Source organism: Aotus nancymaae, unplaced genomic scaffold (assembly GCF_030222135.1).
Source record: "Aotus nancymaae isolate 86718 unplaced genomic scaffold, 86718_ANA_hifiasm-v0.15.2.pri h1tg000089l, whole genome shotgun sequence".
Lineage (NCBI taxonomy): Eukaryota > Metazoa > Chordata > Mammalia > Primates > Aotidae > Aotus > Aotus nancymaae.
Window position 1 is genome coordinate 14689554 of NW_026988504.1, and position 143656 is coordinate 14833209.

Here is a 143656-nt window from a genome sequence, read left to right on the forward strand (position 1 = left end):
AATAAAACCCGGTTCTCAAGCAAATACATGCATCTCATTATAATTAAAAAAAAAATCACTATCTAACCTCATTAAGAATAGAGAGAGAGAAAGCCCAAATTAGCAAAATAAGAGAATAGGAGAAGCAATCACAGATACATACAAAGTTGAAATGATTTTGAAATTGCTTTGCCGAGCCCATTCAACTAAATTTGAAAACCTGGTTTCCACGCTGTCATTCACCATGGCCATGTCCGTGGCCAAGCCAGGGCTGGAAGCTACATCTCATGGCTTTTTGCCGAGTCATTTCCCTGTGAGTCAACCAGACTTCAGAGTCTCATTCCTGAAACTGTTATTCCAGTACTCTAACCTGGAGCTAAGATGTCTGGGTAGCTTGGTGGGAATGCGGCTCTTCCATGGGAATGGGACCCAGATGATCTGAAGATATATCTCCTGAGCACACCTCTTATGACAAATGCCCACATGTCCCCATCTGACACCAGCGTAGTCTGCCATGCTCAGGCCACCCAGCTCTAGAAAGAAAAGATGGGAATGTCCCTGATCCTGAATGTTAGACCTGGGAGATCTCCTCCTGTCGGAGATGTAGCTAGCATTCCATATCTACACTATCTTTAATGATTTTAATATTGATAATAGTAACAACGACTAGTATTTATTGTTTCTTTACTCCTTTGTCCCCTGTCATCGCATCATCCCCATTTTACAGAAATCAAAGCACAAAGGGGTTAATTAACTTGCCCAAAGCCACACAGAGAGTAACAGAGTTGAGATTTGACCCCAAGCAATCTGATTCCAGAGATTACACTTTACTTCCAGTTATGATTCCAACAGTATTTTCTCATATCATTTTGAGGCTTCTGAGAATTATTCTCAAAATTATATATATATATCAGTATACCAGACTATGTATATAATGGAACCACTATGCCTCGTCATTGTTTTTTTTTAAAGAGTCCCAAGAGACATAAGAGAGAAACTATTGGTTACTGGACATTCACCAAGTGTAAGTGCTTGTACATGAATCCGCTCAGTAATCTTAAAACCAAAACCAGAACCAAACAAACCGCACCCGCCCCCCAGGGAGGGTGCTGTGATTCTCATTCATCAGATGAGACAAAGGAAGCCCAGAGAGGTTCCATAACTCGCTTGAGCTCCTACAGCTTAGGTGGCAAGTCCAGGGCTCAGAGCCAGCTCATCTGGCTGGTGAGCACATTCTTTGCCACCAGCCACACCCCACTGCCAGTCCTTAACCCAGTTATTCATTCAGTCCTTACAGCACCTGATAGGAGCCATTTCCCACCCACTTGCCTTTCTCGTGTTAGATGGGGAAACTGATGCTGAGGAAAGTGTATTCGGTTGGTGCAAAAGTAATTGCGGTTTTTGCCTTTAACATGACAAAGCCACAATTACTTTTGCACCAACCGAATAATTTGCTAAGTGCCATTCGATGATTTGGGGGCTGGCTAGCCAGGGAGCCAAAGCCTGTTGCATCTGTTTTCACTTCCTCAGGCCTTAGTGGTGCGGTCCAAGGTTCGCCCTCTGCCACAGATCCTTTCCCTCCTCCCCACAACAGCTCCTCCTCCTCCTCTCCCTCCTTCTCGCCCTCTCCCTCCTCTTCCTCCTCTCCCTCCTCCTCTCCCTCTCCGTCCTCTTCCTCTTCTCCCTCCTCCTCCTCTCCCTACCACCACCCCTGGGAGGCCCTGCCCTGTGGGTTTCACCGGCGGCTCCGCGGGGTCCCAGCGTAGGTCGGACAGCGCTCCCTGGCGGCAGGTGGGGGCCCGTGCAGCGCATGCTAATGAGCCCCCGGCGCCGCTCGCGGATTGGCTGGCGCGGATTCCAGCTGCTTTCCAAGTCGGCGGCGCCGAGTGAGAGTCAGGGGGGCCCGGCCCGCGCCCTCCCCGCCCAGCCGCCTCCCCGTCGACGCCCAGGGCTGGGGCGAACCCGGCTGCCTTTCACACTTGCGGGGCTTCTCCTCTTGTCTCCCACTGGTGCTCTGGCTGTGAATCCATCCAGGGGCCAGGATGACAATCCGACACCAAGGCCAGCAGTACAGGCCGAGGATGGCCTTTCTCCAAAAGGTAACCCCGGCCCCTCACCTGGGCCGCGGCAGGCGGCGGGGGACCGCGTCTGGGAAGCGTCCGAGGACACGCGGGGCAGGAGTGCGGGGCGCCCCTTTGGGTGGATTTGAGCTGCTCGATTTTATTAAGAGATTTGTGTGAGTTGTGATAAAGACAATTCCTTTTAGGTTTCCAAGCTGTGTCCTGGGCCTGGAGACTGGGACAGAGATCGGGCCGCCCCAGCTCCGAGTCACACAAGGTAACCCAGACAGCCACCTACGAATTTAAAGCTCCTATACGTTGCCCTTTCTGGATCCAAAGTGTGATATTTGAAAGTTAAAAACGTATCTTACACACATAGATCTTAAAATGTATCTCACATCACAACCTACTCACAGCTGCAAAGGCAGTGGTCAGGGTCTTCCATTGCTTGGGGTCCCTGGCTGGATTTGAGGCTGAATGTCAGGGTTTCCCGTCCCACAGTCTCATTCTGCACCACGTGCTCTCTGTCAGCCAGGTAGCCAAAGTGGATTCGGAGCCTGGCATCCGCTGGGCACTGCTCGAGGTACCAGACACAGTGGTGAGCAAAACAAGCATGGCCCCTGTCCTCAAAGTCCCTGGAGGCTACGTGACTCACACAAGGGCAGCTTAACGTGCCCAGACTTGGGGGATGTGGGCCGATGGAGGACTGGGCCCACCACAAGGTACCTTAGGGTGACCCCAGTCAAATATATCTACTTTCTTTTTGTTTGAGATGGAGTCTTACTCTGTTGCCTAGGCTGGAGTGCAGTAGTGTGATCTCAGCTCACTGCAACCTCTGCCTCCCAGGTTCAAGTGATTCTCCTGCCTCAACCTCCCAAGTAGCTGGGACTACAGGTGCATGCCACCACACCTGGCTAATTTTTGTATTATAGTAGAGGTGGGATTTCATCATGTTGGCCAGGCTGGTCTTGAACTCCTGACCTCAAGTGATCCACCTGCCTCGGCCTCCCAAAGTGTTGGGATTACAGGCATGAGCCACTGTGCCTGGCCAGGAGAAACATAAAATTAAGACTGTAGAGAGAAGGAGCTTCCGATTCTATGTGAAGAGTGGGGGTAGTTACCACAGAAGAGAGAGCCTTGAAGCGTCGAGGATGCTGAGGCTTCTGCTGGGCAGAGGAAGGAAGACCCCGGCCTCAGAAGCAGCCCCTGCTGAAGCACAGAGATATATGAGAGTCTGGTGTGTCTGAGGGCACACTGATTGCAGTTTGCTGAGCTTATGGTATAAGCGGGGTGTGAGGTGGGACAGGCAGGCAGGGATGAATAGGAAAGTCTCCTATGCCTTACAAAGGTGGTGCTAGTTTCCCCCAAAGAGCAGGTGTGGTCAAATTTAGGTTTTAACGAACACTCTAACGTAAGCCAGAGGAATGGATGGAATGTATTCTCTTCCCTGAACTAAGAGAATTCACTCAGGGTCTTTCTGTGGTGCCTGAAACTCCAGTCACCTAGAAGATGACACCTTTTCATGGGGTCAGAGTGAGTGGTGCTGGTCAGAAGGGCCCTTCCTCTGTGATTATTGAGGCTTTCACACCTGTGTCTCTATCCCAGGCTCGATGCAGCCCTATATGGGCATGTCTACCAGCCAAGTTGATGCCGACCAGCCAAGCTGATGCCCACCTCTGATGCCTGGACTTGTTTAAAATGTGGTGGAGGCTGGGCATGGTGGCTCATGCCTATAATCCCAGCACTTTGGAAGGCTGAGGTGGGAGGATGGTTTAAGCCCAGGAGTTTGAGGCCAGACTGGGCAACAGAGTAAGACACTGTCTCTACAAAAAAATTTTAAAAATTAGCCAGATGTGGTGGTGCATACCTGTAGTCCCAGGTACTTAAGCTGAGGTTGGAGGATCACTTGAGTCTAGGAGGTCCTGGCTGCAGTGAGCTGTGATTGCACCATGCACCATTGCACTCCAGTCTGGGTGACAGAGTGAAATACTGTCTCAAAACTACATACATAGAATTTTTTTTTAATGTGGTAGAAGTAGATTAAGAATTCCCCTGTCCAGTGGCTCTGCCTGGGGGTGTTAGCTGGTGACATACCACACAGTGAACTAAACAGCAGGGCAGGGAAACTGCTGTGGTCTCCAGCACCCGCTGGGCTTTTTTTTTTTTTTCATTTTTTTTTTGACAGAGTCTCAGTCTGTCACCAGGCTGGTGTGCAGTGACGCATTCTCAGCTTACTGCAAGCTCCACTTCCCAGGTTCAAGCGATTCTCCTGCCTCTGCCTCCCGAGTAGCTGAGACTACAGGCGCACAGCACCATGCCCAGCTAATTTTTGTATATTTAGTGGAGACAGGGTTTCACTATGTTAGCCAGAATGGTCTCGATCTCTTGACCTCATGATCTGCCCACCTCAGTCTCCCAAAGTGATGGAATTACGGGCATGAGCTGTTGTGCCTGGCCACCAGCAGGGCTCTTGTTTCAGTCTAGCTCCTCATTTCCTGTGTTTTGGCAGCCCTGACCACCTAGGAGTGAACTGGAAAAAAATCCTATCTGGAGTTCTAAAATGCTTTCCTATTTGATTTAAGGAAAAGTTGAGGATGTGAGGGTGTTCTTGGGGCAGATGGGGTGCCAGGAAGAGAGTTGAGCTTAGACGAGGGCTACAGGAAGGCAGGATCTTAATAAGGCTTGGGCAAAATTTAGAATTGCTTATATCATTTGTTCACTCCTCCATGTAACACTTATTGAGCACCTACTATGTGTTAGATATTGTTAGACACTGATAACACAGACTTCGGGACACAGTCCCCGTTCTCAAGTGACTTGTAGGAGATGGCCACATATATCAATGCAGACAGCTGGAAGGTAAAGGCAGTGCTTAAGTGTGGGCCTTTTCTTTATCCTGGGTGGAATGTCAAGAAAGCATTCTGAAAGATATGGTGGTGGTTTAGCTGGATCTTGGGGATGTGAGAGTGTTCTTGGCGCAGATGGGGTGCCAGGGAGGGAGTTGGGACAAAGGTGAAGGAGGAACATGAACTTGGCTGTGGATCTACTGTGTGTCAGTTGTTGGTCAGAGCCAGATGGTGATGTCCAGCAGGCAATTCTGTATCTGGAAGGCAGGGCCTGAGAAACTCGGGAGACACATCAAACTGGCCATTGAGAATGTAACAGAAACAAGGGACGTTTCTGAGGCAGGGCACAGTTAACAGGGCATATTAGACTTGGGCATTTGGACTGTGGCTGGCAGTGCTGTAGTTGGGATGTGAGTTGCCTACCAAAAAAAAAGAGTGCAATGGCTTGTGTTGGAAATAGGTGTATAACGTCGGGAAGAGTCCACACGAAGACAATGGATCACTCAGCAAGGCTAGTTTACTTCCTGCAGGAAGGGTGCAACTCGCTGGCGGTCTCACCACGAGAGCACACCTGGACAAAGGAGACAGGGACATTTATAACTTTCATAACCTGACGCAATCACCCTACTGCTGTGTCCAGTTTCCATTGGCCGGAATGGGACCTCACATTCTATGCTTGACCTGATTGGCTAAAAAATCTGAAAATTTCCTGAATAGATAAGGGGAACGAAGACAAGGAAAAAGAGGAAGGTAATCAGGAGAAGGTCAGGAGGGTTTCCAAATAAGGAATGGCATGCACTGGGGTGTGGAGCTTGCCCAGTCCTGTTCAGACATGCCGGATCGAGTCCAGGTAGCTGATTTAAGAAGTAGCCGATTTAGAGAATATATATACATGAGTATATGTTTATGCTAATAGCGGATAATGGCCATAGAGCAAGAGATTGTAACTCCTTATAATGTAGTCTAAGATATAAACTTTGAAGAAGAATTTTCCCATCTCTCACAGTTTGGGGTCACTATTTACATCTCTGCACAGCAAACACAATTATGTTTGTCTTCCAGGAAGCCTTCTCTGGATTATAGGAAAATTTCAGTCCCTGAGATCTTGTAGAGAGTGACAGCCACTTACTATGAGAAGAAATTGTGACCATGGGCTGGATGGGGTATTGAGGCTATCACTTTCTGATACTTTTAGTGACTGTCTGGGTTCTTTAAAATGTTCAATGTCATACCTCACTTAGCTGGAATCCGAGAGGGGAAATGCCAGGCCTGTGGTGGGGTCAGAGAGGGTCCAGTGATGACCCCCCGCCTTTTTTTTTCTGATAAAGTGAAGTGGCATGATCTTGGCTCACTGCAACCTCCACCCCTGGGTTCAAGCTATTCTCCTGCCTCAGGCCTCTGAGTACCTGGGATTATAGGCACCCACCACCATATCTGGCTAATTTTTGTGTTTTCAGTAGAGATGGGGTTTTGCCATGTTGGCCAGGCTGGTCTTGAACGCCTGACCTCAGGTGATCCACCCACCTTGGCCTCCCAAAGTGCTGGGATAACAGACATGAGTCACTGTGCCCCGCCCAGTGATGATCCTTTGGTGCAGCATTGGTTTCAGGCCTCAGGAAATAGTTGTGGAGAAGTCAGGATTCTGGGAGAATAGGGCAGTGTTGGTCTGGTCAACAGTGGTGGGGTGGGGTGCGGAGGTGATGGGAGATGCCTCAGAAGGGATGCACGCTGGACAGAAATAGAAGGGGGGCCTAGAGAAAGGCCACAGCTACACCCTTCCTGGAGAGCTTGAAAATCAAGGTGGATTTTCTTGTCGTGAGTGGACACCAAGACCACCTCTCCAAGACCATCCCAGACCCAAGGAGTCAGTCATATTTTTTTGTATTTTAGATTTACTACAATTTACAAAGGAATCCCTCAAGTGAATTTACATGGAAAGAGGTCAGAGGAAAATTATTCTGTCCCCTAATGGGAAGACCTCTAAAAATGTTCACAACACAGATTTCCCTCTTCCCAGCAAATCCCTCCTTTGTGTGAAGTGAGACTTCATCGCTGGAAAGCCATCTGCCCCTCTTGATTGTGCTTTTAGGAATAACTCCTGTTAATCTCCTTTGAAAGTTAGTTGCAAATTCTTCAGAGATTGATTTTTTTTTTTAAACACAAAGGGAAAGAAATGGAGTGGCTGTCATTTTTATCAGAGAAATTTAAATTTCTAACTGGCAAAGCAGGTACCACTCCTCCATCTGCTGTTTTGCGTCCTCTGCCTCGCTACTAAGGAGATGGTTGTTTCACCTGATGAAGTACAGTATTTATAACCTGAAAGATTATGACTGAAAGGATGAGGATGCTTTAAGCCCTGTCATCAGAAACTAGCGTAACAGCGTGCGTGTGTGTGTGTGTGTGTGTGTGTGTGTGTGTGTGTGTGTGTTTTGGGGAGGAGGGGGCCACTGGCTGCTGCTAAAAAGCATCACTCCAGAGGCTGTGGCTCCTCATGCCCTGGCCATCCCCAGGAGGAGCAGGACCACCTCCCAGCAGCCCCCAATACAGTCTGGGGTTGTGTCTTTGCTTCCCTCTTTGCTGTTAGCTTTATGGCTGACCCAGTGGCCAGAAACACTGCCAGGCCCTGCATTGCAGAAAGCCAAGGACTGTGGCTCCAAATCAAGCTGAAATGAATAGCTTTTGTTCCAAAACAATTCTGTGAGCCAAGAAAGTGTCCATGCAGATAAAGCTTGCAGTCAGTCTTACACAAGGAGCCCCAGCCATGTTTTGCACGCTGTCTGAGTAGCTGGCGCTGTGCCCGGAGTGCTGAGTGGTGGGGCTATCCTCAGAGCCTTCCCTGTGCACCTGATCTTGGCCCACGTCTTGAGATTGTGGTTCAGCTGCGAATGCTTGTTTAGCAACAGAGATTGAAATAGGAAATCCCTTTCCTTAGTGTTGGCATAAGACATTGTTCCAGACTCTTTCCCTCCTTGGGAAGATTGGAGCCTTCTAGCTTCAGGAGCAGGCTGGCTGAGAGGGAGGGGGCAAGTAGGATTTTTTCTGATTCAGCTCTCTTCTGATATATCCAGGTTAGTCTATACCTCTTCCTGTCTACCTGGCCATATCATGGGTTCCTTCCCAAGTTCACTTCCTCTAGGAAGCATTCATTGACCGTCTGTTTTAGTTGATTTTCTATTGATACAACAGAATGCTTGAGATGGGCTAATTTAAAAAGAAAAGAAGCTTATTTGGCTCCTGGTTATGGAGGCTGGGAAGACCAAGGGCAAGGTGACAGCTTCTGGCAAGGTATTTTATACTGCACTGTAACACGGCAGAAATGCGGAAGGGCAAGTGAGTGCATGCAAAAGAGACCTCAGGGCACTCAGTCCCTTGGAAATGATCTCACTCACAATCAGCATTAATCCATTTATGAGGCTCTACTCTTATTACCTAATTCCCTTTTAAAAGGCCCCACCTCTCAATACTGTTACATTAGCAACTAAGTTCCCAACACATGGACTTTTGGGGGACACACTCAAACCCATAGAAGCATCCTATGATCATGGTCCCTTTTCAGCTCCTGTGCAATTAGGATCTGTATGATTCACATGAGACACACTTTTTTTTTTTTTTTTTTTTTGAGACGTAATTTCACTCTTGTTCCCCGGGCTGGAGTGCAATGGCATAATCTCTGCTCGAGACAACCTCCACCTCCCAGGTTTAAGTGATTCTCCTGATTATGTCCCTCTGATACAGAAAGGTTTACTCCTCCTTTTATTCTACTTGGTCATACCATGGGTTCCCTTCCAAGTTCACTTCCTCTAGGAAGTGTTCTTTGATCATTTGTCTTAGTCCATTTTCTGTTGCTCTAACAGAATACCCAAGACTGGGTAATTTACAAAGAAAAGAAGCTTATTTGGCTCACAATTATGGAGGCTGGGAAGTCCAAGGGCATGGCTATAACCAGCTCATTGGTCTTTCATCTATGCAGGCCCTCCTTTTTGCCACCATCTATAATTTTGCGAAACAACTCAAACACTGCTGCTCCTCCATGAGAGCTTCCATTTGTCTATGAATGACATTGAAGACCTATTGTGTCCTGAATCTATTTGCTCTCCTCATGCATACTATTCAGTTTTACCCATTCATGCCTTTGCACATGCTTATTCCTCAGTCTGGAATGCTCCCTTCCTCCGTAGCAGAAGCAATAACTTCTTGCCAAATAGCCCATGTTCTCTGAGTTAGGATTAATGGGCCATGAGCAGAAGTGTTGTGTGGGCTTTCAGGCTGAAGCTTTGATGGGCAGGTACCAAATCTCTATGATTTTCTCTCTTCCCCTGCACAGAGATAGATGGAATGAGAAACCACAAATGGTAGCAGCCAAGACAGCTGAGTCAAGACATCAAGGAAGGTCCCTGGACGTGGCCCAACTTGACTTAGTATTTTCTTAAGAGCGATAAACCTTTGTTGGGTTAAACCTGCATTACCACAGCATAATTGAAACTCTCCTGACTACATTCTCATTTTCTGCCAGTTAAACATCTTCGTCTTTTAAGTATCAGCTTAAATACTCTTTCTTTAAAAGCCTTCCAGAACCAGCCCACCCCCAGTCAGAATTGATGTCTTTTCTTTGTGCCTTCACAGCCTGTGTAACTTATGTCTATTTGACACTGAACGCCTGGAATTATGGTCAGTCATGTAGGGTTAGTAACAGAATGAATAGGAGTATGCATTCCAAAGCCAGACTGACTGGTCCACATATTAGCTCTGTCATTTACCAGCAGTGGGACTTTTGATGAGTTACTTAAACTTCCAGAACTTGGGTTCACATTTTTCCCTCAAGAACCTACCAGAGCATCCGTCACAATAATTATGTTAAAATATGTCAATAATTATGTTAAATAGTACCTGTTACCAGTCTCCTTCTTTTTTTGTCTTGCAAGTTGAAACCAGTAAAAAAACATGCAGAACAAAAGATGGGGACTGAAATCCAAAGCCAGAGGGTCCTGAAAATCAGAGGGTGTTACAACATAACAGGCCTTTACAGGCCATGGCTCAGGCTAGGCCTGGAATAGACTGTGGTTCTCTTCTACAAATCAGTCTCGACTGGACGGAAGAACTCCGAGGGAGGAAAGGAAAATGAATCTGATGTTACTTCTGGAAACCACATTTTCTGAAGTCACCATTTTTATATATCTATCAACTCATCATTTTTATGTATCTATCAATATGATTTTCTGATCTTATTTTTTCCTACTAATGTGATGAATTACCTTGATTGATTTTAGAATATTAAATCACCTTTGTATTCCTGGAATAAACCCTAAATGGATGTTTGATTTTTGCTAATTCCTTAGCAAAAATGCTAATATTTTATTTAGGATTTTGCGTCTATATTCCCAAGTGAGGATTTTTTTCCTCTCCTGACATCAACCAATTCTCCAGTTCTCTAACACAAACTGAGTGTGTCCTACAATTCAATTCAATTTTGACACTAACTACCCAGAGTTGGAATTAGCCTCCACAGATTTAGGGCTCAGTCCCACAAGACTGTCCCAATCAGACTCCAGTTGCAAGCCCTTGGCCAACCCATACTTCTGGGCAACTGGTTATAAATTGGGGATTCTTATGACCACCTCCTGCAGGCTTGACAATTTGCTAGAATGATTAGAGAAACTCAGGAAAGTGCTTAACTTAATATTACTGGGTTATTACAAAGGATACAATTCGGGAAGAGCCAAATGGAAGCAATGCATAGAGCGAGGCAAGGGAGAATGAGCACAGAGCTTTCTTCCCCTCTCCGGCACACCACTCTCCCAGCACCTTGATGTGTTCACCAACCTGGAAGCTCTCTGAACCCCATCATTTAGAGGTTTTAATGGAAGTTTCATTACACAGGCATGGAGATGGAGTCTTACTCTGTCGCCCAGGCTGGAGTGCAGTGGTGCCATCTTGGCTCACTGCAACCTCCATCTCCCGAGTTCAAGCGATTCTCTTGCCTCAGCCTCCCAAGTAGATGGGACTAGAGGCGGCTACCACCATGCCCAGCTAATTGTATTTTTCGTAGAGACAGTATTTCACCATGTTGGCCAGGCTGGCCTCGTACTCCTGACCTCAGGCAATCCACCTGCCATTGGCCAGGCTGGTCTCAAACTCCTGACCTGAAGTGATCCTCTAGCCTCAGCCTCCCAAAGTGCTGGGATTACAGGCATGAGCCCTACATAGCCATGGTTGATTAAATCATTGAACATTGGTGATTACTTCAATCTCTAGCCCCTCGTCCCTCTTTCCTCCCCAGAAGTCAGTGGGTAGGGCTAAAAGTTCCAACCCTATAATCATGCCTAGTTCTTCTTTCTTTTATACATGCAATCTTGACTTATTTCTGTGTAATATAAATTATTACTCTTACCAATTCCTGAAACATTTAAAACTTTAGGGCTATTGGGTTGGCAATAAATATTCATTAATAATCATCTATATATTCATCCATTCTGTTTTTTTTTTTTTCTGAGAGACAGGGTTTTGCTCTTTGCTCTATCCCCAAGGCTGGACTGGTGTGGTAGCACAATCATGGCTCATTGCAGCCTTGGCCTCCTGGGCTCAAGCGATCTTCCCACTTCAGCCACCTGAGTGGCTGGGAATATAGGCATGTGCCATTATGCCTGGTTACATTTTTTAATTTTTGTAGAGATGAGGTCTCACTATGTTGCCCAGGCTGGTCTTAAACTCCTGGGTGCAAGCAATCCTCCAACTTTGGCATCCCAAAGTGCTGGGATTAGAGGCACTCCTGGCCTATACACACACACACACACACACACACACACACACACACACATATATTTAATTGAAATACAATATTCACTCTGAAAAGAAAACATGTGCAGATCAATACATTTTCACAAACAGAATGTTTTACATATATTTTAAAACATTAAATTCTGTTTAAAGAACCAAAATTTTGTATTTTAAGAACACATTACTTAGTGTTCAGCAGATGGTCTCCTGAGGAAATGTGTGACTTCACACTATGGGCTGTCTTTGTCAGCCCTCCCAGATTGCCCCATCTGTGACTTGATTTTTTTTTTCTCCTTGTCAAGGTGTCCTCCTCAACTCAATTCACCTCTGCTTCAGGCCAACCGAGCCAGGGTCCTTTTGTCAACCTTCTGGCTTCCTTTGCCCTGAGGGAGGGAAGCCTTTCTCCACAACCCCAATCAGTTTCTCTTTCTGCACGTAGCTGATCTGGAGCCTTGCTGTCATTTGTGGATGAGACATGGCCTGGTCATGGGGGCAGAGCCTCCCTTTGACTGCACCATTTCTTGGCTGTGCTTTAGCATACTGTGGAGATTACAACTGAAAAGGCTGGAGACACTGATGACCGGTCCAGCAACAAGAGCTTGAGCTGTATGGGAGGAAAGACTGAAAATTACAATAACAGTCATTCCTGGGGAAGCTGAGGCAGGAGGATTGTTTGAGCCCAGGAGTCATGACAGCCTGGGTAATAGCAAGACCCTGTCTCATTACATAATAATAATAAACTGAATTATGGGGAAAAAAAAGAAGTTAAAAAAATTTTTTAGCAGTCACCATTCCTTAGGCATCTACTGTCAGGTGCTCTGCCAGAAACTTCTATGGAACATCTCATGAATACTCAAAACAATCCTGTGAAGAAAATATAATTACTATCTGATATGGTTTGGCTGTGTCCCCACCCAAATCTCATCTTGAATTGTAGTTCCCATAATCCCCACGTGTCACAGGAGGGACCCAGTGGGAGGTAATTTAGTCATGGGGGTGGTTACCCTCACGCTGTTCTCGTGAAAACGAGCGAGTTCTCATGAGATCTAATGGTTTTATAAGGGACTTTTCTCCTTTTGCTTGTCGCTCCTCTTTCCTGCGGCCATGTGAAGGTGTTTGCTTCCCCTTCCACATGATTGTAAATTTCCTGAGGCCTTATGAGCCATGTTGAACTGTGAGACAAACCTCTTTCCTTTATAAATTATCCAGTCTTGGGTATGTCTTTATTAGCAGTGTGAGGATGGATTAATACACTATCTAACTTCAAATAAGGAAGTGGAAGCTCAGGGAAGCAATTAGCCTAGGGTCACACATCTAGTAAGTACAGAGAGTGTTTGGATGAGATTTAATTCATGCTCTTTGCTCTAGGTCCAGTCACGTCTTCTACGCATATCTCAGCTGCTGATATGTGACCCAGCTGTCCCCATTTTCCCTGGAAAAGCAGGAGCTGGAAAGGACCTTAGAGATCATCCAGGTCAATCATCTCATTTTACTGAGGAGGAAATTGAGACTTGGATCAGGTCAGTGGTCGTCATTCTCACCCACCCATGGCCATCCATACCCATGCCATCCATACCCGTGCCATCCATACCCATGTGCCAGTGACTCTAAACTACACACATTTCTCCAAAGGCATCTGGGTGTTCCCACCTCTCTGATTTTGCTAACAAGTTTCCCTCTACTGGACGTCCCCTTTCTCCTCATTTCACACTGTTAATGATCTTTTCAGCTTTCAATGTTCACTCCAAGCATAATTTCTCTCATAATTTCCTGAGTATCTGCAGGCTACACTCAGCAATTTCTACTGTGCAGAGGAGAGTTACCACAGCAGGCCTGAGGCTGCTATTCTTAGAAAGTCCTTCTTTCAAGGTTGGCCCTTCCAAGGCTGGCATGTAGAAGCTTGGATTTCAGGAGAGTTCTCATGATTCTCTGATAAGAGCGGCTCATTGTGCCTGGGCTGTTTGTGCAAACAGTATGGCTTATGTGAAACCTGCTTTCCTTCTGGGAATCTGGAATCTTGGTGCATGTAGGCAGAGGTTGTCTACATGACCAGCCCCCAGAAAAACTTTGGGTTCTGAGTCTCTAATGAGCTTCTCTGAGCATAGACAGCATCTCACACTTGTCACAGTGCGTTGCTGGAGGAATTAAAACATGTCCTGTGTGATTCCACCGAGAGGTTCTTGGAAGCTTGCCCCTGGTGGCGTCGACTTTGCCCCATGTGTCTTTTCTCTTTGCCAATTTTGCTTTGTATCCTTTCACAGTAATAAATTACAGCCATGCTGATGGCTACACTTTGGGTCCTGTGAGTCCTCCAAACAAATCACTGAACCTGGGAGTCTTGAGTGGTCTCAGGGATCCCCAGCACACCTCCCATATGTTCTGCCATATGCTCAAATAAAGATTTCCTGCATTAACACCCAAATGTTGCAATGTTTTGGTTTATGAATCACTCACTCACACTGTCGAAAGCAAGTATGTTTTATTCTTCTTTTTATTTCAATAGGTTTTTGGAGAACAGGTGGTGTTTGGTTACATGGATAAGTTCTTTAGTGGTGATTTCTGAATTTTGGTGCACCCATCACCCGAGCAGGGTACACTGTACCCCATGTGTAGTCTTTTATCCCTCACTCACTCTCACCCTTCCCCTAGAGTCCCCAAAGTCCTTTGTATCATTCTTATACCTTTGCATCTTCATAGCTTAGCCACTTTTATTTTTTTGAAACGGAGTCTCACTCTGTCACCAAGGCTGGAGTGCAGCGGTGCAATCTCAGCTGACTGTAACCTCTGCCTCCCGGGTTCAAGCAATTCTCTTGCCTCAGCCCCGAGTAGCTGGGATTACAGGTGCACACCACCACGCCTAGCTAATTTTTATATTTTTAGTAGAGACGGGGTTTCACCATGTTAGCCAGCCTGGTCTCAAACTCTTGACTTCAAGTGATCCACTGCCTCGGCCTCCCAAAGTGCTGGGATTACAGGTGTGAATGAACCACTGCACCTGGCCTATTTTTTAACCACAAAAATGAATTAGCCAACTTGACAGATACATCCTTAGACTGAAGACACCTGGTGCCATTGAACTTGGTTATCCATCTCCTTGTCCTGATTCCAAGCTCACTATATGTTTCAATATAAGAATCTAGTCTCCCACATAGATCTTCCTACATGAAAGGAACACACTGTTGGCAAACAATGATCCAGTCTGACTGATGATTATATTTTTCACTAGAAAGGAATTAACTCACACTCTAGGTTTATACATCGACCTCTTTTAGTTTGGTTAGCATGAGTGTGTCTTTGCTTTCCTCTGTGTGAACTAATGAAACCAGCTTTTTGGCCCTACAGAGTGAAGGACGGGATACTGGAACAGGACAGTCCAAGACATTCATCCCCAGCCAGGTCTTGTTGGAGACTGCAACAGTTTAGTAATATACTAGTGAGTCAATTTGTAGCTCTACTTGAAGAATGTTGGTGCCAAACAAGAGTTTCAATAACTAAGTTGTTGAATGCTGTTTAATTGTTCTAAATTTTATTCTATAATGTCAGAGCAAGGTTCCAATGCATATCAATGCAAATATACAATACATTTAAATGGTTTTTAGTTACATTCTATTTATACAGTTAGAAAATGTTGCTCATATCTTATTAAAATAGGTCTATCTAGGAGACCATGAACAAATTTCTAGTTTTGTCATTAAGAATCCCTGAATGGGCTGGGCGCAGTGGCTAACGCTGTAATCCCAGCACTTTGGGAGGCTGAGGCGGGAGATCATGAGGTCAAGAGATCGAGACCATCCTGGCCAACATAGTGAAACCCCGTCTCTACCAAAAATACAAAAATTAGCTAGGCGTGGTGGCGCGCACCTGTAGTCCCAACTACTTGGGAAGCTGAGTCAGAATTGCTTGAACATGGCGGGGCAGAGGTTGCAGCGAGCCAAGATCACGCCACTGCACTCCAGCCTGGCAACAGAGCGAGACTCCATCTCAAAAAAAAAAAAAAAAAAATTCCTGAATGTACTAAATTTTAGAATTTCCTCGACACAATTCACATTTTTTTCCAAATAATTATTTCCATTGTTTAAAAATAATTACATATTGATAATGGTTTGCTCAATAATACTGAGATGTTACTGTTCATCATGCATGCAGGAGGAAGGGCAAGGCCAGGTTTTGTTTATTTCCTTTTCCTGGTGTTATATGGCTTGTGGCATTTCACTGATTATGAATCATTTTCTTGAACGTTCATAAAACAGAAACTATTCTTACTGAAATCCAGTCAGATGATTTCCAAAAAGTAGATCTGAAATGCCTTTTAAGAGCCAAGAATGCCTTCTGAGCAGTCCTGTGCCCAGGTCAATGATTTATGTCAGCATTTTGCAAAATGTGTTCTGGGAAAAACCACGAGAGGAATATTAATAGAGTGCTACTTTAAAGTTCCTGTGGTCAAAATGCTAGAGAAACACCAGCCTAAACAAAGTTAAGCAAGTTCATTACTGCAGGCCTTCTCTGAACAATCTAATATTCTATGAACTGCGTTAAGAGGCAGATCACAAATTTCCTTCTTTCGTTCTCATTTTCTCCTCAGGAATACATCACAGTAAATGCTTCTTTATAGGGAATATTTCTCAACATAATCTCATAAAAGTATCAGACAAGGTGTATCATTTCAAACATTAATAGTTTCCGTTTTATGAACGGATAGTTTCCTTTTTGTGAACATTCAAGAAAATGATTCATAATCAGTGAAGTGCCACAAGCCATATAACACCTGGAAAAGGAAACAAAATCTGGCCTTGCCCTTCCTCCTGCATGCATGATGAACAGTAAATAACATCTCAAAATTACTGAGCTACTAACACTTGTGGTAGTGGCTGCCCCAGTGGTAGAGAATCCAGGCCAGTATTCTCAAACTAGTAGTCTATCACGAGTCCTATTTCTCCTTGTAAGATTTTTTTTTTTCTGAGACAGGGCCTCATTCTGTCGCCCAGGCTGGAGTGCAGGGGCACGATCTCAGCTCACTGCAACCTCGGCCTCCCAGGCTCAAGCCATCCTCCCACCTCAGCCTCCCAAGTAGCTGGGACCACAGGCGTGCACCACCACACACAGCCTGTAGTAAGAGATCTTGATTTTGTCTTCACCCTCCTCTCTTCATACGGAGGGCGTTAGAACGCTTTCTACCCCTGTAACTCCAATTCTCCTTCCAAGAGGCACTGTCTGCATAGTTCATAGTACTCTACTCTTCCAGGCTCATAGTTCCTCATCTTTTGAACTAATCTTTTCCCCTATATCTGGTCACAATAGTAAAGTGCATTTCTTTGTTTTAGTTACTTGACTGTTTTTAAAATTGACAAGTCAGTGGTTCTCCTACATAGGGGAAAAATAGGCCCTAAAGTACATACATAGAGTCTGTAAATATATAGGGTCTCACTCCATCGCCCAGGCTGGAGTGCAGGGGTGCCACCACGGCTCACTGCAGCCTGGACCTCCCAGGCTCAAGCGATCCTCCCATCTCGGCCTCCCGAGCAGCTGAGACCACAGGCGCACACCACCGCGCCCGGCCAATGTTTGTGTTTTTTAGTAGAGACGGGGTCTTGCTGTCTTGCCCAGGCTGGTCTCTTAAATCCTGAACTCCCGCGATCCTCCCGCCTCGGCTTCCCAAAGTGCTGCGATTACAGGCGTGAGCCAATGCACCCGGTCTAAACGAAATACTTTTAAGTTGCAGTGTCACCATTATTTTTTTTGAGACTGTAGGGGTTATGAAAAGGAAAGTCCAGAGCTTGAGTATTCGAGGGGCCGATCTCGAGGTAGCACTTAGGAGAAAGGGATCCCGGCGCCACCGGCTTCAAGGTGGCCCCTCCGAAAAGCCTTCCACCCCGGCCCCAATCCCGCGGCGTGCCAGTTCCGTGGAGGAGGCCCCGCCCGCGGTTCCAGAGCCGGCATTATGGGCTCGCGTCCACCCTGCAAGGCCTCCCTGAGTCCCGTGCAGGGACTTAAGAAGATACGAGAAATCCTCCAGCAGAAGACAGCAAGCTCAGGGCACTCGCGCTGTCCGGACGAAGCCGGAAATGGGCCGCCCGCGGAACCCGGCTTCCTGAGCCCGCATTTCCTCTCTAGAAATCCGGAGGTTTTTGCATCTCTATGGCCTGGGCCTCGCGGGGCGGAGCCTGTGGGCTCTGGCTCAAAGCGGGGCTCCCAGCAGAGGCGGGAAGGAGTCTCGGTCCATCTCTTCGCGATCCCTTTCCTATATCCCTTCATACCCGTGCGCACCTGGCAGTGCCACCAGTAGAGTCTCGGAAATTGCTTTCATCACGATTTAACAAAATGAAGACACAGGAATACGATAGGGCACCCCCAAACCCAACAGCTCTCTAGCTTTTTTCCAGTAATGTATGCGCACATGCATTTTTAAAATTTAGATGAAGTGTACCTTTCATGCAATAACACAGCTGAAATGACTAGTAATAATAATAAGCCCCAAATGTTTGACATTTGAAGCCCTTTTGGGTTTGAACCCCAGGCTGGGACTAGATATGCTGCTCTCCTCTCTCAGCACAGACTCTGCCCTCTGGGCCCTAAGGCCGCAGGCAGGAGAGACACACCTGTCCTTCTACTTGCCCCAGGGTTCCAGCTGGCCCATCTGTTGATTCAAAGGTTCATGCTAACCAACTTATATATACTTTCTTATTTGTATTTTCCACTCTAAAAAGGGAAAGGGAAAACGATGCAAATATAAATAACTGCAGAATCTAGTAAAATTAGAATTGTCTAGGTTTACAAAACGTATGGCATCCAACACAAATAAGGGTGTGGTAAAATTAGTTCATTCTGAGCAGACAGAATGTAAATATATGCCATCCTGTTGAAAAACTACTTGGCATTTTATATCAAAAGCCACTGTGACTCATGGGATCCCATCTGTGAAAATTTATCTCAAGCAAATAATGCAAGAGAAAGGAAAAGCTGTATTTTTGAAGTGATTCTGCAATGGACAACTATTGTTTTTGTCTACCCAACATTCAGTTTTTCTTTTCTTTTTTTTTTTTTGAGATGGAGTTTCGCTCTTGTTGCCCAGGCTGGAGTATAATGGCATAATCTCGGCTCACCTCAACCTCTGCCACCTGGGTTCAAGCGAATCTCCTGCCTCAGCCTCCTGAGTGGGTGGGATTACATGTGCACGCCACCACACCCAGCTAATTTTGTATTTTTAGTAGAGATGGGGTTTCACCATATTGGCCAGGCTGTTCTTGAACTCCTGACCTCAGGTGATCCATCCAACTCATCTTCCCAAGGTGCTGGGATTACAGGCATGACCCACTGTGCCTGGCCTCAGTTTTTTTTTTTTTAATGATTTTAACACTAGGATTTTTCTGTGGAAACCTACTAGCCCTCAATTGACTTCTGGGGTGAGCCCATGGCCCAGGCCCGACCAATGAGAATATCCCAGCATGGCAAGGCAGTAAGACATGAGGTGAGGAGCCAGGCTGAAGGTCTCCTAATCCTGGCTCTGCTGCTTAACAGATACATGAACGACAGCTTGTTATTCAGCTTCTCTGACTCTCAGTATACTCATTTGTTGAATGGGCACATTAATAGGCCCCTGCCTCACAGGGGTAAAGACTGAATGAATGAAGCAGGTATAATAATGCTTGTTATGTACTACCATGATCAGTTCCTACCTCTGTAATTCTGATCAGTATTTCCTATGTCTAGCAAGCTTTATTACCACCTTTCCTTCTCTTTTTACTTTCCACATGTCACAATATCATCTGCTGCATTATCCTAGACATTTATTTTATATTTTTCTTTTCTTTGTCTTTTTTTTTTTTTTTGAGACAGAGTCTTGCTCTGTCGCCAGGCTGGAGTGCAGTGGCACAATCTCAGCTCACTGCAACCTCCACCTCCCAGATTCAAATGATTCTCCTGCCTCAGCCTCCTGAGTAGATGGGACTACAGGTGCGCAGCACCACACCCAGCTAGTTTTTATATTTTTACTAGACGTGGTTTCACCATGTTGGCCCAGATGGTCTCAATCTATTGACTTTGTGATCTACCTGCCTACACCTCCCAAAGTGCTGGGATTATAGGCGTGAGCCACTGTGCTTGGCCTATTTTATATTTTTCTTTCCTATGGGGAATACCCTGAAGGTGGGACTGTGTCTTATTCACCTTTGTACTCTGGGTGCTTAACGCAGTTCCCATCCCAGATATGGTGCTCAATAAAGTCTTCTTGAAGAAAACTGAATAGCCTTGAGCCCAGAACTGAGAAAAAATTTGAAACAACTATATGAAAAGGCGATAAATCCTAGATGATAAACAAAAGGGAAATAGAACCACATGAATATGAACAATTTTCTTAGAAAAAATGACTTGGTCCCTGGGGACTGGCTCCTATATGGTGGGCAGATGAGTTCTAGGGACATACTTGTACCTAAGATTCACTTTCTGAATTACTGCTTCCTTTGTTTGCCTTAGGAATCATCTCTCCTCTTGGAGATTAACAGGAGAAATTAGCATTTTCTTTAGATACATCCAATCTACCTTCAGGATATCAACGACCACCCCGCAAGGCCAATACTCATGTGCAAAAATTCAGACATACAATGCGAAGTGTAGAGGAGGCTTAATACACAGTCAACAAGGCCGGGAACGGTGGCTCATTACTGTAATCCCAGCACTTTAGGAGGCCAAGGTGCGAGGATCCTGTGAGCCCAGGAGTTCAAGACCAGCCTGTGCAACATAGAGACATCCCATCTCAACAAAGATATAGTAAGACACTAGGGAAGGGGCAGGTTTCATTAGGTGCCTGAAGGAAATGAGTCAAGCCAGTCTGGAAACCCTTGAAAACTCGTTCTGATGGGTGATTGCTCATCTTTTGATGGTGATACTGAATGAGTGATATCAGCATCAATTTCTCTGCCATACAAGACTCTCCTGGAGTCCATCTGTGACTCTGAAATTGTTAGAGTTGAAAGAGATGGATAGGAGCACAGTTTGCCACTGAGTATAGCGTAGATCTCATCTACAACTTTGGACCATGGCCACTGAAGCTGGGAACACTCCAAAGACACCCAGTTCCCTGGTCTGTGAGATCACCTGCTTAGTTTAAAGGACAAAGTTCGTTGTTAGAAAGTTTTTCCATGGAGTCCTAATTGGTATTAATATAATGATGTCCTAATTTAGGTATTGGTAACTCTTAGCAATCTTCAGTGCGGCAGCCAGAACCTAACAGATAGAAGATTTTTTTTTTTTTTTTTTAAGATGGGGTTTCACCACGATGGCCAGGCTGGTCTTGAACTCCTGACCTCAGGTGATCCACCCACCTCAGCCTCCCAAAGTGCTAGGATTACAGGCATGAGCCACCGTGCCCAGCCCAGATAGAAGACTTCTTAACTAACTTCTCCCATCACCGGATTCTGCAATGTAGCAAACATTTTCACTTTTTTTTTTTTTTGAGATGGAGTCTCACTGGAGTGAGATTGGCGCCATCTTGGCTCACTGCAACCTCTGTCTCCTAAGTTCAAGCAATCCTCCTGCTTCAGCCCTCCTGAGTAGCTGGGATTACAGGTGTGTGCCACCATGACTGGCTAATTTTTGTATTTTTAGTAGAGATGGGGTGTCACCATGTTGGCCAGGCTGGTCTTGAACTCTTGACCTCAGGTGATCCACCCACCTCAGCCTCCCAAAGTGCTGGGATTAAAGGCGTGAGCCACCATGCCTGTCCTAAACATTTTCACTTATGATATTAATTATAAATTGTTAAGAATAATTTGATTCTCCCAAATAGCAAACAAATGAATTATTAGAAAGTCGAGGCTTTGCCCAGGGGTACACATGTTAGTAAGCAGCCAAACCAAGACTCAGCCATGGGTTATTTTGTTCCAAATCCTGTGTTCTTTCCATCACTGCACTGTTTGGCCTTCCTGAACTGGTAAGTAACAGTAACATAAACTCAGTGAAATAAATTCTGGCTGTGTCGGCCAGGCATGGTGGCTCATGCCTGTAATCCCAATACCTTGGGAGGCCGAGGCGAGTGGATCACTTGGGGTCAGGAGTTTGAGACCAGCCTGGCCAACACGACGAAAGCCCGACTCTACTAAACAAACAGAAAAAATGAAACAAAAGACCAAAAATCGGCTGGGCATGGTGGCATGAGCCTGCAGTTCCAGCTACTCAAGAGGCTGAGGCAGGCGAATTGCTTGAACCTGGGAGGTGGAGGCTACAGTGAGCCAAGATTGCACCACTGCACTCCAGCCTGGGCAACAGAGCAAGATGCCATCTCTAAATAAATAAATAAATAAATAAATAAATAAATAAATAAATTCATTCTGGCTGTGTCTACCTGGGTATGGGATTGATTGATCCATGACTAGGAAATTTTGGACAAGTCTGTTAGAGAGAAGGTGAGGGGCTCTTCTTGAGAGGCTGTTAAGGAGATATTGGCCCAGGTGCAGTGGCTCTTGCCTGCAATCTCAGCACTTTGGGAGGCAGAGGTGGGTGGATCGCTTGAGTTCAGGAGTTCAGACCAGTCTGGGCAACATGGCAAAACTCCATCATCACCAAAAATACAAAAAAAAATTTAGCTGGGCATGGTGGCATGTGCCTGTAGTCCTAGCTACTCAGGAGGCTGAGGTCAGAGGATCAAGAGCCCGGGAGGCTGAGGCTGCATAAGTGGAGATTGTGCCGCTGCACTCCAGCCTGGCAGGCAGTGAGATCCCTGGACCCAGAGAAAAAGAAAAGAAGGTAGCAAATGTGGCAGACCTAAGCTGAGAGGAGGGAAGGGAGGCCATGAGGGAAGGGACACTTGGAGCAAACAGAGGCTCCTGGGATCTAGAGGTTTCGCAATGATGAGCAACAGGTAAATGAACCCTGGGAAGGACTGAGTGCTGGACTTAGAGGGCAAATATGCAAGTTCAGACTTTCCGAGATGACCCGGAATGAAAACCAGGATATGGCCATGGGAGTGGATGGCTGAAGTTAAGCAGAAGCAAAGATCAGTGGAAGGGAAGAGGTGGAGGGTCAGGAGGTTGGGTCATCCACTGGGACCCTGAAATCACCCAGCATGAGGACAAGAGGAGGATGTGGGTGAGGTGCTCAAGTTCTGTGGGAGAAAATCTGGAGAAAGACAAAAGGGCAAGGAAGATGAAGGTGGTGGAGACGGGTGTGTACGCCTCAGGGGAGGAAGGGTTTAGCACCAAAGTGGAAAAGTGATGGCTCATAAGTGGCAATGGGAAGCTTGGGGAACTCCAAGTACCAGCTTGGAAATAGGGCGATGACAGGGGACAAAAGCAACCTCCCCTGTAGTGGGTGTGACACCCCGGGGGACAAGCCCAGGTGCCCTTAGGACGAAGATCTAGTAGAATATTCTAAGACGACAGAATGCTTCCTCTATTATCATTATTGATAATGGTTTCCTGGGCTCAAGTGATCCTCCTTCCTTAGTCCCCCAGGTACGTGCCACGCTGTACTTGGCTCATGTATTTTTAAAAAATTGAGATATAATTCACATAGCATAAAATTTACCCTGTTAAAGTACACAACTCAGTAGTTTTGGTATGTTCACAAGGTTGAATCTCTACTACAAATTCCAGAACATTTTCAAGAAGAAACACTACACTCATTAGCAGTCACTTCACATTCCCTCCACCCCTAAGGATTTGTTGTTTTTTTTTTTTTTTTTTAGATGGAGTCTTTTTTTGGAGATGAAGTCTTACTCTGTTGCCCAGGCTGGAGTGCAGTGGCACAATTTCGGCTCATTGCAATCTCTGCATCCTGGGTCCAAGTGATTCTCCTGCCTCAGCCTCCAGAGTAGCTCGGGTTACAGGTGCACACCACCACGCCTGGCTAATTTTTGTACTTTTTTAGTAGAGATGCAGTTTCACCATATTGTCCAGGCTGGTTATGAACTCCTGACCTCAAGTGATCCACCTACCTTGGCCTCCCAGAGTGCTGGGATTACAGGCGTGAACCACCGCACCAGGCTGGGATTTGTACTTTTTAATAAAAGACCACATTTGGTGTCAGCAGGGTGGCTTAAATTTTGAACCCAGAAGGGCTGTCTACTAAAGATAAAGAAAGAAGGGGAAAAAAGCACAATTAGCTTTTCCAAAGTTCAGGTGATGTAATAAGACATAGAGATAAGGATGGATGGATGGATGGATAGATGATTAGATAGATAGATAGATAGATTGATTGATTGACTGACAGATAGAGAAAGCAATGTTAGATCCACACATCAAAACAAAAAGAAATGAGCCTAGGGAAAGCGGATATTTAGATGCAGCACCTGAATTGGGTTAAAAACCCATTCTTGCAGGAGTTAATGTTTTTATTTTCTTCATGTCTCCTGTATCAACTGTCTTCCTATGCCCTTCCAGACATTTCCGTTTCTGGGGAAACCAAGGGTAAAAGGGGCAGGAGTTTTGGAAAATCCCTTACTTTGGAAAACCATGACAGATACTTGTTCCCTACTACCCTCTCAGCATCTTACAAAGAGTGGTGGTGGCTGTTGGAAGCTGGAGGAGGAGATGGGATCCCCCCACCCACACAGCTGGGGTGCCTGAGCCATCCCGTCACAGTCAGGGCAAGGGAGGAACCTGTGCAGTTGGCAGAAACACTGAGGGAGCCACAAGCCTCCAGGTGGATCTTGGGGGCCAATGTCAGTAGAGGACCCTCAGTTGGCATGCATTTTTTTTTTTTTTTTGAGACAGAGTCTTGCTTTGTTGCCCAGGCTGTAGTCCAGTGGAGCAATCTTGGCTCACTGCAACCTCCACCTCCTGGGTTCAAGCGATTCTCCTGTCTCAGCCTCCCGAGTAGCTGGGATTACAGGCGCCCACCACCAAGCCTGGCTAATTTTTGTGTTTTTAGGAAAGATGGGGTTTCACCATGTTGACCAGGCTGGTCTCGAACTCCTGACCTCAGGTGATCCACCCACCTCAGCCTCCCAAAGTGCTAGGATTACAGGCATGAGCCACCGCGCCCGGCCAGAGTATGTTTTCATGCTCTATTGGCTAAAAGGACCTAAGAAGAAACGTTCATGCATCTGAGGGTTTTTTTCTCTATATGACTCTTATAGAATTGCAAATGTAATATACACTTATAATATTTTCAAACAAGACAATTACACGAAATGCAAGCAAGGGTAGAGGAAGGGCAGTGACGCCGGGAGTCAGATGAACCCATCAGACACCATTTCTGTCCAAGTCAGGGAGATGTCTCTTTGTATAGGTGTGGGAGGTGCTGCACCTGAGCTGTCCAAAGTGCTTGGGGACAGAGGATGAACTCTGAGACCTCTCTGGGCGTTCACACTACCGTAGACATTTAACCCACGTGCTGCATCTTCACAGTGTGCCTCCCCTGTGCCCCTTCCAGGCCCCAGAGTTTTTGCTCTTCTCTCCCTGACTCTGTGCTCTGGGAGGCCAACCCTAAAGGCTGCATCACCCAGACTCCTTGCACTCCGGATTTGGGTCAATACTGAACACTGGGAGGCAACAGGAAATGGAGAGCAGGAGGAGAGGGAGCCGGGGTATGTATTCCCTGAGGCTTTTCTCCCTCCAAGATGACAGCCCCTGCCCAGCAGGGTTCTGGCTCTCCATCCTTAGATGCCTAGATAATGAATAATAGCTTCCCACAGTTGCTATTATATTACCGGGGTCTTTAACATCCCTTCGCGGCTCCTTTAACCCTGCCCTACTTCTAAGAAGTCTCTTCATGGAAGTCTTGGCCTGGCAGCGATCTGAAACATCCATCATGTTGAAATGAAACGTTTAAGTTTCTGTTTCTTCTCCCAGACTTTGAGAGGGGCACAAAGGCAGGGAACACGTCCTTTTAAGCTTTAGTTGAGCACTTGGACTGAACTAATTTGTTGGGTTGACTAGGAGTGTTGCAACATTTTATTGAGATGATCTCAGACCTGGATTTTAAAGGGCACTGCTGCCTGCATGTGCTGTTTGGATGAACATATGATTGTACCAGGATGAGGTTTTAGCCTGCAGGGAACAAGGTCCAGGACTATGTAGATCACGTTGTACAGTACCCAGGGCAGCATGACTCCAGCTTAGGGTGTGAATCACACTCTTTTGTTGATAATGATGCAGAGGACACTGGTCACAAAACTGATGATGATGTTGATAACAATGGAATGTCCATTTACTGACTGAGTCAGAGTCACAGAAAAATTTAATTTTAGTGCTGGTATATTGCAAGATAATATTTGCTTTTTTGGTCAATTTTTTTTTTTTTTTTTTGAGACAGAGTCTCACTCTGTTGCCCAGGCTGGAGTGCAGTGGCATGATCTTGGCTCACTGCAACCTCTGCCTCCCCAGTTCAAGTGATTTTCCTGCCTCAGCCTCCCAGGTAGCTGGGATTATAGGCACCTGCCACGATGCCTGCCTAATTTTTGTATTTTTTAGTAGAGATGGGGTTTTATCATGTTGTCCAGGCTGGTCTCGAACTCCTGACATAAAGTGATCCACCAGTCTCAGCCTCCCAAAGTGCTGGGATTACAGGTGTGAGACACTGTGCCTGGCCTCAGTTTCTTAAATTTATTTTTTATTATTTAGACAGGGTCTCACTCTGTCACCCAGGCTGGAGTACAGTAGTGATCCTGAGTTCAAGTGATCCTCCTGTCTCAGCCTCCCCAGTAGCTGGGATTACAGGTGCCCGCCACCACACCCGGTTAATTTTTGTATTTCTGGTAGAGATGAGGGTTTCACCATGTTGGCCAGGCTAGTCTCGAACTTCTGACCAAAGGTGATTCTCCCGTCTCGGCCTCCCAAAGTTCTGGGATTACAGGTGTGAGCCACTATGCCCAGTCCCTCCAAACTGCTTGACCTTGTGTCTAACAAACTCCTAGTCACCACCCTCCAATTATGCTAATCCTTGCCTCTGCACCTTTTCTTGTGCTGTTCTCTGTGGGGAAACTTTGCTTGCCCCTATACCTGGTTAACTTCCTATATTTTTTAAGACACCTCTTCCAGGAAGTCTTCCTGATCTTCTCTTCCATTCAGGCTGAGTAAGGTGCCTGCCACAAAATCTTGTATTGCATTGACTACATCTTCATCACGCACAGATTTTATTTTATAACAATTTTGTTTTTGTTTAAATATTTTTTTTCCACTTTAAACCCTGAGCTCCTTGAGACAGGAGCTGGGTCATATTTGTTTTTTCTTTTTTTATATGTATATTTTTCTGGTCTTATTCTCATAAAAAGGACTGAGCCATATTCTGCTTTGAATTCCAGACTCTAGCACAATGGCTGGCAAACAACATGTTTGTTGTTTAAATAAATCGATAAATTAAATCAATTTCTTTCCCTCAGGACACTGGCACGAACCTTCGAATACCGTATTACATGATAGGCTCTTTCAGCTGTGAGAAACGAAGACTCAGATATGTGGGGGGATTCCTGAAGATACTGTTGCCGTTGGAAAGGCACTGATCCAACTCAGTCTGAGGGACCTGTCTGTCTGTGTCATGGCCCCTCTGCTGCTCTGTGTTCAGTTTGTTTGCTTCCCTCTTTTTTTTTCTTTTCTTTTTTTGAGACAGAATCTCGCTCTGTTGCCCAGGCTGGAGTGCAAATCTTGGCTCACTGCAACCTCCGCCTCTCATGTTCAAGCGATTCTCCTGCCTCAGCCTCCCGAGTAGCTGGGACTACAGGCATGCGCCACCACGCCCAGCTAAATTTTTTTGTATTTTTAGTAGAGACGGGGTTTCTTCATGTTGGCCAGGCTGGTCTCGAACTCCTGACCTCAGGTGATCCACCCGCCTCAGCCTCCCAAAATGCTGGGATTACAGGAGTGAACCTCTGCGCCCAGCCTGTTAACTTCCCTTTTCTGATCGGCTTCCTCTGCACCTTTCATTTCTCCTTCCTCATAACTTGAGCTGCATTTGGTCTCAGCTTTCTGTGGCCCTGACTTTATCTGACTCAAGTTGACATTTGTGAAGGCAATAATCTAACAAGGTCCTCTCCATTTTTCAGATCCACATCATGATCCTGTCATGTAGGGAACTGGCCTCTGGGTCACACGCCCAGCATCTCTGCTCCAATGAGCTCAGGTGGGTCTCACAAAATGTAGCTGCTTGGAGAGCAGGGCTGGATAGAAGGAGTGGAGAGGAGAGTGGCAGGCATTGAGCCCTTCCTATCCTATTAGTGAGCAAAACCCCTTGTAATTTTGCCTCTCTTTGCTCCTGAATAATTTTTCTCATCCTTCATTTTAGGAAAGCCACTTATCTTCCTGATGCTTAGGGTTTCTAGAGGGATGCTGAAACTGGAAGGAACATCATAGCTCATCTTCTTGGCATATCCCAGCATGTGTTCCATTTAACACTAGGCTCAAAAGATGCTTCTTGAGAAAAAATCAAGATATTCCAGCATTTTCTTTGGATCTCAGCTCACGCCAGAAGCATACTTCCCCGTGGTTCAGTTTGCTTGGCAGGATCTCTGGTCTTTGGCGTGGATGGATCTCTGCAGGGTCTAGGGTCCTCTAAATTGGAGGCTCTGAATCAGGGTTTCCTGAAAAGGCAGGAGGATCACTTGAGGTCAGGGGTTCGAGACCAGCCTGGCCAACTTGGCGAAACCCTATCCGGTGGAGATCGAACTCCTGACCTTAAGTGATCCTCCCGCCTCAGCTTCCCAAAGTGCTGGAATTATAGGCATGAGCCACTGTGCCCCGCCAAGAACCACTGCTTTAAGGAGGCATTGGTTGACTGTACCTTTCTAAGGCAAAAGCCTTCTTGTTTTCTTCCAACTTAAACATTTTATCTGCTACACTTAATAACTATTAAGTATATTTAAGAGAAAGTGCTTTAAATGACAAAGCAGAAAGGCTCTTGATCATGGGGGAGGCTGTGTGTGTGGGGAGGGGATATATGAGATGTTCCTATACCTTCCACTCAGTTGTGCTGTGAATCTAAAACTGTTCTAAAAAATAAAGTCTATTGAAACAATAAACCAGCCAGTTGCGGTGGCTCACTCCTGTAATCCCAGCACTTTGTGGGGCCAAGGTGGGCAGATCGATTGAGCCCAGGAGTTTGAAACCAGCCTTGGCGACATAGTGAAACCCCATCTCCACAAACAATCTTTGTAAAAACTAGCTGCGTGTGGTGGCGCGTGCCTGTAGCCCCAGTTACTAGGGAGGTTGAGGTGGGAGGATTGAGCCTGGGAGGTTGTGGCTGCAATGAGCCATGATCACACCATGCACTCCAGCCTGGGCGACAGAGCAAGACCCTGTCTCAAAAAAAAGTTAAACAGCAACAAAAAAACCCCCAAAGCAACCAACCAACACAGTAAGAACCAGAGAAGTAAAACGTAATTCGCTCAATGCCAGACAGCTAACTGGGGTGGGACTACAACCTTCCTCTCTTCCTTCTTCACTTCTTGCTCTTTTTAAACCCACATCTTAGTAATCCTCTGCTATTGGGTCAATAAATTGCCACCTCTGATTTTTTTCCTACGTATTTATGGAGGGCCAAACGCTGTTACACATCTCCCTATTAAAATGATACAGCAACTTTTTCTGTTGGATAGTGTAATCCCATTTTCCAATTTGTACTTTTGAGTGAAAGTAAAAACTGAGTGAAAGGACATCGATTCTTAGAGATCGTAAGGAACTTGCCCAAGGCTGCCGGCTGGTTAGTGGCAGAGCTGGGATGGGAAAGTCCGTGTTTTCCACCGCGCTGTGTTAGTGAGGGCTCTCTGTGTCACTTCTGTGCATAACTCCGCCCCAAGTTAAAAGGCTCGCTCCTCCTGCCAGGTCCTCTTCCTCCTCCTCTCCTTCCCCGCCCCTCTCCTTCTACTCCTTCTCCTCCTCGTCCCCGGGGCCCCGCCCTGCGGGTCTCACCTGAGGCTCCGAGGTATCCCGCCTGGCGGGCCGGACAGCGCCCCCTGGCGGCAGGTGGGGGCCCGCGCAGCGCATGCTAATGAGCCCCCGGCGCCGCTCGCGGATTGGCTGGCGCGGATTCCAGCTGCTTTCCAAGTCGGCGGCGCCGAGTGAGAGTCAGGGGGGCCCGGCCCGCGCCCTCCCCGCCCAGCCGCCTCCCCGTCGACGCCCAGGGCTGGGGCGAGCCCGGCTGCCTTTCACACTTGGGGGGCTTCTCCTCTTGTCTCCCACTGGTGCTCTGGCTGTGAATCCATCCAGGGGCCAGGATGACAATCCGACACCAAGGCCAGCAGTACAGGCCGAGGATGGCCTTTCTCCAAAAGGTAACCCCGGCCCCTCACCTGGGCCGCGGCAGGCGGCGGGGGACCGCGTCTGGGAAGCGTCCGAGGACACGCGGGGCAGGAGTGCGGGGCGCCCCTTTGGGTGGATTTGAGCTGCTCGATTTTATTAAGTGACTTCTTTGCTGTGTGTGTCGATATTGAGGACTATAATAATGAGGTTTCCGTGTGCCCTGCCTGTAGTGGAGAATCTGAAGCCAGCGAGGATGTCTGCGGGAGGTGAAAGCAACCTGTTACTCGGGAGAGGCAGGTTCAGTTCAGGCTGTGGCGGATCTGAGACAGCCTGCTGATATTGTTGTAAGACGCCCAGATGTTACATTGCCATTTTTGCCTTTTTTTTTCTGATCCCAAACTGCACTATTTTAAAGTGTGTGTGTGTGTGTGTGTGTGTACACATAGACCGTGAAAACGGGGTGATTAGCATAGGACAAAGGGCCACCCCACTTACAATGCCCCGAGCCCTCATTTGAGCGTGTCTATCTGTGCATCTCCCTCTGTCTGCGCTGGTGGCAGAAGTCCCAACCTTTCGCTTTCCTTGTGAAAGCTTTCCTCTGGGGGTAGGGGGAAAGTGACTGGGCACAGGGCGGGCACCCAGAATGGACATGTGGGAGGTGGAATGCACCTGTGCGGACAGATGTTTGGGGACAAAGTGGTTCATTTCGTTCTGAGCGTCTGAGATAATCACTGTCAGAAGAGATCTATGGAGGATTAGGTCCCGGGTCGCGTCTCTGTCCTTCCCCCCAGCCATGGCCACTTTTCACAGTGTAGTGTCCATCTTCTTAGGCTTATCTTGTTGAGTAGAATTAGCTGAATGTTTTGTGACAAGCTGGACTCTCCCCTGAGCCTCTGGAGCTCAGCAAATTGTTATAGTCGGTGACCGCCTGTCCGGATTTGCCCAGGACTTTCAATGCTAAAACCTGGACAGTCCTGGGCACCCCAGGACACCTGGTCGCATTTGGTCCACCTACTTCAAGATGCTCGTCCTCGTCTTCTGAGTAGCAGAGGTGTGGGTATCATCTATAAAGCAGACGGGCTGACTGTTGTCTCACTCAGAAAGAACCCTGAGAAGCCCATATTGCAGATACCAATTACTAAAAGCAGAAGAAACTGCCTAAGTTGGCTATCTGAAAGCCATACATCATCCAGGATTTATCCTAGGACTGCCTCCTCCCAGGCAGGACAGCTCTGGCTTGGAGGCTCAGAGAGTCATTGTCTGGAGACACTCGGTTTGTTTACTGAATCTCTGGCATTCTTTTCCATCATGACTTTTCTCTGGTAGAATCTCCTCTCTTTACCTTGGTTTTCTGACTAGTGCCTTGGTCTCTAGCTTCCCTCCTTCACCCCAGGCTTCCCTCTTCCACCCCAGCCACCCCAGCCACTCCTCCTCCACCCCAGCCGCCCATCCTTCACCCCAGGCTTCCCTCTTCCATCTGAACTCCCCCTCCTCCCTCCTCCAGCCCAGCCTCCCTGCCTCCACCCCACCCTCCCCTCCTCCATCTGAACTCTCTCCTCCATCCCAGTCTCCCTTCTTCCACTCTAACCTCTCCCTCCTCCATCCCAGCTCCCCCTCCTCCACCCAGCTCTCCCCGCCTACACCAGCTCCTCTTCCTCCACCCCATCCTCCCCTTCCTCTACCCCATTCTCCTCGTCCTCCACCCCAGCCTTCTCTTCCTCCATTCTAATTTCCCCCTCCTCTACCCTAACCTTCCCCTCCTCCATCCCAGTTCCCCTTCTTCCACCCCTGCTTCCCCTCCTTCATGACATCCTTCCTACACACACTCCCCCCACCCACCACCAAATCAATGGTGACCTCCTTGACCTGAAACCCTCCACTGGCTTCCTATGTTCCCAGGATAAAGTCCAACCTTCTCCTGAGCAGCCTGGCCACCCAGGATCCCATTCCCACCATCTTCCTGGCTTTGCCTCCTGCCTGCCTGCCACACATGCCCTCTGGAAAACAATGAAGCAGCCACAGGCACCCCTGGGCTCCTGCCTCAAAGACTTCCTTCCTTTCTAGGAACCTGGTGCCCTTTCCTGCCTCAGGGCCTGTCTGCTGGGAAAGTCTTTTCTCCCCCTCTCACCTGCCAATCTCCACTTCTCTTCCCATGCCCAGCTCAGCCACCCCTCATCAGTGAAGGCTGGTTCTCCTGATGCCCCTGGGCAGGACAGCTCCCTTGTCTGTGCCCTGCAGAGCCTGCTGCACTGCCAGCATTGCCCTTTCCCTAGACCTTGTGCTGGCAAGGGCCCTGTCTGTGCATTCTGTATATCTGTGTATGCATTCGTCATGTCACAGGGCTCCTTGGAGCAGGGGACAGAATAAAGATCTGCAGAACAGGTCTCAAGAGCCCATGCCAGGCGATCCTTAATGAAAAACCAGCTGCATTCGAGTCCAGCTTTCTGGAGAAGGGCCTGGAACAAAAAAACTGGACCTGGGTGCAACTGTCACTCACCACTCGTTCAGTGCATGTGGTGAAGTATGCTGCATCCATGGCTGGGGGGCTTATGTGCATTATCTCATCTAGTTCATATGCTGGAGGTTATGGTCACCATTTTACAAAGAAGAAAGCTGAGGCTCAGAGAGGTTAAGTGACTTGCCAGCCATGCAGCACGAGGTGGTGAAACCAGGAAGAAATACAGGAGTGGTCGTCATCTGTTACGAGTTCTGATACAGTGCCATGAGCTTTCCCATGATGCGGGGCAGAGGGTGGAGGCTGTGGGAAGCCCGGCTAAGTGTGCTTAGGGACACAGAGCTGAGACCTGAAGGATACATACGGGGTTCCAGGCAGAAAGGGAAAGATGTTCCAGGCAGAGGGAACAGTGTAGGCACAGAGGCATGGGAATGCTAGTGGGTTTGAGGACATGTACTGTAATGGATGAATTTTGAAGTACAAGGGGAGTGGGAAGTTGGAAAGGAAGGCAGAGGTATCGGGTGCATATGGGCCTTCGAGACCTTTGAAAGGTTTGTTTTCATCTCATAAGGAGCCACTACAGAAATTGGAATAGGCAAGTGATATGGCAGATTTGCAAATTAAGAAGACCACTGGTGGGCCAGACGCACTGGCTCATGCCTGTAATCCCAGCACTTTGGGAGGATGAGGCAGGTGGATCATCTGAGATCAGGAGTTTGAGACCAGCCTGGCCAACAGGGTGAAATCCCATGTCTACTAAAGATATAACAATTAGCAGGGCATGGTGGTGGGCACCTGTAATCCCAGATACTTGGGAGGCTGAGGCAGGAGAATCACTTGTACCTGAGAGGTGGAGGTTGCAGTGACCAAATTCATGCCACTGCACTCTAGCCTGGGTGACAGAAAAAGACTCTTTCTAAAAAAAAAAAAAGGACCACTTGTATGAGCCAGAAGAATGGATGGGATGTCTTCTCCCTGAACTCAGGGAGTCTGCTCAGGATCCTCCTATACCCCTGCAGCTCCAGTCTCCTGAGAAATGACAGCGTTCATGGGGCCAGGGAGAGCAGTGCTGGTCAGAAAGGCCTTTCCTCGATTCCCGAGGTTCTCACACCCATGCCTCCATCTCAGTTCAATGCAGCCCTGGGCTGGCATGCCCACCAGCCATGCTGCTGCCCACCTCTGATGCCTGGGCTTGTTTAAGATGTAGTAGAAAGAGGCAGAGGGCCCACCTGTTCGTGGCTTTGCTGGGGAATTAGCTGACGGCACATAGTGGACAGATGAGCACAGGTGGGTGGCCTCCTGTGGTTCCAGCACCCGCGGACTCTTGTTCTGGGGATGGGCCCTTTCCCCTCTGCAATCCCCAGATCAGCATCCCAGCCAGTACCAGTTACCACTGCCCTTGAGATTCACCATGGGATGGACTTTCTCGGAGAAGCCTTCTGTTAGACAGCTTTGTTTTCCTGTGTGGCTTCTGGCATCTCTTTTTGCCTGAGAAGGGAAGGCAGACGCAGAAATATTGAGGCTGTCCAGGCAGAGTGTGGTAGCTCTTGCTTGTAACATTCTTTCATTCAATACAGACACATAATTGGGCATTTACTTATGGGCTAGATGCTGTGCCAGGTACTGGGAGCACCAACGAGCTTAGAGTCTAGTGGAGAAAGACAGGTGTATAAACAAGGAGACAAGAAGCGTCCCATAGGTTGTGGCAGTCATTGTTAGAGGATACATGTAACACCAAGCAGGGGGTGGTGGGTTCAACCTGGGGCCAGGGGGGATCAGGACAGATTTCACAAGGGGGCTTCAACGGAGTCGAATTATAAGAAGTCAGTAGTTTTTGGCCAGGAGGTTGGGAAAATGAGTGACATTTCAGGCAACAGAAAACATGGACATGTGAAATAGCATGGCGTTTTGGGAGATTGCTTGGGGGTTGGGAGAGCTGGCCCCAAGTGGGCGGGAGGTGAGTTTGGAGTTGACGGAGGGGAAGGCTGGGAGGCTAGACGGGCCCAGAACTGGAGGGCTTTCTAGGTCATGTTACGGAGTTTGATGACTTCTGTGTTTAATGAGAAGCTGTTTGATGTCTTAAAATCAGGGATGAATAAGATGAGTTGGTTTATATGCTAGAAAGATGATTCTGGTGAGAGGGAATGAGTAATTCTCAACCTAGGCTGCACTTTAAAAAACATTAATATCAACTCACTGTACTCTGAATTTATGATTTACTTGGCCTGGAAGTGAGGCTTAAGTATTGGTCTTTTTATGCCACTAGTTTCCTCCCTCCCTCTCTCCTTACCTACCTACCTACCTACCTACCTACTTCCTTCCTTCCTTCCTTCCTTCCTTCCTTCCTTCCTTCCTTCCCTCCTTCCCTCCTTCCCTCCTTCCCTCCTTCCTTTCAAGACAGAGTCTGTCTCTGTGGCTCAGGCTGGAGTGCAGTGGTGAGATCTTGGTTCACTGTAACCTCTGCCTCCTGGCTTCAAGCTATTCTCCTGCCTCAGCCTCCCAAGTAGCTGGTATTACAGGGACCTGCCACTATGCCCAGCTAATTTTTGTGTTTTTACTAGTGATGGGGTTTCACTGTGTCGGCCAGGCTGGTCTCGAACTCCTCACCTCAGGTGATCCACCCGCCTTGACCTCCTAAAGTGCTGGGATTGCAGGTATAAGCCACCATTCACAGTCTGGTTTTCTTTTTTTAAAAACAATTTCTTTTTTTAGAGATTGGGGTGTCACTATATGGCCCAGGCTGCACTCAAACTCCTGGGCTCAAGGGATCCTCTCACCTTGGCCTCCAGAGTAATTTCAATTACAGGCATCTGTCATCATGCCAGGTTTAACCATGTTCTTTTTAAAAAGTTTTCCAGGTGGTTTGAATGTGCAGTCAGGATGAAAGCCCCTGGGGACATGTGGCAATGTCTAAATACATTTTGGATTGTCATAACTTGGGGTGCTCCTGGCATCTGGTGGGTGGAGGACATGAACGCTGCTAAATATCCTACAACCCACAGGACAGCCATCCCCTCCAACCCCCAAAGAATGGTCTAGCTCCAAGCATCGAAGTCACAAGTTTGAGAGCCCTGGGCTAAAGAGCACCCTGGAGGCTGGAGACAGATGCCAGCTGAAAGGCAGAACCTGACAGTGTGGAAGGGGGTTTAGAAGACGTTCCACGGAGGCAGGATTGAGTGAGCAGATAAGAGATGTGTTGAAAACAAAAGCAGTCAGACTGGGCAACATATCAAGACCCATCTCTACAAAAAACTTAAAAATTAGCTGGGGACCAGAAGCGGTGGCTCCCGCCTTTATCCCAGCGCTTTGGGAGGCCAAGATGGATGGATCACTTGCTCCCAGGAGTTCGAGACCAGCCTGGGCAACATGGTGAAACCCTGTCTCTACCAAAAATACACACACACACACAAAATTAGCTGAGTGTGGTGGTGGGCACCTCTAGTCCCAGCTACTAGGGAGGCTGAGGTGGGAGAATTGCTTGAACCCAGGAGGCAGAGGTTGCAGTGAGCCAGGATCGTGCTATTGCATTCTCCAGCCTGGGCAACAGAGCCAGATCTTGTCTCAAAAAAAAAATTAGCTGGGCAGGGTGACACATGCCTGTAGTCTTAGCTCTGGGAAACTAAAGCAGGAGGATCATTTCTGCCCAGGAGTTTGAGACCGCAGTGAGCTATGATCGTGCCACTGCATTCCAGCCTGAAGAAAGAAGAAAAGGAAACGAAAGCAGATTCAACAGAAGTTGGCCACATCTTGGCTGGGGTCACCTAGAACAATTCCCAGGCTTTTGACCAGGGTGGGAAGAGCAGGTTTTGGAGAAAGACTACCGAGCACTGATTAGGGCACGGTGCTGCTGAGTGTCTGAGTGTCTGGGAGACTTCGGGCAACGCAACGGGAGGGTGGCTGGACTCTGCGTGGCCAGGCTGAACAGCAGGAGCACATCCTCCTCTGTTAGAAAAACAACTCTGCGGTTCTGGGTCACTTTTCCCGTCCCTGTATAGAAAAGTACCGATCATTATTGTTCCCCAGAGTGCCTTCTCCAGCTTAAAGGAAAATTCCAGCCCCAGAGATCTTGTGCAGTGAGTGACAGCTCCTTCTTGTGAGGAGCAGCGTGGGTGTGGTGGGTGGGATGTCAGAGCCATCAAAGCCCTCATTTCTGATCCCTCTGTGATGTCGGGGTCCCCTGGCACTCCCACTGTCATGCCTCAGGACTTTGGCATCTGAGAGAGAAATGGCGCAGCTGACTCCCTGACCTCCTCCCCGACACGGGGTCAGACGGGGTCGCGCGGTGGCCTAGTGCTGCAGCATTGACATGTAGCCTGGGAACGAACCTGGGCTGATCCATTGTCTTGGGAGGAGCTGGGAAGTGGAGTCTGTTTGGGAGAGAGGATGTTGGCCTTTGAGGGTGAGGATGCCCCCACGGACACAAGGAGGAGAGGGCAAGGTCTGCTGAAATTGGGAGCAGAATGACAAGGGTGTCTCACGCCCTGGAGAACTTGGGAAACAGTTCAGATTCTCTTCCTTCTGTGCAGGGGAAGGGATGTTTCTGATTGAGTATAGGACACAGAGTCTGTATGAGTTTGTAGGGCTGTTGTAATAACCACAAACTGAGTGGCTTAAGCAACAGAAACTTCTTTGCTCACAGTTCTGGAGGCTGGAAGTCTGAGATCAACCCGTGGCAGGGTTGGCTTCACCTGAAGCTTCTCTCTTCGGCTCGCAGATGGCCGTCCTCTCTCTATTCTCATGTAATCTCTCCTCTGTGTCTATCTGTGTCCTAATCTGTTCTCATAAAGACACTGGTCATATGGAATTGGGGTCCACTCCATGACCTCATTTCACCTCTTCATTTTTTTTTATTTTTAGTTTTTTGAGACTGAGTCTCATTCTGTCGCCCAGGCTGGAGTGCAGTGGCTCGATCTCAGCTCACTGCAACCTCTGCCTCCATTCTCCTGCCTCAGCCTCCTGAGTAGCTGTGATTGTAGGTGCCCGATACCATGCCTCGCTAATTTTTTTTGTATTTTTGATAGAGGGTTTTGCCATGTTGGCCAGGCTGGTCACGAACTCCTAGCCTTAAGCTATCTGCCCACCTCAGCCTCTCAAATTGCTGGGATTACAGGCAGGAGCTACTACCCCTGGCCTCATTTTACCTCTTTAAAGACCTTAGCTCCAAAAAGCAGCGACATCCTGAGGTACTGGGGTTAGGACTTCGATGTACAAATTTGTAGGGGGACACACTTCAGTCCACAGAGCTAGAGTGCTGTGGTTTCCTTGGGTGACTGAGGAGACACCTCAGAGGAATTTGTACTGGGAAAGGTCTGAGGAAAAAGGATTGGAATCCCAACTGGCCGAACTCCCTCAAGAAGTTCCCAAGATCCACGTGACGTTACCTCCTCCCACCCAGCCCTTCTTTCTGTGAAGGGTGACACACCTGCTAGAAAGAAATCTGATTCCCCTCATTGTGTTTCTAAAATAACTCTCATTATTCCTCCTCTGAAGGTTATTTTCAAACTCTTTATAACTCAATTTTTTTAAATGCAAAGACAAGGAATCAAATCTGCCAACTTTCTGTCAGAGAAACTGGGTTTCCAACTTTTAAAGTGGGATTATATGTCTTCTTCAGTATATGGGCTCCCCATTTTCGTCACATGCTGCTGTTTCATCTACTAAAAACCATTTTGAATGAAGGCAGCCTTTCATCTGGCAGCTAAAGTGGGAAAAGGGAGTCTTGGGGCTTTATGTCAGAAAATCTTGGCCGGGTGCGGTGGCTCACGCCTGCAATCCTAGCACTTTGGGAGGCCAAGGTGGGCAGATCACTTGAGGCCAGGAGTTCGAGACCAGCCTGGGCAACATGGTGAAATCCCATCTCTACTAAAATACAAAAAGTCAGAGTGGTGGTGCATGCCTGTAGTTCCAGCTACTTGGGAGGCTAAGGCATGAGAATCGCTTGAGCCTGGGAGGCAGAGGTTACAGTGAGCCAAGATCACGCCACTGCATTCCAGCTTGGGCTAAAGAGTGAGACTCCATCTCAAAAACAAACAAACAAAAAAAGAAAATCGGGCACTTCCTGGGGTACCATGGAGATCTGAGATCACAGTTCGTGGAGAACTCTGGAGGGAGTCACTCCCAAGCCTGTTAGCTCCTCGGTTCCCTGGCCATCCCCAGGAGCAGCAGCTCTACCTCCCAGCGCCCCCCACCACCCTCCTGGGGTTGTTCCTTTGCTCCCCTCCTGGCTGCTGGAACCACAGCTGACCCAGTGACCTCAGATGCCGCCAAGTCCTGACACTGCAGATGGCCAAGGACTGTGGCTCTGAATCAAGCCGAAATGAGTAGTTTCTGTTCCAAAACAATTCTGTGAGCCGAGAATGTGTCCATGCAGAGGAAGCTGACAGTCAGTTTTGCACCGGGAGTCCCTGGAGCTGCCTGGGTCTGCATGCTGGCTGAGTGGCTGGCGCTGTGCTCAGAGTGGCCTCAGCTGTGCATCTGCCCTTGGTTCATTTCTCGAAATCGTGGTTCAGCTGCAAATGCTGGTTTAGCAACAAAGATTGAAATAGGGAATCTCACCCCTTGGCATCAAATTAGGACATTGTCCCACGCTCCTTGGGAAGGTGGGAGCCTTCCAGCTTCAGGCTGCCTGAGTGACAGGTGGCAGGTAGCATTTTTCTACTTCAAGACTCCCTTGAATGACCTGTCACCTTGAATACACCTAGATCAGTCTCTCTCTCTCTCTCTCTCTCTCTCTAAAAAACTTTTTTTTTCTTTTTTTGAGAAAGAGTCTCTGTTACCCATGCTGGAGTGTGGTGGCGTGATCTCGGCTCACTGCAGCTGCCACCTCTCAGGTTCAAGTGATTCTCCTGCCTCAGCCTCCTGAGTAGCTGGGATTACAGGCATGCACCATCACACCCAGCTAATTTTTGTATTTTTTGTAGAGACAGGGTTTCACCATGTTGGCCAGGCTGGTGTCAAACTCCTGGCCTCAAATGATCTGCTTGCCTCAGCTTCCCAAAGTGCTGGGATTACAGGCATGAGCCATGACGCCTGGCCTCTCTTTAAAAAATTTTTATTTTATTGTGGTAAGAGCATTTAACATGAGATCTACCCTTTTAAAAATTTAAGTGCACAATACATTATTGTTTACTTGAGGTCCAGTGTTGTACATCAGATGTCTAGAACGCATTCATCTCATTTAACTGAAAATTCTTTATGCCTGTTGAGTAGCAACTTCCTGTTTTCCCTTCTCCCTAACCCCTGGCAACTACCATTCTGATGTCTGATCTATGAATTTGTCTATTCTAGGTACTTCATGTAAGTGGAATCGTGTGGTATTTGTCCTTCTGTGACTGGCTTATTTCACTTAGCATAATGAACTCCAGGTTCATTCATTTGCTTGCCTATTGCAGAATTTCTTTCATTTCAAAAGCCAAACAATTTTCTTTTGTATGCATATGACACATTTCTTTATCTGTTCGTCAGACAGTGTACACTTAGGTTATTTCCACATTTTGGCAAACGTGAATGGTGCTGCAGTGAACATGGGTGTGCAGGTATCTTTTCCAGATCCTGATTTCAATTCTTTGGGTACATACTGAGAAGTGGTATTGTTGGATGCTATGGTAGCTCTATTTTTAATTTTTCTGATGAACCTCCATGACTCCATACTGTTTTCCACAGCATCTGCACCATTTTACATTTCTACGAACAGTACACAGGATTCCAATTTCAGTCTCTTTCCATTTCTGAATTAAGCTTGAGTCCTTCTTATGCCACCCCTCCCTTGGAGTGCAGCCTGGTCCTCACATCTGGAGAGATTCTGTTGGCTCTTCCTGTACTCTTTTTGGGATCATCTTGGCCAATCTGCAGTTGCTATTATGGCAGGGTTGGCGGGGAGGGGAACAAGCGCTGCCTGTGTTGCCCAGGCTGGTCTTTTATTTTTGAGACAGAGTCTTGCTCTGTTGCCCAGGCTGGAGTGCAGTGGTGTGGTCTTGGCCCACTACAACCTCTGCCTCCCAGGTTCAAGCAATTCTCCTGCCTCAGCCTCCTGAGTAGCTGGGATTACAAGCATACGCCACCATGCCCAACTAATTTTTGTGTTTTCAGTAGAGAGGATGTTTCTCCATGTTGGCCAGGCTGGTCTTAAACTCCTGACCTCAGGTGATCCACTTGCCTTGGCCTCCCAAAGTGCTGGGATTACAGGCATGAGTCACCTTGCCCAGCCCCAGGCTGGTCTTGAACTCCTGGGCTCAAGTGATCTTCCTGCCTCAGCCTTCAGGGTAGCTTCCCGGGATTACAGGCATGAGCCACAGTGTCTGGCTTGCAATTGCTATTTCATAAACACTTCGTGCACAGCATGATATGGAATACTCTATATGCTTGATCTCATTTAGTCTTCACAATATCCCCATGATGATGTAGATACTATTGGTTTTGGTAGTTTTTTTTGTTTTTTTTGAGACAAGGTTTCACTCTGTTGCAGACTGGAGTGCAGTGATAAGATCTCAGCTCACTGCAACCTCCACCTCCTAGGTTCAAGCGATTCTCCCACCTTAGCCTCCCAAGTGGCTGGGACTACAGGCAGCTGCAACCATGCCCAGCTAATTTTTGTATTTTTGGTGGAAATGGGTTTCATCATGTTGGCCAGGCTGGTCTCGAAATCCTGACCTCAAGTGATCCACCCACCTTGGCCTCCCAAAATTCTGAGATTACAGGCGTGAGCCACTGCACCAGGCCTGATACTATTGCAATCTCTATTTTACAGAGAAATGAGTCCCAGTAGAATTCAGCAACTTACCTAAGGCCTCTATCTTCTACATTGGAGCAGAGATGTGAAATGAGCCTTCTCTGCATTTAGACTCATAGCTTTCATATTAGTTAACTTTTCATTTTCATGTCATTGTCTGCTCACCTCTCTGAAGACTGGGTTTATGTCTTCTATCTAGTACCCTGGCAGTGGGGAGTTCTTAATACATGCTCAATAAATACCCATACTTATTTGGTTTGTTGACCTGGGCTTTCATTCCTGGGCACCTAAACACAACCCTTCATGCAAAGTTTTAAAAATGTATTAGTATGAATTGTACTAATATTAGTAATTCTAACCATAACAATGAATGTATATCTCTCCTGATAAAGCATACATAACATATATCTCTCCTTATAGAGCATTTTAGATAATTAAATTTTAAGGGATTATAAACTACAAGTTAATTAAATTCTACGGGATTATAGAACCATTCAATAGGCCACATACTATCATGGTCTCCATTTTATGACAGAGAAAGGAGATTCAGAGCAGTTAAGTGAGTTGTCCAAGATCCTACAGTTAATAGTAAAAGGAAATCGCACGGAGATTGAGTGCTGTTTCTTTGGACTGCAAGCACCTTCAGATCATAAAAGGTTTTTGCAAATTGTAATGAGCCAATGTTGGGGGATGCTGTTTAATTTAGTGCCAAGAGACTAATGATGGTGTAAGCAAGGTGGCTAAGTGGAGGGGAAGTGGGAGAATGGATGAGATGTTTTACTTTGGATAATGGCGGGAATGTGGACAGACTGGGTGTGAGAGCAGCCCTCCACGTGGATGTCCAGCTACACGCAGCCCAGACTTCAGGAGAGAGCCTTGGGCTGGGTCAAGGCAGGAAAAGGCTTTGTTCCCGCTGCTGCATCACGTTCTCTGCTTCCGTTCCTGTGGCCCTTCCACCTGGAACACCCTCACCATGCTCCTTTTCTTTTTCTGCTCATCTTTGTAAAATTAAATCTAGGAGGCTGGGCCTGGTGGCTTACATCTGTAATCCCAGCACTTTGGGAGGCTGAGGTGGGTGGATCATTTGAGGTCAGGTGTTTGAGAGCAGCCTGGCCAACATGATAAAACCCCGTCTCTACTAATAATACAAAATTAGGCAGGCGTGGTGGCGGGTGCCTGTAATCCTAGCTGCTGGGGAGGCTGAGGCAGAAGAATTGCTTGAACTTGGGAGGTGGAGATTGCAGCGAGCCAAGATGGCGCCACTGTACTCCAGCCTGGTAATAGAGTGAGACTCAACCTATGAGTCCTTCCCACCTGCCCAGCTCTAGGCACTGCCGTGTTCACAGGACACCACAGACTCACCCTTGTCATTGCACGTCCTGCGTTGTCCTAGAATATCCTTGCACTCGTCAGTGAGATCTTTGGGCTCAGGGACCATAGCTGCTTCTCTCTGACTGTGCTTGGCTGTCGAATGACCAACTGATCATTGGCAAGCACATCTGGGGCAGGAGGAGTAGATGGATTTCCCGTCAGTGAGGCCTTTTCTAGAGGAACATGAAGTTTGAAACCTGCACATGGGGCTTTGTCACAGTCAGTGGTGAACACTGAATAACAAGAGAAACACCTGGGTTTTCTCTAGTCCTCTTTGTTGACTAGTGTCAAACATCCAGTGTGTTTAAAAAAAATATCCTTCAGGCTGGGTGTGGTGGCTCACGCCTGCAATCCCAGCATTTTGGGAGGCTGAAGCGGGAGGATCACTTGAGGTCAGGAGTTCGAGATCAGCCTGGCCAACACGGTGAAACCCTGTCTCTACTAAAAATACAAAACTTAACTGGGCGTGGTGGCACATGCCTGAAATTCCAGCTATTTGGAAGGCTAAAGCAGGAGAATTGCTTGAGCCAGGGAGGTGATGGTTGCAAAAAAAAAAAAAAAAAAAATCCGTCAGTTGATATTATTTCCATTTAATTTTTTTCAAGTGGGAAATAATTTTTTAATAATAAAAATGAAAAAAAAAAAAAAGCCAACCCAATAGATAATAGGGCTGTGCTTGTGGCTGCCTTCCTGCAGTTCAGGCTTCCTTAGACAGTTCATTGATTCTTTCGCCTCAAATCTCTCTGACACTCACAGCTGTAATTTATATCTCTGACCCTGTCTCTTCTGAACCTGGGGAGTCATTTCCAATCGCCTCTCAGACATTGTGGGAATCTCAGTAGCACCTTACAGTCCACCTTCCAAGGCAGACACCTTTGCTTCCAGAAGTGGCTTCTTCTTTTGCATTTTCTATTTTGGTAACTGGTAACTCTGGTCATATAAGTTATAAACCTTGGCATTATTCTGTGCCAACCTCAGTGGACCACCCGATCACTTGCAAATTCAGTTTATTTTTGTTCTTCTAGGGCTCTAAAGCTCATCCCTCCTTACCATCTTCCTGGCCACTCCTTCGTTTATTTATTAATTCACACATCACCTGCCTACTGGGTACTACCCATGCATCGGGCATGCTTTTTGGCTCTTGACATCCAGCAGCAAACAACAACAGACAAAAGACTCCCAGGAAGAGCTTACTTTCCGGGAGCAATGAGAGATGTGCCATAAACAACGTCATGAATAGGTCAATTGATTTTTATGTTTGAAGAACACACATGCTCTCGAGAAACTGAGCAGGGGATCAGCAGTGCCAAGGGTGGAGTTCAGGGTTGCAGCTCTAAGAATGGTCTGGGTGGGCCTCTGAGACTGTCAGAAGGGGAAGGAGGTGAGGAGGGAGCCAAGTTGGTCTCTTGGGAAGACTGGTCCAGGTAGAAGGAACAGCCATACCATGGGCCCCACCCAAAGCAAGCTGGGAGTGGCCTTGGCATGGCTGGTGGAAGCAAGATGGCCAGTGTGGCTGGATCAGAGGGAGCTGGTGGGGAGTGGCAGGAAAGAAGTCAGAGAGGAAGGAGGTCCTGAACATATAGACCAGTAGGGGAACTTTATCATTTACTCGGAGTCAAGTGGCCCTTGCAGTGGAACAGCCACTCACAGGAGTGACATATTCTAAAATAATGGAAAGTCCATCTGGCTGCTCTGCTGAGAATATAAAGAGTTGGGGTGTCAAGGGTTCGAGACCAGCCTGGCCAACATGGTGAAATCCTGCCTCTACTGAGCATACGAAAATTAGCTGGGCGTATTGGTGCATGTCTGTAATTCTAGCTACTCAGGAGGCTGAGGCAGGAGAATTGTTTAAACCTGGGAGCAGAGGTTGCAGTGAGCCGAGATCGCACCACTGCAGTCTAGCCTGGGCAACAGAGAGAGACTCCGTCTCAAAAAAAAAAAAAGAAAAAAAAAGCAAACAGTGTCTTGCTAGGTAACCCCTGCTGGAGTGCAGTGGTATGATCATAGCTCACTGTAGCCTGGAACTCCTGGGCTCAAGTGATCCTCCTGCCTCAGCCTCCCAAGTAGCTGGGAACTACAGGCATGTGCCACCATGCCTGGCTAAGTTTTAAGTTTTTTGTAGAGACAGGATCTCACTATGTTGCCCAGGCAAGTCAGAAACTCCTGTGCTCAAGCAATCCTCCCACCGCTGCCTCCCAGACTTTGGGGTTCTAGGCATGAGCCACTGTGCCCGGGCACTGTCGTTTCTCACCTGGGCTGTTGCAATGGCTTTGAATGGATCACTGCACTTTTTTCTGCCTCTGAAAACTTTTTCACACTTCAATATTCTCTCTGTCATGGGCCACATTTCCAAAATGCTCTCTAGGAACAGCCACTGGAACAAAATCCACACTCCAGGGGTGGCTTTGAGATCCATGTGATCTAGCCTCCACTTGCTATTCCAGTCATAACTCCTGCTGTCTTCCGTTCCACTCACCCTGGGAGCTGTCATCCTTCCATGCCTTTGCCTGTGATGTTCTTTCACTTTCTGTCCAGCAAAATCCTTTGTCGTTAAGCTCCAGCTTTCCTTAAAAGCCTTCCCAGAATCTCCTAGTCAGGATGAATCTCTGCGAGTCCACAGTCACAGGGACGGGGTCTGTGTCTGTGAAGCACACCTTAGTCCTGACTGCACTGGAGTCACTCAGTGCCCACCTGGCTCCTGTACCAGATGGGGAACCCCCGTGTCCACCTTTGTGTTTTGAGATCCCTCTCAGTGCAGTGGAAACGGCCCCACACAACTTTCAAAATGGTTCTGGTCAGCCGGCTTTTCCCGTTCTGTCTTGCAGATTGAAGCGCTCGTGAAGGACATGCAGAACCCAGAGACAGGAGTCCGAATGCAGAGCCAGAGGGTCCTGGTCACCAGTGTTCCTCATGCCATGACAGGTGATGTAGCTTGTACTTTAACCTTGGCCTGGAATAGACCCCGCAGGTCCAACACGGCCCACCTCCTGTATTTGTAAAAAACTTTATTTGTAAATTAAGTTTTATTGGAACATATCCCATGTTCACTCATTTATGTATAGTCTACGGCTGCTCTTCCACTACAATGGCAGAGTTAAAATATATAATTGTAGCCAGGCACGGTGGCTCATGCCTGTAATCCCAGCACATTGGGAGGCCGAGGCACGTGGATCACCTGAGGTCAGGAGTTTAACACCAGCCTGGCCAACATGGTGAAACCCTGTCTCTACTAAAAACACAAAAATTACCTGGGCATGGTGGTGTGCGCCTGTAGTCCCAGCTACTCAGAAGGCTGAGGGAGGAGAATCACTTGAACCCAGGAGGCGGAGGTTGCAGTGAGCCAAGATCATGTCACTGCACTCCAGCCTGGACGACAGAACAAGACTTTATATATATATATATATATATATATATGTAGTTGTGCAGAGACTGCCACAAAGCTGAAATGTTCGTTTACTATCTAGCACTCTACAGAGTACATTTGCTGGCTCCTGGACTAAAGTCTTCCTCTGAGGAAGGGGTCAGAAAGGAGGGAGAAAAGGACCCAACCAGTCATTTCTTGAAGCCATTCCTCTCAGGCCATTTTAGAAACCTTCACTGTTATTTTTTGCTTGGCGGTTTTGTTTGCTTTGTTTTAATGAAACCAAGTGGCAGAAAAAAAATACTATTTAGCAGAAAAAAGTTGGCCTTTGATTTGCTCCACCTTCTCCTACCTTCTAATTCATGTCAGGCCCTTCTTAACTGCCCTTTGGGGGCAGTGCCACTGTCTCCTCTCTCTGTGTTGGTGGGTGAGGTGCCTGCAGAGCATCATTTAGAGATACCGGCAAGAGGATACTGGACGCCAAAATAGGAGAGCATTTTGGTTAATGTGTTACCTGTTTTCTGATCTTGATTTTGCTGTAAAGAGAATGCTTCGTACTTAGCCGTATTGCCTGCAGAAGCAGACAGCTTCTCATAGCCCAAGCCCGGGCCTCACCACTGCTGTGCTCAACATGAGGCCTCCTTCTCAATGCCACCCCTGACCTGACTATTTATTTTTCACTCAAGGTGCCCTAGTCTTTGCAGAGATAAGCTGGCTCACAGCCTCCCCTTTCCCTTTCTGACTGCTTGGAAGAAAGGATGCTCCCACCAGCAGTGTGTCACTCAGGTTTCCTTGTGTGTAAGCAACAGAAGACTCACTTTCGTTGGAGCAAAAGGGGAATCAATTGAAATGCTACAGCACCTGGAAGAAAAGGAATCACTAATGAGCCAGACTTTGGAAAAGCTAAGAATCAGAGTAGCTCTGGGCACCCAAAGAGTGGAAACTGTGGGCAGACTTTTCAGGGTGCCTCTGTGTCCCTCATCACCTCAGATGCAGCTGGGGCAATTCTTCCCAAGGGCATCCCTGACCCCGTCCCCCTCCCTGCCTCTGGTTGTCATTAATTCTAGCCTGAATTCTCTACTGGACTGGGGCCTTTCAAGGGAAAGTATCTTGTCTTGCTCATCTGGGTAACCCCAGTGGTTAGCAGAGCTGTGTTTATAATAGGTGGTTGGTAAAAGTTTATTGAATGCATGAGTCACTTCTTGTCTGGCATTGTGTGGAGAGTGCAGGATTAAATCCTTCAGGTGTCTTTTCTATCTATAGCCCTGGTCTCAGTTTACTTTCTCCTTTTTTTTTTTTTTTTTTTTTTGAGACAAGGTCTCATGCTGTCTCCCAGGCTGGAGTGCAGTAATGCAATTATGGCTCACTGCAGCCTTGACCTCCTGGGCTCAAGTGATCCTCCTGCCTCAGCTTCCCAAAGTGCTGGTATTACCAGCTCGAGTCACCACACCTGGCCAGTTTTCTCATTTTTAAATGCAAGAATAGCAATCCTCCCCTAAGGGAACGAGTGCAGGAATGAAGTGAGAGAGCGCTGTGCAGGTGCTGAGTATGCAGCGGGTGCTGGGTGGGTGGCTGTAGCTAGCGCTTTCCCACGCTTTGTCTGTTAACACCCACAATAAAGTTAAGGGTAGATATGACTGTCCACTTTTTGCACATGGGGCTATGGAGACCAAAAAGTTTCAGCAACTTGCCTTCACGTCCTTAAGCTCATTCATGAGTGAGCTTGGATTTCAACCCAGCAATGTGACTCCAGAGTCTATATATATATATATATATGTTTTGTTTTTTGAGACAGGGTCTCGCTCTGTTGCTCAGGCTGAAGTGCAGTGGCACGATCTTGGCTCATTGCAGCTTCTGCCTCCTGGACTGAAGCTATTCTCATGCCTCAGCTCCTGGGTAGCTGGAATTACAGGCTCCCACCACGACACCCAGCTAATTTTTGTATTTTTAATAGAGATGGGGTTTCACCATGTTGGTCAGGCTAATCTCGAACTCCTGACTTCAGGTGATCTGTGCGCATTGGATTCCCAAAGTGCTGGGATTACAGGCCTGAGCCACCATCCCGGCCCAGAGTCCATATTTTTATCCACTGTCAGTGTGCACCAGCTGCTTTCCTTCCTTGCACGTAGGGCACACTGGGTTCCTGGATTTGGGCGAGGTCACCCATCCTGCTGTGTTTTTCCTTATTCCTCCTGGACAGGGAGAAGTCCTGGTCCTGCACCATCAGGCAGCACCAATAAAAACAAATGACTGAACTTCTGGGATGACAGGCATCCCAGGGCTTCCTCGGGACAAAGGTAGCTGATGTGGGAGCCTGAGCAGCCTGCCATGCTGTCAGCACAGACTGCGTGGTACAGATGCTGGTGGCACCATAATCTCATTTGATCTATTTGGGGAAGCAGTCAAGTGGATGAGAAAGCCCTCGGCTCCTCGGCGGAGAGAGCTAATCAGTCTGATGTCTGCCTGGGCCTGTCTCTCTGCCTGCGCACCACCGTGTAGTGTTTAAAGAGACTTGGTGTGGAAAGTCTAAATACCCAGTCCTAGGATTTTAAGTAGGAGTTTAGATGAAGGATTTTGCTTTTGAACAGCCAACCAGGAGTGAATGATGCTAAGAGCAGCAGAAGGAGAACCATGGAAAGCCACGATGGTGTGCATGTGGGCACTGACAGAGATAATGGCTGGACATTTGTGTCCCATGGGTGTGGACATGAAGGGAGGAATTACAGATTGTGTACGCCCAGCCATGGTCATAGACAGGCAATTGTGCCCAGAGAGTGTGTAAGTGGATCAAGAAGAAATGTTCCTGCACCACCTCTGAGGAGGGCAGTGTCATTGGCAATTATCCAGCCATAAGAACACAGGCACTGGGGTCTCAATCCTGAACCTCTTCTTTTGTGTGTTTTGTGGGCCTGTTCCCATGCAGACAGGCTCCCAGCTTGACCTTTGGAAAGCAGGCTAAGATTGATCAAAAATGTGACCACCGGTGTCTGCATGATGGCATCTATGATGGGGTGCTTCATTCCAGGGCACTTTGTCTTTCTTCTGAGATGCTATCGCCCTGTGCCTACAAGGTGTACCTTCTGCTTGTGAGGCCAGAGGGCCCAGGCTGAGGAGGGGGCTCAGAGCTTCCATGGGGTCGCGCAGCTGCTCTGCGCTTGTTGGTAGACCTGGGCTTGCCTTGGCCCTGAGATAAATCTGAATCCTTGAGGGGAGTGGGTGGGTGGGACGAGTGCATGAGTGCACATTCTCTCTTGGCTTCCATGCCAGCTTCTCCTGCTGTTTTTCATGCCAGTTTTTCACGTGTTTTTTTTCTTGCATTGTTCCCAGGCCAGCCCCTAAGATTTGCAGGACCTGGGGCAAGAATACACATGGAGTCTTCATTCTACCATCTAAAGTTATAAATCAAGTAGAATAGGTCCCATCCTCCTACCCTGACAAAAGTACCTTCACAGCGTCATGGAAGGCCAGGTTCAAGTTTAGAATTTTTGGACTCCTCGGAGTTCTGCCTAGGAACTTGGGAAGTGGGATAGCTAGCCCCGGCCCTCAGCCTCTCCTCTTCCCATCCCTGGCTCTGTTTTACTCCCATGAGTCCTCGCTTGGTCTAGTCTATTTACTATCTAGTTAGTGAATAACAGTCCATCAGTCCATGCACAAATTATTGTCAGGTAAAAGATCAATACAACAAGAGACATAAAGATGAAGAATGTGTGTGTGTGTGTGTGTGTGTGTGTCTGTGGTGGTGGGGAGTTAAGTTGCAGATCTGCTGGAGTCAGATCCTGGATGGGTTTGAATTACAGGCTGCAGAGTTTGGACTGCACATGATGAGGTGGGGGTTTCCAAAGGTTTTGAGTGAAGAGGAATGAAATCACAGCTGAACAGGAAGGAGACCAGTCAGGCAACAGTGTGGAGAAGTGGGGATGTCAGGAGGCTATGACAATAACCGCAAATGTCTCTGTTTTGCAGGAAGTGATGTTCTGCAATGGATCGTCCAGCGGCTGTGGATCTCCAATCTGGGTGAGAGCTCATCCGACGCTCAGTTATCCAAGACAGCTGTGTGTACAGCACCACGGGAGAAACTAAATAGAGACTCAGTCTGTGTTTCTGAGAAATTTACATTTTAGTTGGAGAGGCGTGACCTTCGTGTGTAAAACTGCCAGAATCAAAAGCAAAGGCAGGATAATTTGCGGACAAAGGAATTATTTTATACAAAATATTTAGAACATAAATAACAGGGCTAAGTGAGGCGGACTCAGTCAAGAAAGACTTCCTAGAGGGGGTGCTGTGTACAGCTGGTCCTGAAAGAGGTGATGCTTGTGAGTCGGTGAAGAGGAGCTCTGAGGTCTTCCTAAAAGAGGAGACTAGCGAGAACAATGGTGTAAAAATGGAATGGGTGGGAAGTGGAGGAATGACAACGGAGATTGAGAGTCACTGCTTCAGATGGCTGTGGAGGGTGGCAGAGGGGTGGAAGTGCCCCTGGAGATCTGGAAGATAGGCAATAGGAAGCCGCAGGCCATTTTTGAGCATGGCAATGTGTATGATACTCCTATTTCAACGAGGGTGCCTGGCAACAATTTAAAAGATTGATTGGAGCAGAAAGAAACTGGAGAATGGACTTCACACTGGAAAATAGGCTGTTGGTACCATAAGGCAAACAACTTTAGGACTTGGTCTGTGACGGAAGGAGTGAGGCCTGGAGAGAGAGGGCTGGGGAGGCAGTCTTCCCAAACCTTGAAGGCTGAACTATGGGATGGGGATATGGGTTGAGTCCTTGGGCAGGAGGGTCCTGCAGGGATGGAGGGTGGAGTCCCTCTAGAGGTTGGAAAGATACCTGCTTTCGTCGGTTTGGAGAAAGAACCAAGGAAGTTTGTCCTTTAATTGATATAATTGATAAACAAGACTGTGCTTCCAAACAAACGGGAAGGGGGTGGGAATTAAAGTGAAGCGGAAAGGAGAGGAAGGATCTGGACCTGGGATGCAGGCAGAGCTGAGCTTGGGAGAGAAGCCGACAATAAACATGGTGCTCCTCGCTCATTCTTTGAGTGACAAAGTGTCTGTTGGTCCAACAGAGACATTTTCTTCCCAGTCCTGTGACCTTTCCTAGACCCAAAGGGCCTGTAGAGTTCTCTAGGCCTTCCTTAACCATCACCTGCTGCAGCAGACCACCTGTGGTTTCTGCTAACATCCGGGTTTCCTAGTTCCCATCCACACTTACTGAGCTGTCATTTCTGGGGATAGGATCTGAGAGCTCCTTCTTTTAGCATGCAACCTAGCAGATGCTTGTCCACAGCCAAGTTCGGACCAGTGTTCTCACTGCTTATGAGATGCAGTGCTGTTAGGAGGGGGTACCTGTCCTGGAGTTTGGAGTACCAATGAGGGCCAGCAATGAGCTTTGGAAAGCAGGCTGAGATTACTGGAAAATGTGACCATTGGCCTTTGCACGATGGCCTCTGTGATGGGGTGCTTCATTCCAGGGCAACTTGTCTTTCTTCTGAGATGCTATTCCCCTGTGCCTACAAGGTGTACCTTCTGCTTGTGAGGCCAGAGGGCCCAGGCTGAGGAGGGGGCTGAGAGCTTCTGTGGGGTTGTGCAGCAGCTCTGTGCTTGTTGGTGGAAGTTGGCTTGCCTTGGCCCTGAGATAAATCTGAATCCTTGAGGGGAGTGGGTGAGTGGGATGGGTGCACGGATGCACATTCTCTCCTGGCCTCCTTGCCAGCTTTTCCTGCTGTTTTTCATTCCAGTTTTTCACTTTTTTTTTTTTTGCGTTGTTCTTAGGCCAGCCCCTAAGGTTTGCAGGGCCCGGGGTAAGAGTACAAAAGGAGCCTTCATTCCATCATCTAAAGTGGAATAGGTCCCATCAAGTGGAATAGGTCCCATCCTCCTATCCTCACAAAAGTACCTTCACAATGTCATGGAAGGCCAGGCTCAAATTTAGAATTTTCGGACTCCTCGGAATTCTGCCTGGGAACCTGGGGAGTCAGAGAGCCGGCCCCGGCTGTCTTAGCTCTGCTCTTAACATCCATGTCTGAACTGCTTCTCCCCAGAGGCACAGAACCTGGGCAACTTTATTGTCAGATATGGCTACATTTACCCCCTGCAAGACCCCAAGAATCTCGTTCTCAAGCCTGATGGCAGCCTCTACCGATTTCAGGTGAGTCTTGGACTTGACCATGGGTGTTCATATGGGGTTGATCTAATTTGAAAAGATAATTGGTCAGCTTCATAGTTTCACAGATCAGGACTTCAGAAACGGTGGAGAGGGCTAAGGTGGTTCAATCTCTTTAGTCACAGGGTTGGGGTCCATCGAGCCACAGTCCAGTTTTAAAGTGTGGTTTCCCTGGTTTCTTTTGCAGACACCGTATTTCTGGCCCACCCAGCAGTGGCCAGCTGAAGATACTGACTATGGTAAATACTCCAGCCCCAACTATGCCTTTTTAATGCTTAACATGCTGCTTATTTACTTGCTGCATTTTGGTGACATTTGTCTTGCTGTCATCATGACCTTATGTTGGTTCCCATCTGCACTGGGCATGTCCCCAGGGGCAAGGGACTGGGTGTGCTGAGCATTTTATCCCCCTCTCTGAGCACAGCAGCCTCAGGCTTAGCAAGGCTGCAGATGGGGTTTCGAAAGATGATGATGATGGAAAATGTCACTGCTTTCGTTTCCAGCCATCTATCTGGCCAAGCGAAATATCAAGAAGAAAGGGATTTTGGAAGAATATGAAAAGGTATGGAGGTGCTTTTAAGTAGAAGTTATTATAATTGAGTGGAATATAGTTTTGGGCTGTATTTTCCTCTTTCCCACATCACTACATTCATATGCGCCCTCATCTACTGTCCTTCTATCCAGCTAGCCATCCATTTACTAACTAGAAGCAGCTTGCTGAAGTAAATTTTTCCCTATGTCTAACTTCAGTTTCTCCTGCCATAATTTAAGCCTTGGCTCAGTGGCTGCTGGGTGGCTCCCTGCTTCCTTTGCCATCCCAAAACAATGTGACATAATTAATATGCACTCTAATGGACAACTCTTGGTTAACAAATCTGAACTTGATTTTTTTTTTTTTTTTTTTTTTTGAGATAGGATCTTGCTATGTCACCCAGGCTGAAGTGTAGTGGCACAATCTTGGCTCACTACAACCTCCTCCTCTCAGGTTCAAGTGATTCTCCTGCCTCAACCTCCTGAGAAGCTGGGATTACAGGCGTGCACCACCACACCTGGCTAATTTTTGTATTTTTAATAGAGATGAGGTTTCACCATGTTGGCCAGGCTAGTCTTGAACACCTGACCTCAAGTGATCCGCCCGCCTCTGCCTCTCAAAGTGTTGGGATTACAGGCTTGAGCCATAGTGTCTGGCCCAAACTTCAGTTTATGATGGGAAAATAATAGTACTGTATAGACTTTTGTTTTAGGCTGGGTGAGTCCAGTTTCCCAAAGAAACATACTAGCCCTCAAAAGGCTATCATGTCTGGGTACAGGGTGACAATCTTGCTGTGTTTTTATTCTTTTGTTTTGTTTTGTTTTGAGACAACATCTTGCTCCATCACCCAGGCTGGAGTGCAGTCTTTGCTCACCGCAACTTCTGACTTCTGGAGTCAAGCCTCAACCTCCCACGTAGCTGGGACTACAGGCACACACACTACCATACCTAGCTAATTTTTGTATTTTTTTTTGTAGAGACAGGGGGCTCAGGCTAGTCTCAAATTCCTGGGCTCAAGTGATCCACCCACCTCAGCCTCTTGAGATGTTGGGATTACAGGCATGAGCCACCATGCTAGGGCACGTTTTCATACAAACATGTTTTCAGAGATGCCAGCATCACATCAATTTTAGGGCTTATTTTTGTACATTTGCGATGCTCCGTTATTAAATATTGAGTTTCCAGGTTGAGTGCCTGTGATCCCAGCATTTTGGGAAGCCAAGGTGGGAGGATCACTTGAGGCCAGGAGTTCAAGACCAGCCTGGCAACATAATGAGACCCTATCTCTATGAAAGATTAAAAAGTTAGCCAGGTGTGGTGGCATGCACAGGTGGTCCTAGCTACTGAGGCAGGAGAATGGCTTGAACCCAGGAGTTTAAGGCTGCAGTGAGCTATGATTGTACCACTGCACTCCAGCCTGGGCAACAGAGCGAGACCCTGTCTCAGAAAAGAAAAATGACTTTCAAGTTCTTTCCATCTTCCATCCTCACTTCCTAATCAGATTTGGAATACATTTATTTTTACAAAAGTGAAGAAAACCAATAAAAGTGAGGCTCGTTGTAACAGCTTTTTGAGAATTCGGTGCTGTTCCATGAGCGAACACTGTGGTGAAGCCAGCTCAGGCACCACTGGGCTGGGTCTGCGGTTGCCATGAGCCAGGGGCGTGCCCTTGGTGACTTAGAGTTTGTTGCTCTCCAGCACATGACATATATCTTGGGGCTTACTCTTCTCATTTTGTTTTTCTTCTCTAGGAAAATTACAATTTCTTGAACCAAAAAATGAACTACAAGTGGGACTTTGTCATTATGCAGGCCAAAGAGCAGTACAGGTGAGTGAAGGGAGGCCACGCTTGTCCTCGCGGTGGCTTTCCTCCCTCTCTTCCTTCTTTGTTTCCTTTTATTTTATTTTTTAATTTTAATTTTTATTTTTTTGAGGCAGAGTCTTGCTCTGTTGCCCAGGCTGGAATACAGTGGCGTGATCTCAGCTCTTTGCAACCTCTGCCTCCCGGGTTCAAGTGATTCTCCTGCCTTGCCTCCTGAGTAGCTGGGATTACAGACACCTGCCACCACACCTGGCTAATTTTTTTTTTTTTTTTTTTTTTTTTTTGTATTTTTAGTAGGAATGGGATTTCACCATGTTGGCCAGGCTGGTCTCGAACTCCTGACCTGGTGATCGGCCCACCTCAGCCTCCAAAGTGCTGGGATTACAGGCCTGTAATTACATGGGTTACACTGCACCTGGCCTCTTTCCTTTTATTAAAATAAACTTGTTTTTGAGCATTTATGTGCCTAACACTGGACTGGGCAGAGGGAATAAAAAGATACAGCCTCACAGGCCAGGCAGATGAAAGGATAGACCATGGTGCTGCTGTGAGATGAGGCCGTCTGACTGGAGTCTGCAGAAGGAGTCGTAGAAACGGCATTGAACTTGGGGGCTGCCTAGGAGGGGTCCAGATGAAGGATGGCAGTTGCAGAGGAAGAGGAGCAGTGTGGTGGGAGGGAGGGGCTCTCCGCAGACAGAACCAGAGCCTGGAGGCAGGAGTGTGTCTGCTGCAGGCAGTTCCTTGCAGCTGCAGCTGAGAGTGCAGAGTGTGAAACTGGCAGAAGTTAGAAAGATGTGAACTAGAGAAGTTAGCAAGAGCGGATCGTGAGAGGGCTTTGTGCTGAGGGCCACGAGGAGCCAGAGAATGATGTTTAAGCAGGGAGGATGCATAGTGATCAGATTCTCATGTTAGAACCACACACCACTCACTTGCATTTGCCTGCTGCAATATCAGAACTGGAACTGGAAGTCCCCTCCAGGGCTCTGCCTTAATGACAGCTGGATGCAGATGTTGGGGAAAATGAGTGGTGGGGAGAGGGTGTCTGTCAGGACAAGGTTAGGCTATCATAACAAACAGGCCTCAACTCTCAGGGGCTGGAAACCACAAGGTCCATTTCTTGCTGGTGCTCCTCATCCACTGTGGGGCAGCTGGGGCCCTGACGTGCTTTCCCTTCCTCCAGGACCCATGCGGAAAGAGCAGCACCATCTGGGCTTTGTCGTTGCTTAGCAGGGACAGGGATTTCCTGTGTGTATCAATCAGAGCAACCCTGTCATTGTGCTCATGAGTCACAAGGCAAAGCAGGTCAACTTCGAAGGGTGGTGGGTGGGGACATAGAATCCTACGGGGTACCTGAGAAGGAGAGCTGGGAACATCTGGTGACCCGTACCAGTGATTATCAAAACAGATGATCTCCCCAGTCCAGCCTCATTCACTGTGACAGACCCAGATCCAGGAAGGTCTAAACTTGCTGGGCTGGTTGGGGAAGACCTGATTCTCATCCAGCAGCCTAGGTATTGGAGTAGTGATGAACACTGTTCACAGGAGAGCTGGTCTGGGAAAAATAGTTTCTTCTGGCGGAACAGCTTTATTGCCCTCCATGGGGGAAAATATGTTCTTAGGGTTTAGAATCAGGTAGAACATCTGTGAGAGAGCTGCCTCTGCTCATTAGCCACAAACGTGTTTCTACCTGGGCACATTTGAGGCGAAACAACGTGGGTTATCTTTAATCACTTGCATTTGTTCATAAGGCATCATTTGGTGAGTTTTTGGGTGCTGTCTCACTTTGTTTGTGTGGGAAAATACTTATAATAATAATTATTGTCACCATTCATTTCTACAAGTGGTGAAACTGAGGCTTAGGGAGTTGAAAACTACTTAGCTGAGGTTGCTTGGTGAGATAATGGTAGAGCTTGGGCTGATATGACTTAATTCCATTGGTTGCACCAGTTTTGAGTTTCTGATGGGTTCCAGCACGGGGCTGGGCTCCAGGGACACAGAGAAGGGTAAGATGTGCCCATCTCCCTCAGCCCCTCTATCCCCTCCTCCTCCTGTCTGGTCTGAGCAGGACGATCCCAGCAACCCACAGGACCATGAACCCTGACATCTGTTTTCCAGGGCCCTCTATGTGCTCTTGCAGCTCGGAGCTATTTTCAGTGACCTCTGCAGGTCCACCACCCAGGCCTTAGCCTCAGTCGGGATACAGCTCTGTGCTGCCAAGATCCTGGGACATTCCCCTCTTCCATTCACTTCCAGATGCCCTGGAATGGGCGATTACTAAAAAGCTTGCTCCATTTGAGATGGCTTTTTCCCACTAATTTTATGGCTTAAAGGCTGCCTCTGATTTCAGATTTAGAGTCTCAGCACAAAATGAGGTTGTCCATGTAGGTTGGCCCATGAAGTAGTCATTTTGTTTTGCTAAGTCCCCTCTTCCAAGTTCCAGACTCAGCATCCAGCTACCTACTCAAGAGCTCATGTTGCTGTCAAACCTCAAACTTACCTTGTCCATATTTGAATGTTTTTTCCTCACTCTCCAAACCTCTTCCTCCAGTATCACCCATATCAGTACCTCTGCTGCTTCTACACTGGTTGAGCCAACCTCGCCATCACCTGAACCATGGCAACATCCTCCCAACTGGCCTCTCTCCTCCCATTTCACCCCCCATGTTTGAAACACAAGTAAGATTGCCTCACGCCATCTTCTCTAGCTGTTGAGGAGAACTCTCACTTGCAATGTCACTTCCTCAAAGAGGCTTTTTCTGATTAGCTGTTACTGCATTCAGATCATCCTAAACTTAGTGGCTCAAAACAGCAGCAGTTATTTTATTATATGTCCTGACTTCTATAGGTTAGGGATTTCGGAAGGTCTTGGCTGAGCAGTTCTGATTCAGAGTCTCTTGAGTGGTTGCTGTCAGACGACTAGAGATGGTGGCCTGGAGCAACTGGGGGCTGCCATTTCTTGCTCTCTTCTTGTAGCCTCTCTGTGTGGTCTAGCTTGAGCTTCCTCACAGCATGGCGGCCTCAGGGAGGGTTGTGAGATTGCTCACAGGTGTTTGGGGACTTCAAGACCACATATTCCAGTAAGGAAGGTGGCAGCTGTCCCACCATTTGTGGCCATGCCTGACATCCCATGTTGGTAGAAACCATCACAAAATCCCACCTGGCTTCAAGGGGAGGAGACATAGACCCACATCTTTCAATGGAAAGAGTGACAAAGAATTGTAGACATACAAAATCACCACAGAGGCCATTCCTGATTCTACGTGATGGTACCCTGAATGTTTCCTTATGGCACATAACACAATTTGCAATTCTGTTTTGATTCTTTGTGTATATGATATTTAGTCCAAAGGCTACTCAAAGGTGGGAACTATGTCTGTTTGATTCTTTGACTGTGTGTGTGATGTTTAGTCCAAAAGCTACTCCAGATCAGGGAATATGTCGTTTGGTTCACCAGTAGACTCCCAGTGCTTGGAAAATAGTGGAAGATCAATGAATACATGAATGAACGAATGAATGAATGAGCGAATGAATAAGCAAATGCTGTTACTGAAAAACAAATCACAATATGACAAACTAAAGTAATTGCTAGTTCACTAACTCTCTTGCATTCCATTTATCACGACTCTCCTCTAATAACATCTGTCTCAGAAAAGCAGAAGAGCAAAGCCGGAAAGGACCCGTGGGGTAAATCAGAGAGTGACTCTATTTGCAAGACTCTCCAGCATTGTGGAAACTCTGCAATGCCTCAGCCCAGTTGTGGCCCATGCTCCTGGGGTCAGGGGCTAGTAAACCTGGTCGAAAATCCAGTTAGGCTGTCAGGGGGAAGTTGGAACAACAGCATTTATATTTAATTTCCAGAGGAGGCTGACGGAATGCCCAAATGGAATGGCACTGTTCACCATCTGGCTTCCTGGGTGTTATGATGTTTTTCACAGTACATTAACGGGGAGATGAATCCACCGACTCTGTCTCACAGAGGGCGTGTGCGTCATCCCACGTTGCCTGGGAAAACAAGCATTAACAAGTGTGAGAGCTGGTCGCCGTGGCAATGGTACAGAAGGAGCCCATGGGATGATGATTAGTGTTACTTTGCCCCTGGAGGAAGAAGGCCCTGCATCATTTCCCATCTGGAGTCGGAAAGGGAGAGACTGAGAGATAAAAAGGAAAATCAACAGCCTTTTTTTTTTTTTGAGATGGAGTTTCGCTCTTGTTGCACAGGCTGGAGTGCAATGGCGTGATCTCAACTCACTGCAACGTCTGCCTCCTGGGTTCAAGCGATTCTCCTGCCTCAGCCTCCTGAGTAGCTGGAATTACAGGCGTGTGCTACCACGCCTGGCAAATTTTTGTATTTTTAGTAGAGATGGGGTTTTACCATGCTGGTCAGGCTGGTCTTGAACTCCTCACCTCAAGTGATCTGCCCACCTCAGCCTCCTAAAGTGCTGGGATTACAGGCATGAGCCACTGCATTGGGCCATGAATAACCTTTTATAGCAATGAGGTGTGCTCAGGAAAAGCCCTGACTTAGCACAAACGCTTTGCAGACACAGGTAGGAAGGAGAGAGGACTCTCCAGATCAGCATCTTCGTCACCATCCCACAGGTGCCTGTCCAGACATTGACTGTGTTGTTTGCCCAAACAGGGAAAAGTTAAGAAGCCAGGAGGTCAAATGTCAGCCTGGAAGGTCACCCATGCATGCTGAGCTCCAGTGGTGAAGTTGGTGGAGTTGGTTTCATTTAGGGCTAGTGGTGGCAGCATGATCTCAGGCAGCACTGTGCTGTCCAGGGGAGCTGGACCCCAGACCCGACTCCCAAGTGCAAGTCCCACTTCTTCCAGTCGCTGCCAGTGTGACCCTGGTGGGTTGATGGGGCATTTACCCCCTCTTTGTTTCAGTGCCCTGAACTTTGAAGTGAGAAAAGGCCACTGAGGATTAAGTGAGATCAAAAGAGTTAATACGTGTCAAAGTGGTTAGAATAGTACTAGTACGTAAGTGTGATGTCAGTGCTTGCTGTGTTCCTTATTATTATGGTATAAGTGAATTACTTGGGCAGGCTAGGGGAGAGGTGTAGGTCATCAGGAATGGGGGGCATCACTAATCAAAAGCTACAAAGTCTTACTGCCCTTAAACATGGCTTTTGACTTTTCAGGGCTGGAAAGGAGAGGAACAAAGCAGATAGATATGCCCTGGACTGCCAGGAGAAGGCATACTGGCTGGTGCACCGATGCCCTGTGAGTACCCTCCTGCCTGGTTTGCTCTGTCTCTTCCTGTGCCTCCCTCCTCCATCCTGCACTCTCCATGCCTGCTGCCAACTCCCCTTTCTCTAGGGTGAGAATTGGAGCAGCAGAAGGAGCTGCTCAGTGTTGGGTTAGCATCCAAGTGCCTCTTGGCCAGAAAAGGAAGTTCTCTGTCTGGACGGGGTCTGCTCAGGGCCCATCTGTTGGTGTTAGGTAGGAAGGAACCTGAATGACTTTGTCTTTTGTGAGGGCTGGGACTTTTCTTTGCCAGGATACCATACCTTGGGAAAGGAATATACAGAGAAAATTAGAACACAGGCCCCAACGTAGGCTCCAACATAGAAATGTAGAGTGCCGTGAGAAAGGAAACTACATGGCCGGCGTTCTCCTTTGTGTCTCTGGCTCCCTCTCCGAGATCCAGTTCCAGCAGCTGAGATGGGAGGAGGAGAAGGAATGCGTCTGTGTTGAGCTTCTCCTTGCTTGGAATACACTGAATCTCTGGCTCTGAGACTTTCAGTAGCCCAGAGAGACAAGCTGTACAGAGTTGGTTTAACTTGTCCTGGCTCGTCACTGGGAAACGGTAGCCTCGTCCCCCAGCACAGAGAAGTGGGCACCACATCCTGGGATTAACTCTGCTATCTCGGTTTCCTCCTGTCTCAGCCCCCTGTGCTGCCTATGGGTCATGGGAGGTAGAGGATGTAAACCAGATTCTGGAAACTGAAGAGTCAGAAAGAAATGTTCTTCCTCCTTTTCCTTTCGCTTTCTTGCCTGCCAGGTATCAGAAATTCTCAGAACCAGAAAGAGAACCAAGTGAGACTTGGTGTCATAGCTTATGGATTTTTGAACTTCAATCCCATCTGATTTTGGCTGTTTTGCTTAGTTTCTTTATATACTCAAAACAGATTCTCCTAAGGTGTTCCACCCTGTAGGGGCATGGGTTTAGATGCTGTGTTGTGAAGGTTCTGAGGTTGATCCCCAAGTAGCTTGTTTGATTTTTTTTCTTTGCTTCAGGGTTTCTCCTCTAGGGAAACCAGTTTACAGATGCCTGACACAGGTCTCCGGGGGGCTGGGTGACAGAGCACAGGGTCCCAGAGACAAGCACGCCTCCCAGTTGGTAGTGTAGAAGCAAGCTCTTTGTATAAGAAGGAGCCGCACATTGCTTGTGTGTTCCAGAAGAAGCACTCCATGGTGAGGATAAGGAGATGTGGCGGATGTGCCACATTTGGCAAGATGCCTTGGTGCCCAGTGGTCCCATGTGCAAGGGAACCCTGCTTCTTTCAAGGTGAAGAATGGCTTCTATACTGCTATACTATATGCAGAGACTCCTCACTGTGGGAATGCCGAGGTGACTGCATTCCTTGAAAAGTGACATAGACTGGATATGCATGCCATCTGCCCAGGGTCCCTCTCCTCCCCTCTGTCCCTGCAACTTGAAGGTCTATAAAATGAAAATTGATCATCTAGGTTCTCCTTAGTTCTCCTGGAGTAAGCTCTCAGCCCCAACCAGGCAAATGGCTGAGTGGCTCTTCACAGCATGGTGCAGAATCACGTAAATATGACAACGTGTCTCTATGACCATCACCTCCCCCTCCCCCATCTCCACCACCATAACCATCATCCCATCTCCCACTCCCTCATCTTCCTTATCTCCCTGACCTCTACCACCTCTCTCTTTCCCCACTTTCTCCACCACCCTTATTGCCATCGTCATTGTTGTCATTGTCACCATCACCATCACAGCAGACATGAACTGAGAACTCCCAGTGTGCACACTGGGTGCTATGCTAAGCCTTCTGCATTTTTTTTTTTTTTTGAAATGGAGTCTTACTCTGTCACCAGGCTGGAGTGCAGGGGCATGATCTCGGTTCACTGCAACCTTTGCCTCCCTAGTTCAAGCGATTCTCCTGCCTCAGCATCCCAAGTAGCTAATTTTTTGTACATTTAGTAGAGACGGGGTTTTACCATGTTAGCCAGGATGGTCTCAATCTCCTGACATTGTGACCCGCTCACTTTGGCCTCCTAAAGTGCTGGGATTGTGAGCCACCTCGCCCAGCTGGCCGTCTTCTGCATTCTTGTTGAACCTTTGCAGCCCTGTATGGAAGGCATTGTTATTATTCTAATTTTACTGATAAGCAAGTAAAAGCTCAAGGATGTTGCTAATTTCTCCAAAGTTACACAGCTAGTAAGTGCCAGAGGGTCTGAACCCACGTGCCACTGACTGTGGAGCCTCCCACCCCACCCCACCCTGCCCCGGCTTAGCCTTGTGCGCTTCTGCTTCTCATGGCAATGTCTTAGCGCGGTTCAGCCCTTTGCTTTCCTCCTGGGTCATTAGAATGTCGCCTGGGTCACTGCTGCTCTCAGAAGCCGAATACCTGGGTCCACACGTTCCTGGTCCCTCTGACAGCACTGGGAGCCCAAGTTCGGCATGAGGATTTGAGGGACTCGGAGTGGTGCTAGAACTTCCAGGACATGAAACTGCTCCCCACATCTAGCCTCTCTCATGGCTGCTCCCTAAGTGAAAACCAGATCAGTAGTCAAAGATGAGGCAGGAGTGCAGTGGCCCCACTCTCTGCGATTTTCTTAAAATGCTCCCTGTCTCTTGTTGGCCTGGGTGGGTGGAAGGTAACCTGTTTGAAGAGCATCTCAGTCTAGGAACTGAGCAATCTGACAGGCTCAGGAAGCTCCGGAACTCACAGACTGCCAGACTGTCTCCAGCAGACCCAAACAAACCATCAGTTCAATGGGAAAAAAGCCAGCCAAGGCAAACCAAGCACTTGGCACCGTGGAGTGTCATGGCTACTCTGTGTCAGGCTGTAACCAACGATTGTAGAGTGAGACGCAGCCCGCAGCTACTGAACCGACTCATGCACTTGTTCATTTGTGTGTTCATTGATCCATGAAACCTTCACTGAGCCTTGCCTTTGTCCCAGGGAAGGGGTTAGGTGCTGGGTGTGAAATAACTAACAGCCAAGAGTCATTGAGCGTTTCTCTATGCCTGTGTCAAGCTCTAGACACAGAGGAGCTCATTTACGCCTGATGCTATGACGTAGGGAATATCACCATCCCCATTATTCAGATGGAGAAATTGAGGCTCATAGAGGTTCAGTAGCCTGCCCAGTTCTGGGAGAGGAAGCCACATCTGTCTGATGGCAAAACTTGATACACTGCTTCTGTGTAAGGAGCCCCTACCTGTGGTCCCTCTCTCAGCTCAAGGAGCTCAAAATCCAAATTGCTGGAGCACAGGTGAGTGGCACTCTCCCAGAGATAAGACCTAAATGCAGAAGGGGCACAGCGAGAGGGTGATTGATTTAGAAAGGCGGGGAGGAATGTCTGATAGATGCTGTATTAGGGAGATCCTCACTGGCAAAGGCCAGGACCCCACATGGGTGGTGGTAGTTGAGGGCTCTGCCCTGAATTCCCATCCGGAGCCCAAATGCCACCTGTGATTCAGCATCCTGTAATGAAGGAAAACGATGTTCCTCACTCATTTTTTATGCAAATGGAACTAAGTACAGATCTGAGCACCATGCAAACAGCAGTGAGTTTTGTAAATGAACAAAGGGAGAAAGTGCTCCCTTAGACAGTCCTGTGGAGGCCCTCCCTGCATCTTTGCTGGGCCATCTGTGACTTCGTGCCTGCCAAGGATATAGTCTCCCAAGGATATAGTCAAGTGTATAGCATACACTTGATATATGCTAAATCAAGTGATCCCTTATCTGCATATCAAGCTAAATGACCCTTGTTTCAACTGAATATGCAGACACCTGCCAGAGAAGGAGATATCTGCCCTCCATTTCTCATTGGGGTTGGGCTAAATGTCTGACAGTGGAAAATGGCAAAATAAATTGAGGTATATTAACGTGATGGAACATTGTGAAGCTATTCAAATAGTATTTTCAAAGGCCATTCATTGACCTAGGAAAATGGTCTGACATACAATGTGGATTTTTTTTTTTTTTTTTTTTTTTTTTTGAGACAGAGTCTCGCTCTGGAGTGCAGTGGCATGGTCTCAGTTCACTGCAACCTCCGCCTCCCAGGTTCAAGCGATTCTCCTGCCTCTGCCTCCTGAGTAGCTGGAATTACAGGCACCTGCCACCATGCCTGGCTAATTTTTGTATTTTTAGTAGAGTCATGTTGTCCAAGCTGGTCTTGAAATCCTGATCTCAAATGATCCACCCGCCTCAGCCTCCTAAAGTGCTAGGATTACAGGCGTGAGCCACTGTGCCTAGCCTGACATAGAATGTTATATTATAAATCCAGGGTGGAATGCTCCATGTGCTCTGGTCCAAAAAAAAAAAAAATATATATATATATTTTGTGAATATCTGCTCTATGCCAGGCACTTACTGTGCAATGGGGATATTTGGATTATGAGCCAAGGCAGGCATTGTTCATGACCTCAAGGAGTTTACTGCAGTCTGGTGGAGAGATAAAGACTCAAATGATTAAACCAATGAATGAGCAACCACAGAATGCCATGGCAGCGGGTAGGAGGCAGGGCCCTTCATCAGGTTGGGGGGTCAGGGAACACAGGACACAGGATTTGGAGAGTGACATTCAAGCCAAGATCCTCTGGGAGCTAACTTTCCTGATGCTGCATAGTAAATTTGTCTCCCCGTTTCTCCTCATCTCTATTTTTTTTTTTTTTTTGAGATAACGTCTTGCCCTGTCACCAGGCTGGAGTGCAATGGCATCATCTCGGCTCACTGCAACCTCCACCTCCTGGGTTCAAGTGATTCTCCTGCCTCAACCTCCCGAGTAGCTGGGATTACAGGCATCTGCCACCATGCCTGGCTAATTTTTTTGTATCTTTAGTAGAGACAGGGTTTCACCATGGTGGCCAGACTGGTCTCGAACTCCTCTCCTCATGATCTCCCCACCTCAGCCTCCCGAAGTGCTGGGATTCCAGGCGTGAGGCGTGTGCCCAGCTTCATCTCTATTTCTTTTCCTTGTTTTATTTTGTTTAGAAAATGAGTTAGTGTTTTACTTATTACTTGCTTTCTGTTCCATGCATCAGAAGAGTCGGATACTTTTCAGAAGAGAATGAAATGAGAGAAGGAGGGGCGGGGGCACACGGTAGAGTGACACTGAGAAGTGTCCATTAGCTCCCACGCTGGCCCTGCTCTGCATGTGGGTTCCTGGGAATGCTGCCTCCTCACGAGCAATTGTCAGGAGCACAGGAACCCCTTTCCTGACCTGAATGTTGAGACATTCAGCAAATTGCCTCTGTGGCTTACGCCCAAGGGCTGTTGTTGTGGGGGGGGGTCACACCCTGGTGTTCACAGTTCCTCTGGGTGAAGGAGAGGAGCTTGCATGTCTCTGGAGGGTTCAGGAGAAAGCGCCTGCTGCCTCCTTATCTGCGGGCGGCACCCTGCAGGATGCATCGGCTGCCCTTACTTCCTGGGCACTGACAGTCAGTTCTTGTTATCTTCATCCGAACACCCTGTTGTGTGCCAGAAACTGCGTCAGCAGCACTCTGGTGACGATCGCAGTGGATCAAAGTCTTTACACTAGCTGATGAATGAAGAAATGGATGAATGAAAGGAGCCAGGGAGTCACTGAAACCAGCAGAGTCAGAAAGGCGGCCCCCTCGTGAGTTTTGAGGTCAGGGGACTGGAATGGGACCACAGCTTGATTGGGAACAACTGAGACTTAAAGGCTGCTGCCCACAGAGGTGCAAGAGCCCAGGCAGCAGCAGCCAGAGGACTGTGCCTGGCTGTTCTGTAGGGAAGGGGTGAGGAGAACCAGCTTGGGGCTGGAACTGGACAGGCTGGCAGCATCATAAAGCCGAGCGGGTAGCTGCGGGTCTGAGAGTCTAAGGCTGTCTGGTCCTGGCAGCTGAGGGCACAGTGGAGTCTATCTCAGTTGTGCAGTGCACTGTTGAGCACTGGGGCAACCACATTTATATCAGAGCCTGGGGCACATTGGAAGGAAAGAACTAGATGACAAATTCAAGACCGTGGCAGACAAACACACTGAAGTCACTGAGGCTCTGAGTGCCCGTGGAAGAGCAGCCAGACAATGGTTGTAGGGCATCGTGGGCGCAGGCTATGTGTGTGAGTGTGAGTGCATGTCACTGTGTCAGGGTGTGCATGTATGAGAGTGTAAGTGTGCGAATGTATGACTATGTACTTGTGCACCTGTGAGCATGTATGTAAGTGTGCATATGTACGTGTGAGAGTGTGTGTGCATGCATGTAAACGTATGTGTGTCAGTGTGTGTGTGTGTGTATGTGTGAGCATGCATAGGTGTGTGCATGTATGTGAGCATGTTTGTGTGTATTCATTCTCACAGTGCTATAAAGAAATACTCAAGACTGGGTATGTATGTATGTATGTATGTATGTATGTATGTATGTATTTATTTATAGTTAGAGTCTTGCTCTGTTGCCCATGCTGGAGTGCAGTGGCACAATCTCAGCTCACTGCAACCGCCGTCTCCTGGGTTCAAGCAATTCTCCTGCCTCAGCCTCTTGAGTAACTGGGATTACAGGCACATGCCACCATGCCCAGTTAATTTTTGTATTTTTAGTAGGGACGGGGTTTCACTATGCTGGCCAGGCTGGTCTTGAACTCCTGACCTTGTGATCCGCCAGCCTCAACCTCCCAAAGTGCTGGGATTATAGGCGTGAGCCACTGTGCCTGGCCAAGACTGGGTAATTTATAAAGGAAAGAGGTTTAATTGACTCACAATTCTGCATGGCTGGGAAGTCTCAGGAATCACGGTGGAAGGGGAGAGGCAGGTCTGATATAGCAAGAGAGGTCTGACATGGCAGGTCTCAGGTGAGAGATAGTGAGAATATGAAAGAGGAACTGTCAGACATTTATAAAACCGTCAGATCTCATGAGAACTTACTATCATGAGAACAGCGTGGGGGATACCACCCCCCATGATCCAATTACCTCCCACCTGGTCTCTCCCTCAATCCGTGGGATTATGGAGATTACAATTCAAGATGATATTTGGATGGGGACACAGAGCCAAACCATATTGTGTGTGTATGTATGTGTAGTGTGTGTGTGTATATGTGTGTGTGTAGTGTGTGTGTAGTGTGTGTATGTGTGTGTAGTGTGTGTATGCACGTGTGTAGTGTGTGTATGTGTGTGTGTAGTGTGTGTGTATGTGTGTGTAGTGTGTGTGCGTTTGTGCATGTGTGTAGTGTGTATGTGTGTAGTGTGTGTGTAGTGTGTGTGTGTAGTGTGTGTATGTGTGTGTAGTGTGTAGTGTGTGTATGTGTGTGCATGTGTGTGTATGTGTGTGTAGTGTGTGTGTGTAGTGTGTGTGTGTGTGTCAGGACCTGCATGTATGAGTGTGTGTGAATGTGCATATATATGTATGAGTGTGTGCGTGTGATTGTGAGAGTCTGTGAAAGTGCCAAAGTGTGTGCATGAAGTCTGTCTTCAGTTATGCAGGGGGATTTCTCCACACCAGATTCAGGGGGCAATTCCTAGAACCCTTTTTGCCAAAGACACTGACTCTGCTGAGCCCCTGCCATGTGAGGTTAGATTCCCATGCTGTCATCCCTTCAACACACCTCTCTCAACAGTAATTTATCCTCTGTGTGATTAATTGCTGAGTGGCTACCTCCCCCTTGAGACTGGGAGTGCCTCAATATGCCTGCTGGGGATGCCTCCTGAGCAGTGGTCTCAGGGCACACTCACCATGGGCTCTCCAGGGCTCAGCACAACGTCCAGCACATAGGAAGTGCCCCATAGATATTTGCTGATCAAGATCACTGGTAACAACTAGGGTAAGGATGGCCGTTTCCTTTCCCTGTCCTCCTCCCCACCCACTTTCTATTGCCTTCTCCTTTCTCTTCCCTGTGTCATCTTGTCTGCACCTATTTGCTCCCATGGTAGCCCACTGAGCTAGGTTGCTAGCTTTAGCAAATAAAACACAGGAAACTTGGTTACATTTGAATTTCAGACAAACAGCAAATAATTTTTAAGTAAAATATATTTTATATATTTAGTATAAATATATAATAAGCATCAAAATATTGGGACAGAAATCATTTGCCGTTTATCTGAAATTAACTGGACTTCTTACATTTTATGTGTCAGTTTTACATCTGAGCTGAAACCCAGTCTGATCCCATGGATGAGGCTGAATCTGATGGCTAGAAAACCCAGTTGCTTCCCAACTCTCTGCTTCAGTGTAGCTAGCCTCGTTGGTCACGTGTGCTGAGCAGTGGGTGCATCACACCTGCATGAAGGAAGTGAAAGACCCAAATTTTTTTTTTTTTTTTTGAGACGGAGTTTCGCTCTTGTTACCCAGGCTGGAGTGCAATGGCACGATCTTGGCTTACCGCAACCTCCGCCTCCTGGGTTCAGGCAATTCTCCTGCCTCAGCCTCCCGAGTAGCTGGGATTACAGGCATGCGCCACCATGCCCAGCTAATTTTTTGTATTTTTAGTAGAGACGGGGTTTCACCATGTTGACCAGGATGGTCTCGATCTCTTGACCTCGTGATCCACCCACCTCGGTCTCCCAAAGTGCTGGGATTACAGGCGTGAGCCACCGCGCCCGGCCTGACCCAAATTTTTGATCACAAAGAGTCAAAGAGTTGAGAGAGACCAAGTAAGATTTTCTGCAGAGTTGGGTTACCTGCTGGCAAAGGGAACTAACAGAGATCACAGTCCCAGCTTTGGGCCATGCTTTTACATGTGTGATCTTAAAATGAATACAGCCCCTTGCTCAGCAATAGCTACCTTCCGTTGAGAGTTTCACACCCTATCTTGTTAAATCTTCACAAGAACCTGCCACGTAGGAGGCTTCTTCTCTGTTTCTTAGAGAGGTTAGCAAGTGCAGAGACAAGGAGTGTTTTCTAGGATCTTCTGCACAGCTGGGAAAACCCAGGATTGGCACCCAGAGGTGACTGACAAGCCTGTACTCTCCCAAAGCACTGCTCTGTCATTTCTCTTTTCCCACCCAGCCCAAGACAGAAACCACAGAGTGAGGAAAGGAGCACTGTGGGAAGAGTCAGGAGGCCCATGTATTAGTCTCAATGAACTCTTTTGGAGCCTGAATGTTATCCATCCATATGCCCACTTACCCATCCACCCATCTACTCATTCAACCATCCATCCATCCATTCATCCATCCATCCATCCATCCATCCATCCATCTCACTATGGTGCTGAGTTTGTCATTCACCTGTCTATCCATCCATCCGTCTCTTCACCCATCCATTCACCATCCACATATCTCCCATTTACTCATCCATCCATCCATGCATCCATCCTTCCATCTATCTATCCCACTATGGTGCTGAGTTTGCCATTCATCTATCCATCCATCCATCTGTCCATCTGTCCATCTCTTCACCTCCCACTCACCATCCACCTACCACCCATTTACCTATTCATCAATCCATCCATCCATCCATCCATCCATCCATCTGTCCATCCATCTGTCCATCCATCTCTCCTTACCTCCCCCTTTCCATTTATACACCACCCCATCCATCCATCTCACTGTGGTGCTGGGGATGCCATTCATCTGTCTGTCCATCCATCCATCCATCCATCCACTCATTCATCTATCCATTTATTAACTCACCCTCCATCCACCTATCATCCATTTACCCATCCATCCATCCATCCCTTCCTTCCTCCTTCCCTCCCCCCTCTCCTTCCCTTCCTCCTGCCATCCATCCCACTCTGGTGCTGGGAATGCCATTCATCTGACTGGCCGTCCATCTATCCATTTACTCACCCACCCATCTACCATCTACCGGCCACCCATTTACCTATACATCCATCCACTCATCCATGCATTCCACTATGGTGCTGGGAATGCCAACCACCTGTCCATTTTTTCATCCACCCACCCATCATCCATCCTTCTCTCCATCTATCCTCTGATCTCACTATGTTAGGTGCTGGGGATACTGGGAGGCAGAACAGCCCTCATGAAGCTCACCATCTCACCTGGAGGGTTTCCACGCCCTCAAAGCTCCCTGTGGGCTAGACCACAAGCTCTTCTTAGTTCCATCTCACAACTGGCAGCTTAACTGAGACCCAAAGTTAACCAGAAACTGAAAACTCTCCTGTAATGATCCTTCTGTTGTTTTTATTCCATTTAGCCTGGAATGGACAATGTGCTGGACTACGGCCTGGACCGAGTGACCAATCCGAATGAAGTCAAGGTAAACCAGGTATGTCTCTGCTGCATAGTTTGGGTAGGGCCTAGGTTGGATTCTGGGGCTGGGAACATGTCCACACATCTAGTCATGTCTGTTGGGGCAACAACATCTTCTCTTTGAGACTGCCAAAGACAGGAGGACTGTGATCTCTGTGGACTCAGAGTTGGGCAGGCAGTGGGGCCATGGCAGGATGCTGGGTAAGGAGAAATTACGATTGAAGAGAGACAGAGGATGTAGAGTGCAGGGAAGAGCTGACAGGATCTAGATGGGTGGTTTCCAAACTTTTCTGAGTCACTTCCCCTTTTGAAAATCTGATGAAAGTTATGAGATCATTCTACTCGATGTACAGACAGTCGTTCTGTACACAGTTTCAGCCAGTTAGTTGACCCTGAGGAGACTGTATGCCCCAGCCTCAAAACTCTTGAATTGGCTTTGGATTCAACCTTAATCCACATGATGGGACTTGGACTGTAACACTTCCTTTCACATCCCTGTGGAGTGGGATCTTTGTAAAGATTCTCCAAGCAGTTTTCATTTAAAAAAAGACTCTTTCCTCAAACAGGCCACCTTTCATGAGGGATGGCCAATTTCCTGTGAGTATTCATTTATGAACAGAAATGCAGTTCATAAGCTGTTGAGCCCATGGCCCTATTGACATTTTGGCCCAGATAATTATTTTTTTCCTATTTATTACTTTAATTAATTTACTTAATATTTGAGACAGGGTCTCACTCTATTGCCCAGGCTGCAGTGCAGTGACATGCTCACAGCTCACTGCAGCCTTGACCTTCTGGGCTCAGGTGATCCTCCTGCCTCAGCCTCTTAAATAGCTAGGACCATAGGTGCATGCCACCATGCTTGGCTCATTTTAAAACTTATTTGTAGAGGGGCCAGGCGTGGTGGCTCACGCCTGTAATCCCAGCACTTTGGGAGGCTGAGGCGGGTGGATCACAAGGTCAAGAGATCGAGACCATCCTGGTCAACATGGTGAAATCCCGTCTCTACTAAAAATACAAAAAATTAGCTGGGCATGGTGGTGCGTGCCTGTAATCCCAGCTACTCAGGAGGCTGAGGCTGGAGAATTGCCTGAACCCAGAAGGCGGAGGTTGCAGTGAGCTGAGATCACGCCATTGCACTCCAGTCTGGGTAACAAGAGCGAAACTCTGTCTCAAAAGAAAAAAAAAAACCTATTTATAGAGACGGGGGCTTTCAATGTTGCCTAGGCTGGTCTTGAACTCCTGGGCTGAAGCAATCCTCCTGTCTTAGCCTCCCAAAGCACTGAGATTACAGGTGTGAGCCACTGCATCTGGCTCAAATAGATAATTCTTTGGAGATGTTGCCTGTGCATTTTAGCAGCATCCCTGGCCTCTGCCAGTGAGATGTCAGTACCTCCATTCCTCTCCCTGTCCACCTAACCCCGGAGTCCTAACAATCAAAAATGTCTCCAGACATTGCCCAGTGTACTCTGTGGAAGGAGTCAACATTGCTCTGGATGAGAACCGCTAATTCCGATGAACCAGCCTAAACCCATTTAAACAGGTCTTAGGTAATTTCATTGCTTTCTGCCAAACATTGTCTTTGGGTGGCAAGGATCGTCACCTCTTTAGCCTAGGGTGCATCTATAGGGTTCTGCAGTGCCTTAAGGAATCAGTCGGGCCTGGAGGGGTGTGCAGGGGAAGGAGGAAAGCAGAAGTGGGAGGGGAAAGAAAAAGGAGCCGGAAATGTTAGCAAGGCAGCTCTGGGACAGTGTCTGGCCTTTGCTCCCTGGAGAGCGTCACCAGGGGAATCATCAGGTCTCTTGTCCACAAGCCAAAGAGACCCCTCCTTTGATACACCCAGGGCGCAGTCAGCCTTCAGTCAGCTGTTCCCAGGGCAGCCTTTCACGTGTTCCCCTTGTCAGATAACAGATCACTGCTGAGGCCTTGTAGGCTTGGTTGCCATGGAAACAGAATCCTTGAGTAAAAGACTGAACCTGGGTGAAAGGTTTTTTTTTTTTTTTTTATGGCTAACTGGCTGCTCTGGAAACCTCTTCCCTGGAGAGGAGGGAGAGTGTGGAGGCAGAAAGCACATCACTCATTCTGACATGGGGGGTGGAAACCAAGGGCCACCCATTGGTGACCCAAGCCAGTAGGATACTGCTCAGCTGTGTGTGTGTGTGTGTGTGTGTGTGTGTGTGTTGGGGGGGTGGTTAGGCAGGACCTTAACTTCACCGATTTGAGAGAGAAGCTAAGGAGCAGAACTGCTCCATCCTGGGGGTGACTTCCAAGGAGGGTGACCAGATGACTGTCTTTACTGGGGAGGCATCTTTGTGCCCCTTGGTCCTCAAAGCCTGTGGATGTGGATGCTGGCAACTCTCTCAGCCCAGAGCCCGGTGGGCAGGCTGTGTGTGTGACAGAGGGTGCCTTTGCCGTGGTGGGGTGTGATGCGGGCTGTGTCTCCGCTGTTGTTTACCATCATCTTCTCTGTCCCTTTCTCTCTTCCCAGCTATCTTTCTCCTGTCTGTGCACTCTGGCTGCTGTGGAATAAAGTATTAAGAAGAATAAAGAACTGCAACTCTCATGCATGCAGGACCCCTTCCAGTCCTCCCCTCAGCCAGCCCCTGCCTCAGCTAGTCCCCGCATGCTGTGGTCTATCGGTCTGTCTGCGGGTCCCCTATGTTCCCAGGTTAATCTGCCGTGAGAGGAGAGGGTTGTCAAGAGCACGAAGCATCTCCATAAGGACCTAGGAGTGCAGAGGTTTTGGATTTTTGTCTCACTTCAGAGAACTCATGGTGCCTGAGCTGGTTTGAAAAGAGAGGTCATTTTGAGAACGAATCAATCCTTTTTTTTTTTTTTTGAGATGGAGTCCCGCTCTGTCACCCAGGCTGGAGTGCAGTGGTGCAATCTTGGCTCAATGCAAACTCCGCCTCCTGGATTCAAGCGATTCTCTTGCCTCAGCCTCCAGAGTAGCTGGGATTACAGGCGTGTTCTACCATGCCCAGCTAATTTTTATGTAATTTTAGTAGAGACGGGGTTTCGCTATGTTGGCCAGGCTGGTCTGGAACTCCTAACCTCAGGTGGTCCGTCCACCTTGGCCTCCTGAAGTGCTGGGATTATAGGCATGAGCCACTGAGCCCAGTTGTAAGCTTTTATTTTAGGTTTGGGGTGTACATTTCAGGTAAATCGCATGTGATGGGGGTTGATGTAGATTATTTTATCACTCAGGCAATAAGCATGGTACTCATAGGTAGTTTTTCCATCCTCTCCCTCCTCCCACCCTCCACCCTCAAGTAGGCCTAGGTGTTCGTTGTTCCCTTCTTTGTGTCCTTGTATACTCAATGTTTAGCTCCCACTTATAAGTGGGACCATGTAGTATTTGGTTTTCTGTTTCTGCATTAGTTTGCTTAGGAAAATGGTCTCCAGCTCCATCCATGTTGCTACAAAGAACATGATCTCATTTTTTATGGCTGCGTAGTATTCCATGGTGTATATATGTACCACATTTTCTTTATCCAGTCTACCATTGATAGGCATTTAGATTGATTCCATGTCTTTGCTATTGTGAATAGTGCTGTGGTGAACATTTGCATGCATGTGCCTTTATGATGGAATGATTTGTATCCCTTTGGGTGTGTACCTAGTAATGGGACTGCTGGGTCAAATGGTAATTCTGTTTTAAGTTCTTTGACAAATCACCACACTGCTTTCTACAGTGGCTGAACTAATTTACATTCCCACCAGCAGCATATAATCTTCCCTTTTCTCCTTGCCAGCATCTGCTGTTTTTTGACTTTTTAATAATAGCCATTCTGACTGGTGTGGGATGGTATCTCATTGTGGTTTTGATTTGCATTTCAAAAATGAGTAACTTCTTGAGAAGATGTATCTGTTTTCCCCAAATAGAGGCAAGTAACCGTCAAGCATAAGGAGGAAGGTCATTAGGTTGGCAGGTGTCTAGGGCCCTGGGTAGCCCACTCCCACCGGCTGATGGCAGCTGGGAGGGACTGGCCAGGGGCCGGGACCACACTCTAGAAGTGAGTCTTCTTTCAGCTCCAATACCTTGAGGCATACAAAACCCCCAACCCCTCCACCCCAGGAGGTGATGGGGCAGGGGCTGCTTATGACAGGGTCACTGCTATCATTTGGGATGAGGGCAGTGCCATGTGCTGGAGAAACCCTCGACATTGGCCTGAGCCCCAGCTCTGCCACTTCTGGTCCATGTAATCTTAGGTGAGCTCCTGAGCCACAGTCTCAGTTTCCTCATCTATAACAGGGGAAGCACGCTAGTTCCTTCCTCAGAGGATTAAGCGGGATCACTTATGTCTAGAATGCTAATCAACACTTAAACACTCCACACACAGCTGGTATTGTTCTAAGTGTTGTCATGCTGTGAGAGAGAATTTATGGGACTTACAGACCTCGTACCCCATTTTGGGGTTCTGTACCTGGTCGATTTCCTCTTCTGCCTTTTTACCTTCTCATATTTCTGCCTTGTTGGAGGTGAAAGGAAGGGATACATGCCAATTTCAACCTCTCTGCCTAGTCCAATGAGCAGCTGCTCAGAACCTCAGTCTACACTGGCAAGTACAAGATCTTTGGGTGAAAGGCAGAAATATGGCCCCCCAGTATAAAATACTGTGCTTTGCAGAGGTGCTCAGCCTGGGGGCCTCAGTGAGCAACCCCCGCTTCCCACACCATATACTCCCACCAACAGGGGACAAACTGCTTTCTTCTTGTGGCTTCTGTGTGACTATGGCTGGCTGAGGGTAGTGACTGCTCAAAGACTGATGTTTGCTGACAGCTCCTCGAGTGCCAGGCACTGAACTGAGTGCACCACTCCTTGTAACGGCTCCGCTAAGACTCACTACTGCCTTATGAGGTAGATGGTTACCTTCCATCCCTGTTTCACAGTTGAGGAAGCAGGCCAAGAGAGAGCGTGCCTCCCTCAAGGACACACAGCTGAGAAGTGGTGAAGCCAGGATCTGACCCTCAGATGATGGGCGCCAGAGCCCACTCCACATCCTGCCTGATGTTTTCTAATGTCCTTATTGTGGCTTTTAGAAGTTTTGCTGGATTTCATGAAACCCATTTACAGAGGTAATGTCAGTTTCTTTTTTCATGTGAAAAAAACCCAGAGAGATTGGAGCTGTTCGCCCAAGGTGACCCAGCCAGGATTCAGTTATGTGTTTCTAGTTCTGTAGCTCATGCTCCTCCCTGATACCACCGCTCGTCTCCTCTCTACCCCGAAAGGGCTACACCTGCACCCTGGGATGGATTCATGAGCAGGGGCTTGTATAGCGGCAAGGCCCCACAAGGACCTTGTTCCTCAGAAGGACTCTTGTTTGGTTTAATGTTCTGGTACCAGCTCAGAATTACACTTTTTTTTTCTGACCAGTAAATCTGCATTTTTATTTTGCATTGAGTCTTGTACATTGTAAGCAATTCTATCTCTATCTGATGAGATCACACCTGGCTGGACAGCTATTTACTTCACATAATCACAACCTCAAATCCAAGTCTCCTTGGATAGCTGCACCCACTTAAATTTTTTTTAAAAAATCTATCTATCTATCTATCTATCTATCTATCTATCTATCTATCTATCTATCTATTTTGAGACAGAGTCTTGCTCTGTCGCCCAGGCTGGAGTGCAGTGGCACAACCTTGGATCACTGCAACCCCTGCCTCCTGGGTTCAAATGATTCTTGTGCCTTAGCCTTCTGAGTAGCTGGGATTACAGGCGTGCACCACCGTACCTGGCTAATTTTTATATTTTTAGTAGAGACAGGGTTTTGTCTTATTGGCCAGGCTGGTCTCAAACTCCTGGCCTCAGGTGGTCCGCCTGCCTTGGCCTCTCAAAGTGCTGGGATTACAGGTGTGAGCCACCATGCTTGGCCTTTATTTATTTATTTTGAGACCAGGTTATAAAACTGGCTAATTTTTGTATTTTTAGTAGAGATGGGGTTTCACCATGTTTCCCGGGCTGGTCTTGAACTCCTTGGGCTCAAGCTATCCACCTGCCTTAACCTCCCAGGGTGTTGGGATTACAGGCATGAACCACTGCGCCTGGCCCCATCTCTTTTCTTGCCTGCTCTGCCTTAACCACTTGTGTTTTTGGATCTCGCCGTTTCTGACTTTAGACCCCTCCCTGCTCTCAATGCCAGTGCTGCCCGAGTCCTCACAGTTCTCCGCATCTCACCGCCTATGGCTCCGCGGCTTGCTCGGCCCCGCCACCTGTGATTCTCTGCAGATACCTGCCTGGCTGCCCCATCCCAGAGTCCTTGCTTATCCCTCCCCTGCACTCCTGCTGGCGGTGGCCTGACCCCTCCTGCCCTGTGACAATTGTCTGCAGCCTCCACCCGGGGTTCGCCTCTTAGCGGGTCCAGAGCTGTGTAAACAACAGGTCTAGATGTGTCCCTATTTGGGCAACTCTGCAAGGGAAAAATAAGAAATTGTTAGAATGCTAAGAATGCAGAGCATCCAGAGATTGCCGAGGCGGAAACTTCCTCCTGTAGCAAAGTGTGTATCTGAGTAGAGGCATAAAGAAGTGGCTTCACTCCAGGAGGGCCGGCAGCTGAGAAGGGAGGGAAGTTGTGTGTGAATGCCAGACTGAAAAAAAACCCTCATTTCTTATTTTATCATGAGGTAGTTTTCTTTGACTTGCTTAGTATTGTGTGTACTTTTTTTTTTTGTAACAACGTCACTTTAACATAGTATTTTTTATCGCCTTCTGCTAAGATATAATTATATTGAGAGTAGGTTTGCAAGACTTAGCAAATAAAAATACAGGATTCCCAGTTACGTTTGAATTTCAGATAGGCAATGAATATCTTTTTTTGCATAAGTAGGCCCCAAATATTGCCTGTGAATCCTGCATTTTATCTTACGGTGAGGGCTAACATTGTGCCGTGCACGTGCTCTGTGGGGGTGAAGTAGCCCTAAGGAACAGGCACTGGGTGCGGGTTTCTGCTCTGTGCCTTGTGTCTATTACCTCATTTAATCCCTCTTTTTTTCTATTTGCCTTTTACAAATGAGAAATTAGAGGCTCTGAGATGCTGAGCAACTCATCCAAGGCCATAGCCAGGAAGTGGTAGGACTAGGATTTTAACCTTTGTCTGACCCTCAAAGTCCATGTACTTCGATTTTTCTTCCTTCCTGCCTCTCTCCCTCCTTCCTTCTTCTTTCTTCCTTCCTTCTTTCTTTTCTCTTTCTTTCTTTCTCTCTCTCCCCCTCTCTCTCTCCTTTCCTTCCTTCCTTCCCTCCTTCCTTCCTCCCCTCCTTTCCTCCCTCCACTTCTCTCTTTCCTTCCCTCCCTCCCTCCTCTCTCTCTCTATTTCTTCCTCTCTCTCTCTTTCTTTTTTGAGACAGGGTCTTGCTCTGTCACCCAGGCTGCACTGCACTGCAGTGGTGCCATCATAGCTCACTGCAGCCTCGAACTCCTGGACTCAGGCAATCCTTCAGCCTCAGCCTCCAGGAGTTGCTGGGACCACAGGCATGTACCACCATCCATACTCTTTCCTGAATCTCTTCTCCACCACTCCCTCCAAATCAAATTGTCTCTTCACCTTTTAGAAAAGTTCAGGACTCTTTTCCCTCACTGTCCCCTCCCTTCACACACTCTTGGAGGAGCAGAGATCCCTGTATGTCAGTCTAGAGGAAGCAGATCCCATGAACAGCTATTTTTTCCAGTTTGTAATTTATTGTACAAATTGAATTATCACATGACAAGTCGACATGAGCTTCTCCAGGCATGAGAACTTAATGGATGAGGCACAGACAGTTTAGAATCCATTATGTTGCTTTCACAGCTGGAGTGTTTTTAGATCTTGACTTGAAGTGAAAGATCATCAGAGTAATGCCTCCATATGTGGTCAGTACACAACTCACTCTACTTGTAAGCGTCTAAGAGTTGAAATGTATTTTAATGCCTGGAATTGGGCATCTGTTTCTGGACCTGCCATGATTTCAATCTAGCCAAATCCACACATTCTGCAGCCACTGTCCGTCAACGTACACAACCTGGACAGCTATTTTTAAAGCTAGAAATACAAGCTAAAATTCATGTGGACAATCCAAGGTAGAAGTGGGAAAGTCTCACCTTCAACCAAATCCTATTAATAGAGAGCAGGCTGCAGTCCAATTCCCAGAAGGTAACTGCTAATTCCGGAAATCCAAAAACAAAATAGCTAACCACAGCACAGAGGCAGAGCCCTAGGGAGGTAATAAAATCAAATGAAGTGAACAGGAGTATACAAATGGTAAACCCCTGAAGACTGAGATAATGGCCCTAGGAGCAAGTGTATTAGACCAAAGGAAGAGTCCCTAGAGGTGGAATGGAAATGAGCGTGCCACAAAGTCGCCTGTAGATACAGCTCCCTGCGGCCCCAGAGAACACCAGGCAGCCAGGACGCATCTCCGTGCGTCCACTCAGGAGCCCTGTGCCCCCAGGTGCTGGCTGCAGAACAGTGGCCGACAGGCAGAAAGCTTGATGCTGGGGTCCGGACACCTTGGAGGTGCTTATGACACCGGCTGCTGAGGATGCGCCTGGCACGATTCTGCTCTTCACCATCAAGAGTGCTAAGGACAGAGTGTTTCCGGTACTTGCGTTTCGTCTTGTGTTAGGGCTCTAGCTCACTTTTTGTTGACAATTAATTAATTAATTTACTAATTTCGAGATGGAGTCTTGCTCTATTGCCCAGGCTGGAGTGCAGTACCATGACGTCAACTCCTTGCAGCCTCCACCTCCCTGGTTCAAGCAATTCTCTTGTGTCAGCACCCCTCCCCCCGGCCCCCACCAAGCAACTGGGATTACAGGTGTGCACCACCACGCCCAGCTTATTTTTGTATTTTTAGTAGAGATGGGGTCTCACCATGTTGGCCAGGCTGACCTTAGGTGATCTGCCTGCCTCAGCTTCCCAAAGTTCTGGGGTTACAGGAATGAGCCACCTACCATGCCCAGCCCTGTTTACATTTTAAATTAAGTGACTGGGTGGAGGCATTCCATCCTGCAGCAGTCTCAGCCTCAGGGCAAGGAAGGAATGGGAAGAGAGGGGGCTAGGAGGAGAAAGTGAACAGGATCGGAGATTCTGTGTTTCTCAACACAACATCTTCCCTCAGCTTTGCAAAGGGAAGATCTGGATTTGAATCCTGGCCCATCCAACTTCTGACCAGGAGTTGTTGAGAAGGTTACCCACAACCTCACAGAAACTTGGTTTCCTCAGCTAAAAGTTAATATAATAAAATCTCCTTATCTTAAGCTTTGCAAAGGCTCAAAGAAGTGTAAATTGCTTCTCAGTAGTTACTAGGCAGTTATCATTATGTAAAAGTACAGCTCCCACTTTGAGCAGAGGGCATAGACCAGTAGATGCTATTCTGAATAACCCACTCCAGCAGGGCTCCAACAGAAGGAAGTAATTATACAGTATTAGATTTGAATGTAAGTCCTCTCTGGCCCTAGGGTCCTTTTCTACCAGAAATGTGCATCTTCTAAAACAGTGCCGTGCGTTGGAGGAGAATGGGAACAAATAAGTATAGTTGCCAGTGCATTTGGATCATTCAGGGAGTGTTTTCAATTTTTTAGAAAAAATGCTATTAAGCTTAGAAAATGTCCCCATTCATCTAGGCCTCAAAGCATACTGAAGTCATCATTTGTTATATATTTACTGAGCATCTACTCTGCGTCAGACATTGTGCTAGGGAAGATAGACATGGCCCCTTCCCTCAACGATAACTTGATGTTGATTCATACTTTAAACAAAGAGTTACACAAATAAGTATAAAATCCAAATGGTGATCAGTGCTATGAAGGAGGAAGTCAGGATGTGTGAGAGCCTGAAATATAGAAAACTACGTGAGCTTTACCTTTCTGAGATAACTCTCCCTACTCCTCCATGCAGGAAAAGGATTTCTTGTGAAAAGCAATGATAGAAAAGCAATCCAAGGAAGCAAAATGAAAGCCAGCCTGGGTTAGAAAGGAGAGGCAGGTATATGACGTTCTGGATTGGACTCTCCTTCATTCCTCGTCAACTGGCTCAGGGGCCGGTGTTTATTTTGCTGACTGACTGGCTCAAAGGAAGTAGTGTCCTCCTCAGACTTATGACTCTTTTCCAAGTGAAGACTTGGGGGGGTTAAGCATCATGGATATTAGCAGGCAGGAATGAAGAGGCTCCACTTGAAGTATAAGAATCAGCACCAAGGCCCGTGGATCTCTTGGAAGATGGCGGCACAATCTGTGTCTGGCATTATCAGAAGCGTCTTCATGTGCACAGTCTCAGGGGCACCACGTAGAGAATTTTGGTCTCGATTCGGAAAAGAGATAGAGCTGGTGGTTTTTGAGACAGTAGAAGAGGTGAAAGAGGAGCCTATCTCAGTGTGTCCACCCTTACAGAGAAGAGCATACACACTACCTGAAGATCTGCAGAGTCATTTGAAATCTTATGTTGAAGTTTTTGGTTCATCTCTTCCTAGTAGTTGGCAAGACATCTTCCTGGAAGATGGTCATCTAAAATTTAATCTCTTGGTACATTTAGCTGATGGTTGGGTCATATAGTCCCTAACTCCAGACTCTACCAGATGCGCGGGGTTAGAGATGTTCTTGATTTCTATAATGTCCCTATTCAAGATAGATCTAAATTTAATGGACTCAGTGCCAGTAATCTGCCCCCTAGTTTGAAAATCACTTGGAATTACTAAGCAATTTGGAAGAGAAACACATTGTAATCGTTTTTTTCCCTGAGCAAGGGGGCTGCTTATTAGACCTTTTCATACTTTACCATGTGAAATACTACCAGAACTGTTCTTTAAACCCACTTTTTCTATAGAGGAATGTATCATCTCTTTTTTTCTCTCTCTCATATTATAAATGGACAAATGACAGGACCTTCTATTTTCATATTTTCTGAGACCATTTTTTTTAAATGAAATTAGGTCATTAAATATTTATGAAAAATTCTGAGAGGACACTGCCATTAACTTGGGTTTAAGACAGGAGGACATTGCAAGTTTACACCCTTCATAGGCATAAAGTAGTAGTTGCAAGAAAATATATGTTCACCCTGTTGGGACTCATATCTAAGCTAGAGTTATTATGCATTGCACATATACAAATAAACTTATATTAGATAGATACCTAAAAAAGAAACATAAAAGTATGTTGTGTATTACTGACCGTTCTAGATTAATTTCTTTTGGAATTAAAGTAGATCTGATAAAATGAAAAACAACAACAAACAAACAAAACAAGAATCAGCACCAAGCAGCCCCTGGACACAACCAAACCTAGGAAAACTGAGACTGGGTTGGCCACCTTGCCCAACCTCCAAGTTACATGGAGCAGAAAAGTGGTGTAGAGGAAGCACGGCCCACTGCAATTGCAGATCTGTCTCTATTTGGCCAAAGACAGCACTGAATTGTTTCCAGGAGCTTCTAAGACCCTGAACATGGAGCCCCTCTTGGAGCTGTCCTTTCTTCCTCTGCCTTACTCAGAAAGTTGAGAGGGGACACCTTGAAGCTGATCCCCAGTATGACTCTGCTCCAGCAGCTTCAGCGAGGGGATGGGGCCTGATTCCACAGCGCGGCTCAACTTGGGGACTCAGCTTGCAGTGCATGCTGGCCCCAAGCCTTCCCACTATGTGCTTTATTTTTGGTAACATTGGTTTGCTTTTCAACTTATATTATTGGTCAAATTGTTGTGGCTACTTGAGGAATGCATCTTACCATTGCTTCAGAGCTCTCCCCTGTAACAAAAGAGTCCAACACTCAAGCTCCATGCTAGTTTTTATATCTCCTCTCTTTCTTTTTCTCTTTTGAAACAAGGCTTTGCTCTGTTGCCCAGGCTAGAGTGCAGTGACATGATCATGGCTCACTGCAGTGACGTGATCATGGCTCACTGCAGTCTTGACCTCCTGGGATCAGGCAACCCTCTCACCTCAGCCTCCCAAGTAGCTGGGACTACAGATGCACGCTACCATGCCTAGCTAATTTTTTGTACTTTCAGTAAAGACTGGGTTTTGTCATGTTGCTCAGGCTAGTGTCGAACTCCTGGGCTCAAGCCATCTTCCCTCCTTTGCCTCCCAAAGTGCTGGGATTACAGGTGTGAGCCACTGTACTTGACCTTCCCCATTTTCTCTTAATCCATATCTCAGACAGGAATCTTTATTTCTCACTCTCCAGATCATTCTGTAGGCACCATGCTAAATTGGCACCAATCCCAAATTTAGACTTTAATTCATCTTGGCCTTTAGGAGAGCAAAGTTACAGTGGTAAGTTATTCTCCTTCGCTTACCAAATCTCTTAGTTGGTATTTATTCCCCAGTGGTTACACAGAACACAGTGGAGGCAGTAGAAATGGTGAAATCCTACCTTTTAAGAAAGAAAAAATAGGCAGTTTTCTCATGGGGAGGATTTTTGTTTTTCAAATGGGTGTTTGAACTGTAATGATTTCATGACATCTGTTTAATGGTTTTGTTTCTTTGTTTTACAGAAACAAACAGTCGTTGCTGTCAAAAAAGAGGTAATTAGTCTTCCACTTCCAGTGAAGAATGGTTTTAAATCTTCTAACAAACAGATTATACGTACTTTGTTTTAGGCTCTGCACTTGGTAATGAAATGAAAACCATGTGCAATGTTCAAACAATTATTTCCAAACTCACAGACAGCGCAGAATGACAAAGCATCTTTTGTAAGCTCTGGCTGGGGCTGATGCTGACACTCAGGGCATGAAAAACCCCTCGAAGGCACAGAACTGAGGGGTGGCCAGGGAGGACTGTGGACACCAATGCTGCAGGCTGCAGAGACTCTACCTCCCCAGCCTGGCTCCTGTGCCTATCATTACAGGGCCAGAGTCTACCCAGGGTGGCCAACTGCCTATTTTGGCAAATCTTATATCTGGGGCCCAACACAGAGTCCTGGGAAGCACTGGTCATTGAGATGGGATGTGTGGTTAGCTTTCTGAACGTGGAAGAAGGCGGCTGAGGAGGGGATAACTTGATTTGGCCAATGCCGCAGAATCACGACATTTAAGGATGTCACCTGTGGTGGGGACCACTCTCTGCTTCTGTCAGCCAGAGGCATGTGAGGGAAAAGCCAAGTGTCTATCCCCGTGTCTCAGTTTAATGCTCCTCAGAACTTTTTTTTTTTCTTCTGCTAATGCTTTTTCCCAGACCAATACATAATGGATGAAGAAGGCCACTGATTTGAAGACTGGGGTCATCTATCTACTTGGGGCTGGCTTTGGGCACAGAACAGGGTGTGGCTCTGGGTAAAATGGCTTCTGGGTTTGAAGACCGTATGTAGTGATGATGAAGGGTGGAGGAGCCGAACACCTTCTGATAACTGTGTCTCTTCCAGATCATGTATTACCAACAGGCCTTGATGAGGTCCACAGTGAAGTCTTCCGTGTCCCTGGGAGGGTATGTCCCTGACTTGTTGATCTTGCTAAAGTCAGAGTAATAGGTAGACAAGAGGAGAACTTCTGCTTTAAGGCAAACTTGACAAGTCCTGGGCTGTCAGACTGAGGATTCTGCAGAACTGTGAGGGACCAAACCAGTCTCTTGGGGGCTTAGTTCCTAGTTCTTCTCTCAGAACAAGCCTCTGGGTCTCATCTTGGGTTAGGCAAAATCAAGGGTAGGTGAGGCTCTAGCAAAGACTGTCATGTTTCTTGGAATCCACTAATGTGTGGATAGGGACGTTGGAAAGAGTTGGAAGTCCATGGACTGAAGATCCTATGAGGATCCAAGATAGCCTGGGTTCCTGCCGTTACCCATGCCAATTCATCAGGGGTGTGAGGGTCATGTTTGCTGGTTCCATGTACTACCAAATGTCCATTGTTAATCTTTGATTTAAAATCCCATTAGGCTAAATTGGACATTTATGTCTGATTTATTGAACCTTCTGGCTACCTTGACCCAACCCTCCATGGGACATCATCTGGGAGACAAAAAAGAGCTTAGTGCCTCCCACATGCAAGCAGTTATTCCTTTAAAATGTGGAATTTATTTTAGGACCACATTACTAACTCTGGGATTTTCCTGCATGCATGAAAATAAACTCGGCTTATTCCTGGGAGGCATGACGTGACTAATTATGTATTCTGATTGTGTAAGACTCAAGTCATAGTACTGATTGGGGCTGAAGATGCTGTGTTTTGTTATTTTAGTGCCTTCCTTCAATACGGGTAAGGGTTGGGCTCTCGTAAAAAATTTTTACATCTTCCTAAGTCCCCAGTTTACAAAAATGCCACCTGCCTGAGAAAACGTGCCCTGACCCCACCCACATTTCAGTGACTCTGCTGCTGCTGAGCCCTGATCCCAGCTGAGGAGGGCACCTGGGTATCCAGGGGCACTCGCTTTGGGTTGTAATAATCATCATTGTTCTGTGATAAGCTCAAAACCGTTTACTTCAATGTTTTATGAAACACCCAGTTTTATGAAGCCAAACAGAAAGAAAATTGAAGGAGACCCAAGGATACTTCTTAGACCCACTTTCCAATTTTTATTTGTCTTAGGACCTTATTACCATAATTTTGACATCATTAGTGTTTTGACCTGTGAACCAGTTTTGTTTGTTTGTTTGTTTATTTTTGTTTTTTTCCCCTCCAGCGTCTCTACTGGTAAAGGTCTGGGCCAGGAGTGGTGGCTCATGTCTGTAATCCCAGCACTTTGGGAGGCCCAGGCGGGTGGATCACCTGAGGTCAGGAGTTTGAGACCAGCCTGGCCAAAATGGTGAAACCCATCTCTGCTAAAAATACAAAAATTCGCCGGGCATGGTGTTGTGTGCCTGTAGTCCCAGCTACTCTGGAGGCCGAGGCACAAGAATTGCTTGAACCTGGGAGGAGGAGCCTGCAGTGAGCTGAGATTGTGCAACTGCACTTCAGCCTGGGGGACAGAGCAAGACTCTGTCTCAAAAAAAAAAAAAAAAAAGGTCTGATTGTCAACTAGAGAGTCCTGGGAGAGAAGACACCAGGGGGCTTGAGTTCTGCATATAATTGCAAATCCAGTGCTTGTCTCTAGGACACCACTGGTTTATCTCTAAGGGATGGATCCTATTCTGCGCAAATCTCATGACTGAGGGCCGACTTCAGAGCAGGTGCATTTCACATTCACTGTGGACACAATTCCCCACCTATGGGGAGGAGGCACAGCAGGTTTTCAATACCCAGACAGCCGGAAATGCATTGACTCAGACAGTCTGACTCAACTCAAGGGAATTAGCTCTTTTTTAGAAAAGTTTTAAAAATTGACACATAATTGTACATATTTAGGGGGTACATAGTGATGTTTCAATATATACAATGTATAGTGATCAGATCAGGGTAATTAGCACATCCATCACCTCAAACATTTATCATTTGTTTGTGTTGGGAACATTCAGTATCTTCTTTTCTGGCTATTTGAAAATATGTGAAGTAGAACAGATGTCACTACAGACTGGGAAGGGTGGGGGAGGGGAGATAGGGAGGGATTTGTTAAAGGATAAAAAATTAGGCCGGGAGCGGTGGCTCATGCCTGTAATCCCACCCAGCACTTTGGGAGGCTGAGGTGGATCACTTGAGCCCAGGACTGTGAGACCAGCCTGGGCAATTTGACAAAATCCCGTCTCTACCAAAAATACAAAAAAATTTAGCCAGGCATGGTGGTACACGTCTGTGGTCCCAGCTACTCAGGAGGCTGAGGTGGGAGGATCGCTTGAGCCTAGGAGGTGGAGGCTGCAGTAAGCCAAGATTGTGCCACTGCATTCCAGCTTGGCTGTCTCAAAAAAGAAGGAAAGAAAGAAATAGGTACAGAAGAATGACAAAGGGACTGGATGGAAGACAATGTTTCATTTCACAAGTAGAATCAGGACTGATTTTGTCAAATACCTGCTAATCCCAAGGGTTATTGGATTTGAGCAAGTTTCTTTCTTTCTTTCTTTCTTTCTTTGTTTCTTTCTTTGTTTCTTTCTTTCCTTCTCTTTCTTTTCTTTCTCTCTCCTTCCTTCCTTCCTTTCTTTTCTTTCTTTCATGGAGTCTCACTCTATCTCCAGGCTGGAGTGCAGTGGCGCGATCTCAGCTGACTGCAATCTCCACCTCCCTGGTTCAAGTGATTCTCCTGCCTCAGCCTCCAGAGTAGCTGGGGCTACAGCCACGAGCCACCACGCCCAGCTAATTTTGTATTTTTAGTAGAGATGGGTTTCATCATGTTGGCCACGATGGTCTTGATCTCCTGATTTTGTGATCCTCCCACCTCGACCTCCCAAAGTGCTGGTATTACAGGTGTGAGCCATCGTGCCCGGCCGATCCAAGCAAGTTTCTAAGATGACAGTTATAAGTATGTCACCAAATTGATACAGGAAAAGAGGACAGGCTGGTCAGTTGACCTGTGTATTGATTTCGTCTCTTGGGTGTCGAGCTTCTAGGAAATCGTTTTCTGTTTGCTTTTCAGGATTGTGAAATACAGCGAGCAGTTCTCATCCAATGATGCCATCATGTCAGGCTGCCTTCCCAGCAACCCCTGGATCACCGATGACACCCAGTTCTGGGACTTAAATGCTAAACTGTATGTATTTTATATAGTGGTGTTTTTTAAAAAACAAGTTTTCGAGTTACAATTCACATGCTATAAAATTCACCATTCAAGGCATACAGTTCAATGGTTTTTATTCTAGTCATAGAGCTACAATCAATTTTAAAACATGTTCATTACACAAAAAAGAAACCCTGGACTCCTCCAGCCTTAGGCAACTATGAATCTACTTTCTCTCTTTACGGATTTGTCTATCTGGACATTTCCTATCAATGGCATTAATTGGAATCAGAGGAGTGACAGACTGACTGGATGGAAGGCAATGTTTCATTTCACAAGTGGAAAAGGAACTGATTTTCTCAAATACCTTCTGCCTCAGCCTCCCAAAGTGCTCAGCTGAAACTATAGGTACCCACCACCATGCCCGGCTAATTTTTGTATTTTTGATAGAGACGGGGTTTCACCATGTTGATCAGAATGGTCTCGATCTCTTAACCTTGTAATCTGCCCACCTCAGCCTCCCAAAGTGCCGGGATCACAGGTGTGAGCCACCGCGCCCAGCCACCATTGTGTCATTCGTATGCCTTTGCATCCTCATAGCTTAGCTCCCATGAAAGTGAGAAATCTTGTTCTTAATGGTTTAGATTTTAGAGCAGTATTACAATTACTGGGGAAGATTAACAAAAACACCAATGTTCAGGCCTCATTCTCCCAAACCTCTTATTTAATTGGCCTGGGTTGCTCTCTCACCCCAATCGGTGTTTTTTAAAAGCTCTGATGATTTTCACAAGCAGCCAGGATTCTTGGGCTGCTTTAGAGCATTGATTCCCAGTGTGGTCCCTGGACCAGCGGCATCCGCAGCACCAGGGAACCTGTCAGACATGCATGTTCTTGGGCCCCACCTACTCCTACTGAATCAGAAACTCTGGGGTTGGGACCCAGCAATCTGTTTCAATGCATCTTTCAGGTGATTCTGATGGAAGTTTGCAAACCACTCATCATCACAGCTCAGCTTCCTACTAATTATGTGAGCCTGGGCAAGTATTTAACCTCTGAGCCTCAGTTTTCTTGACAATAAAATAGGATAGTAATACTCAACGCATAGTGTTCTTTTAAGGATTCAATGGTATGTGTGTGACACACAGTACCTCACATAGGACAGTGGTCTGTGAATGGCAGCTGTTACTGTTATCGGTTTTCTTATTGTTTTTACACTTGTTCTTATGGAAAGTATAAAACTTGCTTGGCATGCTTTACCTTGGATCCCGTAGACATGAATTGTGCCTGGTTCTGGTTCTAGCTGCTACATCCATGGGAAACATGGTGTGATGGACTTGAAACCTTAGTTTCAAAGGGACTGTGTTAGGTTTAGGGGAATTCCGTAAGGGATAGGAAAGAACTGAGTCTTTTTCTTATTCTCCAGAATGTCAGATCTCTGCCAGCTGGGCTCAAATGTCCTACCTGGGATCAGGGAAATCTTTCCAAACAAGGAAGCAAAGTGGGATTTTCATCTTAGAGGAAGATGCAAATTGCAGGGATGGCAAATGGGTCTACTCCGGGGCACGTGCCCTGAGGCAAGTACAGGAGGAGCCACCAGCTTCCACCAGAAGCCAGGGTGTGCCATGGTAGACGGACAGCTGTCCTGGGTGATAGGCACCCAGCAGGTGGCAATGATTGCAGCACCCATCACCAATGCTGCTCCAGAATTCTCTCCTGGTCCAGGTGGAAGCTTGACCCTCTGCTGGCCAGGCTCCAGGCTGTTATCAGGCTTTGGAGGAGGCATTTGGATTCATTTGTCCTTAAGGCTATGAGAGCAGGATCTGAGTGTGGGCTCCCCACGGGGTGGGGGGCATCCTCCTCACCTCTGGATGGTCATGCCTTTGATGTGAGCCCCAGGGGACTTGTCTGCCGTGGCATCTTCCTAGCAACTAATTACTTGGCTGGTGTGTTAGCAGGGGTTTGGAGGAGGAGGAAGAGGAGGAGGACTGGATTGAGCCCTAGGCCGTGAGACTAAAGCCCCTCACCCCAGCCCAGGCCAGCACCTGGCACAACCCCTACCTGTCTGGTGCATTTACAAATCGTCCTTGCAGGGTGGAAATCCCAACCAAGATGCGAGTGGAGCGATGGGCCTTCAACTTCAGCGAACTGATCCGAGACCCCAAAGGTCGACAGAGCTTCCAGTACTTCCTCAAGAAAGAATTCAGTGGTGGGTCTTGGTTTAAAATAAATGAAAATAACTTACTTTTAGAAACAGCCCTTTAATGTCTCACCTAGGGTTTGGGGAATTTCTCAGCAGATGTTTTCAGAGCTTTGCTTATGCCTTTAAACACACGCTTCCTTTCACAGCTTTCAGAATGGAACCTGAGCCCAAGACCTGTTTTTTTCCATAGACTCAAAGAGGCCCCACCATCTGGGGGAAAATTGCACCTGCTCACAGAATCCACATTAGGATTCCTCACATTTCTGAGGGCTCCATCTATCCTGGATGCCCCCACTGTCCCCCGAGGAGCCCCAGATTCTTCCAGCCTCTAAGTATAATAAACCTGGAGGAAGGGAAGGGAGACAGGCAGGCTTTCCCTTTCTTTCTCTTTTTGTCCCCCAGTCTGATTTTCTTTTTTCCTTTTTTTTTTTTTTTTTTTGATATAGGGTCTTGCTGTGTCACCCAGGCTGGAGTGCAGTGAGGTGATCTCAGCTCACTGCAACCTCCGCCTCTTGGGTTAAAGCAGTTCTCCTGCCTCAGCCTCCCAAGTAGCTGGGATTACAGGCACCTGCCACCATACCTGGCTAACTGTTTTGTATTTTTAGTAGAGACGGGTTTTCACCATGTTGGCCAGGCTAGTCTCAAACTCCTGACCTCAGGTGATCTGCCCGCCTCAGCCTCCCAAAGTGCTGGGATTACAGGCATGAGCCCCTGCACCTGGCTTCCTGATTTTCTTTAGCTCAGTGGTTCTACACATTCAATCTACCAGGATATTTTAAAACATGTTTTCCTGGATCTCATCCCTAAAGTTGCTTTTAAATTGTTGGGAGTTGGAATCCCTGAAGGTTTGGAAGCTCCCAGATGATTCCAATGTGTGGTGATTGACAGCCACCACCTTAGCTCCTGGTCTGACTTCTTCAGGGCCTTAGGAGGGTGTGGATTTTAGTGGAATGGGCAGGGCCACGTTTTATGTCCCGTCTCTGGATGTCACCTCATGGGGGGCATTTGTGGCTCCTTTTTTACTGAGACAGAATCTCACTATGTTGCCCAGGCTGAAGTGCAGTGGCACGATCTCAGCTCACTGCAACCTTCACCTCCAAGGTTCAAGTGATTCTCCTCCCTCAGCCTCCCAGCCAAGTAGCTGGAACTACAGGTGTCCGCCACCACACCCGGCTAATTTTTATAATTTTAGTAGAGACAGGGTTTCGTCGTGTTGGCCAGGCTGGTCTCAAACTCCTGACCTCAAGTGATCCACCTGCCTCGGCCTCTCAAAGTGCTGGGATTACACCACACCTGGCCTGAGGCTTCTTAAATATACTGCACTTCCCAGAGAAGCATCCAGGAAAACCACAAGGCCAGATCAGAACCAGCTTGTGCATTCGCCACCTTCATTGAAATATTTACCTTTATGGAATTCTTCAGCTTCCTTGCTTAGTCCCCAACCCTTGAGCCTTAGCACTCGGCTGCTTACTACCCAAGACCCACTTGCTGTGGCCAGAATCCTTCTGAACATGCCTTTAGCCTGGCTGGCTGCCGGAGGCAGAATATTATATGATAATATGGATTGTTGATAATCCATCTCCCTAATCAAGTCTAATTGTCACTATAGCATAAAACCCAGAAAAGGTGGAAGTGCTGGAGAATAAGTGGTTATAGTGCCATCTAGTGGCGAAATGACAACATATACCAACATACACCCTGAGTTTATTACATGCATTCCTTACTGAGAATCCAGTGAGAAGATTTCCCTGCATTATTTAAACTGTATTATTAGCGATTGCTAAGGTTTTAAGTATAAACAGGGCAGATAAATAATCAGTTTTCTCTTTTTTAAAAAATTGTAAAATTGACATTATTTGCGTATCATGATATTCGCTTTTTTAAAGTGTACAATTCAGGGGTTTTTAGTGAATTCATTAAATTGTGCAATGATCACTAATTCCAGAACATTTTTGCCACACTAAAAAGAAACTCTTTACTCGTTAGAAGTCATAGGCTATTCTTCCCGCTTCTGCACCCCAGCCCTTGGCAACCACAAATCTACTTTCTACTCCTGTGGATTTGCCTCTTCATGGCATTTCATATAAATGAAATCATACAATATGTGACATTTTGTCTTCTTTCACTTAGCATAATGTTTTCAAAGCTTGTCCATGTTTCAGCATATAACAGCACTTCACTCCTTTTTAATGACTGTATAATATTTCCTTCATTTCTTTTTAATGATCCCATAATATTTCCTTGTTTGTATGTACCATATTTTGTTTATCTATTCATAAGTTAATGGACATTTGGGTTGTTCTGACTTTTTAGTTATTATGAATAATGCTGCTGTGAACTTTTGTGTACACATTTTTGTGTGCTCATTTAATATTTTTGGTGGGAAAATATATGTAACATAAATTTATATTAACCATTTTTTTTTTGAGATGGAGTCTTGCTCTGTTGCCCAGTCTGGAGTGCAGTGGTGCAATCTTGGCGCACTGCAACCTCTGCCTTCCGAGTTCAAAGCAATTCTCCTGCCTCAGCCTCCCAAGTAGCTGGGACTACAGGCGCCCACAACCATATCCAGCTAATTTTTGTATTTTTAGTGGAAGCGGGGCTTCACTATGTTGGCCAGGCTGGTCTGGAACTCCTGACCTTAAGTAATCTGACCTTAGGTGGACCTTAGGTGACCACTGCACCCAGCCAATTTTAACCATTTTTAAGTGCACATATACAATTTGGTGACAGTAAGCACATTCACTTTATTGCTCAACCATCACCGCCATTTCTCTCCAGAGCTTTTTTCATCTGCCTGAACTGAAACTCTGTAGCCATTAAACACTGACTCTCCCTTCCCCCCGCCTCCATCCCGGCACCTGGCAACCACCCTTCTGCTTTCTGCTTCTGTGAATTTGACTGCTTTATGGACTTCATATGAGTGGAATCATGCAGTATTTGTCCTTTTGTAACTGGTTATGTCACGTAGTCTGATGTCCTCAAGGTATGTCCACGTTACAGCATGTGTCGAAATCTCCTTCCTTTTTAAGGCAAAATGAGGTTCCCTGGCCATCCGCACCATGTTTTGTTCATCCATTCCTCCATCGAAGGGCATTTGAGTGCTTTCCACTTTTTGCCTATCATGAATAATTGCTTATTTAATTTTACTAATCAATTAACTGTCTTTTGCGATGGGCAAGATGGTTTACATTGCACTTGTTGTCAGGTCAATTACATTTTCATTGAGAGCATCACTGGTCTGTGATCTCAGTCCAAAGAACGCCCTAAAGTTCTTGCTGAAGAGGAAGAATCTCTATAGAGCTACAGGAAAAATGCCAACTAGTTTAGAATTGTGCAGCCTTTTCAAATATGAAACACCCAGGTGACCCTCGACCCACACTGGTTTGAACTGCACAGGACCACTTTTAGGTGGATTTTTTTTTTCAGTAAATATACAAAAAACTTGGAGGGATCTGCAACAACTTGGAAAAATTTGCAGATGAACTGCATAGCCTAGAAATAGAAAAAAGTTATGAGAACGTATTGTGAATCCATAAAATATAGTTACATATCCATTTATGTGTCCATTGACCGTTTATGTTGTTAGTAAGGCCTCTAGTAAACAGTAGGCTATTTGTAGTTAAGTTTTTGGATTTTCCACTGCATGGGGGTCTGTGCCCTAACCCCTTACTTATTCAAGGGTCAACTGCAGTAAGAAAGGAGAGGAGAGGATTTTCTTTTTTTTGAGATGGAGTCTCACTCTGTCACCAGGCTGGAGGGCAGTGGCGTGATATCGGTTCACTGCAGCCTCTGCCTCCCGGGTTCAAGCGATTCTCCTGCCTCAGCCTCTTGAGTAGCTGGGACTACAGATGCGCACCACCACGCGCAGTTAATTTTGTATTTTTAGTAGAGTTGGGGTTTCACCATGTTGGCCAGGATGGTCTCGATCTCTTGACTTTGTGATCCACCTGCTTTGGCCTCCCAAAGTGCTGGGATTACAGACGTGACCCACGACGCCCAGCTGAGAGGAGAGGAGTTTGTTGTTCATTTCCCCACACTGTCACGGACACTCCACGATTTACACACACACACACACACACACACACACACTTGCTCTTCTGTTGGTGTAATTGTCTTTATTTTCCCAGGCAAAAATTGCCACCTGGGACCACCATATGAACATATGCATGGTGCCTCTGGGCGCTGTAGGTCAACGAACTTTGAATTGGAGGGAGATGAAGGATTTTGGGGAACCTGGCTTTTCTTTCTGGCCTAATTCCCTCTGGCTCAGGTGATGCTCCATTCAGTCCTGCTCCCAGCCGACCTTCCCTCAGGGTCAGTCTGCCAGCACTGCCGCTTAAACAGCTCTGTGAGAACCATTGGCTTGGAATATGCCTGGTGAGGGACTGCATATGATGGGTTCCCTAAGCACAGCAAACAAAGGAGGCAGAACTCACGCACAGTCATTCAGCAGGAGCAAAGGAGGGAGGTGTTTGTGAAGAAAACCCTGGTGTAGCAGCATGTGTGTATAAGGCTATTCATGTGCGAGCTTCTTCAAACAATATTTGCTACAGCCAAATTCTAGAAGAGTATGACAGCCTCCAGAGGGTGACATGGGCTCTGGTCTGTGTATCGTTGGAGGAAAGCAAGCCGCCACAGTGTGAATGCATTGCTGCAAACGTGGTGGGTGGTAATCTCGCTTATTTCTAAGACCACATATTGAGCAATTACTAAGTTCCCAGTGTTCTTCCAGGCCCTGGAAGGGAAGCTGTGGCTCCTTTCCCCAAGGAGTGTTTTTGTCTAGCATCACGATGTGCAATGACTTGTTTTGTGGCAGCAAAGGTGCTCGCGGAGCTGGGAAATGGAATCCATCCCGGCTGACTCATTGCTTGTATTTCCTCTTTTCTTCTCCCAACTAATTTCCCGCCTGGCTGTCATCCATGTGGACTTCTCATCATACAGGAGAGAATCTGGGATTCTGGGAAGCCTGTGAGGATCTGAAGTATGGAGATCAGTCCAAGGTCAAGGAGAAAGCAGAGGAGATTTACAAGTGAGGATCAGCCAGCGTGCTGGAAAGCCTTCCCCTGGGCCTCCGAGAACCACCCCATTGCTCTTGAGGTGGAGATGGGATGAGAGGCCCACAGCCTGGTGGCCAACTGGGCCCTGGTCAGATTGGTTCACTGTGCTTGCCATGCTATAAATGCCTCCCCGGTGCTTTAGAAGGTCTGGGGCTTCCCTGAAGAAAGCCTGGTGAGACATGCAGTGTGAGTCCCCTGTTCCTATGGGAATGCATCTAGGGGTTTAGAAAGCAGGCTGGGCCAGGTGCGGTAGCTCATGCCTGTAATCCCAGCACTTTGGGAGGCCGGGGTGGGCAGATCACGAGGTCAAGCGATTAAGACCATCCTGGCCAACATGGTGAAATCCTGTCTCTACTATAAATACAAAAAGTAGCTGGGCGTGGTGGCGCACGCCTATAATCCCAGCTACTCAGGAGACTGAGGAAGGAGACTCACTTGAACCTGAAAGGTGGAGGTTGTAGTGAGTTGAGATTGCGCCACTGCATTCCAGCTTGGTGACAGAGTAAGATTCTGTCTCAAAAAAAAAAAAAAGCTATCCTGAATTACAGTACAAAGTGCTCTGTCTTTGACTAAGCCTTCTTAGATGTCCTGAGGGGTGTGTGTGTGTGTGTGTGTGTGTGTGTGTGTGTGTGTGTGTGTGAGAGAGAGAGAGAGAGAGAGAGAGAAGAGGTAAGATGGGAAAGCCTATTCCTCAAGCTTCCTTGGAGATGTGAGGACCACAGGGGAAGGGAGCTCCCCCCACGTGTCTGGGACAGTGAACCCAGCTTGGGGTACAAACACGGGTGAGCACATCTCATTCCTAACATCACAGCTCTAGCCCCCACTTGCTCCGAGTAGCAATAAGTCCATTCCTCTCCAGGCCGATTTCTCCTCCAAATTGTACAAGAGGCAAGGGTTCCAGGTTAAAAGGGTCAGTCCTGCTTTCAATGGCCAGGTGGAGAGAGAGGGGAAGGTGTGATAAGGGCACCGAGATTGCTGAAAGCCACACTCCCCCTCCCTAACATTCCTCCTCCTGTTGACCACCAGGCTGCTCCTGTCGTGCTGTAATCCCATCTCCATGGGTCCTTTCATCTGCATTGGCTGCAGTGGGCATGAGTCCTGGGCACTGAGGGCCCAGCATTTTTAGTTCATACTCTCATGCTTAGCCGTGTTCCCCAAAGCCCAAGCACCACGCTGGCCTGGAACCAGCCCTTTGTAGCCACCAGACTGTGGTGCTGAGTTTTGGGCAGCTGGCCAGACAGCCCCTCCCTCTGAGGACTTAGCCTCTGGACCCTGGATGTCCTTCCTGCAAATGAACTCAGGTTGCATCACCCTGGTGCCCTGGTTTCCAGAAAGGTACCAGCAGCATTGAAGAGAAAAGCTTGAGGCTTCGCTTCTTCTTATGCTTAGAGGTTCATGCACTCTCTTGCAAATTTGCCCAGCTCCTCCCACAGGGAGGGGATCCATACTCTGAGAGAAATGGGGTTGCGTGTGGGGTGCAGTGGGGAGGGCTGTCGGTCCAGGAAAGTTCCATGACATCCTTCCCAGAACAATGGATGCCTGACTGCCTTCCACACAGTGACACACACACAACTCCTGATTCCAGAAGTCTGCCTCAGGAAGCCTGCTGCCTCTGCCATTAGCTCCGTCTCCTTCTTCCCCAGATTCCCCAGTTATGTAGATCTCAGTTTGAATTCCAAAATTTTAATGTACATCTCAGAAAGGTGGGAAAATATTCATGTGAGTATTTCTAATCCAGTAACAGCTCAGAATTGGAAGTATTGAGAGAGCTCTGCATCCCTGACATCCCAGGTAGAGCCGCAGGGCTCAGGAAGTGTGGCCAAGCTGGGTCTAAGTGGGGCCTTGGCTTGTCTGTCCAGGGGGTCGGACCTCTGGGTTCTGGGACAAGGGCTGCCTCTCAACACAGCATGTGAGATTCATTACAAAGCACATCTGGGTTGGGGGAGGGACAGCAGAGATGCCCAGAACACCTGTTTGAAGGTGTCTTAGCCTGGTTCCAGATTGGCCCTGGAATCCTGGTGCAGAAGGAGGCGGAAGATGTGAAGTTACAGGCTGCATTCCTCACCCTCATAGCGAGGGCCTAACCTGACCCGGGCTTACCCCAGCGCCTTCTTGCTCTCTCTCCTGGAGGGTGGAAACACCAAAGTTAAATATTCACATTCCCAATACTGGATGTTTCTTGCTTCGAGGAAAAGTAGCTTGACAACCTGCTCAAAAGTTCACGCTCTTTAGTGTCTCCTGAAAAAATATGCCACCCTCACCCTGGGTAACCTGAGTCACGTCAGTCCTTCCCTCCCAGGCAGCTGTGAGCTTTTCATTAACCGACTTAATTTAGTCACTTTTGCTAACATCTCCCTCCCACTCCAGGCTGTTCCTGGCCCCAGGGGCGAGGCGCTGGATCAACATAGATGGCAAAACCATGGACATCACCGTGAAGGGGCTGAAGCACCCCCACCGCTACGTGCTGGATGCCGCACAAACCCACATTTACATGCTCATGAAGAAGGTAGGTGGGCCCGTGCTGAGGATATGGGGTCCAGATAGGCCTTCCCTCCCTAGGTACCCAGAAAATTCTTTAGATATAGGAAAAGGGGAGATGATATGTGCATAGCACTCCGCCGGCTGTGAGATGCAGCTAGGCATGGGGGCTCATGTCTGTAATCCCAGCACTTTGGGAAGCTAAGGTGGGAGGATTGCTTGAGCCTAGGAGTTTGAGACCAGCCTGGGCAACACAGCGAGACCCTGTCTCTATTTAAAAAAAAAAAAAGAAAACAGAATTGTCAACTGTCTCTTCCACTTGTCCACTGGGGTGGACTTGCCTTGAGCCCCTCACCCATGGGCCTAGAGGGACTCCTGTAGACTCCAGTAGAAGCTGCATGCCTCCTTATCGGCCTCACTCTGTCTATATCAGATAGTCTGTATCATATAACCTATATTATATAACCCATATCATATAACCAATATCACATAGCCTATATCATATAATCTATCTCATATAACCTATATTACATAATCTATATCATATAATGGCCAGTAGACAGGTAAGAATAATGGCATTAGCAATGGTAACATTATGGTAATAATCATTCATTGAGGGCTTAGAAGGTGCAGTTGCCATGCAAAACACTGAACTTTATGCTCAATGACAATCCACGGGTGAGGGTTTGTTGCTCCAGATCAAGTGGCTTGGTCAAGGTCTCACCAAAGATGCGGATGGGATTCACATCCACGTCTGCCTGGGTTTCAAGGCTGAGCTCTTAGTTTCTGCTGTAGAGTGATGGCAATTCTCACCGCTCTAGCCCTAAACAAATATTACACATGGAGGCATAGTATCTAGAAGAGACAAGTTTGTGTGTGTGTGATTGTGATAAGACTCTGTGAGAATTCAGATAGCCCTCTGAATTATTAACAACATGTAAATGTGGTGGAAGTACATGAAGGGACCTGAGAAAAAAATTAATCATTTTCTTAAGAAACTAGAGTTGGAAGCTCAGAGATAGCCTTAAAGAAGTTGTCTAGTTAGGCTCTTTTTTGGTGCCATCCTTGACAAGACTTTCTTTGGATACTTCAACTTCTCATTATGGCAATGTATCTCTATATGATAGAGGTTATGTGATATAGGCTATCTGAGCGTGATATAGGTTATATGAGATAGATTATGTGATATAGGTTATGTGATATAGGTTATATGATAGAGATTATGTGATATAGGCTATTTGATATAGGTTATATGATATAGGTCATATGAGTTAGATTACGTGACATAGGTTATATGATGTGGGTTATATGATATAGGTTATAATGTGATATAGGCTATATGAGATGCAGTATATGATATAGATTATGTGCTATAGGTTATATGAGATAGATTATGTGATATAGGTTTATGAGATAGATTATGTGATATTGGTTATGTGATATGGGTTATGTGATACAGGTTATATAATATAGGTTATGTGATATAGGGTATCTGATAGAGGTTATATGACATAGATTATGTGATATAGGTTATATAAGATAGAGTAAGTGATATGGGTTATATGAGATAGAGTATATATGGTTATGTGATATAGCTTATGTGATGTAGGTGATGCATACAGGATTTTGTGAATGGTAAATGTTTATTAGCTTCACTGATTTATATTTCTTCTATTTAGTCTTTTATCATATTATTTTAAAATATTTTTCCTTTGTTTTTAAAGCATGTAATAATTTAGAATTGTCACCAAGCCAGATTAGCCATTTTCATCATTTTTAAATCAGTGGAATATCTCTGTGTTTTTGTTACTAGAAGATTCACAGCAGGGTTTCTTTAATAATAATCCTCTTTAATGTATTTTAAAACATTTTGGTTCTTAAAAATATAGTTTTCATACAGCCTTTTAGGGGATGCCCAGGGAGGCCAGCTACAAGCCAGAATGGAACAGTCATAGGCAACTTTAAAAAGAATAGCACGTATACCCACTAGACTTCTATATTTCATGACAGCCATGTTTTATGGCGATACATTCAATGTATTCCAGTGGCTCCATGATCCCTATTCCTAGACCCTATCCTAGTTCTCATAACTTTTACTGCTGCCACTTAGTCTTTAGAATAGTGCCATTTCGATAAATTTTAAAATATTCTTAATCCCTGATTTATTGCAGTGGGCTTTGTCCCATATTGGGTGTGACTGGAGTTTTCAGCTGGCTTGGAAGTAACAAGCATTCATGGAGCTTCTCTGAAGTTGCCCAGGGTCCCAGTAAACATCCCCATAATTGGACTCTAAGCGTTGGTTGGTTTTGTTTTTGCTTTGGTATTGTCTTGCCTTTATACCCAAAACACAGGGCGGAAAGGGATGTCAGTGGGCTTGGACGTGGGCGCCATACTCCTGGCTGCTCATCTTCCTTGGAAGAAAGTCTTGGAGGGAAGAGGTCAGGTGTCCTCTTGTTTCATGCTGGCTTCACTCACTGAACCACTCCAAGGTGGCTCTTAGTGTGTAGGGTTACAGACTGTAGTTCTCAAACTTAAAGGTGCAGCAGAATTACCTGGAGACTGTTCAGGCTCAGGGTGACTCACTCCCAGAGTTTCCCATCAGGAGGGCTGGGGCAGGCCTGAGAAGCTCCCAGGTGAAAGTGATGCTTCTGGGTGGGGGAACCACTGCTCTCAACACCTCCCTGAACACCTTTCCCCAAAGAGACAAATTCTTGTAACTATTCCATTCTACTGCCAAGGGAGGCTTGAAAATGGCAAGGGTATTGGTTTGATTTGACCCTTTCTCTCTCATAATCACTGCTGTTTTCTTGTTCCCACTAGGATTCTTATGCTCGCTATTTAAAATCTCCAATCTATAAGGAGATGCTGGCCAAAGCTATTGAACCTCAGGAAACCACCAAGAAAAGGCAAGTGGAATTATCTGTAATTGCTGGCTGCCTGCTGTTTAGCTTACAGAGAAGTGAGAGTCTCTTTCAGCCAAATGGCTATTATGGAGATATTTGCTTGATGAAAATACTGGGGACTGGGAAGTATTCCTCAGGAAATGAGTGCCTCATTTGCTTCATGATGCCCTGAAATCACTCTAGCAAGATTTCCTTAGTAATTACCACCAGTAAGTTTTGTTTCCCTAATGCTGGCTTGAAAGAGTTTGGATGATCAGACCAATAATTATCCTTATCACAAATGGAAGCATCTCCTTGGTTTTTTAACTGCTACATGTTACCTCTAAACTAATGTATGGTAATTAATTAAGCTACACCCTTGTATTTAAATTGTTCTAAGACCTTAGAGAGAATAGCAGATTGCACCCCAAGAGAAAATGCTCAATGGAGGGGAAACGGACAGTAACACCCTAGGTATTCTTGCTGCCTCTGGGGACTGCGCTTTAGAAATCCATTAACTCATTCATTCTCACTTTTTCTCATTGGAGATGTGGATAATCTCATCTGCTAGAGCCATTGGGACAATGGACAAAATAATGTTCTGAGGGACAGATTGAACTCTTTTGGGGGAAGTTCAATCTACAAGGATTGAAGATTCAAAATAGTAATCGAATAGCAGCTTGAACAAAACCGTCAGGCTTTGCAGAGGTTTTCCCACCGGCAATCATGTGTCCTGTTCTCCTATAGTGAGTGACCGTTCCCCTGTTTGCCAGGTCAACCCATACTGGGCTCCTTTCCAGCATCTTCCATCATTTCCAAAGGGGGATGGCTGGACCAGAGCCTTTATCAAAGGAGAAAAACAAAACCAAACAAATTCTTGAGGATAATGGCCCTGTTATGAAAAGGAGAGAAAGAAGGTCTTTGTGGTGCTATTCTTCTAGGTTTACCAAGTAAGGAAGGGAGTTCAGTGTCCCTGGAGACTTAAAAGCTTCTACTTTAAGCCAGAAGAAAGGACCATAATAGCTCCAGAAGTTCTGCCGGAAAGTAATGAGGGGGAAGAAGGGGAGTCTCGTACCTCTCTCTCCAGATATTTTAGAAGTTGGGGCACACATGAGAATTCTCACTCACTCTGTCTCTACTAAAAATACAAATACTGTTGTGAGTGAGTATTACACGTGGATGCATTCGTAAAGTGTGAAGGCTGGTCTGTGTGCATACCAAGACTGCAGTGGGTATAAATTTGTTCCCTGATCCCAGGCATCAGGCAACGTATTGAAAATTAATTTTTCCATGACAAGTTACACTTAGTGCCAAGCCTTCCCCTTGGCAGAACGGGTGAGAGATCCAATACCAATATCAGGCTTTATTTCCTGGTAGGGGAGCCCTCCTTCTCCCTAAGATAGACACAAGAGTTCAAGGGGCTTTTGTAGTCCAGAACTCTGGAGTAGGTTGCAGGTCTTTATCACTGCTGCTGAAGTTCTTGGCTCCAAGCCTGCGTGGGCCCTCAAAGGCAGCTGGCTCCGCTGCTCACTGGCTGCTGCATCACTTGGATACCTAGAGTTTGGTCCTGGCTCCTAAGGCCATGGTAGGGAGAGTTTGGTTCCAGGAATCCATGTTTGGCTTTGAAGAAGGTACTGACACATGTCAAGATACTGTGCATGCCCACCACACTCTTCAGGCCCCTTCCCTCTTTCTCTGTTCACTGAGGCCCAGCTATCTTGGACAGTACAGCTCTTTTCTTCCTTCCCAGAACCATGGCTTTTGAAAACAAATGCTTCAGCCAGGCGTGGTGACTTACACCTGTAATCCCAGCCAAGGCGGGTGGATCAGTTGAGGTCAGGAGTTTGAGACCAGCCTGGCCAACATGGTGAAACCCCGTCTCTACTAAAAATACAAAAATTAGCCGTGTGTGGTGGTACACACCTTTAGTCCCAGCTACTTGGGAGTCTAAACCTGGGAGATGGAGGTTGCAGTGAGCCGAAGTTGCATCACTGCACTCCAGCCTGGGTGATAGAGCAAGACTCCGTCCCCCCCACCCCTCAAAACAGAAAAGAAAACACAGAAATGCTCCAGCTCTTTCCAGTACCCAAGCCTTCATTACCCACTTCTTTGATGAAGATGTTACAGGAAGTTAAGATAACAAATTGATTTCTAAACATTGTGGAAGTTCTATGTAACTTCGCCAGCCAAAGGGTCTTCCTTGTGCCTGGGCTAAAATCTGATGGCATTTGGTGCTCACTCTGGTCTCATCCTCCAGGTGGGGAGAATGGAGCCAAGGGTGAACCCCACTGGAGGTTCACTGGGAAAAAGAGGGAACAAAATCCAGATTCTGGCCCATCCGGCCCCAACTCCCACCAGATGTGACAGTGTCAGTGTTTGGCAAGCTGTGTTGTTTTCCTCCAACCACCAATCTGTCCTTCCTTCCAGCTCCACCCTCCCGTTCATGCGGCGTCACCTGCGCTCCAGCCCAAGCCCTGTCATCCTGAGGCAGCTGGAAGAGGAAGCCAAGGCCCGAGAGGCGGCCAACACCGTGGACATCACGCAGGTCATGAGCAAGCTGGACAGGAGGAGCCAACTCCAGAAAGAGCAGCTGCCTCCTAAATAAATCTGTGATTCCTGGGGGTGGGGGCATGCACTTTGGGAGAGGCAGACAAAGAAAGGTAGGATAAGAGTCTAGAAGGTTCCATTCCCCATTTGTGGAGGTCGTCACGTTCATCCCATACACCTCTAACTTCCTCCATGGGGGCTTCCTAAGACCACAGCAACCAGAACTTGTTCTCCCAAGCCCACTCATCAGGGGACAGGGTCGGTGAAGGCGGTGGGTGGGAGAGGGGATCGCCTACTCAGTTGCTGTGTGGCTGCCTATTGTACCTTAGGGCATCCTTAGGGGAACTGGGAACTCTCTCAGTGAGAGCCACAGTGAAAACGTTCTTTCAGTGAGAGCCATAGGGAAAAGTGAGAGAGAGCTTTGTGTACCACTATTTGCTTTGGGAAATTAAAGAGAAGGCCTCTCCCCACCCCCAGGGCATAGTGTTTTTCAGGGATATTTGTTTGAAGTAGCTTTATGAAGCTTCTCCTCCTATCTCTCTAATTTAGACTATTGTTTCCAAATCAGTCTGAGATCCTGCCAAGGGGCTGGCTGCAGGAAAGTACTTTCTCTGATCTCCCCTGCTATTCCTGCCTGGAAAGGCCCTGCCAAGACATTTCTCCTGCTGAATTTGTTCTTGGTCGTAATTACTGGAGGGTTGATGGGCTCTCTTCTTCCCATCTCCCCATCCCCTTGTCCATGCTGGGGAAACACGTGGCTTGTGGGAATGAGGGACTCGAATGGCCTTCTGAGGAGCATGTTTTTGGCTAAAGAACAACGGCATCGATGTCTTCATTCATGGGAAGAGGATGGTAGATGTCGAAATGAGTGAGGATCAAAGATGATACTCTCTAGGACGTTTTCTAGATGTTGGTGCTTCCCTCTTCCGTAGGTATAGACCAGGTCAGCCCTGTGGTCAGGGCTGGGGGAGAGGACAGTTCTAACTGACCTTGGGAGGCTTAGAAGGTCATTCTCAAAGTTAGGCTCACTCTGTACACTTGTGCAAGAATGCAACAGAGATAGAGCACAGAGGTGAGCAAGAGACCAGCCTGACCAAGCAGGGATACGCACTCCTTCAGAACATCTGTTGAGCACCTACAATGTGCAAACCTTGGTGAATAAAACAGACGTGGTTCTCTCTCATGGAGCTTCTAGTCTAGGACTGAGACAAAATAATTAAACCAACGATCAGGTAGCTTTTGCTGTGGAACAACCAACTAGAAAAATAGAGTGGCATACAACACATTTTTATTGTTCATGCACGTGGGGTCGTCTGCGTGGCTCTGGGGATCTTGGCTGGGTTCACTCATCTGTCTGGGGATGTCGCAGTGGCCTAGGCTGAGATGAATTGGGATGAGTTTTCTCTGCTTCACGTACTTCTCATCTCCCAGCGGTCTCACCTAGGCAGAATCCCATGCTGAGGACGGAACTGCAAGGCAGCAAGTAGAAACACACACGGCTTTACACAGCCTCTTCTACTTCATTTTGTTGGCCAAAGCAAGTCATAAAGCCAGTCTAGATTCAAGGGGCAAGGAAATAGACTCTACCTCTTTGTGAGAGAAATTTCCCAGTCTCATCGCAAAAGATGGATGAAATTTCTTTTTTTTCTTTTATTTTTTTTTTGAGATGGAGTAGTTTTGCTCTTGCTGCCCAGGCTGAGTGCAGTGGTGTGGTCTCAGCTCACTGTAACCTCCACCTCTTGAGTTCAAACGATTCTCCTGCCTCAGCCTCCCTAGCAGCTGGGATTACAGGCATGCACCACCACACCTGGCTAATTTTTTTTTTTTTTTTTTTTTTTTTTTTTGTATTTTTAGTAGAGATGGGGTTTCTCCATGTTGGTCAGGCTGGTCTTGAACTCTCAACCTCAGGTGATCCGCCCACCTCCACTTCCCAAAGTGCTGGGATTACAGGCATGAGCCACCGCGCCCAGCCAAAAGATGGATGAAAGACAGGGAAAGCTGAAGAATGAGGGCCATTGCTGTAATTAATGACAGAAATGCCTGCCCAGTGGATTATAAAGGAGATGAATGTGGTACTGAGACAAGGAAGATGAGATGTGTGTAGACTACACCCTGCCAAGTGGTGACAGAGAAGCAGGGAATGAGAAAGAGTTGCTCATAATAGCATGTGGGTCAGGCAGGGGGAGAGCATTTTGGGGAGAGGGGACTGTGTGGGCAAAGGCTCAGAGCTGGGAAGTGGCTCTGAGTGAACCGAAAGGCCAGGTGAGTGAAGTCTGCTGGGTGAGGGGGAAACGGTGCAAGATGAGTTTAGAGAGTAGGCAGGGGCCAGGTTGTAGGTGACCGTTGAGGCTGTTGTAAGGAGTCTATGATCACTGGTTTCATGTTAGCAAAATGATTCCAGCCTGGAAGATGAGCGCTTACACTTTCCATTTGCACTGGTTGCAGACCAGTTTCCACTCTGAAAGCACATGGAGGGATATGCTTTGCTCATCTCTCTTCTGGAGAATCTTGGAGTCTTTTAACTCTGGAACGTACCCCAAGTAGAACTGTAAACCATTGTAAACTGGGTGATATGAGCAGAAGGACCGTATTGATCTCATTCATTACTTGGAGCCTGATTCCTAACACCCAGCCAGTTCTGCACCAACGTGAATGACATGGGTGGAAGAATGAATGCATGAATGAATGAAAAGAGCCCTGGATTTGGAGAGAGCCTCCTGGCTCTTCGTCCTGGCCCTAGCACTAGTCATGTAGCCTTGAGGAACAAGTCCCTTACCCTCTCTACTTCCTTATTTGTGAAATGAGGGATTGGGGCTAGCTCTAAACCTCTCAAAACAGACTTTGTGACTTCCAGCTGGGAACCCAGGCTGGGGCATCCATTTTACTTGAAGATTTGGAGTGGGAGGAAAATTAGGTAATTTCTAAAAATTTCACATTAAAATAATCGTGAATATATTATGAAATAGAATGCAAAATGTACATGAATTTTTAAAGACACAATTTGAGACATCAAAGGCATTTTGCGCTTAGCTATGGCAGGCTCAGGCTCTGCCCTCCAACTTCTCGGGGAACATGTTTTCGGGCTCTCCTGCTGTGTGGCCTACTTTTATGGGAATGTTTGAGAAGCATGAAGCCAAAGAATACTTGCTGTCCCTTTGAGTTACTTCATATGAGCTGAGATGACGTATCCTGCAGCATGGTGGTGAGCGTGATAGTGAGGGCATCGCATGCATCATGGCTTCTACAGGGCACAGACTGTGTCTTGTTCATCTTTGGCTCAAGTGTCCCGTGTCTCACTCACCACAGGTTTGTGCTTGAGTTGTCTCTCATTCTCCCACAGGCTACTCTGTGCTCTGTGTCAGCTCATATGGGGACTCCTTGTGTATTCATGGAAGCCTGCTCAGGCTGAGACACACAAGATCCCACAATCTAATGAGACACAGCAGGTAAACACAGCAGATGATCATTCTTTATTGAATGAATGAGGACATGAGCGTCTCAACACTATCCGTCTAGAGGAAGGAATGTGATAAATGGCTTCCTGGCTAAATGGCAGCATTTACGTTTCATAGATGTATTTTATTTATTTATTTTTTTGTTTGAGACAGGGTCTCACTCTGTTGCCCAGGCTGTAGTGCGGAGGTGCAATCATGGCTCACTGCAGCCTTGCCCTCCGAGGCTCTAGCAATTCTCCCATCTCAGCTTCCCTGGTAGCTGGGACTACAGGTGTGTGCCACCAGGCCTTGCTAATTTTTCTGTATTTTTTATACAGATGGGGTTTCACCATGTTGACCAGGCTGGTCTTGATGTCCTGGGCTCAAGTGATCCGCCCACCTCAGCCTCCCAAAGTGCTGGGATTACAGGCATGAGCCATTGCACCTGCCCCATAGATACATCTTAAATCCCTGTTTTGTGTAAGAATCTGTGGTGAGTGCTGTGGTGGATACAAAAATGGACAAAATGGTCTCTGCCCTCAAGGCACTGACAAGGTGCATGGATGCAAACAGCTGTAAGAGGAAGCAGGACGCAGTGAGACTGGATGATGATCAAGGATGATGATCCTTGATTGAGACCACACGCTGGAGGAGCCCAGAGATGGGAGAGAATTGTTTGGCGAGGGAATCATGGTAACGGTTTTGGAGGAGAGTAGGTGTCATCAGATAGAGATTGGGTAGTGGGCGCTGCAGGTGTGTGGGCAGAGCCGAGGCAGGGCAACTGCTGGCCTCTAGGGAGCTCGTGGGGTCAGGAGAAGGTGAGAAGGTGCTCCCTCCAAGTAGGTGTCCTTATAACACGTGGCTGGATTTCAGTCTCACGTTGCCCCTTATCCAGGTGCCCGTGAGCAGCACACAGCTCTCGTAACCATTTGGTGGCCCTGAGCACAGGGTCCAGGAAGCAAAGCTGGGAGGGTAGTGGCTTGAAGATGTACCATGAAAGGCTGGAATGTGGGCTCTTCTGTAGTCTCATAAATGCCACTCCTGACCCACCCCTGGCTGGTTTAGATGCCCCTTCTCTGGCTCTCCTTCCATTCTGCTCCTACCTCTGTCTATGAATGCAGCACTGTATTGAAACAATTGTTTCTGTGTCTTTTTCTCTCACTGGGCTGGAAAACTCCTTAAAAAGGAGAGACCATCTCTTGTGGGGTTTTGTGCCCTCAGGGTTAGACACAGCATGGGCTTGCAGTTGGTAGGCTGGATATTTGAAGAGCTTCAGCGTGTTGGATGATCAGGAGCTGAGGAGTGAAGACGGGTTAAGAAGCGGTCGCTCTGGTCTCCATGTATATTAAGGGAGTGGTGGTGGTTTCAGAGGAAAGAGGAGAGATGCTGGAAGCAGGTGGATAGGACCCAATTGAAATGGGGTGATGTGGGAGAAGAAAGTAAAGAAGACCCAGAGATTTTGATCCTCCTAAGATAAAGGTGATGTTAAGAAAGGTATCGATTATGAAAGAGAACTGGATTTTGTGTTAGTAGCTGGGGAGGCATCATGGAGTTTTGGAGTCCCAGATGAAAATGTACACACCATTCATGTAATAAACATTTACAGAGATCTTTTTCTTTTCTTTTCTTTTTTTCTTTTTCTTTTTTGAGATGGAGTCTTGCTCTGTCATCCAGGCTGGAATGCAGTGGCGCCATCCCAGCTCACTACAACCTCAGCCTCCCAAGTTTAAGTGATTCTCCTGCCTTAGCCTCCCCAGTAGCTGGAATTACAGGCACCCGCCACCACGCCCAGCTAATTTTTGTATTTTCAGTAGAGACAAGGTTTCACCATATTGACCAGGCTGGTCTCAAACACCTGACCTCAAGTGATCCACCCGCCTTGGTCTCTCAAAGTGCTGGAATTACAGACATGAGCCACTGTGCCCGGCCACAGAGAACTTATATACCAGACATTGGGAGCCTGCAAAGCCCCCCAAGGAGTTCCAGGCTAGGAAAGAGACAGACACACTGTACAACTCACTGATACAGAGGCTATCGGGACTCTCATTGTGGAGCAAACAGAACAGAGGAGGATGTCAAGGAGGAAGTGAATGATCCTATCTGGAGGCATCAGGGAAACTGGACCTCAAAGATTGTGTAGAATTTTCCAAGTGGAAGGCAGAGAACTGTGGTTAATAATTATAGTTCTCCCTTCTTGCAGAAGGGATTTGAGGCAGCTTATAATACTGTAATACCATATGATAGAATGTCTAAAATGATAGATTGAAAACCAATTTTAAAAAGTAGTTTATACACAGTGAACTTTGGATGACTGGGTTATCACAACTGAATGTTATATATAATTTTTAGCATTAAATTTTGCTCTGAAATTTCTGACAACTACCAAGCAAACAGAGAGATTGGTTTAGAATTTTACTGTGTCATGAAATCAAGCATTCAAATCCTTCTTCACCTGGACCTCCCCCTACTCCTAGGTCCCAATACAAAGTTGCAAACGTGCTTCTGGAGAGAGAGATTTCTCATCCATTCCTCTTCTAGGCGTAAGGGATGTAGAACTGAATGAGACTGTCAAGTCTTATTTCATCGAGTTTGTGTTTTAGCTGGGGGTGCGGGGACAGGCGGTAGATAAGAAATAAGTGTTCTGATGGAAAGGAAAGTGGGTTTGAGTAACTTTGAATTAAGGAAGGGGGTAATTTTAGATAGGTTCATTGACCCAGAAGGGACTGTTGAAGATGTGATAGTGGGTAGACCCCAAGGGCCAGAGAGTGGATGGGGAGAGAAAAGAAGGCTAAAAGGGAAGTGTGGACGAGGCCACATTTTAAAGGTGTAAGAGGAGAGAGAAGAGTTAAGAACGGAGTGGGAGAGCTGTTAGGATGCATCCCTGAGAAGATGAACAGGAGATGTAGGTGGGTGGCCAGCAGTGATGAGCAGAGACAGTTAGCGCCCCCGGGATAGTCCCTGGGTACCTTTCCACTTCCGTTACCCTGCAGCTAGCTGGGACCACAAGTCTAGTTGTGGCCAATAGACATGGGCTCTGCTGAGATGGGTCAGAGCCTGGGGCCCCACCTCCATCTCATCCCCTGCTGTGGACCTGGGCATCTGCATCGTCTTCTGCACAGCACCGCTGCCACATACTGGAGTCCCTCCTGGCCCACGTAGGACTTCATGTGAACAAAAAGCAGACCTTTATTATTAGAAGTCAGGGACAGTTTGGAGTTACTGTAGCATAGCCCATCCTGTCCTGCCGAATCAAGAAGTCGAGCAGGTCGAGGACTGGCAGAGGCCACTGGATTTAGCAGTTAGGATATCACTGGGAATTTTGAGTGGGCGGTTTCAGCAGAATATGAGGGGAGAAGTCACTTTTATGGGAACAAGGGAGAAGGTGTTGGAAGTGAGGAGAGTGGGTTGTGTGTGTAGATTACCATTTCCAGAAGTTTGGGAGGAAGGCGAATGTGGGTAACTTAGATGATGGAGGATTGAGAGGAGGCATTTTCCAAGGACAGCGTGAGGTGGGGGTGCTTGCCAAGTGAGGGGATGATCCTGGGGAGGTAAAATAAAGAATAATTGATAAGAGAAAGCCTGGAAAAAAAATGGAGGGGATCAGACCAAAGTCCAGATTGGTCTTAGACAGGAATAGTTCACTCTCTGATGTTGCAACTCAAAGAGATTTGGAAGTGGAAGGGAAGGAAGCTGAAGGCTAAGTTAAGGTAAGATCAATTTTCATGATTAAGGAGGATTTGAGGCATATGCTGAGAGCATTGCAGGAGTAGGACACTGTGGCTACAGAAGCAAGGCCGTGCGGCTGCAGGAGAAGTTTTCGACAATTACTGCAAGGCAGTGATGACGGATATTGAACCAAACAGTCAAGTAGAAGGTTGTCAAGCTACAAGAGGGAAGAAGAATCTCTTTATCTGGAATTTTCTATATGTCTGAAGGTGGCACAGAGAGATGTACATTCCATGATACTCCTTGGTCAGCCAAGCAGCCATTCAGGAAACCTTTGGAATTCCCAGCAACTTTGTCAATGGGAAATGCTGTGGGATGGCCACAGGAAGGAGGGAGGGGCTGTCTTCCAGCAATTATTGGCTACTTTCGATGCAGAACTTTAAGAAACCCGCTCGCTATCAGCTTCCGGTCAGACCAGCACTTGTAAAGCGTTGATCCTTAAACATCACTGAATGAACACATCTCTGTCTTGCCGTTCCAGGAATTTTAATTCTCGAAGCTAGATGGTATCAGTTTTGCTCTGAAGCCAGGCTTGAATGCTATAAGAAGGAATGTGGACTTTGGGGTTAGGCAGACATAGTTTTGATATTTTAGCTGGGTGATTTTGACCTTCAACCTCTCTGAAGTTATAATTTCTCTTAGAAGGGTCTTGATGGTAAAGAATGTCTGGCTTAGGGTGGACGCTCAGAAATAGCACTCTCTCTCTCCCTCCCCCTTTCTTTCTCCCCTCTTCTCTCATTCTCTCTTTCTTGCTCACTGTCTTGCTTCTTGTAATCTGCCAAGGCTGGGATCCAGAGTTCTAGCTTCTGTGAATACAGGGGTCAGGCTTTGGTACCAGCTTTCTTCTATCTGTTACAACCACTCAACATTCAACGGAGACATTCAGCACCTATTACATGCCCAGCATCCTGCTAGGTGCTGGGGATCATCAGTGAGCAAGAGAGACCCTTACGGCATTTGCTGTTCAACAGGAAAGACAATTAACCCAAATGGTGTGATATTACAGGGAAGCCACATAATGTTTTGGGAGTGGTTGGCAAGGACTGCTAGCCTGATGAGGGCGGTAGAGGTTTGGGGAGAGCAGCAGAGGCTAAAGCAGAGGGGCCGTGTACAGGACAGTTCATTGCTGATCAGGATCAGTGGCGAACCGGGACCATCCATCCTGGAAAGCTCTATGCAGCTCCTAGGGACTCAGGGATGTGTGCATTTGTGTGGCTTCACCATGATCTTAACTCCAGGTAGCAGCTCTTTTCCACTCTTACACCTGCCTCTCCCAAACTTCAGTGTATGCCAGTGCTCTGCTCCCACCCTGGAGTCCACCAGGAAATTCTCATGTTTGGTAGCAAAGGGACTGCAGATTCTGAGGGCTTGCAAGAGCATCTGTGGCTGTTGCTATTGTTCCAGTAGGTGGCAGCTTCTCCTGCTAACTTTTTAACTGTGTCCCACAGGACCCACTGAAACCCCAAACAGCATAAAAATTAAACGTTTATTTGGACAATATTAGTAATATAGTTAAATCATTATGATAATCTCTATTATGCCATGTCCTTAGACACCTTTTAATTCCTTATATTTTAAACAACTTAACAACCTTTCTCTCCATGGGGTATATAGCTTGTGCTAGGATATATATTATTCTGTAATGTACAAGGATTTTCTTTATAGAATTCCATTTTCCAACTTGACTTTTAGAGAAAAAACTGCTTTCATTGTGAATATTAAGTAAAAATACAAGGGCCAGGGACAAAATATGAGTAACGAGCTAGGACCATGCCTGGCCTATTGTAAACACTCAATGAACACCAGCTGTTATCATCATCATCACCACTATCATCATTGTCACCGCCTTCATCACTGTCACTATCCCCTTATCACCATCACCATCATTACCACTGTAACCATCACTATCACCATCATCACCATCACCGCCATTACCACCATCACCATCACCATCATCATCACCATCATACCATCCTCACCATCATCACCATCACCATCACCATCATCATCACATCATACCATCCTCACCATCATCATCACCATCACCACCATTACCACCATCACCATCACCATCATCATCACCATCATACCATCCTTACCATCATCACCATTACCACCATTACCATCACTATCACCATCATCATCACCATCATCCCATCCTCACCATCATCATCATCACCATCACCACCATTACCACCATCACCATCACCATCATCACCATCATCCCATCCTCACCATCACCACCATTACCACCATCACCATCACCATCATCATCACCATTATACCATCCTTACCATCATCACCATCACCACCATTACCATCACTATCACCATCATCATCACCATCATCCCATCCTCACCATCATCATCATCACCATCACCACCATTACCACCATCACCACCATCACCATCACCATCACCATCATCACCATCATCCCATCCTCACCATCATCATCATCACCATCACCACCATTACCATCACCATCATCATCACCATCACCACCATTACCACCATCACCATCACCATCACCATCATCATCATCATCATCACCATCAACACCACCATCACTACCATAATCACCATCACCACCATCATCATATCATCACCGCCATCTTCATCATCACCATCACCATTAATACACCACCATCATCACCATCACCTAGAAGCTTCAGTCTTAGAGTAAGCTTGTGCTTTCTTCCAGCTGTTGGTGTTGTCCAGTAGAGTAACTCATTATTCTTTATTTAAGGCATCTCCTGAGAGATATTTAAAACATTGTCTCTCAAACCATCTATCTTCTCTGTTCTTTGAGAATTTTGCAGTGTGGCCCTCCAGCTCTCCAGGGAATGTTAGGATATATTTGAGGGGAGGAGAGTGAGGAGTTGATGTCACGTCCTCTGTCTGCAGCTTCTAGGAGAGGACTGACCAGCAACAGTGTAGTGACTGGTAGTCACTGAGTGTAGTCCAGGTAGTCCTGTAGTCCTGAGTGTCATGACTGAAGTAAGGGTCATTTCTAACTGAGAAGGTCTTGTGCTAGACTGTGTCAAATGGGATGACCAGTAGGGGGTCATCCATGTGTTCACCCACAGCAGAATTTTCCCCATGGGGCTAACTTTGCACATTCGCTTGGGGGCGATGGGGAAGGGGAGAGTGGGAAGGCACTGAAAGAGGGGACTTTGCACACTGCATGCTGCACCTGAATGTGGCCATCTGCTCACCATCCTGCTCCCATGAAGTGGGAGTTCAGGTGGCTCCAAGGTCTCCTTGAAATTCTCAACACTTTCTGAGGACAGAAAATGAATTGCATCTCTCTGCACTATCTGCTTTGCCATTCATTAAAATGCCTGTGATTGTGTTCTCATGTTGACATACCTGTTCCATTTCATGCTCTTTACTCCCTTCTCATGGTTCCCTTGCATAATAAAAAAAGCAGCATGAAACAAAAGAATGCCAAGCTCTCCTTCACTGTGTCTCTGTTGTGTCACATTTCTTTGCCATGTGTCATGCATGCCACTGCTTCCTACCTCACACCAATGGTAGGGGGGGCATGGGCTGGAAGGGCTGGGTCTCCAAGTAGAGCCCCAGGCCTCCCTGGAAGGACCAAGGTGGGGAATTGTGGTTCCCTGGTGAGAGTGGGTGGAAAAGACATCCTGCTTAGATTGTCCAGAACCAATAAGGCTAGTGGTCATTTGCCCAGAAGAAAGGACCATCTCAGACCAGGTAAGTGGCCATCCTCCTCACCTGTCTGTCATTCATCCCAGAAAAGAGAAGGTGCTAGGAGAGGAGTGGAGTCAGAGAAAAGCAGAGAGAGGTAGGAGGGTGGGAGGAAAACACTTGGATCTGCACCTCCCTGTAGAAGTTTGGGGAGGGCATATGGAGAGGCTGGTCCGGTCACTAACTATGACTTTTGTCAAGTTGCATCATATCTATGAGCCTCAGTTGTCTTATCTGTATAATGGGATAATAGACATTTATCCCAAATTCTGAGGAAGTAGAATGGAAGTTAATTCTTTATCTCTCTTGACAAAGCCAAGTTTGTAGTTTTGGAATTTTTGGATGGCAATATGAATCAATAGGGAAAGCAAGGCCCTCCGGGTCACACAGACCCGGCCTCAGATTCTCATTTAGTCACTCCGGTTTTCTATTGTTACATAACGATGACCACAAGCAACAACTGCGTAAATTAGCTGTTTTCTAGGAGACATTTGGCCAATGTCTTGTTCAGGTGTCTGTAACAAAATTCCATAAACTGGGGTCTTATCAACAACAAACATTTCCCACAGTTCTGAAAGCTGGGATGTTTGTAACGGAGGCCCCAACAGATTTGGGGTCTGGCGGAGTCCCACTTTGTAGTTCATAGATGGAGTCTCTTTGCTGTGACCTCACATGATGGAAGGGCTGAGCTAGTGCTCTGGGATCTCTTTCATAAGGGTACTGATCCTCTTCATAAAGGTTCTGCCCTCATGACCTGATCACCTCCCAAAGACCTGAATTCCTAATACCATCACTTGAAAGGGGCAAGGACTTCAATGTATATACATTTTGTGAAGGACACAAATCTAGACTGCAACAGCTGGGTTCTCAGTGCAGGGTCTCATGTTCAAGGTGTCTGTCAGGCTGACAGGTTCTCATCTGGATGCTCCTGAGAAGAATCTGCTTCCAAGCCCATTTGGGTTGCTGGCAGGATTCAGTTCCTTAAGACTCAGGCCTCTGTCTTCTTTCTGGCTGTCAGCTGGGGGCTGCTCTCAGCACCAAGGGGCCACCCGCATTCCCTGACATGTGGCCCCTCCATCTTCAAGGCCGGCCATAGAGACCTTCTCCCCAGCTGAATCCTTGCCAAGCTTCCAGTCTCTCTGCCTTCTGCCTCTGGCCTCCAGACTCAGATGGAAAGGGCTCCTGTGACCAGCTGGAACTCACCTAAACACTCCCCCTTTTTAAAAGTCAGCTAGGTGTCGTTACATAGCCTGACTGGGAGTGACTGCCCCATCACATTTATGGTTCATGTGCACACTCAAGGGCAGGGGTGGGAGTTCTGGGGTCATCCCAGAATTCTACATGCCACAGCCACTGACTAGTCATGAGAGCTGGGAAAGGGTAATGAACCCCTGTGGGCCTCCATGTTCTGTTCTCTAAAATGGGGTGGTTATAGATAAGCCGAGCACCTAGCAGGTAGTAGACACTTGACACATCTAAGAGCCTCTTCCACCTAACAGTTGTCGCCCAAGCCCCTAATCAAGGCCCAGCTTTCCCTGCTGTATATTCTTTGCAGAATGTGTCCTCAGTAGAGTTGCACCTCCCTATAGAAGGGAAGGGATTAGAAGCTTAGTGCAGAGTCCCTTAAGCTTGCAGGACACAATAATCTCAGATATCAGCTAGAAATGCTTTACCTGAGTCATACCCCCGATATCCTCTTTCAGGGGGACTGGGGCGGGGCCAGGTTCTGCCTTTGTACCAAGCACCCTGAGTGATTTTGATGTGGCTGATCTGCAGACCACACTGAGACATCCCACCAGCGCTGGGGACCGGGGTGTGGGAGCAGGGCCTGGGAGAACAGATACCCCAGGGAGCCCACTTGGATCCCTTGGTCACTGGAAAGTCTTCAGAAACTCAGTCTTGTCCTCCACTCTCTTCCTGAGAAGGAGGAGAAGGAACAGGTGTCCTTCTTTTTCGTCTTCCAAATCTTTTCTGTTTTTCCAAATCTTTTTTCCCCTTATATATTCTTCCACTCACTTTGCCCCATCCCAAGACCCATTATTAGTCTAAGAAATCCATTGCATTTGTAACGAACAGGAATGATTGCGCCGACTCTGAGTCAGCCAGTTGAGTTTCAAAGCCTGACCGGCCCCCATCCCCATTGTTCACAGCGGGGTGTCCCTGGCAGAGTAGCTGGACTTCTCAGTGCATTAATGTCCTCATCTGTAAAATGGGGATAATAACAATTGCCTCACCGGGTGGCTCTGTGGAGTATAGAATAATCCGCTATAGTGATTGCAAATGCAATAATTCATGATTATTGAGTAATGTGCTCAGGCCAGGGCCTCACATTTGCTGTGTTCTCACTGTGAATTAACGTGATTGTTATTACTATAATAACCCCATGGTCCTGGGCTTATTTTTTGATGAAGTCTTGCTCTGTCACCCAGGCTGGAGTGCAGTGGCGTGATCTCAGCTCACTGCAACCTATGCCTCCCAGGTTCAAGTGATTCTCCTGCTTCAGCCTCCTGAGTAGCTGGGATTGCAGGCACCTGCGACCATAGCCAGCTAATTTTTTTTTTTGTTTTTAGTAGAGACAGTGTTTCTCCATGTTGGCCAGGTTGGCCTCTGCTCTGCTGGTCGATGGGATTCTGGGCAATGAGGCAGAATCATGGGCTCTGAGCTGCTGTTTGGGAACAGAATCTTGTCAGGGAGCTGATGGGAGGGAATGAGATGCGTCCTCCATGCCTGGCCCTACCCTTGGTGGCCCTCTGGACTTTTTCCCCCCAATGGTGTTCTTGGGTGTGCCTGCCTTTCCCCATTCAGGCTGGGACCTGCCCATGCAGATGATGATAGCCAGGCTGCCTTCTGCAGGAGCTGCCTGCTCAGGCACCAGGCTGCCTCCTTCAGCCCCAGGGCAGTGCCCGGACCCTGAGGTCAGGCAGCTCTCACTGAGCAGGGCAACTATGTGGCTGTGCTGTGTGTTAGGCCATTTTTGCACTGACTGTCCTGGAGCCTCTCACCTCCTTCTCGCAGGACCCGTGCATCCCCAGATTGCTCATGCTGGACTTTTTTTTTGTGTTGTTTTTGAGATGAAGTCTTACTCTGCTGCCCAGGCTGGAGCATGGTGGCACAATCTCAGCTCACTGCAACCTTTGCTTTCTGGGTTCAAGTGATTCTCCTGCTTCAGCCTCCCGAGTAGCTGGGACTACAGGCATGGGCCACCATGCCCAGCTACTTTTTGTATTTTTAGTAGAGATGGGTTTTCACCATATTGGCCAGGCTGGTCTCAAACTCCTGACCTTGTGATTCACCTGTATCGGCCTACCAAAGTTCTGGGATTACAGGATTACAGGTGTGAGCCACTGTGCTCAGCCCTTTTTTTTTTTTTTTTTTGACAGAATCTTGCTCTGTCACCCAGGCTGGAGTGCAGTGGCGTGATCTCAGCTCACTGCAACCTATGCCTCCCAGATTCAAATGATTCTCCTGCTTCAACCTACTGAACAGTTGGGATTGCAGGCACGCACCACCATGCCCAGCTAATTTTTTTTTTTTTTTTTTTTTTTTTTTGTATTTTTAGTAGAGACAGGGTTTCTCCACATTGGTCAGGCTGGTCTCAAACTCCTGACCTCAGGTGAGCCGCCTGCCTTGGCCTCCCAAAGTGCTGGGATTACAGCTCTGAGCCACTCCGCCCGGCCTCATGCCAGGCCTTAATGCAGCTTAGGCCATAGCAGGCCTTTAGGAGGGAACCCAGCAAACCCAGGCAGTAGGCCAGTGTGTTCTGCCTTGGGAAGGGGGGTGACAGCAGACAGTCACTGAAAATTCCGATTTTAGTTTCTTTCTGTCAGCTTTCAGGCTCCTTTGGGCTGGAAATGCCAGATTTGCCCCTCCTGCCCTATGCTCTGGGGGCTGGGGCCACAGTGGCCCAGGAAGGCTGAGATACTTCCTCTTCCTCCACGGAACACCTCCTCGCCATGCATTGCTGTTACCTTCTCCCCGGCCTGGCCTGGTTCCACATTCAACCTTTCTTCCTGGCCACCCAGGCTTTGCCGGAGGGGAGGTTTGGGAGGGTGCTGGGCCTAGACCACCGCAAAAGGGTCGTCACTGTGGACACTGGGCAGGACAGCGCAAGGAGTGTCCTCAGGCCTGGAGCTGTGAGGAAGGCACCAGCTGGGACTTCTTCTGTCACCTCTGCTTATCTGCTAAAAGTGTTTTAAATGCCTCTGGACCTGGGTTTGGGGACAGAGGATGGAGAAGGCATGGCATGGGCTGTGGCAGGTACTCTGCCTTGCTCATCTGGGGACTGGAGTTGAGGGGTGACTGGGAATGCATTCTGGCCACACTCCAGCGTCCTTGGCCTGGAGGAAGGTCAGTTCATGTCCCAGGATGCAACTGCTTAGCCCCTGGGACTGTGACCAGGGCTGGGTGACAGGCAGGTCCCCTGTCAGGAGGCCTCTGTGAAACTGTGCTATTGTCATAGGTAGCTTTGGGCACCGTTCCCAGCTCCCCAGGAGGCAGCCATACCAGGCCCGCACTCTTGTTGCTAGAAGGGGACTAAGTGAGCAAGGGACAGCCCAGGGGCCCTGCAGCTCACCACTGAGGTCTCTCCTTTCCTTCTCTACAGCCGGGCCAGCACATGGCTCCCAGCCCCCATCTGACCGTGTACACCGGGACCTGTGTGCCCCCGTCTCCTTCTAGCCCCTTCTCCTCCTCCTGCCGCTCCCCTAGGAAGCCTTTCGCCTCGCCCAGCCGCTTCATCCGGCGACCCAGCAGCACCATCTGCCCCTCACCCATCAGAGTGGCCTTGGAGAGCTCCTCGGGCTTGGAGCAGAAGGCGGAGTGCAGCGGGTCAATGGCCCCCTGTGGGTCCTCTGTCACTGAGAGCAGCGACGCTTCCCTCGACGCCTCCTGGCCTCGCAGCCGGCCCAGGGCCCCTCCTAAGGCCCGCATGGCTCTGTCCTTCAGCAGGTTTCTGAGACGAGGCTGTCTGGCCTCACCCGTCTTTGCCAGGCTCTCACCCAAGTGCCCGGCCGTGTCCCACGGGAGGGTGCAGCCCTTGGGGGACGTGGGCCAGCAGCTGCCAAGACTGAAATCCAAGAGAGTACCAAAGTAAGAACCAGAAGGGGACGTGCCATATGCATGGGTGGCTGTGAGTGTGTGGGGCTCTGCATGTGCACGTGCATGCTTTGGGCCGGGAACTGGGGTAGGGGAGCAGGGCCTTGGAAAGCAGATACCTCAGGCAGCCCACTCGGATCCCTTGGCCACTGGGAGGTCTTCAGAAACTCAGTCTTGTCCTCCACTCTCTTCCTGAGAAGGAGGAGAGGGAACAGGTGTCCTTCTTTTTCATCTTCCAAGTCTCTTCCACGTTTCCAAATCTTTTTTCCCCTTATATGTTCTTCCACTCACCTTGTCTCATCCCAAGACCCTATTAGTCTAAGAAATCCATTGCATTTATAAAGAGTAGAAAAGATTGGTGGCAACGGTGGGACCTGCAGGTGGTGGGATGCCCTGGGCATGGTTCCGGGTGCTCCACCCCCTTCCTCACCATAAATGCCCTTGCCTCCCTTCACCAGACCCTTAAGAAAACCTCCCCATCCTCCTCTGCATCCCCTCGGCACAGTCTCTTAGAGGGACTTTCAGGGAGCCTTGATCTGGCAGTCGTTTCTGTGAAAATGAAAGTGCCTAGCCTCTGCCTGAAGGGTAGCCCCTCTAAACTTCATTTTGGGTAGTCCTACAAGCGTGACCTCTGAGAACCCCAAGTTCCCAGAGACAGCTGAGCAGGTGCAGAACTAAGGCTCTGAGGAGTACTTTATAATGCCTGGATCGGAGCAGAAAGAAAACTTGCAAGTGATGCCACACAGAGAATCAGCTCCCACTCTTATTGAGTTTTGGGGGAGACAGTCAGGGACCCCCCTGCACCAATCAACATGCTCCTGTGTTTGGCCCTGCCTGGGCTTGGAGAAGAACGCACCATGCAGAGGTCTTAGGTTGCCATGGGTACCGGAGGAACATGGCTTCTGCTGTGCGTTGTGCATGGGGACAGCCAGGCAAGGGTTGTTATCCCTCCTGCCTGTATTACTAAGGGGGAGAGGGAGGAGCAGGTGACTCTGGTTGCCTTAGGAGAGGGGTCAGGATCTAGTGTGAGTGTGTCTATTGATTTTTCCAGCTGGCCCTGCAGAGGGAATATTCCAGCTTTGGAGCGGCTGCTATGCCTCATACATGGGCTTGGGACTTAAAAGGCTCTCTTCTCAAGGGCCACTGCTTCCTCAGAAGGTGTTTTGTTTTGTTTTCTTTTCTTATTTTTATTTATTTATTTTTTTGAGACAGAGTCTCACTCTGTCGCCCAGGTTGAGGTGCAGTGGCGTGATCTCAGCTCACTGCAACCTCTGCCTCCCACGTTCAAATGATTCTGGTGCCTCAACGTCTCGAGCAGTTGGGATTACAGGCGCATTGCACCATGCGCAGCTAATTTTTTGTATTTTTAATAGAGACAGGGTTTCACTGTGTTAGCCAGGATGGTCTCAATCTCTTAGAGTATTGCTCTATCACCCAGGCTGGAGTGCAGTGGTGCAATCTTGGCTCACTGCAGCCTCCACCTCCTGGGTTCCAGTGATTCTCTTGCTTCAACCTCCCAGGTAGTTGGCCAGGCTGATCTTAAACTCCTGACCTCAAGTGATCCACTGACCTTGGTCTATTAAAGTGCCAGGATTACAAGTGTGAGCCACTGCACCCAGCCCGAAGAAGGCAGTTTAAAGGAGTTGATGACTAAGTCCTGGTATGCCCTAAAGGGACCTCTTGAATCCATCAAAACCATAAAAATCCAGGCTCCTCAAAAATGAAAATAAAGCACCTTTAGAATTATCTTTCATTCGAAAGGAAAATATGAATCCCCAATAAAAAGATTCCACCAAGCCAATCACAGCACACACAGCCTTTGTAGTTAAATGTTCTACCCTGAGCTATCCCTGCCCCCACCACAGCCTTTAGCAAATGCACCTGATGTATCCATCTTCAGGGATGTCAGGATAATTTGGGGAGATGCTGTCCCGCCTGCCCCTACATGACTGGCTTTCCTCTTGTACATGAAGCTTTTTCCAGATCAAAATGGATGTGCCCACGGGGAGTGGGACCTGCTTGATGGACTCAGAGGATGCTGGGACAGGAGAGTCGGGTGACCGGGCCACAGAAAAGGAGGTCATCTGCCCTTGGGAGAGCCTGGCTGAGGGAAAGGCAGGCTGAGTTGGGGACTCTGGACCAGGAGGACGTTCTGGCAGATGCCATGGAATGGGCCACAGAACACACTTGCTTGAGAACCAAAGTGCATTTGGGTGACATCTGAGGGTTAGGGACACAAGATGGGTGGACTGTGGCAAAGAATGCTCTGGCTGGTTACCAGGGGCCAATTCTTTCTCCTCCTCCTGATCCTCCCTCCCTTGGGCAGAAGAAAAGCATGTGGACCAGAAGACTTTCCCTGCTGCCTTAAAACCAATAAAAGGTTAACTTCAAGTTTCTTGGAATGTTAGTGTGTGTCTGATTTTGTTAATGATTTATGAGCTATTATTTATGAGTTAAACTTGCGTCTTCTTCAATCTTCTCGACAAAGGGACACCGAGTCCCTTCCAAGAGCTCTCTCCTTGTCTAAATTGGTTTATGCACAATGCTTTCATCAGTAGAACTCCCCAGGGGATGCCCCAGGGCATGGCATCTCACAGGAATGGAGAGAGGTCTGGGAGCAGGCACAGTCCTAAAATGCCAGGTGTGTTGGTTCAGGTCCTTCAAGAAGCAGACGCCAAGGTGAGATTCGATGGACAAGAGATTTGTTGGGGAAAACACCTGTGGAAGATCAAGGAAGGGCTGGAGCTGGAGAAAGTTGAAGCTGAGTGTTGGGGGGAGTTCGGTTGTTGAGGGAGTATGCGCAGTCCAGACCATGCAACAAGTCTGACCTCTGGGCAGGGAGAGTCTTAGATGGCAGTGCAGTGCCAAGAAAGTTCTGAACAGGCTGATGGGGTGTCCTTGAGCCAAGCTCATTGCTGGAGAGGGCCTGCATCTCTGGGAATGACCCTGCATTCATACCCCCATGGTGCATGGTTATGGGCTGGGAGCTCCCATGGGAGCCTGGCCTTGGCATGGACATGCTGGTGGGTCCTGAGCTGCTGCAGCTTGGCCATAAGCCCATGTGCTTCCCGTAGTAAGAGCTCTGAGTGCTCATTTTCATTTCTGCTGCACCAGGCCAGTGGGAAATTCTAGAGGTTTGGGCTTTGGGGTGCTCCTCCCACCTCCTCTCCTAGTTATTCACTCAACAAGTGTTTACTGAGTCCCTACTATGTGCCAGACACTGTGCTAGGTCCTGGGGATGTTGCTGTGAGTAGGACTCCTGTCTCATGGAATTCATCAAGGACAGTGTTTCTCAATCAGGTTAATTTTGTCCCCCAGGGAACGCCGGCCAGTGTTTGAAGACATTTTTGGTTGTCAAGACTGGGGCAGTGGGTGGGGGTTGCTACTGGCATCTAGTAGGTAAAGGCCAGGGATGCTGCTGAGTATCCTACCATGCACAGAAGCCCCCACAACAAAAGGTTATCAGTTCAGAACGTGAGTGGTGCCACTGTTGAGAAACCCTGCACTAGAGATTACAGACTATACACTTGTCCCTGGTTTCTGCCCATGCTCTGAAGCATTGCCCCAAAGGGCCCTGCTGGGATCATAATTGGATTGGACAGTGGGTTGAGATTAAGGGCTATGTGGTGAATAAAACAGTTCTTAAAAGTTGCATGGGAAGTCCTCACAGGAAAAAAAATCAAGTGGTTTGCCAAACCACTCATTATATCCCTCCCCTTTAGCCCTCAACTTCCTCAGAATTCAATTAATAGATAAGAGCCCCTGACTTGCTTTTAACCTCTGACAACTTATTTAGCCCATAAATACTGGGGTTGCTGACTCATCTCTGCACACTTCTACAAATGAATGTTGGGTGGGTGTGTGGCCGAAACCTAGATTTGCTAATCACTGTAGGGAAAACACAGACGTTTCAACACTTAAAAGATCGTTGCTCATTTTAGGTTTTACTGATTCTGTTCCATTGGGCTCACAAGAGTCACTCACAAAGGGCTGAGAAAAATTTTCTCTCAGAATGTAAATGAAAGAGTCTGGGCCTTTCTTGGAAGAGTGAGTGAGCTGTAATCTGATGCCTTTATTTGCAGCCCTGATCTAAAATAAGATGAATGGTGAAGCAATACACACCCTTAGTCTACTACCAGCCAATGTCAAGAAATAAGGAGAATCTCAACCCTAGGTTTGAATATCATTATTTAAGTGTTCCTCTCCTAAGCTCCCAGGGTCCTAAAGAGAAACTAAGCCCGCATGGAAACTAAGATCCACATGGATACAGCATCAATGACAAAAGGTTCCAGAATCTACTGGTTGGATTAAATAAAGTCCAGGCTAAAGTTAGTAATAAATAGATATCAGAAGGAAGGAAGTGGTTCAAACATGAAAGAGTTTCTGTCTATAACACAGTTGCCTAAAGGCAGTAGGGCGGTCCAGGTCATGGGCTTGGAGTGAATGGAGATCAGGGAAGAGAAAAGAAATCCAGGGACCAATTTTTTTTTTTTATCTTATTGCTCCACCCATCCCCTGGTCACAAGTATGATGATTCTCCATCTTGTCTGGACATGAGAATCCACTGGGGAAAGATCCTGCTGTCCAGGCCACACACACAGAGCTGTGAAACTGGGTTGTTTTTTAGAGCCTTTCCCAGGTGATTTCTATATCCAGTGCCTTGAGGTAGTGATTGACGCTAGTTCACCACCCCCACACCCATGCCCATGCCCAAGGGGATAACTGAAAAGGAGGCAATGGTGGGAAAGTGGCTTCATCTTAATTTCACAACCAGGAAGTAGCATGTGTCATTTACATTCACATCCTATTGGTTGGCTGTTGGTCACATGATTATACCTAGCTGCAAGGGAGCCTGGAAAATGTAGTCTTCAGTTAGGCCAATTTGTGAGTAGCTAAACTTCTAGAGGTTCAAATACTAGGAAGGAAGATGGGGAGAGTGGATATTAGTGGACACTTGGTCTCTCCCGCAGTAGAATTATTACACAGTCTTGGGGAGAATGGGTTACACTAACATAACGTAATGTAATGTAACATAAGATAACATCTAACATAACATAACATAACATAACATAACATAACATAACATAACACATAAAGCAAGAGGTGGGGCAAGAGAAGACAGGCATGACCAATTAGTTTCTGTTTGGTCAATATTTGATAAATGCCTATAAAATGTAGCTATGCTCTATTCCACTGTTGGGTGCTTTTCACTCATTCAGGCTGAACACCAGCTAGGTGTCAAACACCACGTGAGGTCCTGGGAGTAAAGTTGATTCCCTCATGGAGGTGCTATCATTGCTGGGGTAGCAAGATGGGGACACTGGATCTAGTCCCTGCTGGGGGAGTGCAGGGTTGTGGACAGTGGGAGTCTTGCCCCACCCCTTTCTAGTTTGGAACAGCTTCTTAATTTCCTCATCTGTGAACTGGGAGAAACAATTTGACCTTCACAGGGCTGCTCAGAAGCCTATAGAATGAGATAATATGAATATCATTATGTTGCTTGCTCAGAACTGTATATGGTGCAAGAAGAAAACAGCTTTGTTTTTTACCTGCAATGCTTCCTTTAAACCTTTGCTGCAAGTTATTTCTTTCTTTCTTCTTTTTTTTTTTTTTTGAGACGGAGTTTCGCTCTTGTTACCCAGGCTGGAGTGCAATGGCGCGATCTCGGCTCACTGCAACCTCCGCCTCCTGGGTTGAGGCAATTCTCCTGCCTCAGCCTCCTGAGTAGCTGGGATTACAGGCATGCACCACCATGCCCAGCTAATTTTTGTATTTTTAGTAGAGACGGGGTTTCACCATGTTGACCAGGATGGTCTCGATCTCTTGACCTCGTGATCCACCCGCCTTGGCCTCCCAAAGTGCTGGGATTACAAGCGTGAGCCACTGCGCCCGGCCCGCAAGTTATTTCTTTTCCTAACCTTGGATGAAAGCTCTGAGAAGTCCCATAACTTTTCTGGTCACTATTAGATAATACAGATCCTCCAGGTACTATCAGTGACAAGAACAGTCTCCACTTAGCTCCTTATGCAGTTCAAATGTTATTGTAATAAGCAGGACTTGAAACTTCATTCAAAGGCAAGACTCCTTCCCTCCTTGGGCATGGGCTGTTGCAGGCTGGGCCGTCTGCAGCGGGGTGGAAGGGGGGACCCTGGGATGGCAGAGGTAGGGTGGGAGAACAAGAAGGTCCTTAGTTGACTAACACAGAAACCATTCATCACGTTGCTCCTGGGATATCCCTGTTGGCTCTCTCTTAGATAGAAGGTTTCCTAGATTTCTGAGGCCTTCTAGCCGGATATGGTTTGGCTCTCTGTGTTCCCACCCAAATCTCATCTGGAATTGTAATCCCCACATGTTGAGGGAGGGACCCGGTGGGAAGTGACTGGATCTTGGGGGCAGTTTCCCCCATGCTGTTCTCATGATAGTGAGTGAGTTTCATGAGACCTGATTGTTTTATAAGCGTTTGGCATTTCCTTGAGCTGTCTCTTTCCTGCTGCTTTGTGAAGAAGATACTTGTTTCTCCTTTGCCTTCTGCCAAGATTGTAAGTTTCCTGAGGCCTCTCCAGCCAGGCGGAATTGTGAGTCCATTAAACCTCTTTTAAAAATTATTTTTATTTATTTATTCATTTATTTTTAAGAGAATGGGGTCTCACTATATTGCCCAGGCAGGTCTCGAATTCCTGGGCTCAAGTTATCCTCCTGCCTCTGCCTCCCTAAGAGCTGGGATTACAGGCGTGAGCCACAGTGCCTGGCAATTAAACCTCTTTTTAAATAAATTACCCAGTTGCAGGTAGTTCTTCATAGTAGTGTGAGAATGGACTAAAACAGTGGCCACTAACAGGGTGAAGTCATTGAGTCTGAGAGGAGGCAGTGCTGCTTCCTGCTTATGTGCTCGGGAAGAAAAGAAGAAGGATCACTAAGGAGTCTGTGCAGGCCAAGGGCTCAGGAGCTGAGGAGACTGAACGGAGCAGGGGACCCAGGGACTCCTCGCGCCTCACACACCCCAGCTTGAGGCCAGCCCTCCCCTCTGGGCAGCAGTCAAGTCTTCACGCTTCACCAGAAGAGGGAGTCCTAGGCTCACAGATCCGTAAAGAGAGGCGGCTGGGAGTTTCTTGTTAGCGTTCAGGGGCCTGTGTCGGAGAAGGCAGAGGGGCTTGGAGAACGATGCCTTCCTTTTTGGAAAGCCAGATTGGAGTGTGGGGGTAGCAGGATAAGTGGGCCAAGGTGGGGACCCATGAGAGAGAATCCTCTTTCCTGCCTGTGCTACCCTGGGTGACTGTGGGGCCCCTGTGCGGCTCTCCTGGCTACTGTGAGCTTATGGGGACCAGGGATGAGGAGGCTGGGAGGAGGGAGGCAAGGCTCTGTCCCTGCTGGCTTTGAGTGAGGGTTGGAACTCTCTGTGGAAAATCTCCAGTAGAAAGAAGGAGAACCCCCTCCCTCTCCTGCAGGCTGTGGCCAGAAGAATCCCACTCTCGAGAGTCATTTGTGTCAAACTTTGACTCCTAGGAGAGGAGACCCACGAAGCCTCATTCGTTTTTCTCTTTTAGAGACAGGAACTCGCTCTGTCACCCAGGCTAAAGTGCAGTGGTGATCATAGCTCACTGCAGCCTTGAACTCCTGGTTCAGGAGTTCAGCCTTGAACTCCCACCTCAGCTTCCCAAGTAGCTGAGATTACAGGCACTTGCCACCATGCCTAGCTAATTTTTTAAGGCTTTTTGTAGAGATGGGGTCTCCCTGTGTTGCCCAGGCTGGTCCAGAACTCCTGGGCTCAAGCAATCCTCCTGCCTCGGTCTCCCAAAGTGCTGGGATGACAGGCATGAGCCACTGTGCCTGGTCTCTCATTCATCTTTGACGACAACTTGAGGGATTATCAGCCCCTCTGCTGAGGGAGTGAGGCTTGAGCTGGGGCACCCAGAAGGGCCAGAATGGGATGGCATGTAGGGGGGATAAATGGGATCAGAAAACAAGCTTGTGAACCACTCAGCTGATGGGAGGGACCTGTGTATGATCTTTTAACAGGCCACTGAGGGAAAGGCAGGCTCCTTTTCTTCTGGGAAGAACAGAATGATAGTATTCAAAGGCCCCTGGGAGTGGGAGGAGTATATTTATTAAGGACATCTGGCTTGGGATATGGCACTGGTTACAGCAGCATCACCCGTGTCTAAGGAGAGGCGGGAGCCTCATACATAGAGGTGTACATGTGCATGTGTGTGTGCATGCAAGCACCCGGGGCCACTCTTTGCACCATCCATGCACACTCCAGTCCATGCACACTCCGGTCCATGCACACTCTGGTCCATGCAAGCATGGAGTATCTGGATGGCACATGCGTACCGTGCTGTGGCTATGTGCCTGGTACTGGCACAGGTTTTGGGGGGAGCACTATGCAAGCCCCAGTACAGCAGTTACTCCATGGGAGAGTGGAGAGGCTTGTGGAAGGCATCACCAGGATGTCTGTGAGAAGCTCTATGCTTTACGAAGTACGCTTCTGTCTCCCTGACCCATGATGTTTACGGAAAGGGGAGCACAGTGTGTTAGATGAGGCAGCGGGCGTGTGGAGGGGTTCACCAGATGTGACCAAGGTCATACTCTGGGCTAGTCCTCGGCACATTACAGCAGGTCTCCCTACAGAACGTTTAGAAAACTTTTTCATAGTCCATCTTCTAACTTGTGCATCCTTTATTCCTTCACCTTAACGCATAGGTAGCTAGCAAGTTGTTTTGTCCTGGAGGACCTGATCTTGGGGAGTTAGGGATTTAGACAACCACAGCTTACAGGCTTACATTTAAAGAGCTCCTCATGAATTCCTGCTCACATTTGATCCTCACCACAGTGTTGAGAGGCAGGAGACCACCTTTAGTTTGTAGATGTGATTTCCCCACTTACAAGTAGTAGAAACACTCCAATTGTAGCCTAATGCCCTTTATTCTCTCTTTCTCTGTCTATACACGTTATATATTATTTGTATAATCTATATTTAAATTTTGGAATTTTGGCCAAGTGCAGTGGCTTACACCTGTAATCCCAGCACTTTGAGAGGCCAAGGCGGGCAGGTCACCTGAAGTCAGGAGTTTGAGACCAGTCTGGCCAACATGGCGAAATCCTGTCTCTACGAAAAATACAAAAATTAGCTAGGTGTGGTGGCAGGCATCTGTAATCCTAGCTACTCGGGAGGCTGAGGCAGCAGAATCTCTTGAACCCAGGAAGTAAAGGTTACAGTGAGCTGAGATCGCACCACTGCACTCAAGCCTGGGCGACAGAACAAGACTCTGTCTCAAAAAATAAAATAAAATAAAGTAAAAAAATACATCCTGGAATTTTAAAAATACAGAAAATACAATAAATCATATAATAAACATCCATATGTATATTACTTAGAATTGCCTCAAGTTAACATTTTGCCCTAATTATTTCTAATGCTTACAAAAAGGTTAAATAATATCTTTATTCTCCTTTTCTCATCCACCATCCCTTCCATCTTCAATGTCACAATTGTTTGTAGTAAATGATCAGTTAATAAATATTTTGACCTCACAGGTCACTTTTGATCTCTCTTCCTCCTTCACCTCCTCTTCTTCTCCTCCTCCTTCTTCTTTTCCTTCCTTCTCCTCCTCCTCCTCCTTTTCCTCCTCCTCCTCTTTCTTCTTCCCTTCTTCCCCTTCCTCCAACCACTAAAAAATGTAATATCAATCACCCTTTCCTGATAAAGATTTAATATCCAGAATATATAAAGAATTCCTCCAACTCAACAATCACAACAAAGACAAACAACCTGATTAGAAAATGGGCAAAGGAGCCAGGTGTGGTGGCTCATGTCTATAATCCCAGCACTTTGGGGACCAAGGTGGCAGATCACTTGAGCTCAGGAGTTTGAGACATGGCAAAAACTTGTCTCTGTCAAAAATAAAAAAAGTGGCCAGGCATGGTGACATGTAGGAGTCCCAGCTATTCAGGAGGCTGAGGAGGAGGATCACTACAGCCCAGGAGGCAGAGGATGCAGTGAGCCAAGATCGTTCCACTGCACTCCAGCCTGGGTGACAGAGAGGAACTCCATCTCAAAAAAAAAAAAAAAAAAAGTTGGGGAGGGGGTGGGTGGGCAAGGACTTGAATAGACATTTCTCCAAAGAAGATATACAAATAGCCAATAAGCACATGAAAAGATGCTCAACATCACTAATCATTAGGCAAATGCAAACCAAAACCACAATGAGATACCACTTCACACCAACTAGAATGGCTGTTATAAACACAAAGCAGAACAGAAAAATGGTGCAGCCACTATGAAAAACAGTATAGTGTTTCCTTTAAAAATTGAAAACAATTACCATGTGATGCAGTAATTCCATTTCTGGTTAGATATCCAAAGGAATTGAAAGCAGGGATTCAAACAGATATTTGTATACCTATGGTCATAGCAGCATTAATCATAATAGCTATGGAAACAATTCAAATGTTGATCAGTGGAGGAATGGATAAACAAAATGTTCTCTATACATATAACAGAATATTGTTCAACCTAACAGGGAAAGAGATTCTGACACGTGCTACAATATGGAGAAACTTTGAAGATGTTATGCTAAGTGAAACAAGCCAGTAACAAAAGGAAAAATACTGTATGATACTGTCAGAGGTGTTCAAGCTACAGCAACTCCATCTTGAATAGGGGCTGGGTAAAATATGGCTGAGACACACCGGGCTGCATTCCCAGGGGGTGAAAGCATTCTTAGTCACAGGATGAGACAGATCAGCACAAGATACAGGTCATAAAGACCTTGCTGACAAAACAGTCTGCTCTAAAGAAGTCAGCCAAATCCTACCAGAACCAAGATGGTGATGAAAGTGACCTCTGGTCATCTTCACTGCTCATTGTGTGCTAATTATAATGCACTAGCATGCTAAAAGACACTCCCACCAGTGCCATGACAGTTTACAAATGCCATGGCAATGTCAGAAAGTTACCCTATACAGTCTAAAAAAGGGAGGAACCCTCAGTTCCGGGAATTGCCCATGCCTTTACCAGAAAACTCATAAATAATTCACCCTCTGTTTAACATCTAAATCAAGAAATAACTGTAAGTATCCTAGTCCAGCAGCCCAAGCTGCCGCTCTGCCTATGGAGTAGATGTTTTTTATTCCTTTACTTTCTTAATAAACTTGCTTTCACTTTAGTCTGTGGACTTGCCCTGAATTCTTTCTTGCCCAAGATCTAAGAACCTTCTTTTGTGGTCTGGATCAGGACCCCTTTCTGGTAACAATTCTACTTACATGAAGTACCTAGAATAGTCAAATCCACAGAGACAGAAAGTAGAATGGTAGTTGCCAGGGGCTGGGATAGGGATGGTGAGAATGGGGAGTCAGTGTTTAATAGATACAGAGTTTCAGTTCAGGAAGATGAAAAAAGTTTAGGAGATGGATGGTGGTGATGACTGCAAAACAATGTATTAACACCACTAAACGGTGCAGTTAAAGATGGTTGGAATGGTAAATTATATGGTGTGAATATCTTAACACAATAAAGCAGACTACAAAAATAAGCTGCTGGCTGGATTTAGCTCAAGGTGAAAATCTGTTAAACTTTGTGCCATGTTATTACTAATTTCATTATGTTTTTAAACAAAATAACTCATTAGGGATGTTATTATTGTGTATTATCGTCAATTCTTTTTTAGCTTCAGCTACAAGTTTACCCAACTTTGTGCTCATCACTTTTCTTTGGATACCACTTCTTTTTCCTGGTCCAGTTTTCTTTGTACTGAAGTGCATCCTTTAGTGATTCTTTCATCGATGGCCTTGAGAGCAAACTCTATTTTTCTTGTCTTAAAATGTTTTTATTTTATCCTCATCACTATTTTAACCTATTATTATTTTACTCATTTACTATTAAACAATTGTTTAGGTGAACTGAAAAGGATAGGTTGAGAGTAATTTCTCCTTGGCAATTCAGATAGCATTTCATCATCTTTTGTCCTGTCTTGCTGCTGATGAGAAGTTCAGTTACTTTTGCTTTATAGATTTTCTTCTCTATTTTCCCTCTAAGTACTGGTCTTTGTCTTGAGTGTTCTGCAGTTTCTCTGTAACATGTCTAGGTGCAGAGGTGTTTGTGTTTATCCTTCTGGGGAGTAATGCTTTTTCAATCTGCGGGCTCATGTCTTGTATCCACTCTGAAAATTCTCATTTATTGTCTCTGGATAATGCTTCCTCCTTCTCTCTATTTTCTTTGCTTTCTCTTTTGGCAGCTCCTATTACATGTTTGTTATACCTTAGGGAGAAGTGTCTCTTTTCTCTTGAGTCCCCTTTTCCTGCCCTGGGCAGCCCTTCAGGAATTTCACCTGATGGAGGGGGTCTTAGGTCTAGTCTCCCAAGCCTTGGACGACAGGGCATTTCCTGTCACTCTTCCCTGGGCCCAAGGCAATTGTTCTCTTCATTCAGTATTAATTCCATGTTTTCTGATAGGGGGGAGTTCATGTTAGCTCACCTGTCCTGTTGTTAGAGCTGGGTGTCCACCAAGGACTTTCTTTTCCACAACAACATAGCTGCCTGCATATGTGTCATATATTGTTACACACATATATTTCATATACTTGGATGTATATATTTCATATAAATCCCTATTTATATTTCGTATCTATATACACACACTGCTCTAAGTTATAAAATTACAGTATTTCCTTCTCTATGTAGCTTCATTTTAACAGGGACCTCTGACTTAAGAAAATGCATCTCCAAACTTACAATTGTAGGCACCACAACAAGCTGTAACTTGGGGACAGGGAGATTCACACTTCTTCGTGGATGCTTTATGAGGCTGGCTCTGGCTCTGGCCCTGTCGGTTTGATTTCCATCCTAAACACACAAGCATGTCTACACCATCCACCCTCATCATTCCATCCATCTGTCAATTCATCCATCCATCCATCCATCCATCCATCCATCCATTTATCCACCCACCCATCCATCTATCCATCCATCCATTCATCCACCTCCCATCCATCCATTCATCCATCCACCCATCTATTTGTCCATCTATCTCATAGGGTCCATTTGAACCCACCAATGTCATATGAAGGTTATCTAAAGCCAAAAACATCTGAACAAACAGCAGCCACATTGGGGGTAAAAGACCCAAAATACCTTATCTACATTTTTTCTTTTTTTGATGATTTAATAAAAGTCTCCTAAAAATATAGCTACCACAAATACTCTCTCCAGGATGTTTACAGCCAGAAAGGAGATGGACCACTCACACCTGGATAAGAAATTATATAAATAAAAACTTATCAAAACTTTCCATGCTTTCTGCTTGTTTCTCATTAGTTCCCCACCATTTGCTCTCTTGGAAAGTCTTAAACCCCCTTCTCATTAAGATGATATATAACCCTTACCTCTCACTAATCAGAGAGACAGGTTTTTGGAAATCCCATGTATGCAAATAAACTTTGTCTTTTCCCAACCTGTCTTTTGTCAGTTAATTTGCAGGCCCCCCAACTACTGAACCTAAGTTGGTAAAGGGAAACATTTTTCTTCCCCTCATACCATAGCCATCCATCTATGCACCCTTCTAAGTTTCGTGGCAGGCCCACTAGGCATTTGGTATGCTGTCGTGAACAAAATTAGGAATATCAGGAATGCATAGTTTAGATGAGGAGCATAATTTTTTTTTTTTAGACGGAGTTTGGCTCTTGCTGCCCAGGCTGGAGTGCAATGGCGTGATCTTGGCTCACTGCAACCTCCGCTTCCTGGGTTCAAGTGTTTCTCCTGTCTCAGCCTCCAGAGTAGCTGGGATTACAGGCCCATGCCACCATTCCTGGCTAATTTTGTGTGTGTGTGTGTGTGTGTGTGTGTGTGTGTGTGTGTGTGTGTTTTTAGTAGAGACAGGGTTTCATCATATTGGTCAGGCTGGTCTCAAACTCCTGACCTCAGGTGATCCACCCACCTTGGCCTCCCAAAATGCTGAGATTACAGGTGTGAGCCACTGCACCCAGCTGGAAGCATACTTTTAAACTAAAAATTATAATACACTGTGTTAGGAATGGGTGCAGAGCTTGACAGCTAAGGGTACACACTCTGGTGTCACACTGCTTCAGGTCAGATCCAGGTTCTACTCTTTCTTAACCAAGTGACCTTGAGCATTTCACCAAAGCTCTCCAAAGCTCAGTTCTCTCATCCATAAACTTGAGATCAGGAGAACACAGCCTCCTTGGGAGAGGGAATGTGAAGATCACCAGCTAACTTATATGTAAACAGCTCAGATCAGTGGCTGGGACCTGGTGAATGCTTGATGAATATTTGCTCCAAGGTAGTGTTGAAGCAAAGAGGAACCTTGAGAGAGTCTTATTGGCCCCAGAATGTGGCTCTGTGTGTGTGTATTGGGATAGTGTGTAGAAAGCATTCGTTCCTTTGATGAACATGCCAGATGAACATTCCTTCCTTTGATGAACATGAAACGACCAGAAACATAAGAAAATAATCTCAGAACACTTACATTTGATAAATGCAAAATAACATGTTGAAATATGATCCAAATATAAAATGAGAAGGCACCAAATGAAGGAGACAGCTACTTCAGTAAGGAGCTGAAATACAGTATTTTCTGGGATCCAGTCCTTGGAAGGCTAGGAGTCAGTGTTCAGGGACAAAGAAAGAGCAGTCTGGCTCTGTGTCCCACCCAAATCTCATGTCGGATTGTAATTCCCAATGTCGGGGGAGGGACCTGATGGGAGGTGATTGGATCATGGGGGTGGATTTCTCCTGTTCTCATGATAGTGAGTGAGTTCTCACGAGATCTGGCTGTTTAAAAGTGTGTAGCACCTCCCGCTTCACTCTCTTTCTCCTGCTCCCACCATGTAAGATGTGCTGGCTTCCTTTTCACCTTCTGCCATGATTGTAAGTTTCCTGAGGCCTAGGGTACAGCCTGTAGAACCATGAGTCAATTAAACCTCTTTTCTTTATAAATTATCCAGTCTCAGGTAGTTCTTCATAGCAGTGTAAGAATGGACTAATACAGGAACACAACAAGCTTTATATCCAGCAGGGTCTATAAACTTGACCCAAGTCACTGGCTTCCATTGCGTATGTGATTTGTTAGATATTAGAAAGACCTAGATGACAGAGGTCTCTCTCTTCTTTCCTTCCTTCCTTCCTTCCTTCCTTCCTTCCTTCCCTCCCTCCCTCCCTCCCTTCTCTTCTCTTCTCTTCTCTTCTCTTCTCTTCTCTTCTCTTCTCTTCTCTTCTCTTCTCTTCTCTTCTCTTCTCCTCTCCTCTCCTCTCCTCTCCTCCCCTCCCCTCCCCTCCCCTCCCCTCCCCTCCCCCCCCTCCCCTCCCCCCCCTCCCCCCTCCCCTCCCCTCCCCCCTCCCCTCCCCTCCCCTCCCCTCCTCTCCTCTCCTCTCCTCTCTTTGCTCTCTCTCTCTCTCTTTCTTTCCTTCTTCTCTTTCTTTCTTTCTTGTTTTGCTTTTGATGCCCAGGCTGGAGTGCAATGGCACAATCTTGGCTCACCACAACCTCTGCCTTCCGGGTTCAAGTGATTCATAGGCATGCACCACCATCCCCAGCTAATTTTTAATTTTTTTTTTTAGTAGAAATGGGGTTTCTCCATGTGGTCAGGTTGGTCTTTAACTCCCGACCTCAGGTGACCTGTCCACCTCTGCCTCCCCAAGGGCTGGCATTAGAGATGTGAGTCACAGCGCCCAGCTGTCTCTACTTTCTTTGTAGAATGCCCAGTCCTGGTCCTTCCCTGTGCTAAACTTGTCTTTTCTCCCTGTTCTTGGGCTTCTAGGCAAGGGGAATTTGAAGCATTGTAGTAACACAGCACTCTTGGGACTTCTGGCCCGTCTTCTAGGTAGGACTTTGCCTCTGTGTCATGGTTGTTGAATTTTGTGTGTATGACTCATTACCTTCATCTCAATATATTTCAACAATTGGAATTTCTATGGGGCACGACTCATGTCCACAGCCTTGTCTATGTACAGAGCCCAAAGCAGCACCACAGTTTGGGGTTTAGGCTGTTGAAGATGTCGAGTCATCAGTTATTAAGTTAAAAATCTCCTAATTATATAGAAAGCATCCAGATATATCACCTTATCAATGGAGGCCAATATTGTGAATGAGTGGCCCTTTTATTATTTCACATTTATCTCTCCCATTAATCTCCAGTGTTCTTGTTAAAACAGATGAAGTCCATGGCGTCATACAGTCAGTGGCCTGGATTTTTGTCTCTTTTTTTTTTTTTTAAGATGGGGTTTCACCATGATGGCCAGGCTGGTCTTGAACTCCTGACTTTAGGTGATCCACCCACTTTGGCCTCCCAAAGTGCTAGGATTACAGGCATGAGCCACCGTGCCCGGCTGGATTTTTGTCTTTTTAAAAAATTCCCTAAAGGTGATTTTACTGAAACACTAGTCATGCTGGATTAGGGTGAGTCACAAGCCCAATGGCCAGAGTCTTTAAATGAATTGGGAGGACACACAGAGACACACAGAGGGAAGCAGTTCATGTGACGATGGAGGCAAAAATTGGAGTGAGCATTTGCAAGCCGAGGAACACCAGGGATTGCCTGGAGCCACCAGAGGCTGGAAGAGGCAACAAAGGACCCTCCCCTAGCCTCAGAGGGAGCACAGTCCCGCCAAAACCTTGATTTGGGACTTGTAGCCTCCAGAACTGTGAGAAAATTAATTTCTGTTGTTTTAAGTCACCTTGTTTGCCGTCCTTTGTTACAGCAGCTCTGGGGAACTCATACGGTAGGCTTGTAACATAGTTTGATTATTCTCCTACAAATGAACATTGTTTCCAACTTTTCATCAAAACAAATGCTGTTGTAATGAACATCCTCATACATTCCTCTGTGCACATCTATAAGTATCTCCCTAGGACAGAAACCAAAGGCCAGGCATGGTGGCTCATGTCTGTAACCACAGCACTTGGGGAGGCCAAAGTGGGTGGAGCTGATGATCAGCTTGGGCAACTTAGTGGGACCCTGTCTCTACACAGAAGTTTTCAAAAATTAGCTGAGTGTAGTGGTGCACGCTTACAGTCCCAGCTTTTGGGAGGCTGAGGTGGGAGGATTGCTTGAGCCTAGGAGGTCGAGGCTGCAGTGAGCCTCGATTTCACCATTGCACTCCAGCCTGGATGACAGAGTGAGACCCTGTCTCAAAAAAAAGGAAAAGAAAAGAAACTAAACAAAAGAATTGATGGGTTAGAGTGTGCATATTTTAAGACCAAACTTCCATGCCAAATTGTGTTTTGAAAAAATTTATTTTTGTATATTAGTTTGTAGAGATGGGAGTCTCCCTATGTTGGCCAGGCTGGTCTCAAACTCCTAGGGCCAGGCAATCCTCCCACCTTGGCCTCCCAAAGTGCTGGGATTACAGGCATGAGCCACCACGCTTGGCCACCAAATTGCCTTCTTAAAGTCTGTATTTATGAGGATAATCATGCCCTTACATCTTAGCCAGAACTGTTAGGAATATTTTCACATTGCTGGTGCTAGCATTTACTGCAGCAGTGACACAACGGGTGTTGAGCACATTCTTCTAGAGGCCGAGAATGTCAGGGGCTCTGGTCCTCCTGCAAACTCTGAACCCTGGGAGGACAGAGGTGGTCAGAGAGGCTGCTGGGCATGAGCCTCCCTGCCTGTCCTCTGGTGTGTCCCAGTCTGCACCAGGTGAGTCGGCCTCAGTGGGGCTTTTGGTTCATATTTGGTGCTATCATCATTAGCAGTCCCAGTGTAAAGCTTAACAGGAAATCAGAGGATCTTCGTTATTATATCAGTTACATTTCACTTCGTTTTTTTGTTTTGTTTTGAAATAGGATCTCACACAGTTGCCCAGGCTGGAGTGCAGCAGTGTGACCAGGGTTCACTGTGGCCTCCAACTCCCGGGCTCAGGTGATCCTCCCACCTTGGCCTCTAGTGAGAATATAGGCATGTGTCACTATGCCGGGCTAATTTCTGTTTTGTTTTGTTTTGTTTTGTTTTTTTTATAGAGACAGGGTTTTGCCATGTTGCTCAGGCCTGGTCTCAAACTCCTGGGCTCAAGTGATCTGCACGCCTTGGCCTGCCAAAAGTACTAGGATTACAGGTGTGAGCCACTGTGCCTAGACTGTATTATTTTGTTTATTTATTTTTTGAGACAAAGTCTCGCTCTGTTGCCCATGCTGGAGTGCAATGGTTTGATTTTGGCTCACTGCAACCTCCATCTTCTGGGTTCAAGCGATTCTTCTGCCTCAGCCTCCTGAGTAGCTGGGATTGCAGGTGCGCACCACCATGCCTGGCTAATTTTTGTATTTTTAGTAGAGACAGGATTTCACCGTGTTGGCCAGGCTGGTCTCAAACTCCTGACCTCAGGTGATCTACTCACCTCAGCCTCCCAAAGTGGTGGAATTACAGGTGTGAGCCACCACTCTCAGGCTGTATTATTTTAATACGTGATTTATCTTCCTGAGAGATTGTGAAGTCGTTAAAATTGGGTACTATGCAGTCCTCTTTGCATCCCCAGACATAGAACAGCCTGTTTCTGGAAGGGACAGAAGTGGGAAGCTGTTTTAGCTTCCTTGTTGGGGTTCTGCCCTTGAGGCTGCTGGTGCCCTCATGTCTTCCCCAGTAACACATTCTGTCTTTGAAACATAAGTGTGACATTCCACTCCCTTATGGAGTCAGGCCTCTGGATGTCAGTTACTGGAGCAGGTCAGCCTGACCCCAGAAAGTGACTCAGATGCCCAGGCACACCCTGTCCCTCATTGTGGGAAGTCTCACCCCAGAGAGGCTGACTCCAGGGTTGTTGAAGTTGAGGAGGCAGGTTCTGCCGATGACTGCTTAAAATTCATGTTGCCATGGCAGCGTGGCATTAGGCCACCAGTGATCCTGCTGCACAAAGCTTTGGTCTCGGAGAAGGCAGGGTTTCTTTTGCACTTTAGCTGGTTCTAAGGGGACACTGCCTTGGGACCAAGCTTTGGTTTCCTCCTGGACCTGGGGATTGTCCTAGAAGCAGAAAGCTGAGGACAGCAAGACAGAGAACAAGGCCCTCAGAAGTCGACTCAGCCCTGAGACTGCGATTCTAGTCAGAGGGAGTTGGCTGGAAACCCTAAGGGCAAGAGATCTGGGTCTGAAGAGAGAGCAGTCAGGCAGATCTGTAATGAGGGGATGTGTAAGCACTGCTCGACTTGATAGAAAAGTGCAAGTGAAATGGTTTGTGTGGGTTTCTAGTAGCAGCGCTAAGAAGAGGGTGGCTTATAAATGGGCTGGCCCAGCATGTCTCAGCGCCATTAGTAACTTACACATTCATTCAACACCCATTTATTGAGGATACACTATGTGGGTGGTGCTGGAGGATGCGAATGGCTCACATGGCTTCAGTCCTTGAGGACTTTCCCAGAGCAGGGCGGGCATGGTGGCTCACATAATCCCAGCACTTTGGGAGACTGAGGTTGGGCAGATCACTTGAGGTTGGGAGTTTGAGACCAGCCTAGCCAACATGGTGGAATCTTGTCTCTACTAAAAATACAAAAATAAGCTGAGGGTGGTGGCTTACGCCTGTAGTCCTGTCTACTCCAGAGGCTAAGGCAGGAGAATCGCTTGAACGATGGAGGTAGAGGTTGCAGTGAGCAGAGATCGCACCACTGCACTCCAGCCTGGGTGACAGAGTGAGACTCCATCTCAAACAAACGAACAACCAAAAAAAACCCCAAATACATAAAATTAATAAAAATAAAAAATGAAATAATGCAAAGCAGAATGTGATCAGTTGTCTAGAGATGATGACATTTCAGAGGGCAAGAATCACCCCACTGGTGCAATTGGGGTGTTCCTAGATGAATTTGGGTTGGACCTCAAATGACAGAGAGAAACGAGAAGCATCTAGTTGGAGGGTGAGGCAAGAACCACAGTGTGGCGAGGGGATGGGGGCGAATGTGAGAACCACAGGAGTTGGGTTCGTTAAAGGGGTGGAGAGAGGTATTATTGTAAAGGTAGGTTGGTCCTGGAGCTGAGCTGAGTTTAGACTTCATTTGACAGGCCAGCGGGAGCCACAGGAGGCTTTGGGGCCTGGTAGTGGCTGATTAGAGCCGCACTTTGGAAAAATGAATCTGGGTGCAGCTGTGGGATGGACTGAGAAGGGAAACGGCTGTCATTTTTTGAAGTCTCCATGGGGCTGAAGAGGTAAGGAGACTGTGGTAGGGTGACACGATGGCTCTGGGATGGAAAAGGGGATGAACGGGACCTGGAATGCAAGCTGGGGGAGGCGGGAAGGAGCGGTGGAGTCAGTGGAGGCTGAGACGCAAAACCCAGTTGTATTCGGCTGCTCTGCCACTGCTACAAAGAAATGCTCGAGACTGAGTAATTTATAAGAGAAGAGGTTTCATTGGCTCATGGCTTTGCAGGCTGTACAGGAAGCATAGCAACATCTGCTTCTGGGGAGGCCTCAGGAAACTCCCAATTATGGCAGAAGGCAAAGTGGGAGCAGGCACATCACATGGTGAGATAGTGAGAATGAGAGCGAGCAAGAAAGACAGACAGAGAGAGGGAGACCACACACATTTTTTTTTTTTTTTTTGAGATGGAATCTTGCTCTGTCACACAGGCTGGAGTACAATGGCTCTATCTCAGCTCACTGCAACTTCCTCCTCCCCAATTCAAGCAATTCTCCTGCCTTAGCCTCTCAAGTAGCTGGAATTACAGGTGCCCACCACCATACCCTGCTAATTTTTGTATTTTTAGTAAAGATGGGGTTTCACTATGTTAGCCAGGTTGGTCTCAAACTCCTGACTTCAAGTAATTACCCCCCGCAGCCTCCCAAAGTGCTGGGATGACAGGTATAAACCACTGCATTTGGTCATGCCACACACTTTTGATGACCAGATCTCATGTGAACTCAGAGCAAGAGCTCACATATCACCAAGTGTTTGGCTGAAGTCATTCAGGAGGGATCCACCCCTCCATGATCAAAACATCTTCACCAAGTTGGACCTCCAAGATTGGGGATTACATTTCAACATGAGCTTTGGGCTGGGGTGGTGGGGGGACAAATATCCAAACTATATCACCGGTGCAATAGAGGAAGGCACTGCCAGTCCATGGGACCAGGAAATCAGGAGAAGGAAGCAGTTTAGGGGAGATGAATTCATGACGTTGAGTTTGAAAATGGATAATTTGTACCTAGAAGAGGAAACAGGATGGGAGATATGCCTTTGGGGACATCATTCTCTTTGACATAATGAAAATATTGGGGTCCTGAAGGACAGGAGGCATTGAGGGACAGAGCTAGGGGTGTGGGAGAGGAAGGATTAGGACAGAGCCTGGAGGAAAGCTGACTGTAGGGAAGAGAAGCCAGTGAGGGAGGCCAGAGAAGATGAAGGAGGGCCTGGCGGTGGAAGCGCGTGGAGAAGCATTCAGGAAGCATCTGGCACATGCTAAGCACTTGCTGCATACACCGTCACTTCCAAGGGAGCGCTCCAAGGGACTGAGACTGAGAAAAAGCCACTGCCTTCTGGAAACCAAATTCAAGAGTTAAGGAATGGGCAAGAGTGGTGGCTCATGTCTATAATCCCAACTCTTTGGGAGGCTGAGGTTGGTGGATTGCTTGAGCCCAGGAATTTGTGACCAACCTGGGCAACATGGTGAAACCTCATTTCAAACACACACAAAAAATAAAATTATCTGGGTGTGGTGGCGTGTGCCTGTAGTCTCCAGCTACTGTGGAGGCTGAGGTAGGAGGATCACTTGTGTCTGGGAGGTCGAGCCTGCAATGAGATGGGATGGTGTCACTGTACTTGAAAAAAAAAGAAAACAAAAAAGAACAAAAAGAAAAGGAAAAGGGGAAAGAGAGTTAAGGAATGAATGGTATAGGCCTGAGAAATTTGGCAGTATCGAGAATGGGAGGTGATGCTAACAGAGTCAAGGGAAGATCTTTTGTGGTTTTACTTTCTTGCATACTGGAATTTCTTTCTAAAATTGATAGACCTTCCTTATAGAGTTGTTATATGACCCAGCCATTCCACGCCTAGGTGTATACTCAAAAGAATTGAAAGCATATGTGTACAAAAAACTTATACACACATGCTCGTAGCAGCATGATTCATTCATAATAGCTGAAAAGCAGACACAACCAGACACAACCCAAATGTCCGTTAGCAGATGAATGAATAAGCAAAATGTGGCCTATCCATACAATGGAATATTATTCTGTCATTAAAAGAAATGAAGTTCCAATACACATTCCAACACTGATGAACCTTGGATATATGATGCTGAGTGAAATAACCCAGACACAGAAGACCACACGTTTTGAGTCCACTGATACAAACGCCCAGAAGAGACAACCCTTAGAGACAGAAATTAAATGAGTGGTTGCCAGGGGCTGGGAGAGGGGAGAATGGGGAGTGGCTGCTGATGGGATTTCTTTTTGGGGTGATGAGAATGTTCTGGAATTACACAGTGGTGACGGTTTCACAACTCTCGGAGTATACTAAAAATCACTTAATGGTTTGCAATAAAAAAAGAATGAGTAGATCAAACACTCTCTTTAGATGAAAAGCTCACAGGTTGAATATGGGAGAGGATAAGTGGAAGACGGTGGAAGGGATCATGACCGAAGGTAAAACAATGGAATCTAGGAGGGGGATGCTCCTTCCTTCCCAGGGACCAGAGCAAAGAAAGAGATGCAGTGGCCACCTGCTCCGCCAGCACGGCAGGCACTGTGGCCAGGGCCCATGCTACACTTAGGGGTCCACAGAAATATTTTCTTTTCTTTTGAACTTAAGGAAAAAAAGAATGCAATTCAACTTGGATTATATTCATCTTTCTACCAACACAGTTGTAATGTACATACTTTTTTAAATATTTTTTTCGATTCTGTGAATTAAAAAATTTACATCAAGGGCCTGGCGTGGTGGCTTACCCCTCAATCCTAGCACTTTTTAGGAGCTCAGGCAGGTGGATTGCTTGAGTCCAGGAGTTCAAGACCAGCCTGAGAAACATGCCAAGACCCTGTCTCTACAAATAAAATATAAAAAATTAGCTGGGCGTGGTGGAGTGCACCTGTAGTCCCAGCTACCCGGGAGGCTGAGGTGGGAGGATCACCTGAACCAAGAAGGTAGGGGCTGCAATGAGCCAAGATCATGCCACTGCACTGCAGCCTGGGTGACAGAGTGAGACCTTGTTCCTTAAAATAAGTAAATAAATAAATAAATAAATTCACATAAGTGCCCAAGGCCCATAAAAGTCATAGTGAGGTCCCGGATGCAGCCTGAGAAGGAAGAGCAAGATATGGAAGGGACACACTGTCTTTTAAGAAAGGCACAAGGAAGGGCCACAGTGGGAGCTGGGAGGAGGAAACCTGATTTCATGGTTTTGGCTTCTCTAAGCATATTCACGGACTTTCTCTCAGGCAATCCTCACACATCCTTTGCTATTCACAACCCTGTTGAGCTTTGAACAACACAGGTTTGCACTGCATGGGTCCACTGATACAGGAATTTTTTTCAATACATATATTGAAAAATGGGTTAGAGGAGATTTGGGACAATTTGAAAAAACTCACAGGCAAATTGCATAGCCTAGAAATACAGAAGATATGAATTGTGTGGCCAGTCATGACTCTCTCTAAGCACCAGCTTGTATATAAGCTGATAGAGTTTGTCTGTGTTCTCACCCAAATCTCATCTTGAATTGTAGCTTCCATAATTCCCATGGGTTATGGGAGGGACCTGGTGGGAGATAATTGAATCATGAGGGCAATTTCGCCCATACTGTTCTCATGATAGTGAATAAGTCTCACAAAATCTGATGGTTTTATAAGGGGTTTCCCCTTTCACTTGGCTCTCATTCTCTCTTGCCTGCCGCCATATAAGATGTGCCTTTCACCTTCTGCCATGATTGTGAGGCCTCGCAGCCATGCGGACCTGTGAGTCTATCAAATCTCTTTTTCTTTATAAATTAGCCAGTCTTGTGCATGTCTTTATCAGCAGCATGAGAACAGACTAATATACCAGCACTCTGGGTATTATAATTTAAGAATCACCATCCCTTTCATCCCACTGCTATGATCTTTGACTAAATCATGGCCATTTCTGGCAGAGCCCACCTCCTCCTTTCTGGGCTCCCTATCTCTAATCCTTGCTACTCATTCTGCACACTGCCTCGAGTGTGAGTTTTTAAAAACACAGACCTGAGCATGCAAGCACCCTGCTTAAGACCCTTCTGTGGTTCCATACTGACTTCAGAATGGGGACCAAACTTCCTGGAACGACGTCTAAGGTTGTCCCCAAGTGGGTTCATGCCCATCCCTCCAGGCTTTGCTCTTCCTGTATCCCTCCTACAGCTTCCCTGCTATTTAGGGGACACACAGCTGCTTGCATATATATATATATATGAGAGAGAGAGAGAGAGAGAGAGAGAGAGAGAGAGAGAGAGAGAGAGAGAGTGTCTCCCTCTGTCACTCAGGCTTGAGTGCAGTGGTACCATCTTGGCTCACAGCAAGAACCTCCCAGGTTCAAGCGATTCTCCTGCCTCAGTCTCCAGAGTACCTGGCACTACAGGTGTGTGCCACCACACCCGGATAATTTTTGTATTTTCAGTAGACACAGCCATATTGACCAGGCTGTTCTCGAACTCCTGACCTCAGGTGATCCACCCACCTCGGCCTCCCAAAGTGCTGGGATTACAGGGGTAAACCACCACATCCGGCCTGCCTGACAGTATTAAATGTCTTACCCATTTTTTCAGGACTCGCTTCAAGCATTACCTTCTCTAGTAAGTCTTTATGTACTCCTCTTCCCTCCTTCCTCAGCCTCCTACATGTGTGAAGGAGATGTATATACGAAGGAGATCAAATCACAGGGCTTGGGTGACCAGGGTGAGAGCAGTGAGAGTGACAGAAAGGAAGGCTGTAGGATGAGTCCTAGCTCCCTCTTGGTGATTCATAATGCACAATGGTTTCCCAGCACTTTTTGCTTGGCTTTGTCTTCCCATCAGATCATCAACACCCTAGGGCCTTAATTCCCCAAAGCACTAAGCACAGTGTTAAGTATTCAGCAGGTCCTCAGTGATCCCCTGTGGCTCATACACCATGGCTTTAAACTCAACTCAGAAATAGTGCCAAGGTGGTGCAATGGCTCGTGCCTATAATCCTAGCCCTTTGGGGGGCTGGGGTGGGCAACCACTTAAGCTCAGGAGTTCAAGATCAGCCTGGGCAACATAGCAAAACACTATCTCCACAAAAAATTACAAAAATTAGCTGAATGTGGTGGCATATGCCTGCAGTCCCAGCTACTTGCAGGGTGAGGATGGGGTTGAGGACTGAAGTAGGAGAATTGCTTGAACCCAGGAGGTCGAGGCTGCAGTGAGCTGTGATTTCACCCACTGCACTCCAGCCTGGTGACAGATCGAGATCTTGTCTCAGTTAAAAAAAGAAAAAAAAAGAAAAAAAGAAAAAGAAAAAGTAGCACCAAACACCAGGCTCCTCATTGACCTACAGAATGTTATGCTGTGCCAACGTCATTGACGTGTAAGGTGCACCTAGTAAGTATTAATGTGGAGTTAATATGGAGCTGGAGAAAAGCCTAGAAGGGTATAGAATATTTTAGTGGTGTGGATGGTGCCTGCCCTACTTTTATCTGCCAGGGTATGGGTGTTTGAACTTTTCTGACTGCCGTGCATGGTGAGGAATACATTTTACAGGCAGAGCCCATGCTGTTGGTGCTCCATCTGTAGCCCCTTGGTCTACCCCAAGGTCACCGTGGACAGCTCCTTTGCACTCCAATGGATGACCTGGCCCTCTTCCCAAGGACATTCTCTGGCCATGGGGGCACACTTGGTCCCTATGAGGCACATCCTAGGAAGTGATGCTCAGGCAAGACTCCAACCCACAGAGAGGATGGGTGTTGTGGCTGATGCTCCACATCCTCACCTTCAGCGGGAACAGCTCTGAGGTACCTTCCACAGGGTTCCTCCAAAGGTCTCCATAAGACTGAGCTCCAGGATCCCAAAGCAGGAGCCGGGTCATAAACGAATGCTTCACAGACTTCTCTCTCCTTGCCTCCTTTCTTCCACTCCCTTGCAGTGCATTCTAGAATGACCTCCCCAACAATAACCCATTTGCCCTCAAACCTTTATCTCAAACAGTAGGATGACTGCAGTCAATAATAACTTAATTGTATATTTTAAAATAACTCAAAGAATGAAATTGGAGGCCAGGCATGGTGGCTCACATCTATAATCCCAGCACTTTGGGAGGCTGAGGCGGGTGGATCACAAGGTTAGGAGTTCAAGACCAGCCTGGCCAACATGGTGAAACCCCGTCTCTACTAAAAATACAAAAGTTAGCTGGGCATGGTGGTGTGCGCCTGTAATCCCAGCTACTTGGGAGGCTGAGGCAGGAGAATCGCTTGAACCCGGGGGGTGGAGGTTGCAGTGAGCCAAGATCACGCTACT

General features: G+C 47.1%; 1 protein-coding gene and 1 pseudogene across 4 annotated transcripts; both read left to right on the forward strand.

The window, feature by feature from the left end:
- Nucleotides 1–1946: 1946 nt before the first annotated feature.
- RGS9 (regulator of G protein signaling 9) lies at nt 1947–119644 on the forward strand. 4 transcript variants are annotated; one of them, XM_064369474.1, is made up of 22 exons: nt 1947–2078; nt 2246–2316; nt 13028–13179; nt 27633–27709; nt 45203–45299; nt 49702–49752; nt 51780–51886; nt 52089–52140; nt 52405–52463; nt 54185–54261; nt 59400–59481; nt 69574–69645; nt 82093–82122; nt 82959–83020; nt 86030–86143; nt 88201–88316; nt 93255–93342; nt 95738–95876; nt 98669–98754; nt 101158–101275; nt 116752–117236; nt 119216–119638. In XM_064369474.1, exons 5-22 carry the CDS (start codon nt 45224–45226, stop codon nt 119364–119366), a joined length of 1965 nt encoding a protein of 654 aa, XP_064225544.1. In that variant the 5' UTR covers nt 1947–2078; nt 2246–2316; nt 13028–13179; nt 27633–27709; nt 45203–45223; the 3' UTR covers nt 119367–119638. The 4 variants fall into 4 exon arrangements, with proteins under 4 accessions (XP_064225544.1, XP_064225543.1, XP_064225541.1 ...); XM_064369473.1 differs by lacking the exons at nt 1947–2078; nt 2246–2316; nt 27633–27709 and having other exon boundaries at nt 11537–13179; XM_064369471.1 differs by lacking the exons at nt 1947–2078; nt 2246–2316; nt 13028–13179; nt 27633–27709 and adding an exon at nt 29628–29855 and having other exon boundaries at nt 119216–119644.
- Nucleotides 78432–82122, forward strand: LOC105718197 (large ribosomal subunit protein mL50-like; annotated as a pseudogene).
- Nucleotides 119645–143656: the final 24012 nt, after the last annotated feature.

Bases quoted from the DNA above. Each gene is read 5' to 3' on its own strand.
- RGS9 (XM_064369471.1), top strand. From the start codon at position 29,799: ATGACAATCCGACACCAAGGCCAGCAGTACAGGCCGAGGATGGCCTTT. The intron at 82,123-82,958 runs GTAATTAGTCTT...TGTCTCTTCCAG, and splicing joins TCGTTGCTGTCAAAAAAGAG to ATCATGTATTACCAACAGGC. The intron at 93,343-95,737 runs GTGAGGATCAGC...CTCCCACTCCAG, and splicing joins AAAGCAGAGGAGATTTACAA to GCTGTTCCTGGCCCCAGGGG.